The sequence below is a fragment of the Diospyros lotus genome, unplaced genomic scaffold, assembly GCF_014633365.1.
Source record: "Diospyros lotus cultivar Yz01 unplaced genomic scaffold, ASM1463336v1 superscaf1, whole genome shotgun sequence".
NCBI classification, from domain to species: Eukaryota; Viridiplantae; Streptophyta; class Magnoliopsida; order Ericales; family Ebenaceae; genus Diospyros; species Diospyros lotus.
This window is the reverse complement of record NW_026267104.1, coordinates 3190105-3333564: the sequence shown is the minus strand read 5'-3', so window position 1 is coordinate 3333564 and position 143460 is coordinate 3190105. Positions and strand designations below refer to the sequence as shown.

Below are 143460 nucleotides of genomic sequence, written 5' to 3'. Positions count from 1 at the left end.
ATAAGGTCAGTATTGATTCATTAGATATTCTGATTATAAATCAGGTCGGAGATGAAAATCGTGATGGAGGTCATGTTTCAACTATTGAGGAACCTATGGAACATTTTCACCCCTTCCTATACAATCATGAAGCAAAAGATGCTAAGAAGTGGGGAATGGAAACGATTCTAACAGCTTTAGATTTTGAAGATCTTAAATCTATTTCTCTTGAAGGAATAAGATTGGAAGAAGTTGATGAATTACCTATTTTGGACTAGGTAATTCTAGCTGAAAAATCAGTCAATTGTGAGGAAGCTTGTGCCTTAATCAAAGTGAAAAACCAATGGAGATCAGTTCAAGATTGGCTAGAGGTTGATGGAGAATGCTCATGCTAGGAAGAAATTGATCACATTGAAATTTTCCAATAGTATATTTGTGATCTGGAGCAAAGGAGGATGCAGAAGGAAAAATTGAAACGTGAGGAAAGGAAGATGATGGAAGAGAAGGTTGTTGTCATCTAGTTCGAGAGTGCTGGCATTGGAGAAGGGAATCTTGACATGGCGATCCTTGGAACCTACATTTTATTCTTGCAGGAAAGGCAAAAGCAATGGAACGTAAGATAAGAGAGGAAAAGGCTTAGAAGGAAAAGGAAAGAAAGGAAGAAGAGAAGAAGAAGAAATTTGATAGAGAAAGCAGGGATGGATGAAGAGAATAGTGGTCAATCACTGTAAGTTTTTGGGGACAAGAACTCTCTTAAGAATGGGGAAATTGTCACGACCCCAAGGATTCACGAGGCAATAATTGTATTATAATAGTAGTTAGTGTCACGACCTAAGCCTGGCAATTGTCCCTCTTCCTATTCGGTATGAATGGGAAGATGTTTCTAAAGGAATCGAGTAATGAACAGAGGGAAGGATGAAGGAGAAAAAGAGAGAGAGATTGAGAGAGGAAGTAAGATCGAGAGAGAAGGGATAAAATGTGGCAATATTCTTCATTGAAAATTCAAGGAAATTGGTAGGGAACGATTTATACAGCCTGCCAAGGAAGATTCCTTACAACTAGGCGATTGTAACCTTCTTTGCCAGCTAAATCCACATGCACGTGGATTCCCTAGGCTAACAACCTCTAACAGAATGGAAATTACAACAGTAAATAGAAATAACAGAAAGGAAATTACAGTAATAATAGAAACAAAAATTTAAGAAATCGAAATTTGTTTCCTAAGGTCAAAGTCATAGCGTGACAGATAGTTTACATGCATTTGTTATATTGTACTCTAGGTTGTAGAGAATAGTTGTACCTTTCAATTAGATAGGTTGGAACAACCTATAAATAAGCTATATCACTTAGAGAATGTCATGTTTGAATGATAATTGAATTCAGTCATTTCCATCTCATCAATTCTCTCTCAATTTCCCTCTTATCTCTCTCCCGATCCTTCTGATTTCTCTCTAATCTCCCCCTCTTTGTTGTTCTATCTGTAATCCTCCCCCAATTCTTGTCGTATTTCCCTCCCTTTCAATCTAATTCCCCCTTGATTTCTCCCACTTTCCTATCAAAACCCTAGGTTCATGATAGCTATTAGTGTTGTAAGCCAATTTATGCACAATCCTAAAGAAATAAACTTTAAAGCAGTACATAGAATTCTACAATACTTAAAGGGCACACCAGGCAAAAGAATCCTATTCAAAAGAAGGCAATAATTGACACTTGAAGCCTATACCAATCCAGACCATGCTGGGTCAGTGATTGATAGAAGATCTACATCCAGGTACTGTGTATTCTTAGGCGGAAATCTTGTAACTTGGAGTAAGAAGCAAAATGTTGTGGTAAGGTCTAGTGCAGATACTGAATTTAGATCAAAGACTCTTGGAATTTGAGAGTTGCTATGGTTAAAAACAATTTTGGAAGATCTGAAAATTAAATGGAAAGATCCAATGAGGCTCTACAGTGATAACAAGTCAGCCATTAATATTACACACAATCCAGTGTAGCATGACCGAACTAAGCATGTGGAAGTTGATAGACATTTTATAAAGGAAAAACTAGATAGTGGTTTGATTTGTACTCTGTTTGTATTTATTGGACATCAACTTGTAGATGTACTTGCAAAAGGACTGCCTAGTACTCATTTCAAAGGATAACTAACAAGCTTGGAATGGAAGACATCCATTCTCCAACTTGAGAGGGAGTGTCAAAAAAGACAGTTCCGAAGATTTCTAGACTTAGTGTTCCAGATTTGGGTATTTATATTCCTAATATAGTGGTTTAGTTATGGTTGATATATCTTCTTCATCCCTTATCTTCTTATCCCCTTATTTTAGGGAGTCAAAGTCTGGTGGTTAGTTCCTATTTTAGGGAAAGTTAATGGAGAAGTCAGTTTCCTATTATTAGGGAAATAAATTTCCCATTCCATGACCCTTTGCAAATTATGTATATATACTCTTGACTCGAATAAAAGATGCACGAGTTTTTTGGTCTCTACGTAATTTGTGTCATCTCTCTTAGTCTGTTAGCACTCAGCTCCTCCATCAAACAACACTAGTAACTCTAAACCTTGAAGTCATAGGTTTAAAATTTTAAATGTTTTATGAATATTTAGTTATATAGTGAAGCCTATTTTAGGTTTCCTTCTAATGCAACTAGTAGAGGTGGAGGTCCAATTCAAGGGCAAATGTCTATAGAAGATTGACAAAATAATTTAGAAAAAAATTGCCTAGACATATTTCCTAAGAAAACTTTTTACAAATTATTTTGTCAATCTTCTATGGACCTTGGCCCTTCGGTTGGACCTTAACCTCTACTAGTTGCATTAAAAGTGGAACCTAAAATAGGCATCACTATATAAGTAAATATTCACAAAACATTTAAAATTAACCCACAACTTCATGTTTTAGAATTACTATTTGTCTGATGGAGTTAGCTGAGTACTAATAGACTAAGAAGGAGCATATGTTATTGGAGCAAGAGTCTATCCAAATGGCTCTTGAGTCATGCCATTACATAGAGTAGTTACATTGTTGATTGGAATAGATGATCTTCCTGAGTGTGGGTTGCAAATGAGTTATTTGAATGCTAACGAGCTGAGAAGGGGCAACTGAAGTTGCAGCAAGAGATGGTTTATATATCTCTTGAGGCATGCCACCAAATTCGCGAACCGTGTTTTTCTTTGGAATGTTAAATGGAATGTTAAGTGCAGCAGATGACTTTACAATGTGTGCCTGTGTGGTGGTTGACATGATTCATTTGGCTGGCCATTACATGATGGGACAACTCGATTGCTAAAGGGGCCAAATGAGGTAAGACGTGGATTAGACAACCTTTGTCAGTGGACAAGGCTAGAGGACTTCTATAGTGTATCCTTAGATGATAGAATCACTCTGTTTAGGGTGAGTGGTGGGATAAATGTTACAAATGACCTTGCTGAATTTGACAATCTAGATACTTTTTGAACTTTAAGGTTTGATGATGTAGCTTCACTAGAAGTAGACGTGAACTTATCGTGAGATAGCCTAGATGCCATGATTGACTAAACGAATAAAAACATGAGAAGTAGCTTCAGCATGCAAAATTTTTAGTAAGTTTTAAAAAGTAAATGAAAAGATTCAATGTAGCCCTCCTAAAGATAAACAACATGAAAGAAACACTAAAAAAACGTAGCATTTGAAGCACAATCCATGAGTTTTATTTTAAAGAGGATGCAACTCACGAGTTTCTTACATTTGTATGTTTACCAGATGAAAACAATATTTAACTATAATTTAAAAAAAAAAAATCCAAACAAAATCCAAGAGCTCCAAAAGTCAACAAAAGACAAAAACATACGAAAAAGTAAAATTTTGATAACTATATTCAACTTCAAACTGAAACTAAAGATCGGTACCTCATCTATACATCCTCAAATACATGACTTATAAACAAACTATAAATCTAAGCTCTTATTTTTTCTATTAAGATGGTCAACATTGTGGTTTGCACAAATTTACTTGTAGCCAATAATAAACATGGTTAAGTACAACCAAAACCCACCAGTATATATAAGTTAATCAGTTCCACCTAAGGTTCCTCAACTTAATTACCTTGGTCCTTTTTGCTAATTTTCTAATACAGTGGGCGCGATCAGTCCCTCATTGCAACCTAAAAAGTAATGGGACCAACAGAGGCTGGATTAACCCTGTGTAGATCTCGGTTCCCTAAACACTCTGCAATCAAGAAGCTATATGCCCTCAATGTCTACTCTAGAGATTGCAGTGAGCTATGCATTTCTGCTAAATGTCTCATGTGGGTTTATGGTTCCTTCTTGTATCATAAGTGTAAAGACCCCATTATAATTGCTTAGGCTAGGTTGATGTCCTCAAAGAAATTGGAATTTGATCAGCATTCTGTAATTAATTTATTGATTAAACAATTTTTTTTTCCTTTTCCAATTTGGACACTCCAACGGAACTACTTAATTTCTTCAAATAGTGAACCAAGTAGAAGCATTTCATAAATTTCATATTTCCTTATAATGAGCAGAATACATAGTTCCTCGAGCATAAAATGCACAAATGCGCTTATTGCAAGAAAATAAATTAAAAAATGATAAGAGGGAGACTACATTTGGTTATTTCTAATTTTTGAAAGAACAACTGGAAAGAAAAATGTCAAGTAACTGAACTGATTACCAATCCAAAAAAAAAAAAAAAAGTTCCCGAACTGATCCATGGATAGTAATCCATCGTCAAGAGAAACAAATATGCCATACTAAAAATAATGGTGAATTACACTTCCTTGAAAGCTATCCATTGTAAAAAGACAAAATCATTACATCATTCCAATGAAGAAGAGGGATACCATGAAGCTAGCGGAGTAGGCATCAATTCTACAATCCCATCCTAACTAGTAGTAGAGTGTTGACTATTCATCCATGCAATTGTATGGTCAAAAAGTATTTCATTTACTATGACCTAAAAATGGACAGCTTTTTTTAACATGTATTAAACTCTATCAAGTTATATTTCCCCGAAGTTCCATTAAAAAAAATATATCATGGTTCAAACCTTAACAAAGATATAATAACCAAATGCCCACATATGTGCATGCTAAGAGGACCATGTAGTATAAAAAACAAGTGAAGAAAAATGAGAGCATAATAAACCAAACGGAATGAAGTGAAACAATATGCAATAATTAAAACCATCAAGAGGAATTTATTAATTCGACTATGTACAAATTTGTAAACAATGATTGAAACCATCAAGAGGAACTTAATTAAGTACTATTATTGATTGATGATAATTGAAGACATTATATACAACATCACAGCATGCTTGGTCTCCCCAATATTAAAACAATAAAACTATTGATTTTATCACAGTTTTCAAACAACTCTAGGTACTATTTAAATAGAAAACACTGCCAGTAAACAAGGATCAAATTGTGTTAATGCTTGCTATATCTACAGACGCCTCTAATGCCTGCCTGCAACATAGCTTTAGAACCTAAGGGCAGCAGGGGAAGATCCTCAGCAAAAAGGTGCACTGTGTAATGAAGAATTGAGCAAGAAGAAAACCTTCTAATTCTCTATCCAAATTGGTATTGTTATTTATACAAACAATTACAAATCATACACACCTATACAACTTCAATAACATTTCAGCAATCTAATTTTCTGGTAAAACCATTTATGATAGGGTATTATAGAGTTTATAAAAGAGCACTTGCAAAGACATCAAGATAAAATCATTCTATTAAAACGTGGTAGAGATTCCAAGACAAAGTGGAGAATTTTGCGACCTAGAGAAATCCCAAAGTTTTTTTCTTGTTTATTTACTTCAATATTTCCTGATGATGGGTAAAAATTTCAAAGTCTGTATTGAGTTCTGCAAGAAGCAGGTAAAGAAAGGGGCAGAATCAGAGAGTTTGGGCGGATGAGCAGTAAGAGGTCAAAACTCCTGCTTTCCTCACCATGCAATGTACTATATCACAAGTTAAGATCCCTAAACTCTCTGAAAAGAAGCATGAACAAGTTGGGAGGAACTATATCATCGATGGTTAAATCCAAGAAAATATGGATAAAAACAGGTTTGATTGTCAATTCAAGTTATTACCAGAAAATGAAGAGAACGATGGCAAAATGTTCAAAGGCTCTAATGCAAGTGCCAGGCTAATCATAAGTTTATGACGAAGCCTTGTATCTGAAAACTTATTTTTGAGTACTATAAGAACATCAAGTAATAATCTAGAACACTGATTAGAAACTTCGATGCCAAATTCTTTGTGATCAGAAGAATCATGAAGTTAATGGAAATTGATGTCAATTTAACTTAAATGATAAAACCCTAGAATAAACCCTATAGCAGCATGCAAGCTCCCAAATAACAAAACCAACAGGGCAAAGTTCAAGTGCGAAATCAAAACCTACCCCTCTCTGGTTGCAACAATAAACAAACAAGAAACAAAAACTAACCAAGGCGGTGACCAGTGAGCGGCGGCAACGAATGTACAAAACGAAAGCGCATAATAAATCAAAAATAAACAATTAGTAAATTAGCAACAGTACAACAATAAACAATAGTGCAATGGCAAATCAATGTAAAAACAAAGGATTTGACATACATAACGATTAAGAGGCAGTGGCGCAAACGAAACACAGAAACGACCAGATACACGCGCGATGGAAACCAACGACGGAGTCTCGTCAACGACAACGACTGACGGCGAAAGTGAACTCCGTAGATTCTCGGTGGAAGTCAGACAACAGTGAAAGTGCTGAAACTCTGTTATAGGTTGAACTCAGACGGGTTCGATTCAACGGCAATGACCGACGCCGTTCGATTACAACGGCCACGACTTTTTTATCAGAGCTTGTCGTCACAACGGGAGAGAGAAGAGAGAATACTGTCAGGTGCGGGGGAGGGAGGAGACAGACTGAGAGCCCGTTTATTTAAAGGAGGAGATGATAGTGTAATTTTTAAATTGTAAAATGCAGAGTCTATAATTAAGATAACTATGAGGAGTGTGTGTTATTCTTCGAAGATCCAAAAAGAAACAAACCCCTGCTCTCTCTCTCTCTTGCCTGCCTTTCCATGGAAGGAAGGGATTTTCTCCCTCAGACAGGTTCTATACTAAGTATTTGTTGAATCTTTTGGAACCATCGAATTAGATGGGCTGAGCCATGGACACGACGTTTCACACTCTGCCCTCTGCGACTTCTCTCTCCGCGTCGGTCCTCACCTTCCTCGACGACAAACTCTGCCGCAGAGACCAACTCGAACGAGCCTCCGATATTTCGTCGGAGCTCGAGATTCGTTGTGGGGATTTGGACCGGAGCCTCCTAGATCTCAATCATCGCCTCCAAGACGGCTTCGTTGCTTACACTTCTTACTCTGATCGAATCGGCAGTCTCTTCGGCCACATCAATTCCGGACTCACAGATCTCCGGTTGTCTTCTCGCATTTCTGGTTTGCCATCAGGTGAAAACAGATATATGCATGCGTATATCTAGTTATTTTTTATTTCCTCTTAATTCAATACGAGGGTTTTTTTTGTGTTAATTGGTAGATGGGAGAGAGGGATTGGAGAGGTCAGAGAAGGTACTCGGAGAGGAGCTGCCGTCGCTTGCCAAGAAAGTGGCTAGGGTTGAAACGGTTCGAAAATATGCTGGTAAGGTTTTTTATTTTTTTTGTTTCATTCATCGAATTGCAGTGATTAGATAATGCGATAAGGTTTTGGATGCTTTTAGGCGTAATTGCTACATAATCACTTGTTAAAGAGGAAACTAACAGCTGACATTTTGAAATGGATCTTTTAGTGAAGATAAATGGTACAGACTTCTAGTTTATGCTTTATAGGGTACATGATAAAGCCACAGAAGTAATGGTGATGGAACAAGAGCTTGGAAATTTTGAGAAGTCCTACAAATGATTTAATTTCTTAGAAATTTCATGGTCATAAGGTGCATTTGCATGATCCTAAGAATGACAATCAAATTTTCCTGCTTGCTATATGAGAGAGTTGTGGAAAATACCATGGGATAATTCCAGAATCAATGTCCTTTATGCTAACACGGTAGTTACCTGTAGATGGTAATGAATGTCATTCCTGCAGCATATAGTACAACCACTTCACTGATAATCATGTGCTTGTCTAAAATGATGAAAATGAATTTGTTTCTCATTTTGGTATGGCGATATCCCAAAAAGGAGTGGATCTTATCAGATTCAGGTTGGTTTTCTCAATACTTACAAGTACAACTTAGAAATTCTCAATTCGAATCCTCATTTTAAGGGATTCTATCTTTTATTTTCTTACAAAAATAGAAATAGATCCCTTAGGAGTTCTAAGCATTGCTTGGTTACCACAGTTTAGACATACCATGGTTTACTGTCTAATCCTTTTATGTTGCAATTCTTGATGACGAGGAAGCTTGCATACCTTGAAAGGTCATTTGGAGAACTAAAGTGTCAACCAGACGTTGCTTTATTTTTTGTTTGTTTTGACTGCAGAAGAAAGCTCTATCCTCACATTTGATTGAGGAAGAGGAGACACATCTTAGTCAATTGGCATTTTATGCACAAGAACTGTAGGGAAGTAGTGGATCAGCTTCTTTTAAATTGCCCGGTATTGGATCTATTGCACTCTTGAGGGTATAGAAAATGATTTCTTGTGTGTGACGTGGAGCATATGCAGAGAAAGAAATAGAAGAGTTTTTATGGTGTTGAAAGTCCATTATATTTTCTTAAGAAAATATTTCTTGTTTCCTTCTTTTTGTGGTTTAAAGAGGATTCATCTTTTCATCTATCATATAGATGCCTTTTCATATATCATATATTTCCTTCTTTCAGGTTCTATTTTTCTTCACCTTTGTACATGAATCATCACCCTTTTGGTGGATGTTAATGATTTTTACTTACAAGAAAGGTAATAATAATAAAATCTGTCAGATCTCTGGTCCTAACTTCTGATTTTCTTGAGGATAGAATTGAAAGAGTAGGAGAATCAGACTGAATAAGAGGGGAAAACCGAGAGAGATGAAGGAGAATTAGACAGAAAGTAGGGAGAAACAGAGATAATCCGAGAGAAAGTAAGGGAGAATTGCAGAGAAAAGGAATAACTTTTAATTCACAACCATTATCTCCGAGAACTGTATGATAGCTTTATATATAAAGCTATTACAGCAGTTACCATTTCCCCTACTCCATTGCATCCAACTACTCCTAATTCATAACTGTAAGAAATAACTATAAATAAAAATAACTACACTGCTATTCTGCTCCTAACTGTAAATAATAACTGCAGTTAAACTACAATTACTATTATATTTGCTATTGTGTCCTTGGGGTCATGAAAACATCATCCAAACAATAATGGTCATGTCTCAAAATTGTACGATACTTGTATGATTGTTCATGTAGATCCTTGGATTGGAACAATAGTTCCATCCTATGGTATTTGTCTCATTAAGGTCTCAACACAAAATTTTCTCAGCGCTTGTGGTGTTGATTTATTTAGTTCACAAATATAACAACATATCAAGCCTTAATTCCACTATGTGGAGTCAACTACATGAATTATAGCTTGCCAATCATATCTTTATGTATGGTCTTACCTTCTGTAAGGCTCTTATAATTCATATTTTACCTAAGAGTCTCCCACCAAGTTCTGTTAGCCTTCCTCTACCTCTTTTGCTGAAGACTTATTTCATTCTGCCCACTTCCTCATTAGAGCCTCTATTGGTTTCTTCTCACATGATCAAATCATTTTACAACCTTATTACAAACAATCTCATTTCAATTTTATTTTTCTTGTATGGCTGCACATACATAATAACATCCTCATCTCCATTGCGCTTAAATTTTGCACATGTTGGTGTTTTATTGCCAAATATTTTGTGCCATACAACAATATTTATTTAGCTTATACACAATTTTAATGTTAGTATTGGTTTAATGATTATGGCTAAGCAATTAAATTGACAAATCCATGTTATCACCAGAGTCCAAAGATGCCAGTGGAGTATGGTATTGCCTCTGTGTTCCCTTTTCTTATAAAGCCAGACAATTGATTGGGGATTTTTTGTTTCTTTTCTTTTTCAGTTTGGCAATTTAGCTTAGTTTTATTTATGTATTATTATTATTATTTTTAATTTTTTTGAAAGGGTGTCGTAATTTGCAATCCAATCCCAGTTGTGTTCCACTGCATGTCTTACGGGTATACAAGTCATCTGGGGGCTGTCTGTGTCTAAGGAAAAATATTGAAATTGTGATTCACCATGTAGATTTATTGATATCCTTGTGCAATTTGTTAAACAAGGCAATATCTATTTTTGAAGCCGTCGTGCTTCATAGGTTTGTAATAAAGAACTTTGGTAGAAATCAGAGTAATGAGACATATTCTGGTGTTAATAAAATTCAAGTATTTGCTTAGATTTTAGTTGTGTTTCTTTTGTACTCTAGTCCTCCAGGATTGTGAGATCAGCTTCCCATGTTTGGGGTTTGGGAACGAGATTGCTGATTAGTTAAAAAACAGAAGTGATATTCATATTTCCTTTTACTTGTCTATCCAAACATAACCTTTATGGCCATAACAGTTATGCAGAACAATGTCTTGTTTCAATATTTCCTACCATTCCATTAATATTTGCTTTTTGGCTTAGGATTTAGAATCTAGGAAGCACGGGAACGCATGCTAGGTAAAATGCTTGTGTCCTGAAGGGGCTTGTTTGGACGTGAACTCCTATGCGTTAGACAACTGTCAGAATGTTGTGTTTTTGTCTAGCAAAATGCTTGTCAGATGCTCATTTACACACCAGACAACATACAAACATGTTACATGAGCCATGGTGTAATACCCGAGAACTTTTGGTTATTAAGAAATGAATATTTTATTAGAAAAATGAGATTTGAGGAAAATAGGTATCAGAATAGCCCGAGAAATTGACTGAATCGACTGTCGGGAGTATCCTGGAGCCGAGATGCCTAAAGAAAATGATATGGCAGTGTCGAGTAAATTGAGATATGATTTATGGCATCGAAAGAAAATGAATCGGGAATAGTTTTCGGTACAGCTAAAAATGCAGCTACGGGATAGGCTGTAAAACCGAATTATTGTAGGGGGCTTCCGAAAAGTCAACGAAACCCCGAGAGTATTCATATTTGGTGTGTAGAACAACCTTTCAGTGGTTTCAGGAAGAAACTAATGGATTTGGGGTTAAAACAAAGATTCAGGCCAAAGTGCAATTTACCGAATCTGCCGGAGGGAGGTCGAAAGAACGATTTTTCGGAATCTTCAAAAGAGGAAGTGTGAGTTTTAGAACATGAGGGTCCTAATGGAAATGAAAGAAAGTTCAAGGGCTTGAGAAAAGGGGCAAAAATGCAATAAGTCAAAGTTGGAGGGCAAAAGTGGAATTTCTGAAAATTGGAGCAAGCCATGGCCGACCAGCACCTTGCCGGTCGTCGACCAAGGGAATTCGACCATTGGGATCTCGAGATCTCGGGCCAGGGAAGCTCAAGGACCAAGCCTTGACCGTCGGCGTGCATCGAGGTGGCTGAAAAATCAAGAAATCCAACCGTGTTTGGTCGGCAATGGCGCGGCCTGTAATCGGCCATTCGAGGCTGATTGTCGCTGGTTTTGGGTCATCCAAGGGATGGGTGAGGCTTTTAAGGCCTTGGGTCGAGCAGCCATGGGTGTTTCGAAGCTCAATTTGGGCTATAAATAGTCGGGTTTGGCCGAAGGTTCAAAAGAGAAATCAGGAGAAATTACTCGTATTTTGGTTAGAATCGAGCATCACTGATAAGGGGCTATTGTTCCCCATGTCCAGAGCGTGAGTTCTGGAAATTTTGAGCGAGTTTCGTCAAGAAATGAGGGAGATTCGAAGGTTGATCGGGAAATCGGGCATGGTCGGAATTTGGGCTTGACCAGTCGGAAAATTGCTCCAATCGGCGCATTTGAAGCTATAATCTTGTAGAGGTCGAAGAGAGAAAGGTGTAGATTCAAACGGGGAGTAAATCGGAGGTCAGACGGGGGAGAAATCGTCGAAAAACAGTGGCTGGTCGCGGCCGTCCGCGAAGAAGACAACCGGCGCGTGTATTACACGCGCCAGCAGCAGGCCGAGATTGGAGGCGCGTGAGCCAACTTCAAGCGGAGCGTGAGGGTGCATCCAAGCTCCAAAAATTGTGAAATAAATTTCTAAATTCCTCTAAAATCGAGATCTAGGTCTTGTGAAAAAAGATTTGGATTTGGAGTTCTTTAGGTCTCGATTCTAGTATCAAAGAGTCTCGTTTTGCATGAAAATGCACCATCCGAGTAAGTCCAGCAGTATTTTTCTTTTGATGTTTATAACTTCTTATGATTTGTTGTGAAGAAAGAATGGAGAAAATAGCTTTGGAGGGAGTTATTTGGATTTTTAGAGGCAAAAATAAGAGAAAAATGGAGAAAATAAGGAAATTATGAGATAAATCAGATTTATGATATTTAAATGTTGATTAGGGTGCCTTGAGGATTAAAGTGATGTGATTTGTGCAAATTTTGAGGTTGGCACAAAAAACGAGGTCGGGCACGCAAATTGAGGTAGTGCGCGCTTTTCGAGGTATCCTGATATTTCGTCAAAGGTGAGTTTTCCTACTTGCATAAAACTTGGTTTTGACTTGTGAGTTGTTCTACCCCAAAAATTGTTTATTTCAAGTTGCTCTCATCTTAAAACTTGATTTGATCCATGCAAATATTTTGCTGCATGTGAATGGTTTTTACCTGTCATGGTTATTTTCATACGGGTTTGTCCCGAAATGGTTTATGCAGTGTTTTAAAACGCGCTAGGCGCTAGACTGGGGCCTAGTGTCTAGCACGCCTAGGCGGGGACTAGGCGGACTGTTGTTTTTTTTTTTTGTATTTTTTAATTTTTGATGTAATTTCATGTTAGTTTTAGATAAATCAAAGTTAAAGACAAATGAAACTTATATAAACAGATTAGATGTACTAGTTGACAGAGAGATTTATATATATATATATATGTTTATATATAAATAAATAATAAACAATATATTTATATATATATATATATAAATGGTGCCAAGGTATTGTTTTGTATTTTGGCGTTTTGGCCGCCTAGACCCCGCCTAGGCCCCTCCTGGGCCGCCGCCTAGGCGCCACCTAGATCCGATTAATCGGGCCCGACGCCTAGGATGCCAATTTGCATGTATTCGGGGCAGCAAAAGTCCGCCTAGGTCGCATTTTAGAACACTGGGTTTATGCATGTGCATTGAATTTTGTGATAAAATTATGTACATGAAATGTTGTTTCATATGATCATTGGCGTGTTTTTGGGTTGGGATGTCAACTTATGAGGTGGCACTTGAAGTGGTAGCACTAGGGAAACGTGCCAAGGGAAAATACCCACTTGTGATGGGGGCTGAGAGTGGACACCACCCTTGCGAGTCGACAAGTGGCGGGGCTACGAGTGTACACCACCTCGGACCGGCAAGAGGGGGCTGCGAGTGGACACCACCCTAGATGCCTTGCGCGGTAGTATTGTTTCCAAGGTGGACGTGGATAGTGTTGATCATCATTTGGCTAGGATTAAGGTTGACGTGTGCTCCGTAAGCTTCTGAGTGGGAACGTAATGATGACGGAGTGGTTCCCGGGTTCATGCATTGACGTTGCTCTCTCTTAAGCTAGGATTGTGTTTTGCCAATGTGTCAATGTGGTTGTGTTGCCTTTAGAGAGATTGCATTTTTCCCGATTAGGGTTAAGTGTTGTGTGGGATTCTCTTGGGCCGGGTTTTGTCATGATATTATGTTGTTTCATATCTTGCATACATTCATAAAAACATTTTGAACTCTCACTTAGATGATTCATCATCTTATGTTGGACTTTTGTCCCTGGAATATTCTAACATTCCAGGTGGTAGCAGCTGTTCTAAAGGGAAAGGAATTGCCGAGGAGTGACGGCAACTCGTAGGTGGATCATAGTATATATATTTCAGATTATATGTATTTCATTTTGATGATGTTAGACGATGATACAGTTTTGATGTTATGTATAAGATGGTTTCGGTTATGTATCACATCAGGTTTCGATCTAGCTTTCGCATTTGTTTATGATGATATTACCTGTCTTAGTTTGATGTTTTTAAGTTTGATATGCTGAGAAGGTAATCGGAATTGTTGGGGAAAATTACGGATTTAAGTGTTATGTAATGGATGTGCATGTCTAGGAAAGTTCTAGCTAAGGAAAGACTTGGTACTTAAGTGTGTCCGTTTGTGACTCACATCTCTTTCCTGAGAACTTATCTGGTGTACTATTCATGTACAGACGCTGTGTTTGTGAAAAAAATATATCCCCGAAATTCATGATGGTTTATTCCGCATTTATAACGCCCCTCGGTTGGAGCGGGGTGTTACACATGGGACATTAAGGATCTCTGCACAAAGATTGAAACACTGAAGGCTATGTTTGGAACAAGATTTCATGATGGAAAGGATGAAAATAAAATGACAACTTATATACATGCTTCTTTTGCATGGATATTAGAACATTTATTCTTCTTTTCCTCCTGCAAAGCCTTGTTCCAAACAAAGCATAAGAGTCGGTTACAATTTCTAATTTTGTTATGCAGATCTGAGCCTTCTAAAAGTTGAGCACTGGAGTTCTTATTTTGTAATTCTGTTCAATGTATCATAAAGGAAATAAGCATTGGTCAATATTTAGATAAAATAATGTATACCTTAATGTTATGTAGAAAAATAATTCTGTTTTAGATTGGGTACTTGCCACAATGGTCATTGATTTTTTGCAAATTGCTATTGCCTTTTATTTGTCAAGTTTTTTGCTTTATTTTCCCTCTTCTCATGTCTTATGCATTGTGATGGGTTTGGTGAATCTACTTCTTCCTTGACTGGAGAAGGTTTTGGCTTTCATGAACTGGCCCTTCCCAGGAAATGGTCTCCTTTTTCTTGCTTGTGTGAGGGACCTCCCCTTTAGTTTGAGAAATTATAGAGACCTCCCTTGAGGTTTAAAACTTGTATCAACCAATACCTATGCCAATAAATTTTTTAAAATGCCAAAACTGCCCTCCTCTCTCTCTCTCTCTCCCCTTCCCTGGCATTGAAGAACCCAAGGCATGCTGTCTCCCCCCCTCCCTCCTCTCAATCCCTCTATTTCCATCGTCGGAGCTACAATGATTCAATGGCCACCATTTACAACTATAATAGGATTGCATCAAGGTTCTGCACTAAATCCATACTTATTTGTCCTAGTAATGGATGAACTCACTAAAGATATTCAGACAGATGTGCCATGGTGTATGCTATTTGCAGACGACATAGTGTTGGTGGATGAAACAAAAGAAGGAGTGAACACTAAACTTGAGTTGTGGAGAAACAATTTAGAATCTAAGGGATTTAAATTAAGTAGAAAGAAAACAGAATATATGGAATGCAAATTTAGTAAAAATGCAAGAGTGGATGATGTTATAATAAAATTAGAAGACCAAATCTTACAAAGAAAAGACCATTTTCGATATTTGGGATCAGTGATTCAAAAAGATGGAGAAATCCACGAGGATGTCGCACATAGAATTAAGGCAGGTTGGCTAAAATGGAGAAATGCATCGAGGGTGTTATGTGATGGTAAAATCCCATTAAAATTGAAAAGAAAATTTTATAAGACAGCTATAAGACCAGTCTTGCTGTATGGCTCAGAATGTTGGGCAGTCAAATACCAGCATGAGCAAAAGACGAGTGTAGCGGAGATGAGGATGTTAAGATGGATGTGCGGACATACAAGAAAGGATAAAATTAGAAATGAAGTTATTCGTAATAAGGTAGGAGTAGTGCCAATCGAGGAGAAGATGAGAGAGACTAGACTAAGATGGTTTGGTCATGTGAGAAGGAGACTAAGAGACGTTCCTGTGAGGAGAATTGATGAAATAGAACAATTAGTCACAAAAAGAGGTAGAGGTAGACCCAAGAAGACTTTGGGAGAGACATTAAAATTTGATATGAAATATATGGATCTAATTGAGGATATGACAAAAGACAGAAATACATGGAAGTCTAGAATTCATGTAGCCGACCCCACATAGTGGGATAAAGGCTGGATATGTTGTATGTTGTTGTTGATAGAGGATAAAGAAAAAAGAGGGGAGAGGAGAGAAAAGTATAGGGGTAAAATAGTCATTTTATTTTGATTTTTAACCTCAGGGTAGGACACTGTAATTTTTCAAATTAGAGGGGAGGTCTATGTAATTATGCCAAACTTCAGGGTTGGTTAATGTAATTTGCCCTTATCATTTGTTGCATAACTTCTTCCTATGCCTGATGTTTTCGATTTTATTTCTAATGAGGAATTCACACTTCCTTCAACCTTTTGCTTGCATATTTCAGAGACAGCATTAAAGCTTGACACTTTGGTTGGCGATATTGAGGATGCAGTGTCTTCCACAGTAAGCAGAAATCTAAGGAAATGTCCTGGACATAATTCAGAAGTGAGTGCCCCTAGAGTGATTAGAGTAATTTGTTTTTTTTTCTTTCAGTTCTATTGTTTCTTACTCATAGTCTCTGCAGGATACACGGCTACTTGCTATTAGAGCACTCAAATTGACTGAAGATGTTCTAGCCTCAGTTATGAAGACACATCCTCAGTGGGCATGTCTTGTTTTAGCTGTTGATCACAGAGTAGATCGAGCTTTAGCCATTCTGAGACCCCAGGCAATTGCAGACCACAGGGCCCTTCTTGCTTCTCTTGGATGGCCACCACGATTATCCACATTGAATTCCTCGGATTCTGATCCAAGGAAACCAACTGAAGTGCAAAATCCTCTTTTCACAATGCAAGGAGACCTCAAACAACAGTATGGTGAAAATTTTATTGCACTATGCAGCCTGCAGGAGCTACAAAGACGGAGAAAATCTCGGCAACTAGAGGGACATAATAGGGAAGTTGCTTTACACCAGCCACTTTGGGCTATTGAAGAGCTGGTGAACCCTATAGCCATTGCATCCCAACACCATTTTTCAAAGTGGGTTGATAAGCCTGAATTCGTTTTTGCTCTTGTATATAAGATTACTAGGGATTATGTTGACTCGATGGATGAGTTATTGCAGCCACTGGTTGATGAAGCAATGCTATCCGGTTACAGTTGCAGGGAAGAATGGATTTCATCAATGGTTTCCTCCCTGTCAACATATTTGGCGAAGGAGATATTTCCTATTTATGTTGGTCAACTTGAGGAAGGGAGCATCCCTGGTGTTCCATCGCAGGGTAGAATATCTTGGCTCCATCTTGTTGACTTGATGATCACCTTTGACAAAAGAGTACAGTCTCTAGTAGCACAGTCGGGAATCATGTCTTCCCTCCAAGATGGAAACCTGCAGAAAATTTCTTCTCTATCTGTATTCTGTGATAGACCCTATTGGCTTGATTTGTGGGCACAGATGGAGCTTACAGACGTGTTGGATAAGTTAAAGCCTGAAATGGAGGATGAGAGAAGCTGGTCAACCAAAGTTGAGGGAGGAGTTCTCTCAGGTCCAGAAGATTATAAATCTCCTGCTATTTCTAATGCTTTTCTTAGGCGCTTATCAGCTGTGGTTGATCGCTCCCGTTCACTTCCAACCATTTCATTGAGGTCAAGGTTTGTCCAGCTGGCAGGCATTCCCTTTGTACAAAAATTTTTAGATTACTTGCTTCTCAGATGTCTTGAAGCGGAGGGGCTGACAGCCCTGACAGATGACAATGCTCTGATGAAAGTTGCAAAATCCATCAATGCTGCTCGCTATTGTCAGTCTGTTCTGAAGGAATGGTGTGAAGATATCTTCTTTCTGGAGATGGGATTGAATCATGGTGATCAACTAGGCATTTCTGCCACTGAGAGTGATTTTACTGGAGAGCCAGTGGAAGGACCTTCAACTGGAATATTTGACAAGGAAATCTGGTTTCTGGAAGCGTTCATGACAGAATGGGTTGAGAAGTTATCCACAGTTGTTTTTAGAGGTTTTGATGCTCACTGTCGAGATTATATGAAGAACAAGAAGCAGTGGCAAGAAAAGGGTGAAGAAGGTTGGACAGTATCCAAACATTTCATTGCAGCACTAGATTATCTGCAAGGAAAAATGTCAGTTTTGGAAGAGGGTTTGAACGGGGTGGATTTTGTTGGGGTATGGAGAAGTTTAGCAATTGCTTTGGACCGTTGGCTTTTTAACGGTATCCTTGTGAGCAATATAAAGTTTCATGATAGGGGTGTCGAGCGACTTTCTAGTGATTTGGCTGTTTTATTCGGGGTGTTCGGGGCTTGGTGTTTGAGGCCTGAAGGCTTCTTCCCCAAAGTCAGCGAGGGCTTGAAGTTGCTGAAATTGGGTGAAAAGCAACTCGGAAATAGCTTCACAGGAGGGGAGAGATGGTTAAAGGAGAATGGTATAAGGCATTTGACTGTCAACGAGGCAGAAAAGATTGTAAAGAATAGGGTATATATCAAGTGAAAAGGTCATAGTAGAACACTTCGTGGACATAAACTAATCAAACTCGGAGAAATTAAGGAATTTAGGCCAGACGTGTCGCAGCTGGAGGATTTCACCAGAATTTTCTCTGAATTCCAGGACTAACCAACCCGATTGTTTTTTTTTTTTTTTTTTGTGCCACAATAATAGTCGATACAGTGGTAGAAATATGGTCTTTTCCAAGCGATTTTCGCAAGCTTTTCTCATCCCGGAATCCTCTGTATGATCTGCTGCTCAACCACCTTGGACTTTCTTCTAGCCACGGGACTCTAAGAACAGCATGGCTTCAAGTTGAATTTCACTGGGATTAAGCTGCACTATTAGGAGAGCCACTGCGACCCTGCATTCATGAACCAGTTGAGCTGGCTGTCTCCATGGCAAACTTGTAGGTTTCATTTACTTGCGCTTGTACTTAAGTTTTGCACATTATTTAGTTATGATTTTACTTTTCTAGACCTTGTATTTATAGATCGTTTCATTTAATTCTTTCCATTGATCTGGGTGCCTGTTAAATATCTGCTGAAGGAAGCCAGGTGAATTTTATAAGCCATATATAAGCCTGGTTCCCAGCAGGTCGGTCGACTGTATACATTTTAATCCAATAAACAATGTTATTGCAAAGAACATTTGCAAAAGATGGTGCGCCTGAATTCAACTGAGTCTGATACAAAATGGCATGATTTTTAAATGGTGATTGAGAAGTGAGAAGAAGAAAGCGACCTCAACTGTTGCAGGCATGGCAGAGGGCCCTCCTTGGACGCCAAAGACGGACAGTCACGGCCATTTTTTCTAGACTTTTTTGTAGGTTGTCCACATCATATTGCTGCAGATGACGAGTCGACGCCCACGTACCAATCCCAGCGTGCCAGGTGGCATGTAAATGGCACCGAAATTCAGGCCGAGGTCCGGTTTGGTTGGTGAATGAGGCCAAAAAAGCAATAATTGGTGCCACGCTCAGAAGCATCCGAACCTCAAGTGGCTCATACACGCCGGTTTCTGTCTAGTTTAATCGTTCACCTCCTAGCGCATTGTCCCGTCACATCAATACTCTTAAGGACCGCCTCCACGACTCTCTATTCAGTTCAGTTCTGTCCATGTTGCATGAATTTTTTTTTTCTTCCACAAATGCCTTTGCTCGGAGAAACCAAAAAAAAAAAAAACAAATAAAACGAAGTTGTTCAGGTGACTGCTCTTTTTCTCGTCTTAGATTAGAAACAAATAAAACAAAGATGATGGGCCAAATTAATTGGGTTGCTGCCATTCTCCACCATCTTCTTAGGATCTGTGTTTTGGCAGAATTTCAAAGCTTGCAAATTTAAGGCTTCACCACAATTACTTGAAAGGTTTGAAGCCATGTGTTCAACCATGTCCGGATCTGAAGTTGATTCTTCTGCTGGCTTTCTTGAGACAGCCAACTATTGCCTACATGTCCCACTTACCGCGGCTTAAGTCTCCTTTCTATTGTTATTGTCAAACTTGGACTGGGCTTCGATGAATATCTCATCAACTGTGATTTTCTTTGGGAACTCAAGTTGTTAATTTGCAATTTTTTTGGACTGTTAGATGGTAATAAACAAAGTTTAACAGGGAACTCAGATGTTGCATTCAGGTAAGTTTTATGGCTAAGAGTGTAGTTTGGCTTCTCTTCTTCTCCAACGAGTAGTGGGGATGGTAGACCCATGAAAAGAATGACAATATTTCTAACTTTTTATTTCATTATATATATAGGATTATGTGAATAATTTTAGTTTACTAAAATCAAAATTCATGCTGTTTAACCTAACAAGTTTTACTCCACGTGTTAATTATTTAATGTTCACATTTTTTTTCTTCATTCGGGTTTCAGATATATTATAGATAACAAGAATCTATAAACAAATTTTATGGAAGTCTCAATTCTCAAAATATTAATGGGAGTGTAAACTCAAAGCTCAACTGTTGGTTAAGTTTATAATTCATGTTGTTTGATCAAATGAATTTTAACACTATTTACCTAACACAACTCGATCTCCTTCTTCATCTAAGTTTAGAACCAGCTATGATAAAATTTACAGTTTATAAAAACCTTGCTTCTCCAAAATATTAGTGTTAGAGTGTGAACAAAAAGTCAAATTTTGCAGACAAAGGAGGGCAATACAATATTGGACAAAACAAAGGCCCAAGTCCCCCATCAGACCCACAAAAACAAAGGGGAGCAAGGCATCTTTCTGTTAGCTGGTTAACTTATATAATAAGCATATTAAGAACCACAGGTCTGCACACTTTTCAATACTTGTCTGATTGGGTGGAATGAGCCGAAGTTTGTCGAAGCTAAACTGGGAAGAGAATGAGCCAAAGAGGCCCACTTAATTTGTGTTCCTGTAGTGAAGTACTGGGACATTGTAGGCCCTGATTGATTTTTCTTTAGTTGCTAATGACCGTGTTTATTTCCCTTTCTCCAACCAACTTGTGCCCCAACCCCTTCTTCACGCTCTTTTTAAGCCACCAATCGTCCCCCCTTTCAACTCCCCCAGCCATACAGAATCAACAGAAATAGCAGTGCTTTCCAGAAGCTAGCCATGTCGAGTAACCCAAGAACGAGAGGTTCAAGAAGAATTAGTGAAGAAGAGATCAATAATCTCCTCAATAAGCTACAAGCATTACTGCCAAATTCTAGTTCAAGTTGCAGTACTTCAAGGGTATGCCATATATGATCGCCTAATTCTCATTCTCTTATTTGCTTGTGCTAAAATTCTCAAAAGGTCCTTGTTGTAGGGTATATACACACACACATATCAATATGAGATGCCAATTCCATGTACTTGGAGAGCCCAAGAAGTGATCTTTTGAAATGACATAATCTTAGCTCTTTGCAGAAAGCAAAGCAAAGCTATATATTAGAAATACATTATTAAAGTTTAGAAGAACTTCAACTGATGTTAAAAACTAAAAATCATCAATCAAGGATAATTAGCAAGGGTTGGCATGGTTACAAACACAGCTTGTGATAATTAAGCTCGTATATATACAGTAAATTTTTCTAGAGATGCAATACTAATTTGCATGTTCAAGAAAAGTGTATATATATATATGTATATAAATATACGCTGCTGAAATGCTAAAAGTACTAATAGAATGTGTGATATTTTGTGTAGGTACCACCATCAAAGATTCTGAAAGAAACATGCAGCTACATCAAGAGGCTGCACACAGAGGTGGACGATCTCAGTGAAAAGCTCTCTCAACTACTGGCTTCTATGGACATCAACACTATTGATGAGAACATTCTTAGAAGTCTGCTGCAACAATAAACTCTCTCTCTCTCTCTCTCTATATATATATATGTTTATATATATTAATATAAACTTGTGTTGGTTAGAAGTCATCACCAGACTCACCACACCAGACAAATATAAATATATCTTTCTTCACTACTTTGTCCACAGAGTCGCATCTGAGATATATATATATATATATATACATATATGAATTATGTCCAATTTGGTGCTTTGTGATATGGTAGACACCAAATGAACAATTCAGTGCAGTGTTGGTATTTGTAGGGTCCTCTAATTGTGTAGCTGACCACAACATGTTGTCTTGGATTTCCTAATCTAATGTGTTATTTAACAATTAAAATAATAGTTAAGAGTGTGATTAATTTACTTTAAATAAGAAACTCAATAATCTATACAAATTTTGTTTCTTGGGGTAGGCAAGGAATTGATAAACCAAACTAATGTTAGGGTGTGGCAAGGAATTTTACGATCCACCAATATTATGTAACAGCCCGAGAGAGAGTTTCCCTCTTGCAATTTTCAACTGACATATCTCATGGAATCCATGTTAGATATGCACAATATCTCTCAGCCAACACTGCTTGTTTTGTCTAAATGATTACAGTTCATAGATTTTAAATCCCACTTTTGGAGACAAAGTCCCAATCAACCTGAAAGCTGTTTTGTCTCTTTGCTATATATCATCCTTCTTCATTCTATTTAGAGCCCCTTTAAGTGCAAGTATTTTCTGAAAGGAAACACGTTGAAACATAATTTTTTGTTCTTTGTTTTTTGTTTTTTTGTTTTTTACAAGCAAGAATGAGATGAGCTTCATTTCCAGCAAAATGGCGTTCAATACATGATCACGGATTTGTCATTTTATGTAACCGAATGGAAGATATCAAGTTCCTTGTGTGCTTAAGCAAGCTCATTTTCCAAACTTGTACAATCTCCATTTCCGCCAAGTCAAAGCTTTAACTGTTTAAGATGATCCTAGAACCAGGACCACTTTTGTCGCTTTAAAGACCACATGATGAAGTTTATACAACAGTTCCATTCGGCAATAACCGTTCAAAACAATGGAGTTTTTTTTTTTTTTTTTTTTAAGATAATGTTTGTTAAAATAAGCAAGATAATGGAATATCATATAATACTCAGATGTTTTCTGAATTAAGATATAAAATAATCAAGATAAGACTAGAAAGCATTCTAAGATTTTTATTAAACTGTTTATTAAATTTTTTGAAATGCATTAGAAGACATAAGTATTTTTTTTTTTATCTATAAAAAACAAAATATACTTATTTTGAGAGGGGAAGAAATAAGTATATCTAAAAAAATCAAGATGAGAAGTCACATGACTTCTTTTTTAAAAGTCATCAGATAAATTTAATAAACACGTTAGAAAAGATAAATATTCAAAATATTTTTCATATACATCTAATCTTTTTTTACCTTATATCTTAATTAGCAAACACTACCTAATCGTACATATGTTTAAATTTCAGACAACTGTGTGCAAAGAAAGAGCAGGCTCAGCTAATCCTAGTCTCATCTCACTCACCCATGAGGTTAACCTCAATAAAGCCCACTGCATTCCAGCATCTAACTTTCTTTGACTGCACTTAAATGTGGTTTAATTGACTGGTAATATTCTTATTAAACTTTAATATTAACATCATTAATTCTTTTATCTTTAAACTCAATATACATCATGTATAAAACCAACTAAATAGCTACGCCCTAAGAGCTGAGCATGACTGCTCACAAGAGAGTTGAACAACATTCAATTCTAGGCAATTAAGCTACCACAATGCTATGGTAATTACAGTTTTTTAAGTTTCCCAAAGCTTAATCAGCAGTGCTCATCGATCTTCTCCCCTATATTTCGCTTTCACTTCTCAGTACAACCATTAATCGTTCCAAGGACTATTATGCAAATCTTGTTGCAGTTCGTACAAGTCTATTAGAGCTTGTGAATCAGACAAGACCCCGACTGTGGTGGTGGGGCAGTCTTTCATAATTATTATGAGTACTGATAATACTAGATAAAAAGCAAAAACTAAACTAAACTAGCTAGGATGGACCAACACAGCAATGCTATGTTGCCCACAGCCGGGCAACATAGCATTTGCCGGGCAAATGTGATGTTGCCCGGCTGTGGGCAACATAGCATTGCCGTGGACCAACATTGCAACTTTTCTAGCTTTCCTCGTCAGACAGTTTTAATTTGAGTACTATGTTCTCCAGTTTTAATTCAACGGTTGAGAAATTGTCTCTTTTGTCTTTTTTTTTTTTTTTTTTCTCTTTATGATTTAGGGTTTAGATGATGACAACAATGATTTTTTTGTTGAAAGTAGTCCAAGATTAAGCTATATATAGGGGAATAAGTTGAAATATGTAGCTTAGTAGGGCATTATTTTATTCCTGAGAGTCCTTAATCTAGCATCACTTGACAATTAAAATAAAATTTCAAGTGCATATAACATTTAAATACAGGATAAACCACCGGACTAAAATAAAATAAAATAATATTTAATATATGTCAAGATAGGAACAAGATCAAAGCACACTTACTCTTTTAGTTAAATGGATTTTTTCTCCTTTGGAGGATCTTAAGGAAATTTGATGGGTATGGGTAATTAATTCAGTGAGATTTTTTAATTGTTGTTTACAAAATTAAGTACATCAATAATTTAGGAGATTTCTATGATCTGTGTATACAAGAATTTAATTTCTGATCATCTATTGTTCTGAAGTAAAAATTTTAAGATCTCTTTTTATTAGTATTATGGCCTCTAACTCGACTAAATCTATGACTCATATGTAGTCGGTCACTAGACTCGATCACCACCAAAATATAGAAATGAAGATGGACACTTTTCATGGAGAATTGAACACACAATCTCTATGATGAGTGAACAATGCTACTATACTTATTGGCCCAAACTGAACATACAATTTCTAATGACAAACAATGCTGCCATACTTGTACTGCCAGACTCTGTTTCAACTAGATCACAATGAAGCAATTTTCTTGAGACTTGGGAGTTGATTTAGATACATATCAATCAATATATATAAAGCACACACATACACGTTCCTTCTGAAAAACAATATTAGATGAACAATTAATGGACAAGTGGAAATTTATTTTAGACCATTCAGCAGGCCAGCCTCAGATAGGACTATCTGCAATTGTCTGGGCCTTTCTGGTCCACCGAATACTTAAGTTTAGTAACGGTTCCAAAATTCTGCATTGGGCTGGCCTGCTACGCCCCCGTGCCCTGTTTGGGTACTAGGAATTGAACAAGAAAATAGAATGGAAAGAAAATTATTTCCTTTTGGTTTTGCCGTACCTGAAATATACAACAAACAAAAGCGAATCATTTTAAAAAGACATAATATGGGAATTCTGGAAAGAACGAAGGCCTGGCTTTCTTCACTTCTTAATTATTTCCTTAATTGAAAGGTAGATTAGTAATCTTAATAAATTCTAATTTCAATCACTAATAGATTAGTCTTTAGTCGTGAAGTAAGCAAAGTATCTATACATATAAAGAATGTAAGTTCATAAATATGTCTCTTTAAATATCTAAATTGATAATTTTACATTTAACTAAAGTTTAAGGATAAATAATTGATGATACAATTATAAAGAATTTAACTTAAAAATTATTTTTAATTTACCTGGACAACAATTGTGTATAATGAAAATAACAAAGTACTAAATTGGGTTTAATAAGACAAATTTATGATTTTGTCTTCACGTGAAAATTAGAATAAAAAAAAAGAAAGAAAGGTGACAAACGGTCTTAATCTTAATTATAAAAATGGCTCCGTACGTCCAATAAATGGGGGCGGGTGAAAGGCATAGAATTAGAAAAGGGGCACCCTTTTATGGCATCTAATCTTTTGCTGACCCACCTTTCCATAAAAGACAACTAAAATCTTATTTTTGTAGTAAGCAATGATTATAAGCAACCAACAGACCTAAACCACCATTTAGAAACTATCTATCAAACCCACGAATAAATTAAGATTCAAAGTAAAATCCATATAATAAGCAGAGCGAATAAAATAATCTTCCCACCATTTTGGCCACCTCTTTAAATCCATATGTCGTGATTTGTGAACTTACAATATTATATTTTATTGTCTGTCTTCCGACGGCAAACTCCCTATCAATCAAATGGATGCCACGTAAACAGCCAGACTTTAGTCTGGCCAAAGTAATTTCTTCCCCTGGCGATAGCATCTTTGTTCTTCATCTACCTCTTGTCGTCTTTCATTTCTGAAAAATTCCCTCTCTCCCTCTCTCCTAAATCAAAATTGATTTTCAATTGTCTCCCCCCCCCCCCCCCAAACCCCCCAACCCCTGAAAAATCAATATTATTTTGAAATTGCTACTTTGGAGAGAGAGGGAGAGGGAAAGGAAGAGGAAAAGGAAGAATGGCGGCGACGAATATAGGGATGATGGATAGTGCGTACTTCGTCGGGAGGAATGAGATCTTGTCATGGATCAACGATAGGCTTCAGCTCCATCTCTCCCGAGTTGAGGAGGTACTGTATAAACGCCTTCTTTTTATCTTTTTCGTTTTTTTTTTTTTTCTCGGTTATGGCATTAGGAATGTCGGATTCATGTATGGGTATACAAATGCGTTTATGGAGTGATTGGTAGTGGGAGTGCACAGTATTGGTCCTCCCTTTGGTGTCAATAATATTAACAATCTCTCAATTACGCATCAAAAGTTTGTTTGATGGATTGTTTCAATGAGGACCGAAAAGGAAACAGTCTGAGAACGCTTTAGAAATGTTCCTTCTGGAAATGCGTTGAAGCGGTCGAAAATGAGGTTTAAACGTTCAATTATAATGGTGAACAATACTACTGGTAATTATATATTTTCTCTTGGGAAGCTTGCAGAAACATTTGCAGAACTTTTAGATTCGCGCCGACAAAACTTAACGTTGGCATATTGCCCTGTATTTTGGATGTGCTGCAATGGAAACGCAATAATTTCTGTATTTCACTAGTGTCTTGTTTGCTCTCTTAGGTAAGAAAAAGTTAAAAAATTGTTCACTTGAATGTATCGAGGATTTTTCAGTTCTTTAAATAATTATGATCCATTAACAATTTGAAAATTTTGTATTTATAAGTTTAGATGATAATTTTGGGTAGTAAAGTACCCATGACCATAGTTGAGAAAAAGATGTTATGTTGGATATGCCAGGCCATACAAGAAAAAACAAAATAAAAAGCGAGATTATATGTAATAAGATTGGAGTGGCTCATATTGAAGAATAGATGAAATAGAGATAGGATTAAGATGGTTTGAACTTCATATTGGAGTGGCTCATGTTTGAGCTTCATATTTTTCTTTCCAAGGGAGAAAATAACTTTATTTTAGTAATTTGAGAATTGGCCATACAACAACATACCAAGCCTTTATCCCATGGGGTTGGCTACATGAATTTTAGTTTTTCATTTATTTTTCTCAATGGCCTTATCTTCTGTTAGGTCCATCTAGTTAATGTCAAATCTAAGTGTCTTTGACCAAGTTTTTCTTGGTCTTCCCCTATCTCTTTTGACAAGTACTTGTTACATTTTATCAACTCTCCTTACAAGAGCCTCTATTGGTCTTCTTCTCACATGACTAAATCATTTTAATTGTATATCACACATTGTATTTTCAATAGGTGTCACTCCAATCTTATTATGAATCACCTTAATTCTAATTTTATCTTTTCTTGTATGAATGCACATCCATCTTAGCATCTTATTATGCTCATATTTTAGACATGCTGGTGCTTTATTGCCCAACATTCTGCGCTATATAATAAAGCTGGTCTTGTAAAAGTTTACTTATAGCTTTCATGAAATCTTAATATCACATAAAGTGCTAGATGTAAATTATAAGGGTAACATCCTCATTAGTCTCCCATTCTTTTTGGATGATTGATCTAAGATACCTGAATATTTGGGGCTTGGTTGTAAAGAGTACTAAATATTATGCTACTTAGTCATTAATTTACGACAGTGTGTGAATTGGGATTTACCACGCTATTGGAGGCTCACTTTAATTGACAAGGTCAATGGCATTCCAAATATGTGAATATGGAATGCTATCACATATTTGGAATGCTATAACCCATTACACATGGATAGCTGAAGTAAGAATATTTGCTGAAATGAGATGATGTACTTATTTTAATAGCAAGAGTATTGGTTAACTAGTGAGGTAGTAACTGTTTAAATGGGTGCAGTTTTCATCCACAAAGCATGTTAACTGTTTTGGGCCATGCTTAGTCCATTGCATATGCTGAGAATTGTTACTGCTACTTATAGTGTTCAAGTGGAAGCTTTGTGGGAGGAATTGATGGTCTTCTTTAGTTACTTTTTTATGTGACTGAGAAACTGTTGGCTCAGTTTTCATTCAGTTTACTATTGCTGAAATTAGGTTGGAGACTGATGGTAATTATGGAAATATCTGGTTTATGAATGCCAAGTTCTCATAGAAAAAGTTGAATTTAGAGGAAAAAGATAAGAAAAAAAATGAAGATGGACTTTCAAATGTAATTAATAATCTCGTTTCGTTGCATTGATTCAATTGGCTTAGGTGGTTTTAGAAAAAGAAAAAACTTGTTTAGCAACTTTGATGGTAATTTTCAAATTATGTTTCATGTGGTGGTATTTGGACTAGGCTGCATCCGGTGCTGTGCAGTGTCAGATGATGGACATGACTCATCCAGGAATTGTTCCAATGCACAAGGTGACAACTTGCATTGTTTCTTCATTTTCTACTTACTGATTCTTGATAATGATTTTGCTGAATGCCATTTCTAATCTAATGTGCTCCGCTGCAGGTAAACTTTGATGCAAAAACTGAATATGATATGATCCAGAACTACAAAGTGTTGCAAGAAGTATTTAATAAATTAAAAATTGACAAGGTGATTTTCTCCTTAGTGACATCTTAAAGTCTGTGGTTGACCTCAATGATTATTTTCTGTTCCATATACCTTTTGATCTAATTGATCATTTGGAGCCATTAAATGTTTTGATAGAGTGCATGACTAGTTCTCTATTTCCTTGTCCTGTTATGCGAAAATCAACTTTGATGGGACTAATTTTGGTTCAGGGTCAATGCTGCACATGTTCATTGTTTTACCTACCTGGTTCTCTTAGCTAGATTAGACGTATTTTTGCCCATTTCTATAGATTACCATGCTTACTGTTCTTTGAGTATGCTGTTCGGTTGATGGTAGGAGGCAGAGAAAGGACTGAGTAGTTGCCTTCTTACATGTGTTAAAGCTCCATTTCACATTTTCAACTTTCAACCATACCACACAGCTGAATTCATCTGTTTCCCAGAACTAGTGCAGAAGCAAGGAACAGTTATTTGGGTTGTTCTTCCACAACCATAAGCTGATTCCTATAAGTGCACTCTAACTTGCCCTTTTTAAATACCTTCAGAACCCATTTTTATAACTGTCACTAGAGTAAAAACACTATCTTTTATTACTTAATAAAAATGCATCAAGGAAACTCATTTTAAATAAGGTCACCAAATGTCCCTGTAAAATGTAATCTTTCGTAAATATTACGTAGTGAAATATAATTTAAAAGTTTGTTATCTGAATTTTTGCTCCTTAATTGATTGGACTTCCTTTTAGGTTAAGTACAGGTGAAAAGGAATATGGTTATTGAGTTTTGTTATTTCTTGTGCAAATTTAGAAACAACGTAGAGGATCTGCATTCACATTGAGTGTCATTCTTCATTATTAAGCATAAATTCTTTTGTAGAAGTCAAGCAGTTAGTGATCAGCTGAACCTTGTACCCACTCACCCATCATAGAGTACATGTTATTCTTTTTGGCACTTGGTGGTAGCTTCACAGTTTTTCTGATGTTGCTTTCGTCATTGATGATGCGGAATTGCATGGGGAAATTGGACCTCAGATGTTCTTCGGCGTGGCGACAATTTTTTTCCTGTATATGCTAATTTGAACTTTTAATTTAAATGGCAGCATATTGAAGTCGGCAGACTAGTTAAGGGTCGACCTTTGGACAACTTGGAATTTTTACAATGGCTAAAGCGCTATTGTGATTCTGTAAATGGCGGCATCATGAATGAGTATGATACTTCTTTGCACAACTCCTTGAACATATCTATCTATTCATTCAACCTGTTTCTGAGTCTTCTGTGGTTATTGATTATGGCCAGGAATTATAATCCCGTAGAGCGCAGAAGTAAGGGTGGTAGAGAACGAATTCCCAAGGGTTCTCATAAACGCTCCAAATCACTGCAAGCAAACAATTCGCACGACTCTGGTGATGGTATGTATGTGTCTTAACAAGACTTGTGTCAGCCTGTGCCACAATTTCTTTCGCAATTGTTTCGCATTTATATATTTTCATGGAATTGTACACTTGTAGTCTTAAAATGGAGCGCACAGGCTGTGCCTCCTCCAGCCTTCTACGGTTTTTATACTCAAAACGGTTGTTTAATGTCGATTGATGTAGGAGGGACCACGCAACGGAAAACAAATGCTTTCGCAGAGATTGAGGCTCTGACGAAGGAGGTATTGGCGTTAATGTATTATTATAGAGTGCTTGTCACAGTTCTTCTGGGATTTAAATTGCTATACCATCCTTTGTCATGTATAAAACACCCTTAAATATGCTTGGTACCAAAAATGTTGCCCCATTAATAATATAAAAAAAGAATTAAAAATATTGACAAAATTCCACTAATTTAGTATTAAGATGCCATGGATAAAACTATTGGACAAAATACTACTAATCCATCATAATGCTATTAAATCCAGAATTAAGGATCGGAATGGTTCCTCCATCTAATGATTTGCATACTTATGTAGGAAATATTTAAAATATATCTTATATATTATATATATATATATCCTTCAAATATGAATTTTAATTTATTTTAATTTTGTGGATAATTAGGATTTATGTTAGTAATTTTTTGAATAAATTTTATTTCTGACTTAAAGTGTAGATGTTTCATGATTAATTTTAATATTAAATGAATATATGAGATCCATTTATTGACACATTGTTGTTCTTATATGATAATTATAAATATTATTTTAATATACTAAAAATTGTTCACTTTTGGACTTCTGATTAGGCTCATTTTTTTTTTATTTACTCAAAAACATATTATCATTGGAGATTTCATCTAAATTTTTTCTAAAATCTCTACTAAAAATCTCATCATCTGCCCAACCAGATACGTGGGTCCATAACCTGTTCTAGATGTGTCTGAAAAACACTAATAGAAATTAGAACACGTCATTGGACGTGCCTAACACATATCTCAAAGTGTATCATGAGTATACGTTGAATATGTTGGACACAATGTTATCAGAAATATTATTTGGATATTTATTTATTTATTAATATATTATATTTTTTATTATAATCCTGTAAATATATAATATATAAATATCACAATTAAATATCCAAGTAATATTTTCAAAAACTAAGTGTCCTGGAAAATGATTAATTGAATTCATCTTTTGTAAATGTTGGAGAATTTGTACTTTAAACAGGGATCAGCTGGCTGTGGGTTTTTATTTTGTTTTATTTCCTTATTTCAAATCAAATTTAACGGTATCAACTAATCTAAAAGTTTAAAGTATTGAACAGACGGATTATTTCAAATCAAATATGTAGTTCTTTTATTATTATTATGATGTTTTGCTAGAATTATAGTTCTTTTATTGCTTCTTTCTCGTGGATGCTCCGTAAAGTTGAATGATATTGTCTATTATTTTTGGCCTCCCTGCATTAGAAATATGCTTAGGTGTAATGATTTTTTTGGGCTTTTCATTCAGATAACAGATCTTAAGCTATCTGTGGATGTTTTGGAAAATGAAAGAGACTTCTATTTTGCTAAGTTGCGAGATATAGAAATACTTTGTCAAACTCCTGAGTTGGAGCAGCAACCGGTAAGACTTCATTGTCTTGTCGTTGTGCTTCTCTTTCAAAATTCATATTTCCATGTGCCTCACTTGTCTTAATTGTTCTGCTGGTTTTCTTGTCTTTAATCTTTATTTACCTGTCGTTAAAGAAACTAGTCTTGCATCAGGTGTGTGTCTCCATTTTGTGTTTATATTTATATGTTCTTTTTAGCTCTTCTATGCCTTCGGAAATCTTCATCCTTTTGCCCACAAAAAACTAAATGCTCTCTAATTTCTTTTTCTTCCCTCTAGCTCTAGCTATGTTATTTGCTTCCCCTTCACCGGCTCTCTCCCATGCACCCGTAGCAACAAAGAAAAAGGGATAAATTTTGCCTCCACTCCCTGTAGTCAGAGCTATTTTTACAAATACGTAACTAATTTTAGTATTTCATTTCAGCCTTCTATGATTTGTTTTCCTTTTTAAACACATTTTATATGATAGAACATATTTTTACCTAATTGAAGGGGTTGCTTTGAAAATGAAAAATCGTAGAGAACCAATACTAAAAGGAGAATGATATTGACGCCTAAAGTGATGCATCGATTAGTTTGCCGATAGGGTGAACCTCAATTAAATCAGAGTCTATAAAACATTAAAAATACCCAAATTACAAAATCAAGGTGAAATTTACCTAAATACACACACACACACACACACATCAACGAATTACAACAATTTACTTTCATAGTCAAAACACCTAGCTGCATGCATAAATGTTCCAATGATATCCTGATATGAATAGGACCATACCATTGATTGCCTCTAAATTCCCTACATTTTGCATAACAGAGAAACTGTTCCTTGTCAAATTTAACCATCTGATGCTTAGGACCTGCCGAAGTAATACAGATCTTCGTACCTGAAGGATAAAAAATAAAAACATGTAATTAATAATGTCAGCTTTTTTTGCTTGGCACACTTTTGGTGGCCCTCCTCAAATCACTGCAGATGGCTGTGGCAATTAAGAAGATATTGTATGCTGCCGATGCAAATGAATCGTCACTTGAAGAAGCTCAAGAAATTGTGAGCGAAGATGGAAGCGATGGGGATGTTGATCCAAGCACAAACTAACACAGTTTCTTGTCTTTACTTACTAATGGCTTTCTTCCTGGATGTTTAGCCATTGGATGAAGATCGCAAGTTGTAGAAATGGTTGTCAACTGTTATGACGTTTTTCTTGGTATTTATAGCATTCTTGGAATGTTTTATGAGAACTTACTTGTCTTCTCAATGACTTTGAATTATATGGAGACTATCTTTCGCCCTAAAAGATGTTTATGGATTGCTTTGTTCCAGTGAATATCCAAGTGATGCGCTTGCATCAGCTTTGCTTTGCGAGAGATTTGAGGGAGGTTTCTATTTGCGAACAACTTTCTTCAACAGAAAAGAAATGACAAGATATGGGAAATTTTAGGTCAAATATCGGAGTAAATAAAAAAAGTGCGTAAAACTGTATATCTCCAATGGCGTACAAGGATTGTATATCGGAGTTCAATGGCCAGTACTACTGTAATATCATATGCCCTTGACCTTAAAAGCACCAGTTGAAGGTAACTTTTGGGTAACCAAGAAATATGCCCAAGGGCTCTCTAGTAAACTAAAGATGTGACGTTGGGCCATGACAAGTAACCTCGAGGTTCTGTGATTTGTGAAACAACAAAGGTAAGTCCAAATCAACAAGTTATCCAGGGAAAGGCACAATGCAAAACCTTGTCGCAAATCGAAATAGTGCATTGTGCTCACTAGTGCTTTGATACTTGACTCTCAGATAAGGCAAAAGCAGCTAATAATAATTACAAGCCATCACACAAGGAGACAGTAATAAGGCCACGAAGATTACATATAGTAAATACGATGCCCACCACAAAGACGCTACCAACAGAAGGAGAAAGGTTTTTCCTTGGATAAACTGGTCAGCAGTGAAAAAACATGCTATGATTTACAAATCTCAGTATCCGTGGTCATCATCATAAAACATGTTGCTGCTACTCCTGGACTTCGATTCCCTGTCGGCCTGCAGAAAAAGAGAGACTGTGAAATCACCCTAAAGAGTTTAGTATTATGTACTCGTTTCAAATCTCTGGCTCAAACCCAAATGACACATAGTTACATGTTGAAACGAGTACAAAAAACTAAATCATCTCCCACTCCCACCAGTATTTGCATTGAGCAGGGATTACATTTCACTAGCTTCAAAATTTCTAGTTTATAATAGCTTCCATAAGCATGAATGCACACCTTGTGGATGAGCTTCTCGAATGCTTCTGGGCCATTTTCTTCTATATATTTCTCGGCAGCAGTTAGAATGTCATCTGATCTGCTGAAGATGTCTTTCTTCCTTGGAATGTACCAAATGTTAACAGTCTGACGTGGATTAACATAGAAAGGCCGGACATAATGCTCATAAACATATGCGGCACCGCTGAAGTATGGTATAACCAGCCAACAAGTTGCAATCAGCTTTGCATATGACCAAATTGGAATCCTGCCATAAGATGAGACAGAAGAGGGCTGTAAGTTTCAATACGGCTTGAGCAAGACCTGGAAAACCCAGAAAGCTGGTTATCTAAAGACTGGGAACATATGATGAAAGGAAAATGCCGAAAGAGGCCCATCACATGTCTTTTAGTAAGTACACAAAAACCTTAAAAAGCATGCAAGAGAATGAAGACTGAAATAACTCAAAAATACCAAATAAAACAATGCTCTCAGCAACTTTTTGTTTAACCATGTGCACCAAGTGAATTAAGATCATCACCAGGAATCTGCTCACTTGACTGTGTAATGTAAGGTTGCTTATTGCCATTTTATGGAACTAATTATTCATTAAAAATTATGCACAATGGTGAAAGTATTTCTTGAGAGCATATTAACATCGATTGTTAAGTTCAACCACCACTCTATATCTGTCTCAAGGATTTGCAAATGAAGGCATGGGATGCTTAACTTCGATGGGGCAAGGGTTGTGCTGCCCATATGAGTTAAATGTTCCCTGGGGGCATGATATTTCCCAATTCAAGACAATCTAAACTATGGCAGGCTACACATATCCTTGTTTCGATTGAGCTCCGTTATAGTATACATTCTATGTTGTTATTTAGCAATGATGGCTTCTTGTTCAATAGTTTGAACCTCTGCTCCCATAGATGCATCAATTGGCCTTTTGTAGGGAATGATAGAATCATAACACCTTAAAGAACTTTTCATCACTTGTTTGTTTCCACAATCAGCTAGAAAGGGAAGTTTAATAGCACAGCTCTAAGACCATCTTTGTTGTATGGTCCAAAATGTTGAGTGGTTAAATACCAACATGTAAAAAATTTGAGTGTAATTGAGATGAAAAATTACAGTGGATGTGCAGCCATACATAAAAAAAAGACAAAATAAGAAACAAGATCTATGTAAAAAGGTTGGAGTAGTGTATACTGAAGATAAGATGAAAGAATCACAATTAGAATGGTTTGGACATGTGAGAAGAAGACTGATAGAAGTACCCGTGAAGCCAGTGGATTAAGTAAAGGAAATCTGTAGCAAAAGGGAGAGAGAAAAGACCAAAGAAAACAATGAGAAAACCCTTAGATATGGCATAGGACATATTGGCAAGAGGTTATGGCCATGGATAAGATCTAGATTTCAGGTAGTCGACCCCACCTAGTAGGGTTAAGGCTTGCAATTTTTATTTTTTATTTCCGGTATCAGTAGTTCCTAAAGGACAAATTATGCCATCTCTTATTATTCTTAGAAATCAAAACAATCATACCTATTGGGAGATAATCCTTACTTCTTAGGACAAATTACCGCTACCTGCTTCCTTACTTCTTAGAAATCAAAACAGTCATACCGATACAGTCATACCGATTTGGAGAAAATCCCAAGCAATAAGAAGACATGTCTCCTAGTCCATATCAGGAACCCTACCTTGTTTCTCCCTCGTAAATGGCAGTATGAGATGTGAGTTAATCCTTGAAGACAATCAACATTGCAACAGTGATAAAAATGCAAACTCTTCTAACTTCAGAAAATTTGAGTAATGTGGAAATTTTTAAAAAGAAAAAATAAGATCAAATTGTATGAATACAGCATTTATATAGTAAAGCATTGCATAGACACCTACAATTTTGCACCATTAAATAAAAAATACCATATGAAAAGGTGCAGTGTATCACACAACCTAGAAAAAGATATAAACAAATAAATTACCATTCAATGAGTTTGGCAAACGTGAGCTCGAAAAGGGTCATCATAGAGTACAAGATCCAGTAAGTAAGCCATTGCCGATCATCTTCAGGGGACTTGGTCTCAATTGCCCTGATTGAAGCGTACCTGTTGCAGAAAACTCAGTCCACAGCACAAGACACAATAATTAAGCACAGCCACCAACTCCATTCCAATTCTCCAAATCCGACAAACTAAAACAATTCCTTTACCGTGTCTACAACATATCAAGCCTTAATCCCATTTCATTGGGTCGGCTATATCTATTCTAGCTCACAAATCATTTCCATCTTTAACCAGTCTATCCCAGAATTTTCTGTACCAAAATTTGTCAAACGCTAGGGCTTGAATTAGAGACCGGGATTCGAAAACTCAATCACAAAAAATAAAAGAATAAACAATATAGAAGAGAACAAAGAACCCAACTTACAGGGGATAGACAAGACTAACCACAGGCCTGCCACAATCAAACACAGTAAATAATAAGGGTTAGAGAGCAAAAACAAAGATGGATCAGTACCATTCCCACAGAATAAATTAAAAAGAGAAAGAGAAATTAAAGAAAACAGATAGAAAGCCGTAAAGGGCGGTTATATTTGTCTAATCTAGAATTTTTGAAATAGAAATGTAAGAACAAGTAAATACCCGGCGAGAACGTCGAAGTTCTGAGCGACCACCTTGAGGAAGCTTGCAGCTCCAGATCTCATCTATGCTGTTCCAATCTGAAACCCTTTGCAGAAGAAAATGAGAATCTGTTTCAAGAGGATGATCGGAGTTTTGGGTTAGGTTCAGGAATCAAGAGAGAAGGGAAAGAGTAAAGTGGAGTGGAGAGGTGCAGACAGTCGGTGTGTGGACTGTGCCGAGTGGAGAGCGGAAATTCATCACTTGATAATGACATTCAGCCAATTCTTTAATATATAAAGCATCTGGATTCTGGAATTTTTTCTGTGCTTTAATTTTCAATATTTATATAATTATTATAAAAGTAATATTATTTTAATATACTATTAATTTTTTAAAAATTATTATGAAGGTTTCTCCTATTTATAAAAAGTGTTTATAGTTTTTAAAAAATTAAAAATATTTTTACCTCCAAAGTGTTTATAATTTCTAGAAATTAATTAGTAATTTATAAATAAAATTTGTTCTTTTTAAAAAAATAGTTAGAATTTTATTAATATCAAATTAAATATTAAATGTTGATATATAAATAACATTACTAATAATGTAATATGAATAATATACATGAAGATGATAAATATAGTCTTTTGTATTTCTTTATGAAATTATAGTAATCAATCCAAGATTGTTGTATATTATATTACACAAATCTGCAGGTATTCTATTTGAAAAAAAAAATTATATTAATTTCGCATACTATTGAAAAATAATTATTTTATTTTATATAACTCAATTTTCTCTTGTTAATTATTATTTTTTAAGAAAAAACTAGACCCCAGCATCGCTCGGATTCAATATTTCAACCACCATATTTATTTATTTTGTTTGAGAGTTAAAAACAAAGAGAAATTTTAAAAATATTATAAATTTTAAATTATTTAAAAAATAATATACTTACCAAACAATTACAAATCAACCACTTAAGCATTCCATGCGAACAAAACTTGCTACTTGACCAAATTTTGATAAGTTGTCTAATCTGTTAATTTTAAGTAAATTTTATATTTAGAATTTTTTTTACTTAATTTAGAGGTGAGAGCTAATCAGAGTCCAACTAAGTGTTGGACACCGGAAACTTACTACAGATAGAGTAGAGAGTTTTATTCATATGAAATCTATATTAGAACTTATTTTTTAATATGAAATGTTTAAGCGGATGTTTTGTAATAGTTGGTTAGATTATTTGGAAAAAGTAATATATTTTTTAAATAATTTAAAATTGTATAATACTTTTGAAATTGTTTGCAAAACAAAAGAAGGAGGAGAACAAAATTAGAGAGAGAGAGAGAGAGAGAGAAACCTTAGCTCTCTTTTCATTGAGTATAACGGAGAAAAAAAGAAAGGATGTTATTAATATTTAAAAAGAAAGAGAAAGGGGTAATTTTAAAAAATTCTAACATTCGCTTTTTAACGGTAAGAATCTAATGTAATATAATTTTTTAACATAAGAATGTGTAGTTGTAAATTTTCAAATTAGAGAGGAAGTCCTAAGTATAATTAGTGTAACTTACTCTTATTTTTTCTAATAAAGTACCCCTCCATTAACTACTGTTACCCCATCCATAATGATCTAAATGATTGAATCTTGTATTATTGTGTTAGAAGTTTCATATTTGAATCTCCATGCCTTCTCGTTACTGTATTTAACTTCTCATGGGATCTTTATTATGTATATATTCCGACTTAAGGTGTTAAAAAAGTTTATTGATATGTTCTTTAATTGTGATCCACCATAGTAAAGGCCCCAGTAAACCTTCAGGGTTAGAAAAAAAAAAACCTATAAGCTACTTAACCTTTTGCAAGTCAAAGGAGTCCCTAGCTTAGGTTTGCTTTTAAACAGTTGAGGTCACTATTTTGAAAAGTTGATATGGTTTAAATACAAAATTGTGCTTTACCAAGCACTGCCTTTTCAAAACTTCTGGAAAAAAAAAAAAAGAAAGAAAAACATCAAAGTCTCATGGATCAACTAGACCTTAGTGGATCATTCACCATTTAATTGCATTCTCTTTCAAACATCCAACACCGGGCTCAAGGTTGAAGAGTCGGCTGTGGAGGTTCGGCAACATGCAAAATAAACATGAAAACTCTCGAAATATACCAACAAAGTCTAATGTACATTCTTCCAACTTAGTATTCACAGGGGGATTAAGCTGAGAGTTAAAAACGCAGACGGATTAAACTTCAACAATGTTTACAGCATTGCCTATTACCAAAAGGCCTAACTCTCCACTACTTGAACTGCTTCTATGAGTCTGGTTGCTTTCCTAGAAGCTGGGCCGGCCATGAATCAGACAAGGTGGGATACCTAGCTTGTGGTTTACTCACGTTTGCCGGAGGCTTGGACGCATGTGGATCAGGACAAAACGGGATGACAAAAATGGGATTGACATATGGCGCTTGCTGTAACACGGGTTCCGTCGAAAGATGTGTAGTCAAATCTTCAAGGGGAGGTGCGTTCAAGTCGGGCTTAGAGTGCACCATTCTCTCTTCTATCTCTGTTTGCAGTTTTCTAATCTGAGCTTCTAATGCAGAATTTTCATCCCGTAGCTCATCCCTCTCAACAGTCACCTGTTCGTTGATATTTCACGAAGGTTATACATTATTTCACAAAAATGTATACATCCAGGTTTCACAAAAGATGAGAATAAAGGAGAATTAACTCAAATACAAACACCACCAAATTCCTACATTGGACTTGACAAAACTAGTATTGCACACGCACCATCTATCATTGACCTTTTTTTATTCATAAAATCAAATAAAAGTAACACATGAACGTCAAGAGACTTACATATTGAGATTCAGAAAACAATGCTTTGTGGTCTCTTTTGAGGCTCTCAATCTGGGTATGCATCTCCTTCAATAGTCGAGTTGTTTCCCCGAGTACACATGCCTTTCCATTGCTCTGCTGTGACAATCCTAAAATAATTCATGAAGTTAAAATATTAAGTGCAATCCTTCTAAAACTGTCGGGACCATCACATGGCAGCTTAACTTATTTGACCGAGTAACAGGAGCAAGGATACCACTTGAAAACAACATGGCAGTATGTCAAAACTACTAAAAACTGCCCATATAAAATAAAATTACCAAGTGCATCAGCCAGTGCAAGGAAGAGTTCATTCAACTGCTCACGCTTCATTTTCTCCCTTTCAGACTTGTGAATTCGTTTTGGAATTCTTCCCCGATTCTTTTTGCTTGGATGGGACCTGGTCCAAGAACACCTTTTAGTCATCTAAAAACATTTGCAACACCAGCAGAAATTGTTCACATAAAAGCCAATTGGCTTACCATACATTAATAAGAACCAGAAATCCCAATTGGCTTATCAGCAGAAATTGTTCACATAAAAGCCAATTGGCTTACCATAAATTAATTCCTCTCTCTCTCTCTCTCTCTCTCTCTCTCTCTCTGAAGCATGGACATGCATAGGGTAACCAAACAATCCTTAGAGCAGAAAGTTGTTGCAGTATACGTTAACCAAACAATCCTATGGGGACAAAATTTAATATAGTACACCAAAAACTTATAGCTAATGGCAAACATTTCAAACTCTTCCAGATTTTACAGTTAAATCAGGCATTACAAGAAATTGTACACGGTGTCCTTCTGGAAAATAACTCCAGCTTAAGGAAGGTATTGGTCTGAATCCAGTTGAACATAAAATGAATTACAATATAAATAGATGAACCAGCTAAGTAAAAGTGAGATAGACAACACCAGAAAATACAGTGAGTTACTACTTTAGACAAGGTTAAATGAGTGCATGTATCCATGTGTAAGCAGCCATTGGATATATACACACACACACATATATTCTGCAGCACTCCAATAACTGAATGTTTATTCACACCTTTTTAAACTGATACCATCAACCTTGTCTCGCTATTTATGAGTGAATACCAAACACCTAGAGCACACATATAACCCTTTTGGCATGGGTTTCTTCAATAAAAATTAAACAAAGTAGACGTGCATACATAACAAGAGGAACCAACTAGGGTCTCGTGGTCTTACTGTCATTTCCAGATCACCATATGCATGTAGAAGTGACTGAGATATCATTTCAAGGTTAAGAATTGGGGAGGCATTACCAATATTGGGAAAGACATAAATATTTATCAGAGCACTGAACACTAAAAAATAAAAATTCAGCAATCCACAAAACCCATTGATTGTCCTCAGAAAATCTACATGTGTCCATCTAACCATTGTGCCTGCTGTTGACAATTCCCATTTCCAGATAAAGGCTGCTGCGCAACAGACACAGGCACACAGGCTAAAGCAGGCTCACAATTTTCAGAAGGCCAGTTCACTTTGTTTTTAGATTCATGTTACACTTAAATATGCTCATTTTTTTGGTGAAATGCTAACAAATATACGCTGTCCTAAGTTGTATCAGACTTAGGAGCCATGATTGTCCAAAGTAACTAAAAAAAGCCATTTTATTATCTGAAGTTCCATGTTGCTAACCATTCTAAAACATGATCAACCAAAAGTTCAATTTTTCTTCTTGTCTCCATGATCCAAGGGTAAGGCTGAAGTGAATAGTAATTTATAAAAGAGTAATATAAAATCTATTATCATATCAACCTAATTAAGCATAACCTTTCAGCAAAATATCTGATCCATGACCATAGCACAAGGCAGTTAAAATCCATGAATAAGATACATACAAGTGAGGGCCTCATTTAAGTGATTTGAAGATGTTGATGAATCAGAACAATGCTAAACTGTTTAAAAAGTCAAATTTAGAATATTAAAGCACTGACTCTTCTTCTGCTGCTGACTCTGACAATTGGCAGGCCTCGTCTACTACTGGGGCAACCTCTGAATCCATCCTCAGGTTTGTACCACTTTGCTGGATTTAAGGAACGGGATTTCAATCCCTAATTCTCTGCAACGGCCAAACAACCTTGCAAATTAAGGAAAATTCCTTATCTAACAAACTGAGAGTAAACAGGTAAGATCAAATTATTTAACAGATGGGAACTGTTGCAAGGGCATAGTTTGTAGACTCCATAATATTACTCTTGAAGGATTGATGCAAAGAATCAACCTCCTTTCCAATTTCTTGTCAGAAAAGTTGGTCGTGGTAGGAATAATGAAGTCTCAACGAAAATCAAAAGGAAAAATAACCCAAAAAAAAAAACGAAATTTCCCGTGTTTCAGCGGCTTAAACACGAAGAACGCGAAGCGCCGGGAGAGGGAGGGGGGGGGGGGGGGGGGGGCGCGGAACAGATCTAAGAAGACTTGTAAGTTCAACAATTTTGGACTCTAAAAAACTAAAAGTATGCTAGACTTGCAATTGCGTGATTTGCATTTGGTTCATTTTGTCTCAGAACCAAACACAAGAAAACTATGGCCGAAATTGCATGGCACCAGACGCCCAATTCCAGTCACAACTGAATTCACACAGAAATTCAACTGGCAGATAGAGAGAGAAAAAGATGAATATGCAACAATTTAAACCCTAGGTCATATCAAAACGAAAAAAGAAAAGCAACAAGGACAATCACAAGCCTTAATCCTACTTGACGAGGCCGGCCAGGATTCCAACCATTTTCGGGCATACAAAACCCTAGATCATCACATACGAAAAAGAAAAAAAGAGTTAAGGAAACCCTGGATACCAAATGGAACAGGTCGAGACAGAGCCGAGAGGATTAAACCCCAAAATTTCATCCGGAAGACAACAGTTGCGATGAGAACCAATAGAAATCGAAGAGTTATGGACCTTGAGATTTGATTGCTGAGAGAAAAACAAAACCACGTGGAGTTGGGGGGGAAGGGGGAATGCAAACCTTGGAGAGAGAGAGAGACCGAGGCGTGTGGCGTCTGGCGTGTGGCGGGAGAATGGAGGCAAGGGTGGAGGAGCGTGTTGGGCAGCTGCCTCTTGGATGCATCGTATCAGGACGCATGTTCCTCGTCTCCTCCCCACGCTTTTTTCCGACTTTACCCTTTTTACCCCCCACTGCCCCTGGAATGTTACGTTTTGTTTTTTATAAAGCATTATTATTTAATTATTATTAAAAAATAATTATTTTTTAAATTGAAGAAAATATTTTTTTCGTAAATAAAAATTTTATTGAACCAAAAACAAAAGACAATGCACAAATGTCTATATCATTAACCAGGCCATACCTCGACTAATAATGGGAACATAAAGGATAAAATTGACAAACAACTAAACAATTTTTTTGAGGAGAAACTATAAGATTTTATATATCATACCATACAATTGTCGGATGAAATCTTAAAAAAAAACAAAATAATTAACAAGCAAACAAATACCTCAACACCTAATGGAGAGCACTAGCAAAAATCAACATGTCAAAACTAGACCCCAAAAAATATGCCAACTTTGGTCATCCAAAGTTCATTAGGCCAAAAATTATCAATTCAGAAGACTTGCCTTAGCATAAGTAAGGAACATTCGCACGAGATATTGATGTATGAACAAACTATCAACTCTCAACTACTATCTAAACAATGATTAAGGGTGCATAAGACATAAGTTTACTCATGAGTCATCTACCATTTTACTATAAAGGTTGAAGTAAAGACTCTATTAACCCTAAATTACTAAGCATAACGACTAAATGGAATAAGGAAGACTAGTTAGTTAGAAGTTGGTAGAAATACCGCAACGCACAACTTTGAAATGAATAATGAAAAAGAATAGTGACCAGTGACCAATTGTGCCTAAATAGCACATTGTATTTAGTGTGCCAACTGGGATGCAAACCACTAATTTTTCATGAAACATCGACTATTCCATTATCTTCATATGAAATAAATCAAAGCACGTGAAACCAAATAGTTAGCAACTTGCTAAGCAATCTTATCTCTCTACTTTGCCATGGCCCACAACATTCATGTCTCCCATCATCTCTAAAATCATCCAAATTTCTTTGACCGACGAAAAAATAACAACACCTATTGGCAATAGAGAGAGTCAAATAAAATGTAGTTATGGTGCTTCGCATTTGTCCTACATAGAAAACATTTATTTGACAAATTAAGGCACAAACAGGTTAACACAATCAAGAATATTTAAAAGCTCCTTAATTGCTAACCAAAAAATAAACATATGAACACGGATACCAATACTATGCTAGATCAAATGATACCAAAGAATGCACGGGTGGTGCACCAAAAGACCTTACAAGGCTGATCAAACAAAAAAAACCTCATCAGAGAATGAAAGCCACAGCAACTTATCTCAACGTCCAATCTAAGAAAGGCCAAGCATATTATTTTGAATTATGTCCAAAGAAGGCAATGCAGCTGCCTCTGACCACGTTCAAAGCCCATCAACGATGATATATTGTCATAGATCAATAGAAACTATTGCGACCTCTCACTTATTCCTAGTAGAATTGGTTGAAAATATTTTTTAATGCGTCCCAAATATAACAATAAAATAAGATGATTATTCCATTTACCCTCATACTAAATATATTGATGAAAATAACTTATTTTATTCAATCAAACCTAACCTAATTAATTTTTACCTCGTCATACCAATGAAAATAGTGATATAAAACGAGTTAAGGATAACTTAGCTCGTAAAATTACAAATTAATTTTAATTAAAAATAATTATTTAATAAAAAAAACTAAATTAGAACTTAACCCATTAGAGCTTAAGTAAGTTGTGAGTTGTGACATGCGTCAAAATTAAACCTCCAACCTAGTAAGCATCCCCTTTCTCAATTTGTGTCGTGGCACATCTAGACCTCAAAACTCATTTTGCTTGACATGCCAAGGGCATGAATATGACAATTTTACATGAATTTATAAATATTAAACAAACTCAATTTATTTAGAACAGGTGTAGACTTAAAATGTTGTCCAATAGAACAGGCGCAGACAAAATGCATGCATGTCAGTATATATTATGTGGGCTCAGATTAAATTAAAAGGCTACACCTTGTGCGCTGATCACTCAAATTAAATTTAATTTATTATTAAGCTTACATCACTTTTTAAAAAGTAAAAATTTTACTCTATTTCATATGTATGAAGAAAGTGAACTAAAATTAATAGTGTGTAATAGAAGTCTGGTAATTTATTTAATTACATCGCTCGACTAAGTGTATAGCTTATTATCCCTATCTGATAAAATATGGGTTTGTCCCAAAAACAAAGCAAAGCTTGTCTGCTAGCTTGTGGCCATTTTCCTGGGACCCAAATGAGTCAGCCCGCTCGCTAGGTATTGCATTGGTGTCAACAACAAAGCGTGGCATCCACAGTGAACCACACGCTCACAATAAACAAAATCATGCATTCATGTAAGCAACGAAACAGACACTAAATTTCCTTTCTAATTTCGACAGTATTCATTCATTCATGGACACAACCTGGCACTGTACACTTGTGCTAAAACCCAAAAAAAGACTGTCCCGGCAGCTGTCGGATAACCTACCTCATTTCTAAGGATGGTCAGTCCTTGTGGCCTGTTTTAAAATGACCGTTTCGCAATTTGAGTGAACGAACGATTTTACTACTATACAAGATTCTCCCTTTTCTGGAAATTGGCATAAAAAAATTAAAAAGAAAGAAAAGAAAAGTGAGAAGGGGCCCACAACAATTATATGCAACAACAATTGTTGAGAAGGTCTTAATTTGGAGAGTGCAGATGCCACTCTGGTGATATTTAATTATAGCCCCCCGCACAGAAGCATGCATTTTGTTGGATAGGGTTAAGGAGAGACTGATTCAGCCTTCCAACGAAGTGCGTAAACACCTAATTCTTTTTCTTTTTCTTGTGCCGCTCTTTATATACAATTATTGGATCTTCTTTTAAACAAAATATAAAAGGGGTGTTATTACTACTGCACAAACCCACCCTTGTTTTGCGAGGGTTGTTACATATACTGTTTAATCTTCGTTTTTATTTACAGACAACTAATTAATCTTCCAAATATTATTAAATTAATTAAACAGAATGAGTCTCTGAGCCATCAATCAAAGAAATACAATGATGAAACCCATACCCATGGTTTCTTCGTCCAATGCTGTGTCTGGCGGGTTAAGGAAAAATTGCAGCTTTTGAGTTCCATCTGAACAAAAAAGACATAAGATATGTGAAGCTGATTGAAATGCATGCAAACCATAAAGTTGCAGAAATTCCAAGTAAGGAAATCTAGACACTTTTTGGTCCCAAAGCCATTGACAATTACAAAGATCAAGCCAAAATGAAATTCCTTTTAACACTACACTGGCAAACAAAAAAAAAAGAAGAAAAAACTCCATCAAAAACGAAGAAACCATTATAAAGGAAAGAAAGAACAAAGAAACCATGGGTTCGATGTATTTTAATAAATTTAGAGACTTATATTTTATTTTAAATAAAATAAATTAAAATTCATTAAAAACCCATTTCTAGCCTTTTGTTTGCGCCTCATCGATCTCATCTGTACTTCCCTTCCCTAAATATATATAATTAGTACACGTTATTTAATACAATAAATACAAACATCGATCCACTACTGAGAAAATTCTACTTGTTGCATGCTATCGTAATAATTACAAGAGTGACGTGGACTAATGAAATTTAAGGGTTCGAAAATGAGGTGTGGGAGGGGACATGACGTCTAACTCACGGAAGAGATGATTGTGATCCAATTATATTCTACTTCTAGCTAGGGGTGGAGAGATGAATGAGGATCCCAAAGGAGACAAAAAAAAACAAAGGCAGGCAAGACATGTTACGCGTGTGAAACATGGAATCCAAGTCCTTCGAAAGGCTAAGTTTGGAACTTGGCTTTCATCTAAAAACCAGATCTTTAAGATTATTTATTTATTTTGATGGATTTTTGTATGTATATATTACCAAGTTATCTCAAAAAAAATATTAATTTATTAGATACTTTGAGTCAATCATTTAAAATCATGGAAGACTAATGAGCCCTTATGATAGATGTGTTGTTATTCATATAAAGTGTGGCTTTTATTTAATATATATACATATATATATATGAGATAAAATAGTTTAGTTATGTAAAAAAAATAATAATAGAATAAAAGTTTTTGTAAAGAGAGCAAATAAAATGGAACGAGAGATAAAGATAAATTAAGAAAAATTTAATTATTGTCGTTCGAACACAATAATAAATTTATTTATTATGAATGTTATCATCAACACACTTAAATTTTACAAGAAAGAGAACGATCAAATGATACAAAACAATTCCCACGATAATAAACTATTAAATATAATACTCATTATAAAAATCTTAAAGAAAAATAATATCAAATTAATGAGGCACAATTCATATAATTAACTCCATGTAATAGGATGATTATATCGTTAAAATTTTACATACATGTGAAGAAAGGAAGCATAAACTGTAAATGCAAATGTTATTCGAAGTTAAATTGATTAAAAAATATGTAAGACTTAATAATACAGAATAAATTTGATCTTAGGGGTGACTATAACCGAATCCCTAAATATCATGAATTAACATAGCCGATCTGCAGCAAAAACACAGATAATCACAAAAATTTACTTGGCACGAATTTTACCGAATCTCGTCCAACCCGTTTGGGAGCTGGGAAATTGCAGCGGGAAAAGGGGAAGAAAATAAATAGCAAGAAGAGGGAAAGGTAAGAGTACCTGCCTGAAGAAGAAGTGGAAGGCCAGAGAGATGAACTTAAGCCCAAACCCAGCAATCCCAAGCTGCCAAACTTTTAGGGTTCTTGGGCTTGGTTCCATGCCACCCCATTCTTTGGGTACAATTTAGTGGGCCGGGCATGGGCATTAGAAATGTGCTCCATGGATTGAAAAGGCCTTGTTATTGTATTCAATGTCAAATCATGTGTTGATTTGGAATGTGACAAAAATGGTACATGGAAGAAGAAGAAGAAGAAGAAGAAGAAGAAGACACCAAAGGACTAATTGTCTTTAATTAGTTGTCTGATTCAAGGACAAGAGCAAGTGTTAAAAGACAAAGCAAAGACAACCTAACTCAGAATAGACCCCATTAAGTACGCCCACTCCATGAATATTATCAACCCATTAAACTAAGACACAAAAGAGAGAGAAGATTAGCAGATCTGCAGAGAGAGGACCACCACATCCACATGTTAGGGCAACGGATATGAAAAAATCAGAAGGGAGTTTGTCAATGTCAAGATTTTGATTTTGAGAGAGGGCGAAGCAAACCAAAGTAAGCAAAAATATATGGGTGGATTTAGCGGCAGGCACCTAACGACTGCCCAGTGTGTCCATGGCTTCCAATCCACCCAAATGGACACGGACTTGTTTGTTCACTATCTATGATCTATCCATCCATCTATCTATCTAAAACGATAGAATCGCAGTTGTGGCTTTTGATGATTCAATGCTGCCATTTATGTGGACGCAAGATTTTTCAGAAGGGGACCATTTTTTTTTTTTTTGCATCGCTCCATCGCTTCATGCCCATGTGCTCATTTGCGTACGTCCCAGACACCCTCTCTCCCATCATTTCCCATTATACTTTCTTACCCTTTTCTCTCGAGAAAAGATTTTTTTTTTTTTTAAAAAAAAAAAAACCCACCCTCTCATTAACCTAATCTTTCACATATTTTCGTGACATTGATTCATAATATTCAAATTTAAAATATTTTTTAAATTTGTAAATCTTCATATCACTTAAATTAATTGATAAAATTAATAATATTATCATTAAATCTAATCTCATGAATATAAGAGAGAGTTCTCTCATTCAATTAGACTTATTTTTATTTATTTTAAAAAAATATATAATACGTATTTAATGGAGAACCACCCTTCTCTTCTTAAGTACGTTTAATGAATTGGGTCCGTTGTGGGTATCTTAGAATTGGGATTGATTTAGAATTATGTGATGTTGGAGGCAGAGATGACATTCATGATTTTGAGACATGATGATGTGTGTGTGTGTGTGTGTGTTGTGTTTTGGTGATTTCGCTTTCTTTAATAATAATTGATGAGTCTTGAATACTCGTATAGCTCTAACTAGCAGCTAGCTAGTAGCTAGTTGGGGCTATTTAGAGTAAGAATGGACTCCCTCCCTCCCTCCCTCCCTCCCTCCCAACCTCAAATTCCGGGATTCCAATTGCTGGGTATATCCAAAAAAACTCAGCCACTGTATCCCATTCCTCGCCCATTATCCAAACTTATCAATCACTGTTCCATACATAATTAACTTTGATCCATACTTTCCTCACACTGTTACATCTCTTCTTTACAATATTGTTTACATTACACCGTCACTTGCAAGACAAGATGATGATTGTAATAAATAAACATGAAATGCCTTTCTTTCTTTTTTTTCTTTTACTTATTTTGATAATAAAAATATTATTTAAATATTTAATTATAATATTTGTGCATTAATATATTATATTTTTAATATTAAAATTAATAATTATTTAATTTAACGAATCTGATGTTAACTGTGACATAACTTTGCTCTTTCATGCATACAATAAACAAACAAGAATTTTCAAGCAAAGTTTTGAAAAATATTTCTGAAATTCTTTTAATCCTAAAATACGCAAGCTGTCAAAGCGGGGGGAGAGACTTGGAAAAAAAAAAATGGCCTAGATTTTTCCAAATTGAGAACTAATCATTCAGTGGGGCCCGGTGGGAGAGAGGATGGACGGAGGAGATCAAAGACAGGAGGAAGTGGGGCCCGAGGGCAGTAGGGTCATTTAAAACCCACCACCGATCTTTTTATGGTGCCAGCAAAGACTCTGATATATATAGATATATGAGAATTAATTAAAGAAAGAAGGGGAGGAATGATCCACCTGTTTGTCAGTGATATATGGTACATTGGTTTAGACAATGAGCAGCAGCTGGGCCTCACCACCTGACCCAACACCTGGAACTGATAAGGCTCTTGGGCCCCCCACCCAGTCCCATTAATAATATATTATTATTATTATACTGGTAAATTTTACCTTAGAGACTCTGTAATTTTGGTTGTTTTTTTTCCGGATTCTAAACACATTTTTAATAAAATAGAATGGGCTCTTTTTTTTTTATTTTAAAAAAAGAGAGTAAAATATTAAAAATAAATCATATAAGGTGTTTATAATAAAGATAAACGAAATTATAGAGAGTCAAAGGTGTAACTAATTACTTATGGTAAAATTAAAATTGTACTTTTATTTAACCTAAACCTAAACCTAATGGAAAGCAGAACAAATCACTCTTGAATTATTTGAGATTGTATTGATTTGAATGAGGTTTAAGTTTCGTTCTTTGGATAACTAACTAGCTACTTCAGTTATGGTTTGCATGTTTAAAGAGAGAAAACTGTTGTAATTAATTAGTCCTTGATTAAGAGAGTTTAATTTATGAATGACTAAGGTGCATTGGGAATTCGGTCAACATAAAATAATTAAGTCCTAACAGGATGATTTTAAATCTTAATTATTAAGCCCTTCCCTTCCTAATCCCCCTCCCCCTCAAAAAAAAAAAAAGTCTTAATTGTATGTGAAATGAACTTTAAAACACTTAAATGGTCATTGTTTGTATATTATAATTAACAAAATTAATATAGCAATTATATTATTTTAAAAGCATGATGAAAGTATTGTAAAGATACATTTTTTTCCACACCCATTTCAAGTTGAATGCAAATCCCTTGTGTATAATAATAGACATAAGATAAAAAAAAAAAACACACAAAATTTGGGTCTATTAACATGCTTAATTAGTAACTCTTATTAATCCTCTTTCTTTCTTTCTTTGCTAGTGTGCATTGTGAATTTGTAATCTTTGAGTTTGATGATGAACTAAAACTAAACAATATTCTAAATATATAACAAAGGCATGGGAATTACAAATTAATTGTAATTGGGTGGAATGGGAGGAGGAAAAAAAAAAGAACAAACAATGACGATTGATTGATAATTAGAGACATTGGGCAATGAACAATCAAAATGAAAGGAAGGCTTTAATTAATTAGCAAAAAACAACCAATAATACCACCCACCCTTGTTAAAATATGGTCCTCTCATCCTCTTTCAAACCCTAGAAGAAGAACAAAAATAAATAAATAAAAAAAGAAGAAGCAAAAAGACATATTAATCACACAAAAAAATTTCAAGTATTAGAAGTTCAATCGAATTCAAACCTCGCGTGTGTTACAAATCAAACTACACACAGTTACGGATATGGTTTATGAGTGGTGACTCGTCGAATCGTGTCGATCATCGCCTCCGTGATGCGAATGCGAGCCGCTCGCTTGAGATTCCGATACGCCGGCCGGCCGGTAGGAATTTAATCCCGCCAGTAATCCGAAGTGTGCTTCATTCATGCCGCCGCCCGCTCCTCCTCCTCCGCCGCTGCCAATTCCGGTGCCCAATTGCTGGCTGGGCAGTAGGGCGACGGGAGTCGGAAAATTCATGAAATGTAAGCCGCTGGACATGGTGGCGGCTCGATACAAACCGCTGTTCGTTACTGAATTTGGAAACGTCCAAATCGGGTCGCCGCTCATGACTTGATTGGTGGAATTGGCGACCATCCAAAAATTCGCTGGAATTGAGGCGTGGCTCGCCGGCATGGCGCCGGTGCTCGACTGTAACAAGTAGTTGCCCATTTGGTGCTGCGTCGAGAGCTCCTCGGCCCGGCGTTTCCGGCTCATGCTCTCCTCCGGCTCCGACAACTCCAAAGATGTCGTATTGTTGTCTCGCAGCTCTGGTTTGGCTTGTAACATAGGGTTAGGGTTTGTTGATTGAAAATTGAGAAGCGTTGAAGAGGAAGTATCGGGCGAAGATGATAAGCCGATTCCAGGGAATAAGGTTCGGCGTTGGGGAAGGGAGAAATTAGGGTTGAAGTAGGAAGATGATCGGAGCTGGGAAGGGACGGACATGGAGGAGCCGGAGCTGCGGAGGGAGATGTTGAGGGAGGTGAAGTTGGCAGGGATGGTGCCGGTGCCGGTGGCTGCGATGACGGCGGGCTCGGCCTGCTGGAGGAGCCACTCGATGGTTTCGCCGTCGGACTTATGGCCTAGCTCGCGGGTTAGCTGGAAGACCCTGGCGGCGCAGAGGGCAGGCATGCGGATGCGGCGGCCGCGGCCGTCGACCTTGGTGTGGCGGTCCTTGGTGGAGGTCCGCTTGGGCGGCGGCTTCTTCGAAGTCTCGGCGGAGATCTGGAGGCTCCGGTTGGCGCCGGAGCTGGAGCAGGCTTCTTCTTCCTTCTTCTCGAGCAACTGGAATGGAAAGTTTGGCCGGTGAAGATGATCATCACCTCCTTCCATGATCACATGAAGAAGCTCTCTCTCTCTCTCTGTGGAAGTTCTTTTTATGAGAAATAGTGATGGGAACTTAATTTAATCTCTGGTGGGTCTATGACAATCACCCTCTTTCTAAAACGCAAAGATACACTTTCTCTCTCTATATCTATATATCTATATCATGGCACTGCAATTCCTTTCACATTCGAAGGGTTTTGTAGAGAGAGAGAGAGAGAGAGAGAGAGAGAGAGGATAAGGGAGGAGGACAAGCTTTAAGCAACAAAGATAATGAGTGAGAATTATAGGGTGAGCTTTAAAAAAGCAAGCATTTTTAACAAAACAAAACAAAAGAAAATGCTTTTATGATCAATGGGGAGAGCTCCTTTTTGAATAAATTTTAGAGAATGGGAGGGTACAATTGCAAAATCGGGTGATTTTGTATTTCCTTTTATTGAATCTTTGGAGAAGGGGGGGGGTTCTTTTTATTGTGGTTGGACAGGCCCTTTGGTTCAGAGTCCACGTGAGGTTCTCTTTTTGATCATTCAATCCATAAAGACAATGGTGGCCGAGGAGGGTCCAATCCCAAGTCAAAAAATTGAGAGACTTAGAAAGGAAAGATTGATCCAAGGCCATGGAGAGCTAACATAGCTAGCTAGCCAGCCCGTGGGTCCCTTTTCTCATTCATGTAATCATTTTCCCTTCGCCTTTGGCCCCTTTCCCCTTTGCCTTGGTGGAGGAGGGTTGGCAACTTCGGGATTCCTCATGTTTATTTGCCTTTCCCCTTTAATTTCCCCACTTTTTCTAGGGTTAGGGTTTCTCAATTTTCTCAATCTCCCACTTCCATCCCCACCTGGTTTTTTTATTTCTTAAAATTTAGCTCGTGTGTACGTGTGTGTGGGGGGTGGGGTTTACGGCCGATTATATTACCAAAAGATGAGGTGTGACAAGTGTTTGGTATATGAAATTTGATCAATTCTTTTTCCATCTTTTTCACTGCTAGCTATTATGTTTATATCCACTGTTACTTGCAAATGAGCATCCAAGTGTATTGTTTTGTTATATAATAGCAAAAATTTGATAGATAATTAAAGTTTAGCACTCGCTTGCGAGTTATATATATATATATATATAGTTTTGAAGCTAATTATAACATAGGTGGATTGATGATCTTTCCCTTCTTGTTGGAAATAATTTTAGTTTGTAGCCTGTAGAACATCACATAATCATGTTAGTAGTTAGATGGCATTAGGGAATGATGTATATTTGTCAACTAAGTAGAGGCTTATCCTATAACTAAAATTGTTCAAATCATTACCAACTTGTAGATTAAGTTATTAGCACAATCATGTGATGTTCTTTGGACTAAATTAAAAAATTTGGCTGCAATTGTTATTGGTAATATACCTCAATTAGTTAAGCTAATTGAGCCTCGTAGGAGCACGCGGCTCATCACTTTGGGTATTTTTATTTGAATAAATTAGGAACTTGATCACCTATAATTAAAAATAAATAATATGAAGCTTTTTTTTTTTAATCTATCTATCCCCTTTCGGATATCATGGCATAAGAAATGCTATAAGTACTGCATGGCTTGCCACTCTGTAAAGAAGCCAAATTTCAATTACTTGTTTAACTATGCCAGAGTACAAAGGCATTGATATCTATTGCCCAGCTCTCTACTGTTTGTGATGCATACATGACTAAATTTTTCATCAATATCATTATGAAGAAGATGTAGAAACATAAAAGCGTACCTCATCTTCTACTGGAATTTGCCAGCTATCTTTCTATACAAATTAATTAAAGCATATCTGTGTGTGTCTGTGTGTGTATACCTTGTAATATTAGATATACTTCCCCTCTAAATATATGTGAAAGTCTGGAAATTTACTTCCTAATTAATGCCATATTAATTCCTTATAAAAAAATATTTTAACTTATTTTCCATCTCGTAATTTTTGAATTTAAAATTAAACATCGAATCAGAGATTTGATCAGATACACAGAAAACGTTTGCTTCCGCCACCCACCATCCACCATCAGAATTAAGTTATAGAAATGAACCTAATGAGCATTATAGATGCATAATTAATCAGTCTATGCAAATTAACTTTAGGGATTGTATGAATTCTGGAAGTGAAAGGGGACTTTAGTTAATTGATCACTGCAAATGTTTTGCCTCCAAAAAACATTAACAAGTAGACAATGCGCAGATAAAATAGATTTGGAATGTTGCAGCAGCAGAACCAGAAACATTTTTTGTACAAGCACATGCACTTTGATGACAATGCAATTGCTGCACATATATATATAATTAAAGTTGTGAGTATATTATATACGCTTAGTAGCACGACTCCAATGATCTTTATTAACAAAAAGTTACGCACAAAAAGGTAATCCTTAGGCATAAACTAATATTTGATTCAAAACTTAATTTGCATTTGTAGCGGCTAGCTACCACAACTTTAATCTTAATTATGTTTAGGTCAATGGGATATCTGATCCCGGTCCTTCTTGGTCATTCCCTCCAAGCAAGAAAGTCTTTTGAAATTAGGTCACGGAAAAAGAAACATATGACCTATATAGGAGACGTCACATGTGAAAAATTTGATTTTTACATAACTAATCGTCAGTTTTTTTTTTTTGTTGTCAAATCACAAAGAACTAATAAAAAAAACGACAATTCTTAGACTCTCTTTGGAGAGAATCATAGCCCGCACATCTTCCCCAAAGAGGTGTGTTAACCCTAGCTAGCTCTGGCATTGCTCTAACGCACCAAATCTAGCATCTGTTCCCTCATTTTCTATCTTGATTTCATTATTTACCTTCTCTCCTCCCTTTTTGCTTACCCTTTCCATAATCTTTCTCATCCTCCAAATCCTAAATCACTCAACAGCCTCTATTTCCCCAATCCTTTATATCTTTGTTTTCTTTTGCCTCGTTACATATACCTCCCTATAGTGACCTACAAGTCCCTTTGGTAGCGATTAGAAGGCCTCCTTGCTTAGTATATTTGTATGACTTGAGTGTCTCCTTGTTCGGTGTTCGCCTAACTCTCTCTCCTTGTTTGTTGTTGCATGATAATTCTGATTGTTTCTCATGCTGAATGGTTTTGCCATTGATTAGGTCATGGCATCACGGACAAGGCTTGTAAGCTCTTAGCCTTCTCTTTTTCAACAAATGGTTAATTGCCCCTCTGGCCCCTCTCTTACTCCTAGCATTCTTGAAGGTTGGCATGCCTTTATTTTTGTTTTTGCTCCTATGTCAAGTCGTTTAGATTTAGTTTTAGCTTTAGGGCTTCTATTTTTTTTTTATTTAATGTGTGTATGTATTTGGGGATGTGTCCTTTAGTTTTAAGCTCTTTTGTTCTCTATATTGGCTTTATAAGTCTTTGGTTCCTTTCTCGCAAATTATTGGAGAAACATGTCAAATGATTTTAATTGTTTCACGACCCTTTTGAGTCTCCTTAATTTCACCGAGTCTCTTAAGATTATTGAAAATCTTTTTATCTGTAATAGATTTTCCTCTCTAGCATGCTTTTCCCACGCTTTCTCGGTTTTGGCCTTAGATGATGGTTTTATTTCTTTTGTTTTGAGCCCATATATATATCCCTTTCTCTTTTACTTTGTTCGGTCTTGCTTGTATTGCTCTAGCCCTCCCAATCCATAATTTCTCTATTGATCTTCAGCTTAATTTCCAATTTAGTAAAAAAAAAAAAAAAAATTCACAAACTTAAGAAAGAACTACGCTGAGGTCTTCGGGCATTTTATTTCATGTTGTATATATTCAGCCTAATTTGAGCTTTTGTTTCTCTAGTAATTAATTACTCTACTCATAGAAAGGGAAGAAAACAATAGCTTAATTAAATAGTCCCTTCATTGTATGGACATTTTATGGATTCTTGTGGGGGACTTTTATGTATCATCTGGCTTGACACGGCATTTTCAAAATCTTGATCATCAGCTCGGTGAGAGTAAACTTTCAATTCATAAGCAAGCTGTGGTTTCTTCTCCCACACTTAAAAATTTGCTCTTTAGAATTAAAGTAACGATATCAATGATGCACTGGAAGCTATCATATATACTTTCTCTAGATATTAGTTTGCAGAAGATTCGTTTCTTTCTGTCATGATTAATTTCTTTCTTTCTTTATTTTTTTTTTAGTTTGTCTTCTAATTTGTTTAGATTTCTTTGTAATGCCCGCTCAACTTTACAGGTTGCAGAATAATATGTATATATATATATATGTATGTATGTATATACATAATGTTTGTCCTCTAGTCTATGTTGCATCAGTTAGTCTTAGGAAATCATGTTTGACCAAACCAACAGCTAGAATTAATTTTCTCGTTTGGTAAGTGAGAAATTATACAGCCGTGCAGTAGAAGCAGCATTCCTTCAGGATGAAGCAGTTTCAATCACCATTAATGAAGACAGTACTAGTGGTAAGACAAGAAACACACACACACACACACGATGGAATCATTAAGCCATGTTTGGCCTATCTAATGAACTTGTTTATCATCAAAATTAACATGTACGTTGTCCTGGCATTAGGGCTCGTTTCATATGACCAAATTATTATTATTATTATTAGGGCAAATTCTAGTGGTGATTCTGATATCCATCCTTGTTTTGTGGGGGGAGGGTTGGGGTCTTGTTTGGTTGTTAACTTTCATGAGTGTTCCAGATTGCAACTTTTTCAGGCATAAAAAAGCAGCCTCTACCCAATTGACAGTACACTTTAAATCATAGCATTTACCAGAGTTGTTGTTGTTGAATGTGCAGAATCAACATAAAGGGCCTCTTGGACCAAACCCAAAACTTCCTCATCATCTCTAATTTACTTCTTTTTGCTCCATCTGCAAAACATCTCAATTATACATAAATATATATATGATGAAATGTGCATGATTAATTAATTAAGCAAATTAAAACCCTCCTTCTCTCACTACTAGTTAATTGAATTAATGTACAAAACCCTAGTTAAACTTTTTCGTGATGGAATGTGTCGACTAATTAGTCCAGGCCAAAGAATTGCACAGTGTGATTGCTGAAAGGAGCTAATGAATTGAGTGGGGATCCAACCAATTGCATGCCCCATTTGAAGGCTCAAGGTGGCAGCATCATGGACCCATTGCCAAGAAACTGGTGAGTGAGGGGCTTGCCAATTGTGTTGCCAGTTTCTGAGACCACAGGATGTGGCCTCATATGAAGCTGAGGAAGACAGCTCGCCCATCAAATCTACTCAAGGACTTTGCTGCTGTCTTTTTTTTTTTAATCAATGAGAGTACAATTACTATTTTTCGAACATGAACTAATAAATTTATCAAGCATTCATAATCATGCCGCTAGATAAACACACAAAATCCATATGTGGGCTCATATCCTATGGAAGTTATCCCGGGTCACAGAAAATTATAATTTATAATACTATAGCTTCTCGTCCCTAGGTGGGCGCTTAGCGTTTTTTTGTTGTCTTTTGACACTGGGATTCAAGAGTTTTGGCACAGCCAGCTTGGACATTACTTAACAGCTGCCAGCAGAGTTTGTTCCTATTCTCTGCCATCTTTACTTTTCAACCACAAAACTGGAAAAAAGAAGACAGAGACAAAGACACACACAAGCAAATTATGTGACAGTAGCAAGCAACAGATATATGAATTGAAGCAATATTCATAAACATGAACTTTGATGAGCAGTCTTATCATTGTAGCTCTACCAAGAAACATAAGGTAAGGCTTGTTTTAATTTGAATGTGGGCATAGGAACCCTCCTTGCATTAATATTGCAACAATGGATTTTTTAGGCGCAACAATAGATTTTGGACCAAAGAGACTAAGGAGAAGCCTTGTAGTTTTAAAGTTCAACAATGTCGGCAATTGGGTTTTAACTTATTTTCATGTTAAGCCCAGTTGGCTAACAACCATGCCTTGACCTAATCACACTTATATTTGTTAATAACATCCGCGATTTGGCCAATGTGTATAATCACAATGATATATAGAAATGTTGTCTGATCATCTTTGGAGATTTTGGGCCAATTGGACATATATAGTTTCAAAAATTGTTCTATGATTCTAAAATCAGGTAAATACAATAAAAAAAAACTTGCTCCATAAATTGAGTTCACAAAGTTGGTTCATTTTAAGCGTCAGATCTCAAATTAATTTAATTTTATAATATAATAAAATAAGTTTTCATTTATTTAAAAAGCCATTACCACACTAAGCTAATTAATGTTTACGAATTTTAGGGAAAAAAATAAAACCATAACAACCTTTGTTTCTCTAGGTAATTGGATTAGTAGGTTCAAAATATGTAAATTAAATTATTTATATGATAATAATTTTTATAATTTAAATGGTTGGATATTAAACTATTTTCCAAATAAACATTTTATTTAATAACAAATAAAAAGAAAAAGGCAGGAGACAGACAGTTGGAATCTTATCCCTCTTGGTGGGAGGACCTAGGGCTGACGTCATGTCAAAATAATTGAGGGGAAAACTGGCAGTTGAGTCACATCAAGCTCCAACTCGCCCCTTACCTTCCCCACTCGCGTCCCGATATTCCACGCGCTTGTCCTGCTCCCGCAAAAACGCAACGCTCCTCCCCGGCGCGTCTGAGGATCAGTTGTCCGAGACAGGCGTCGGTGGCGGGGCTAATAAAATAATATTTCAAGGCCGATATTCGATAAGGCGATGAGACGCCGAATGGTCTCCACGCGCCACTGGCTGCGTGGGTGGATTGCCACGGTTTGAATGTTTCCCAATAATTTAGCACCATGCATTTGCTTCAAAAAGAGGCTCCAATCAATAAATCTACCTCTTAATTACGAGCAAATCAGACTATATATTTTTTGTCCCAAGGCCCTACCGCCCAGCGATTCATGGCGTTCTTATATTTGTGGTGTATTTGTTTTTGATTTTTGGCCACTCCTTAATTTACCTCCCTTCTTGTTGAAATTGTGAGGTAGAGCCGTGAAAACGCTTGTGACGAGGTATTATTTAAAAAAATTAAATTATATTTTTGTAATTTTTGATAATAAAAGTTTTGAGATCAAGTATATTTTATTTTTAGTATTTTAATATAATGTGGTACTACCTAAAATTACAAGAATACCCCTACGTATTAGTGGCCTCGCTCGCCACGTGGATTGTCCAAAAGGCTGACAGGGCAAGTCAACAATCTGGTGTGGAGTTCGAAAGATCCGGGCCAGACCGCGAGACCCGTTCCATCTTGACTGGGGTCCTCGGGAGTCTTGCCCACCCATCTCGGGTTTTATCTCGGGTACCTGAAAGTGGGGCGGCCTATAAAAAACAGAGATCCTCATCAAGTATAAAAAGCTCTCTAGCTCATACATTTATGATTACTTGTATTTATTCTATTAATTTGAGCGTCAAAGTCCACCCCGGGTATCTTAGTCCCACCACTCCGTTGTCTTGCAGGTTTTATCATCGAGGTCCGACATCACCAAGTCCGAGGTTCTATTCCCGAGATCCATTCGCAGAGGTGGCACGTGGTGGTCGGTCTCAAAAATTATAATCATTTGGCGCCCACCGTGGGGCCGACGTCCAAACTCGCCAGCCTCTTCTTTCCTACCTCGCACTTTGAACTCCCACCCCTCATCTCGGACCTCAATCTTTCCACAAGTGTCAAACAACTTTTGCTCCTCATCATAACTAAGTACATGGCTCTCTGAAGAGACGTGACTCGTAGCCAAGCTAGTGCCAATCTAGAGGCCCCACCATAGGGGGAGAATCCACCACCTCCGGCCAATCCAATTCCAGAGGATCGACTCACCAGGCTAAAAAATCAGGTCCAACAGTTAACTGAGTTCTTGACTGGTTATCTACATCAGAATGAACAACATCGTTTGCATGTGCCCTCTCAGCGGGAGGAGCACCAGTCACCTTCTCCTACTCAAGAGCCTCGTCAATCCCGCCAGTCGGGCCAGGAAATCCATTCCTCTGAGGCGGCAAGATCTACTTCGATCTTTCCCCTCACGAGAAGAAGGGACTTCGTAGCAAAGGCGATTGTGTTTCCTGGAGAGGCACTTCCAGGAACTCAAGAGGGGAAATGAATAGTTGTCTCATCTCGGCTCTGACCAACCCCTGAGAAAGCGCTAAGGTGCAACTTGGATTTGATGGATGAGCTCCGAGACCTGGCGCGAATTAGACAAGCCGCGTATAATCAGTGCATTGCTAGCTAGATACTACAATCGATGAGTTCACACTAGGAGTTTCATGCCAGGAGATCTTGTACTGCGACGATTCAACGTGAGTCATCCTCGGGACGCGAATAAACTAACTCCAAACTGGGAAAGACCGTACCAGGTGGTGGAATCCTTAAGTCCGGAGGCATATCGACTAGAAGACATGGAAGGCAAGCCCTTGAAGCATACCGGGAATGTGTAAAACATAAGAAAGTTTTATCAACGAGTAGGGGAATTTCCCGAACCTCTTTGTACTTTTTTTACGACTAATGGCAAGATTTCGGATTCTCTCCATCTAATAGCAATCTCACAAAGGAAAACACTTCGCCAAAGAAAAATCCAAGGGTCACGAGCCCTAGGCCGTCCCCAAAGATGGACTAATGGCCACGAAAAAACTCATCCAAGGATACAAGCCTTAAGCCGTCCCCAAAGTGGACTAATGGCTAAAGAAAAACTCTAGCCCAACACCCTCCTCCGCGAGGGAGTGGCTAAAATCCAAGGGTCACGAGCACTAGACCGTCCCCAAGCCGAAGAACAGACTAATGGCCAGAAGAAACTCAACACCCTCATTCGCGTGGAAATGACAACAATCCAAGGGTCAAGTGCCCTAGACTGTCCCCAAAGGTGGACTAATGGTCACAGAAAAACACATCCAAGAGTCATGAGCCTTAGACCGTCTCCAAAAGTGGACTAATGGCCGTGAAAAAACTCATCCAAGGGCCACGAGCCCTAGGCCATCACCAAAGATGGACTAATGGCCACGAAAAAACTCTTCCAAGGGCCACGAGCCCTAGGCTGTCCCCAAATGTGGACTAATGGCCACGAAAAACTCATCACTCATCCAAGGCCCACGAGCCCTAGGTTGTCCCCAAATGTGGACTAATGACCACGGAAAAACTCATCTAAGGGCCACAAGCCCTAGGCCATCCCCAAATGTGGACTAATGGCCAAAGAAAAACTCTAGCCTAACAACTTCCTCCACAAGTGGCTAAAATCCAAGGGTCACGAGCCCTAGGTCGTCCACAAGTCGAAAGTGGACTAATAGCCAGAAAAAAGTCAAAGCCCAACAGCCCTCTTTCGCGTCGGAGTGGCGACAATCTAAGGGTCAAGTGCCCTAGGTTGTCCACAAGCCGAAGATGGACTAATGGCCAGAAGAAACTCAACACCCTTTTTCCCGTGGGAGTGACAACAATCTAAGGGTCAAGTGCCATAGGCCGTCCCCAAAGGTGAACTAATGGCAAAAAAAAAACTCTAGTCCAACACCCTCCACCGCGAGGGAGTGACTAAAATCCAAGGGTTATGAGCCCTAGGTCATCCACAAGCCGAAGATGGACTAATTGTCGGAAGAAACTCAACACCCTCTTTCGCGTGGGAGTGACAACAATCCAAGGATCAAGTGCCCTAGGTCGTCTCCAAATGTGGACTAATGGCCAAGGTAAAACTCTAACACAACACCCTCCTCCGCAAGAGAGTGGAAAAAATCCAAGGGTCACGTGTCTTAGGCCGTTTACAAGCCGAAGGTGGATTAATGGCAAAAAAAAAATTCAGAGCCGAACACTTTCCTTCGTGTAGGAGTGATGACAATCCAAGAGTCAAGTGCCCTAGGCCGTCCATAAACCGAAGATGGACTAATGGCTAGAAGAAACTTAACACCCTCATTTGCGGGGGAGTGACAACAATCCAAGGGTTAAGTGCCATAGGCCATCCACAAGCTGAAGGTGGACTAATGGCCAATGAAAAAATTCAGAGCCCAACACTCTCATTCGCATAAGAGTGATAAAAATTCAAGAGTCAAGTGTCCTAGGTCGTCCACAAGCCGAATATGGACTAATGGTTGACCAGGGGAAATCTCAACCTGACCAAAAGATATCCCAACATGATTAGCCAGACCAAGAGATCCCAACCTGACCAGGGGAAATCCCAACTTGACCAGGGGAAATCCCAACCTGACCAGAGGATATCCCAACCTGATCAGCCAGACCAAGGGATCTCAGCCTGACCAGGGGAAATCCCAACCTGACAAGAGGATATCCCAACCTGATCAGCCAGACTAAGGGATCCTAGCCTGACTAGGGGAAATCCCAACCTGAGCAGAGGATAGGGGTGTTCAAAAAAATCGGTGGACTGTGAAAACTGCTCGCACCGAACCACACGATTTTTTTAAAGAGGCGATTTGGTGCGGTTTGGAAAACCTCCAAACTGCGGTTTCGCAGTTTGAAGGTTAGCGGTTCAGTTTCAAACGAAATCGCCTGATTATACTTTAATTATATTAAAATATATATATATAATATAAATATAAATTATAAAATGAGAAACGCGGCGGGGGAGGGGGTGTTTAACCCACTAACCCTAAATCCCCAAATCACTTATCTCTCCCCCTCTTCCTCTGTCGGCATCGGTGACGCACCCCTCGCCGCACCAAGTCTCTCACCGACAGACCCATGCCCCTGCCGGTCGTCGTTGCCACGCACTTGGCCCTAACTTACCCGCTGCACACAGATACCGACTGAGGCGAGAGCGACGAAGTTTGCGATGAACCGACCCATCCTCCCACCAGCCACCGCTGCCACCCACATGGACTTGACCCACCCGCCGCACCCAAACACCGACCGAAGCGAGAGCAACGAACTGACCCCCGCCGCCTGCTGCACCAAACTAGCTCATGACGCCATTTTGATCAAGGTACTACAATATCTTGACTAAAATGAGATGAGTTCGAAGCTTTTATTATTTGGAGTAAATCTTAGTCAATGAGCGTGTGTGGAAGTTTGGTGATGGTGAACTAGATTGAGAGTTGTTGCATTTCCAATAAACTGTGGAAATCGAACCGCACTGCACCGCAATCTGCAGTGCGGTTCGGTGTGGTTTCTCCTCACCAAGTTAGACCAGTCGGTTTGCTTATAGGTGCAAACTGCATGTGCGGTTCGTCGAATTTTCTTAGCCCAAAATCGGTCAGACCAAACTGTGTACACCTCTACCAGAGGATATCCCAGCCTGATCGATCAGCCAAACCAGGGAATCCCAACCTGACCAGCCTTGTTGCTTCATTATCTTACAGGCTACATCCCCACAAACAGGGCCAGGCATAACCAAGTCCGAAATGCAGGCTACAGATCCGAGGCCAAGAATACCCAAGTTCGAAGCTTCTACTCTCGAGGTTCATTTGTCGAGGCGACACATGGTGGCTGGTCTCACAAATAATCAACATTTGTCGAGCTAAAACTACTCTTATGCACATTAGGAAAAATCTACAGTCAAATAACCTTAGAAATTAAGCTATTCCTTAACCTAGCGTGATTTTTAGCTCAGCTCAAGAAGTGGGGGGCAAGTGATGTGGCACTACCTAAAATTACAAGAATATCCCTACGCACTAGTATACTCGCTCGCCACATGAATTGCCCAAAAGGCTGACACGTGGCAAGTCAATAATCTGGTGCGGAGTCCGAAAGATCCAGGCCAGACTGCGAGACTCGTTCCATCTTGATCGGGGTCCTCGGGAGTCGTGCCCACCCATCTCGGGTACCTGAAAGCGGGCCTGCCTATAAAAAACAGAGATCCTCATCAGGTATAAAAAGCTCTCTAACTCTTACATTTATGATTACCTACATTTACTCTACTAATTTAAGAGTCAGAATCCACCCGGGGACCCTAGCCCCGCCACTCCGTTGTCTTGTAGGTTCTATCATCGAGATCTGATATCACCAAGTCCGAGGTTCTATTCCCGAGGTCCATTCGCAGAGGTGACACGTGGTGGTGGGTCCCAAAAACCATCATCATAATATTTTTGTTAATTAATAAAATATTTAATATTAAAAACAAAATATATTAATTACAGATTAATACGTTAGCAAAACTCTTTTAATAAAAATGAATTCTAATAGCATTATTAACATCTTAGAATTGTTCAAATTAGGTATAAAAATTGGTTTAAAGGGTAAGATTTAGTCACTTTTGTGACAAAGAGATTATATGCATTGATCATTTATAATTAAAAGGTTAAGAGTCATAAAAGTATTTTTTATAAAGTAAGGATAAGATTTAAGTATAAAAGTAATCATTAAAAAGAATACAAAGAGATCCAATTGACAATAAGGTCTTGTTTCTTAATAATTAGAATGTTAGATATTTGAATTGTAAAACTGATATATTTTTTCAAAATAATAATAGTAATATATATGACATTAACGTTAATTAACTTTAATTATTATATTAAAACTACCTTGTTAAATCCTTTCAATCTTAACATAATTTGATGATCATTCATATTTGCACCTATTTTGATTTTTGAATAAATATATATAATTAATCAATTTGAACATTCTAATATGATTATATAGACCTTTCCCAATTTATAGCCTATCTCGATATAAAGATAATTAAATTAAAAGTTAAAATTATAATTTTAAGATTGTCATTCTTACGCTGTTTTTCGTCACTCGTATTTTCAATTTTGATAAAAGAGATAAATTATAGACGAAAATCTTATCTTATTGTGCATAAGGAATCGAACTCGCGATTTATTGATGTGAACCTCAATTTATCTTAATTTAATCATTTCTCGGGTCCCAGAGGGGTTAAATTTATAATCTTGTATTATTCTTAAAGTGGTGAATTCAAATTTCAATTAAATTATACCATACTTATTAATTTAAATAAAGTGACGGGTGACAAAGAAAATGTGAAAAACGAGGGATAAGACACTCCAAGGTTGTAACTGTCAGAGCCCACTGACAAAAGTCATTTTCTACGACTTTTTTTCCCACAACAGAAAAGAAAAAGAAAAGAGCCGTTAAAATAATAATAATAATAATAATAATAAGATACCACCTAAGTACAGACGTCTACCTTATCCACCCAAAGGTTTACAAACCCAATTGAATCCCACCAAGTAAGCATGAAATGACAACCAAACCCATACATCCCCTCTTTTATCTATATTTCCACAAATATATTGCATGCATGGCAAAATTATTTGTCCTCCAAATCTATGCACTTTTCATGCGTTACCTTATTCTTCCCAAATTTTCATGCAAAATTATTAAATTAAAAAAAAAAGAAAATACGTAGCTAATAATATATTTTTCATTTTTCAAGCTAGAAAAAAGAACCATCTTAACTAAAAAAAAATAGATGGATGAAATATTATCTTAACTAATTAGAACTAAAAATTTCATTTTAATACAATTTGTTACTTTAATCGGATGGGTTTACCTAGAAAAATAAAAATGTGACGGGTTCTAATTAATTAATTTAGTAGAGATTTTATTTGTTTTTGTTTTTATTTTTGTTGGGTGTGTACATACATACATACATACATATATATATAAACTGGAGGTGCAACTTCTAAATTAAATCTTGAATTAATGTTTGAGGGTGCTTTTGCCAAAAAATTACAAATTAATGTAGATTCTGCATTTCATATAATCTCCTCATGCTGTGTAAACAACTGGAGGTGCAACTTCAGAATTTCTCAGCTGCTTGACGCTAGGCACATGGCAAGCAGCAGCAACATCAGCAACCCAGTCCCAGCAGGGGACGTCCTTCAACATGTATTTTCCCCTAGCTCAGTTTAGGACGGAAGAAGCAAGTGGACAGCCATGGAAGAGAGAAAGTCATAGCAGCATGAAAATTGCAGAGTGTGAACCAAGAAATAATCCATGCATGTATATCAAGCTACACACACACACACACATATAAAAAGCACAACAAATTGTAATCTATAATGGTCAACCGTATATATTGTGGTTCCATTACTGTTACTTACATGTATTTCCTTCATCCAATATCTCTGCAATCTGCCCAGCCAAAAGTATTGCATGGACAAACTAATGGTCTAATGCCTGAAACAAGAAATTTAACTTTTAAGAATTTGAGTTCCAAACTTGCAAAAATTTCCTCTTTATGAAGAAGAAAGGGTCAGGGGACCCTACATAAAGGGATAAAGGACTACTTACAGCTGAAAGAATCCAACCAACAATCGAAAAGGTCGGCTGTCCAGTACTCCGGAGCTTTTGTGTGAACCGGCAAGGGCATCGGGGCTGGGACCATCCCACCACTGCCCCATGGCAAGGCCTGGTGGTGCAACGGCGGCGCCACCACGTATTGGGGTGGCGGAAATGCATGGTATTGATTTGGGCAGAAATATTATTGACGTGGATGATGATCGCAATTAATGTGGTGGCAGCATGGGTGCAAATCCTGCAATGAGCTGAGAAGGAAATTAATGGAAAAGAAAGATGGGAAAGAAAATGGGGTGAGGCTTCTGAAAACAAATCAGAAAATTAAAATGGTCAGCTACAATGATTTAATACGAAATATATATATATATATATATACGATTGAGAGCCGTAATTATAATTAAGTGTTAAATGAAAATAAACTTCTATATGAACTTATTGAATATGCATATATAGCATTAACCATCTGGACGTTGTTGTCTTTGTGGTGTTTGAACAAAGTGCAGAGAGATGGTAGGTAGGGTTGATAAAAGGGCTAACTTCAATATAAACACCATTCTGGATTTTATATATGTTTTGTTGGCTGTTTTCATATCTGATTAATCTATATATATCAAGAATGCATACAGGTCAGATAAAGATTAGATAATTTATATGGTCTTAATTTGGTGGAGTGGGGACTTGGGGTATTTAATTTAATATTTTTTTAGTCTCAGGTGATATTACATAATAAAAAACTGATACTCTTAATACAAATATTTATAGAAAAATATTGTATTAAAAACCTCCCGAAAAGATGTGAACCTTAGTGGTAGTTTCGTTATGAATTTCAACTATGGGGCTGATCCCTCTTCCTCCTCCACTCTTGGGTTGGGCCCAATATGTTTATATTTTCTTTTGGGTTCCAGCCCAATGCCTCATAACCATTTACTCCTCCCCAGTAGGCCTGCTTACTCTTACGATTGTCAACACTGACCCCTGCCGATCGATTGGTAGCATCATTCTCCTCTGCGGATCTCCCTTGTGTACCTTTCTGCTACTTTAGAACCAATACACACACACACACACACACACATTTCATCAACCAACAAAAATTCAACATATCAAACCTGTTGTTTGTAATGCAGATGCAGAAGCAAATTCCAGCTCCTGCCATCGTTGCATTCCTTCAGCAAATTCCATGCATGAATGCTTGAGGTTGATGATAAATGACAATATATTAATAATAATATAATAATTATTAACATAGTAATTAGAATTTATTTTCATTTTTGTTACCGATCTTGATTTGATGGAGAGAAGGAGAAACGCTTGACATTAAAACAGCAGAAGACTTATGCAAGGGATATTAATTTGATTTTCGAATCATAATTATCATCATAAAGCCAATTTGAGCATACCTTCAATGCAGCAGAAAGGAGCCAGACTTTTAATATTTATTCACCATTAAAAAAAAAAATAACTTCAGGATTTGTTTGGAGAATAATGAAATGGAATCGAATGGAAAAGAGTGGCTGCAATGTATAATATTTTTCTCTTTTGTTTAGGAGAGTGACGAATAGAAAACAGTATTAAATATTTTCCCCCAACAGAAGAGAGGCCCCTGATATAAAAGAATATTAAGTAATAAAAACCCATTACTAGAAAGACAGTGTGATCAAGTCAGACAAGTTTAAAATTTTAAGAAGCTATTAAAATTAAAATTAAAATTATCAAGCTCAACACAAAATTTAAGTTTTTCTTCCACTCTTCCCCAAATTTAGGAGAGAAAAAATAAAGCTTTTGAAGAAAATAGGTAAAAACAGAAAAAAAATCCATATTTGTTATCATTCATTTACTATTAAGGAGAATTAATTCTTCTTCGTTCATTCCCATTCCATCCCCCATCCCCTCTGCCAAATGCAATGTTAGGAACGGAAATCTGCACAAGCAAGGAGCCACATCTTACCACCCAAAAGTACATAACCTTACCAGTTAGAAGGCTAAAGACCCTCCTCATTCATCAAAGCAACTTCCATCCCCAGTGAGGACAAAGACAGAGCCACACATAACCTTGTAAAAGACACATCATAAGTGTTGCCTTTGATGAAGAAGAAACAGAAGGATCCAATAAACTTTATATCTGACAACTATGGGAAATGCCGGCTGGCTACCACCCAGCCATTCAGGTCTTTCACAAATCTCCAAAAACGGCCTTTACATAAGCGATCACAGAGAAATCTAGGTATCATCTTGCTCCTCATCATCTTCACCATCTTGCTCCTCATCATCCTCTTCAGAGCCATCACCGCCTTTTCCCTGCCAGAAAGCAAGGGATTGTCAGACAAAGCAGCTAAAACCCAATAAGCCAGCCTGCCCGGGATTCCTCTAGCAAGATTCTCTCACATGGTTCAAATATTAATCAGGTAGGATGGCCAACATCATGCAGAGTCTTACAACAAATTCCATTCTAGAACTCGTTAGGCATGGAAAAACCAAGCTCTAGATGAAATATTAAGTGAATTGGCTGCTAAAGCAACTCGGACTTTCTATGTATATAGAGGCATTACAAATTTACTGCACGCAGTTTTCCGATTTAGTTAACAGTGCTAGAACTTAGGGTGTGTTTGATAGCATGGAAATTCTATGGAAAATGTCTCATCCAAGGAATCAGATTTTATTTTTGTTGTTTGATACACTACATTTTCCATGGAATTGAATTCCACGGTACAACTATTAAAGCATCATTTGGCCTCTTTTTCATGGAAAATTCCATCCAAGGGGGAAGTGGTTTTTGTTTTCCATGCAAGTTGAAAAATGTTTTCTTTTCCAACTAAATGCTATCAAACACACCTTTATGGTGTGTATGGAAATGCAAATATAGTTTCAGCCCCATCTAATACTTCACTTGTAACAAGAAATGTTCTATAGAAGAGAGACTCTGGTTGAATGTAAACAAGCCCCATAATGAGATACTACAGGGGTGACACCCTTGCAAGTGAAAAAATAGATGGTGAAAATGAGAATGAAAAGTGAACGTCAACACAGGTTTTTTGTGTGCTTAAAATTATGAAAACTTTTGGAAAAGTTCTTAAAATAAAAATAGGTAGTCAAACAGAGTTTTTTTTTTTTTTTCACAAAATTTTGAACATGGAAGTGCAATCAAAAGGGCCCTATCCTAAACTTGTATATTTTTAAGTTTATAGTCTCATTTCATATAATAGATCTACTCCAAAGGGGGCTACCAGTCCAAGCCTGAATTCATCACCAAGATTTAAAGAGATAATTTAGTCTCACAGATGAACCAATACAATCGCAAAAACAGATATATACAAGTCTACCTTTCATCTGTTGCTTAGATGTGTACCTTGCCTTTATTTTGATGACATAAAAAGCTAAAGCCAGTTCACTAGCAAACTCTTCAAACTTGTCCAACTAAATGCCACATTTCCTCACTATAAGCGCATTTCTCCGGAAAGAATACAGGAAAATAAAGAATTGAACCTATTGACCAACAACTGTCAACCTCAAACCTCATAATTGATTAGAGTACTTTCCACTAACCAGTCGAATATAACTATGCACTTTGACAATATTAAGGACACAAGTAGAAACCAAGAAAAAGGAAAAAGAAACGAGTACAGGAAAGCTCAGATTGAGAAAAGAGAACCAGCAATGGGCAATAAATCTATTTCTTAAATCTGTTCAAAGAAACGAGTACAGGAAAGCTCAGATTGAGAAAAGAGAACCAGCAATGGGCAAAATCTATTTCTTAAATCTGTTCAAAGATTTTGTTTATAGTTCTTCTACAGACACTCCCAAGGCTCTTTATCCAGTATCTTAGAAAGCGCTGAAATATGCATATTCAATTTCACCACCTCAAATTAGCCATAATGTATACTTACAAAAAAAAAAAAAGAAGTTATAATGTATGGATCATGGGTTCAGCTAACGCCAAGTTCTAAGTATCAGAACTTAATCATTTTCGTTGCTAATAATTCTGTAGTTGATATATTATAAAAGGAATATAGTTCCCACACGAAAGCACTTCTACATAGTTCCAACACGGCAATAAGTAGGGTTGCATCAATCCTATGATCCAAAAGAGATCTTATGCTCAGAGGACAAAATCATAACTTTAAGAGCACAAGCCAAAGCTTCAAGATTCCCTCTCCTGAGAGTACGATTAGTTATCAAAAGTTAATTTTCTTCTTCCTTTCCTGAACAATCGCCTCCTAATGACTCCTAAGCTTTCTTATACATCTAGGAAGTTCCAAATTTCACTTATGCATCCCCCAACTAATTTCTCCAAAAAGAACCTCCTTCCTAAGGTACCAGATGCTCATTTGCACTTGACCTTGTGATAAAGTAAATCACATTGTACAAGTTCTACTAGCACATCATAGGAACAAGCAAAGCCAGAGCCATATTGGAAAAGACGTCATGACAATACAAATAGATCATAGTCTAACAAAAAGTACACAAGGCCACTAGAATCTTTGTTTACCTCGTTATCACCTTCTTCCTCATGAAAATCGACCTCATCAGCCTCCTATTCAAGTCATGTATAACCATTAGATCATCCTTCCTATTAGGTCATCCTTCTGCTTCTCCTTTTTGGGGACTGGTGTGTGTGTGTGTGTGTTTTTTTTTTTTTTTTTTTTTTTGGGGGGGGGGGGGGGGGGGGGCAGGGCAAGTAAGCTACCCTAGAAACATAATTGTTTTAATGAAAGAGAAACAGTGAAGGAAAAGAAGTTACGTTGTGGAAATAAGCCAAAGGATTGGGCCATAAATCCTCCTTGATTAACTCTGCAACCTGCATGAGTGAAATCATATCATAAAAGATAAGAGCAGGGCCTCCAATTTGAAGTTATTTATAAAATTTGTCAAACACCTAGATTACCTCATCTTGAATCTCATCCATATCATCTTTCTGCTCAATTTCGCTGAACCATGTAAAGAAGCTGCATTCACAAAAATCAATGGAATAAGGAATTCAACTAATACATTAGCACACCCCTCGGGTAGTACTAAAATACAGTCCATGGTGCTATATGATTAGTACTGCTACATACTTTCTTCCCATATGAAACTTAAAGCAGCCAACACAGTTTTTAGTTATCTAAATAAAATTAGGAAAAAAAATCAAAGAAAGGCTAGAGATGTCACATTGAAAATGTCAAAATCTTGATATAGTCGTTGACCCCATTTCCTGACAACTTAAAAATTTTGGTCAAGTGATAAGTCAACATGATATTATTCGTTTCAGGAAATTGTGGGTTCAAATCTTGTTAGTGCACCCTAGTTTGTTCAGGCACACATGTTCCCTTACAAGTGATGAAAAGCTTGATACATATTGTTGGTCCTTCCAAATAACTTAAAACTTCTTCAGATAGTATTGTGATCAACAATTTAACAGGAAAACAGTTTGCAACAGAAATAAGGTATATCTATCACTAGAACAGTTATCTTGAATGTTCTACCACATGTTTTCCTTTTTGAAAGGAAATCTCACCACAAATATCATTCATTGCAGAGAAAATAGCACAATGTGATCCTCATTTAGTTAATTGAAAAATGATAAGACAAATTCATTCAATATCAGCACATTTAAATACCAATTTGAGCATTTTTAACATGAAATCAACTATGAACCTCATTTCATTTCCATGGTGCAAAATAGAGATCATCCTATCAGTTAAGTTTCAATAACCAATTTCTCTAATACAAATATCACCACTATAACTATATAAATGGTGAAGAATCATCTACTGAAACTAGGGAGAAAACATAAAACAAACCAGAAATCGTCAAATGCCACTAAGGCATAATTCAAAACTAAAGATTGAGGAAAGTACCTTTCATCAGCACGAGACCTCTTGCCCCCTTTCTTTTCATGAACTACTCCGTTAGGAATGCCCTTCAAAAGTTAATAGTGTTTGGTATTTAAGAGAGAGTAGACATGAAAAAAATGAAATATATATGGCTATTACCATGCCCTTTTTCCACTTAATTGGCGTTGCAGTAATTTTTGTTGTTCCTTCGTCAAGGAAGGCGAAAGTCTTTGTGAGCTTTGAGTCCTCAAAGTATGGGTTAGGATTAAAATGCTGCCAAATAAAAAAGAATAATAGTTACAGTTGTTAAAATTTAGCACCAGCCAGCCAACAGGAGGGCCTTAATCCTACAATAGAAGTTTAGAAAGGCCCCTATAAATTTGCTGAAAAAAACTAAGAAGGGGAGAAGACACAAGACTTACAAAAGTGATGGAGTATCCTGACTTCACATCTTTAAAATCCTCCACTTCAATGGAACTTAAATATTTAAATATCTAGAAACAGGGAATTCCAAAGTCAATTCAAGTTACAAGACAATATAGTATAAAATGTCATACACAAACAATGATATCAAATGACAATTGAGAATAATCATCATAACGGGCCTCATTAATACAACGAGCATTATCAAAAGGTAAAGACTTTAATCCTCATGAAATTACTGTGACTTTGCACAATAATCCAGACCTTCTGGTCTTCTTCACTCAAAAGGTCACCAAGAGCAGGATGACTTAAGAACTGCATAGAAGAAAGGATTGATCAGTTGAATAAAAAATTAGTATAAGAAGAAGCAATATAGACAATAGCAAGTTATTGTTTTTGAAATAAGAAAAAGATAGGGATAGAACACTAACAGCAGTTAACCAAAAGTCTCCAATTGTTTTGATAATATCATTCCGCTTCTCATAGATAGGCTTGCGGATCTCATTGTACTTCTGCTCAACTTCCAATACCTTATCACTTGCCTCTTCATTTATCTAAAATTAAAAAAGGAAAAGCAAAGAAAAAGATAACAAAATTAGGTTGCAAATCCATGTTCTTCTTTTTATGCATGTTGATAATATATGATCATTTCCAGTCACTCATCAATATTCCATCTTATAGCACAACTACACAAAGAATTCTTCATGATAGAATGTCCTTTGGGCTATTTTCCTGGTATTCAAGTTATTCATGACTCAATCAAAAATTCATCTTTGTCAGTCCGCATATGCATTGGATGTCTTGTACATTTCTGCTTCCCCCTGTCAACCAGGTTCCAAGAGGTCATGACCCATCCCAAATCGGTAGGTCAATAGTGAGGTCCTGCGTATATTACTTGGTTCCATAAACTAATATGTCACTTTAGCTAGCACAAGGGTGAGGACTTGTTACAAGTGGTATTAGATGCAACCTAAGACCACTATAAAGTCAGTGCAGCTCATGAAAATGTTTTGAGACTGATTTGGGTCAGATTGAGATATAAATTTCTAGCTTGGCAAGTGACATTTAAAAGGAGGGGAGTTTGCCATGACCCAATCACGCATTGTTAGTTTATTGGAGAGGTCTTGGATATATTAATTGGTCTCATGAACCCATAAATCACCCTCGAGTAACACTTTTGGGTGACCACCCATGGTGTTGCATAAGATGTCTATGAGTGATAGTGCTTCTCACTTTCATCCTTTTAAGTATCATTAAGTCGCAGGAGCTTTAGTAATGTACTCCGACGCAGCTTGAAATTGCCTACTCGGTAACACATTGTTGTGCAAATATATGCATCATCCTACTTAAGTCCATTAGCCTACAACTAAAAGGGTTAAATGTGCTATTGATTATGGTTTTTCTCTCACTCAAGGTTCTCTTTCCCTCCAAACATTTTGTGATTCCAATTGGGTAGAAAACCCACATGATCATTGTTTGATCAGTGGCTATGGAGTGTTTCATGTTAGTTCCTTGATCTCTAGGAGTGCAAAGAAACAACAGGTGATTTCAAGGTCAACCACTGAGGCTACATATAGGTCTATGGCCCTTGTCAAAACCAAACTCTTTTGGATTAGTGTGCTAATGAAAGAGTTCAGTATACCTTTAGCATTGCCTCCTATTTTGTGGCGTGCTAATGTCAGTGCTTCATTAACCTCCAATAAAGTGTTCCACTGGGTTAAGCACTCTGAAATCAATTACCATTTTATTTGTGAGAATATGCTCAAGTATCCCAATTTGGTTCTCTCCTACAGTGAGCCAGGCTTGCTAATGTGCTTACTATAGGGCTTCAAAATTCCTAAGTTTCTTACCTATGATCCAAGCTAATGGTATGCCTTCCAGGATTATACTTGTTGGGGAATAAAATGACATTCCATAACAAAATAGAGGTGTTAATTTTAACCCACTTATTCCGGTTGACATCTTACCAATACATACCACTCACAACCACATCAAATATATGTTTGATAAAATCCGGAAATAGAAAAAATTTCAAGTAACAATATATATTTAAAATAGCAAGCATTCTCACACTCCAGATTCAAATAAGGAACGTGTGGCAGGAAAAGAAAATGAATCTATGTAAAAGTAATTTGGGAGGAGATTTGCAAAGGAGGAGATCATGGTGCAAGAATTGCTGTCAAGGTTAGGAGAAAATTGGTCAAGCATAGAAATCATACGCCATGATCTGTTGTCAAGCCATGTCCAGGCAACATAGAGCTAAGCTCGTCAAAAAAAAAAGGCATTCTTTTGTGGTGGTTATAATCTTTCAGGCATTCAGAGGTCAGATCACAGGGGGCTTGCCAACACTGCACATTGGACCTATTGTTTCAGGAACTTGATAACAAGCATATCTAACCGCACTGCACTGCCTTTCCTTGTACAAGCTACAAATCGATTACAAAGAAGAACTTGATAGGGTGTTCAAGATAAAAAAGCATACGCACATCAATTACAAAAACCGTACAGTTTGAAAACAGTGGAACGCAATACGTATACAGGAGCCTCATGTGGAAAAAAAAATGCTCTGTTCACTGTTAGGTTGCTAACAACGCAGTGCGCACAGACGCGCAAAAGCTCATTCGGTCCAAGCAAGACTGCGCATACTCTCTTTTACTTAAAAACCTAAAGAACGAGAGAAATTCCGATGTCTCTTTCACAAATACATTTCGTCACGTCTTTATCCTGTTTTCTCAGAAACCAAACAACGGGAGATCGATACATGCATAAAGAAAACTAGGAGAGAGAGAGAGAGAGAGTCATATACTTTCTCAAGCTGGTCTTGAATCTCCTGCAATTTGTCCATGTAGACACCAAAGTCTCCATGAATATGCTCTGCATTTTCGACTCCAACCTTCAGTTTCTTCCCCGTGTCTCCCGCCATCTCAGCAAGGCCACAGGCAAAAGAGATACAGAATGCACCTTCGAGGAGAGGAGGGCGCAAAATAGGCTAGGGTTTTACTTTTGTTGCCGATACAAAAGAGAAACCAAGCGAGGAAGAGGAGGAGGAGGAGGAGCGTTAGGGTTCGGTCGCCGAGACGCGAGAGCTAAGAGTCTGCCGGAACCGCCCGCTGGGGAGAGTCCATCTATAAAACGAATGATAACGCGCCACGATTGAGGACGATGGACGTTGCTCACAGCTGGAGGACCACGTGGTGGTTAAATGGTCGCCCTGTTCACCAGTCGACAGTGCCTCGAGCATTGATAAATGCAACATTTGGCATCGTAATTTTATATTTTATTGCAAAAATTTAATTAAAGAATTATATGCAATAGCTGAAATTTTCATGTAGATAGACTTTAAATTTGTGCTTTTTAAAAAAAATATAAAAAAGCATATCATATTATTATTATTATTATTATTATTAAATATCTCAAACAATAAACACAATATATCATATTGTTATTAATTACTTTACTTAGAGGTTAAGTATAATCCTATTGGAAATAGAAAAAAATATAATTATTTCTTAATTCATGTGTTCAAGTTCAAATGAAATCTTTTTTTATATAAAGTGGACACTACTTTTATAAGAGGTTTTCTTAAATAGCTTATATGATAAATATGTTAAACTTTTATGGAAATAAAAATTATATATATATGTATATATTACATCTCTACTGATCTAAATAAAATAATTTATTTTATTTTCATCATGCAAGAAAAAGAAAATAATTTACTTCTTTTACAACAACAACAACACATTTAACTCTTAATCTTATTAGATAAACTTAGGTACATGAATTTGAATTTCTTTCAATGGTCATGTCTTAGTGGATACATTCTTCAAAACTTTTCATCAACATAAACAGAAAAATCACAAACTACACATATGGGCTTAACAGAAGAAATGTAGATGATGTTGTTATAAGACTAGAACATCCAAGTTATCCTTAGAAAATATAATCAGTCTATATTTCTCAGACTAATCCAACAGACTCACTGTGCACCCAATTTGACCCAAAATCAAAGCCTCGCATGTAATCGTTACATCGTGTTGATGGGGGAGCAGGCACTTGGGGAACTACTCATCAGCTTCCCCACTCCAAAAACATATATTTCATTCAGCTAATCAACTGAAGCTAATTGTCAAGAAATGAAGAGAAAGAAATCAACAATGTAGGTGTATGTATCTCATTGGTAATCTAGAGAACAATCAGCGTCATCTTCCCTCTGTAAGCTCCTATTTCCGGCGTTGGCGTTCCCGTCCCAAGATGTGAGGCTAATTTCATTGTTATCATGCTGCACCCTCCCACTTATTTCCAGGCACAGGCCATTCGGCAGGCCCTTATTCCGATTACTCCCCCGAACAGGCGGCCTCCTACCAGGGCCGGGATCGATGAAGATTGGTTGCACCTTCAGGGTCGGGTTTGGCTTGATCCGGTTTGCTTCTCTCTCGTCAGGTGGCCGCAGAATTCTGTTTTCCAGTTGTAGTTCTGAAACGTCATCTTCATTCATGAGCACCTGCACGACGAAAGGAAAACACCATAGCTAATCAAAAGTGGAATAAAGGTTTGATATATTGTAGAACAATAGACAACAGGCGGTAACAAGCAAAACCATTCCATTGTCCGGGAGAAACAATTTAACTGAAATACCACCTTCCGGCCAACCAAGTCGAAGGTCATGATTACTTTATTCCGCTTGGCCCTCTCAGCCTCTTCAATCTCTTCCTTTTTCTTCCTTAGCAGTTCCTTTTCCTAGAGAGAGAGAGAGAGAGAGAGATTGCCAATAACCATCATGTCAATGTTGATATATATCAATTGAAACATAGATTGCGATGAATTAGATGGATACCTCCATTGACAACCAGCTGTTGCCATCAATCTCATAATAATCACTTTGGTCATCTATGACCGTTGTACGTGCTGCAGAGTTCCGGTCATATTCGACAAGCCTCTTTGTATAAGCTTCAGCTGCAGCCTCAGCATCTGTCAAGGGTACTACACCTTCATCTAGACCAGCATATGTGCTTCCTTCCCTCAGAACAAGAGCGCCACAGAAACTGCAAGGTCCCTCCCCTTCCTGTTCACAGATTATTTTCCCACAAGACAAACAATTACTAATAAGTCTGTGCCTAAGGGCCTGGCATGAACACGGTTTTCCCTGATGGAATACAATCGACCCTTTTGCAGCCTCTGCGAGTGAAACAACTTTTCCACCTTTCTTCTTCCTAGAACTAGCTTCATTTCCCTTATTAGTGTTCCTCGATTCGGTGTTTTCTGCGGGTACACGAATTTGCTTGCAAGAAACTGTGACTTCTTTTGCTGGCCTTAATGGCTTTTTGGTTCCACCAAATAAACCGTCATTTGTAGGTGGTTTGACATAGGCATGCAATTTGGGAGGTGCAGTATCTGCAGAGCTGTTGCCTATATCAACATGACCTCTCCGTTTCAAATATTCATCAATCACACTTTTGCCTGCTTCCTGGCCAATTATATTCTGCAGATGAAATAAGCAAATAGAGATGTATAACCTCCAAGAAATTGTGTGGGATAAAAATGAAAATACAAATTGTTGTATTTATGTGAAGCTTCAAACGACAGCGTTTTCGGAAGGGGCAGGAGGGTCTTTTGGCAACCCTCAAGGCTGCCAAAAACTGCAGCGTTTTGGGCCCTTGAGCGGATGGCCAAAACAGCAATCGCCTCTGCCGTTTCCCTTGGCGTGCTTCATCTTGTCTTTTAGCCTACCTCTTCCCCAATCGTCGATGCTCTGCTGTGCCTTTATACGATGCAATTTGCACTGCTTGAGTCCTCTTTATATCATCTACAGTTGCCTCGAGATGGGAGCGCACTGCCTCTGATTATTAGCTTCGTTTAGGATTTGTTCAATCATTCTCTGATTTATTCTTTCTGTATAGGTGAGACATTTATTTTTCTCTCTAAGATGTAAGCCTCTAATCTGTAGCTTGTGGTTATGGGGTTGATTTAATTTGAGAGTTGGTTTGTATAGTGAGATAAGAGAGTGGTTTTTGTATGTAATCTGAGGCTGTAATTAGATTTTCTCTCAATAGTGCAATGAACTCACTTTGCCGGAACTTAACGTAGACGTAGCCCTCATTAACGGGTGAACCACGGTAAAATCGCTTGTGTTCGTTGCTTTGATTTGTTCTACTTTTTCTGTGTTTGTTTATGTCGAATGACTTGTGTATGAAATTAGTCTCTTTGTGTTACAAGGGTTGAGAAGGGTTGAGCCTTGTCTCCTCCCAACAGTGGTATCAGAGCCCTTATACTTGCAGTATCCACGACTGAGTTTTATCTCAATTAGGGTTTATTGTTGTGGTGTCGTTTTTCTGGGTTCCTAGGGTTTACTGAAAGTCTCTCGTCAATCTATTATTATTTTTTTGCTAAGTGAGTCTTGGTCAGTGTCTAGGATTTCCTAGGGTACCTTCGTGCAAGGCAAAGATGACATCAATCCGATTTGAAATCGGTACATTCGATAGTAAAAGCAATTTTGGTAGCTGGAAAAAGAAGATGAGAGTCCTACTCTTTCATCACAAAGTGCGTATTGCACTTGAAACTGATGAACGGAAATGGACAGCAGAACAGCTCGCAAGAGCTGCTGAGGTAAGGGAAGAAGTATTCAATCTTATTTTTCTACATCTTTGTGATAGTGTTATACGCAAGGTAGATGACATGAATACCCCTATTGAACTATGGAACAAGCTTGATTCATTATACTCTGTTTTGTCTGCTCCTAACTTAGTTTATTTAAAGGGTATGCTATTTAATTTTAAAATGAATGTTTCTAAATCTATGGATGAAAACATAGATAAGTTTACCAAACTCAGTTTATTGTTAAGAGGAACAGATCAAGCCCTTGGTGATACCAGTGAGGCTATGATCCTTTTAAACTCATTGCCTGATGAATACAATGTGGTTAAACATGCTTTGTAATATACTGGTATTGTGCCTAGTTTAGATCTTGTTATTTCTGGAATTAAGGCAAGATAGTTAGAATTGAATAACTCTAAGAAATCTGCTAACAACCTGTTTGTTAAAGATAAATCTGAGAAGAGAAACAACTCAGGGAATAGTAACCAAACTGTGGGTTCTGGATTTAAGGGTAAAGGTAAAAAGGGTAAACAAAAGCCTAAATGGAAATGCTATCATTGTGGGAAAGAGGGTCACATAAAGAAATATTGTTATGACTTGTTAAATAAACAAAAACAAGGGGGGGATGCATCCATAGCTGCAAGCAGCTCTAATAACCTAACTGAAGTTCTTACTGTTTCTAGCTCAACTGTTGCTAATGAATGAATAATGGACTTTGGATGTTCATTTCATATGTGCCCAAACATTGAGTGGTTTCAAAATTTTAATAACAAAGAAACATGAACTGTTTATATGGGTAACAATCAATCTTGTTGTGTTCAAGGCATAGGTGACATCTTTTAAAGTGCATGATAATAGGATTAAGATACTCACTAATATTAGATACGTGCCAGGATTAAAAAGAAATCTTATATCTCTTCGTACCTTAGATGAATTAGGTTATTCATATAAAACTGAAAATGGGTTTATACATGTCTTTAAGGACAAACACCTGATTCTCACTGGTACTAAAAAGCATGGTCTATATGTCTTAAATGGTTATTCATTGTCCCCTGTTAATACTTCTATTGCATGCATGGCTAAAACTGATAAGGCATATCTCTGGCACTTGAGACTTGGTCATATGAGCCAGAGAGGGCTAAAGGCACTGTCAAATCAAGGTTACCTTGGTCCAATGCCTACAGACACCTTGAACTTTTGTGAGTTATGCATTCTAAGCAAGCAACACAGGATGAGTTTCCATAAAAGAACTCACCTGGCGAAGGTATGCTTAGAGTATGTGCATGCTGATTTGTGGGGTCCTTCTCAAAAGCCTATTCTCGGTGGAAATAGGTATTTTTTATCCATTGTGGATGACTTTACAAGGAAGGTTTGGTGTTTCCTCTTAAAACTAAGGATCAGACTTTAGACAAATTTAAAACATAGAAAGCCTTGGTAGAAAACCAATCTGACAAGAGGGTTAAAACTCTCAGAACTGACAATGGATTAGAATTCTATAATAGAGATTTTGATGAGTTTTGTGACTCTCATGGCATTGTTAGGCATAAAACCGGGAGAAACACACCCCAACAGAATGGGGTGGCTGAGAGAATGAACAGGACTTTGTTAGAAAATGTTAGATGTCTTCAGTTTAAAGCTGGCCTACCAAAAACTTTTTAGGGAGAAGCCCTCTCCACTGCTGCTCACTTGATTAACCGTAGCCCTTCCACTGTGTTAAACTTAAAGTGCCCCGAAGAGAAATGGACAGGTAGAAAACTAAATTTTAGTTACCTCAAAGTTTTTGGTTGTGAGGCCTATGCCCACCAATCAGTAGGGAAAGTTGGATCCTAGATCTATCAAATGTGTTTTTGTGGGGTATCAAGATGGTACCAAACGATATAGGTTGTGGGATAGGAGTTCAGGTGAAGTTAAAATAATTATAAGTAGAGATGTTATATTCAATTAATCCAATTTTCCCTGTAAATCAAAAATTTGGAAGACTATCCCACACCTAGCACTCCAAATGATTTCCTTATAACTAGTGATACCCAAAATGAGGTGGAGCAACCGGTAGTAATTCCTGATCTGCTAGCTACTTCCTCCTCAGATGTTTCTAACCTTGGAGTTGACCTACCCTCTGAACATGAAAGTGATCATGAGGAGCCATTTGTAGTCCCTGAAGGTGAGGAAGAGCAATATGACTCTCCTCAACAAAACCTAAGGGACTATCAACTGGCAAGGGACAGAAGCAGGAGAACTATAAGACCTCCTACAAGATATTCTTACTTAGATTTAATTTACTGTGCCTTAGTGGCAGGTATGGAAATGAGGAGCAGTCAACCTACCTCTTATGAGGAGGCTGTCAACTCCCATGACTGTTTAAAATGACAGCAAGCAATGGACGAAGAGATGAATTCTTTGATGACCAACAACACTTGGGAATTGGTCCCAAGACCTTAGAAACAAAAGCTGGTAAAGTGTAAGTGGTTGTTCAAAATTAAAGAATGTATGTTACCTATTGATCTCTTAAGATTTAAGCTAGATTAGTAGCTAAAGGGTTTACTCAGAGGGAAGGCATTGATTATACTGAAATATTTTCTCCTGTTGTCAAATTTAAAACCATTCGTATGATGCTTGCCATAGTTGTTCAATATGACTTAGAACTAGAACAACTTGATGTTAAAACTGCCTTCTTGCATGGAGATTTAGAAGAACTAATTTATATGGAACAACTTGTTGGTTATGTTAACAAAAAACATCTTGATCATGTTTGTTTGTTAAAAAAGTCTTTGTATGGGTTAAAACAATCCCCACGGCAATGGTATAAAAAATTTGACAATTTTGCAACTGGGATTGGTTTTATCATAAGTGAATATGACAATTGTTTCTATTTCATGTTATCAGATACTCCTGTTTACATGCTACTGTATGTTGATGACATTTTATTAATTAGCAAGTCTAAGTCTAAAATATGTGAGTTAAAATCTTTATTAAATACCAATTTTGATATGAAAGACTTAGGACCTGCTAGGAAAATTTTGGGAATGAGTATTGAAAGGGATAGGAGTAACTCTTGTCTGAAAATTCATCAACATGATTATTTGTTAAAATTTGTACAAAAGTTTGGCATGTCTGGTTGTAAACCAGTGAATGTTCCCTTGGTTGGTCACTTTATTTTATCTAAGAAACAGTGCCCTATATCTGATTCTAAAATGCTCAAAATGGAAAAAATCCCATATGCTAATGTCATTGGAACAATTATGCACTCAATGATTAGTACCATACCTGATCTACCATTTTCAATCTCTTTACTCAATAGATTCATGTCTAATCCTGGTAAAATTCATTGGGAAGCTTTAAAATACTTGTTAAGATACATCAATGGTTCTACTGATATTGGGTTAATTTATAAGAAGAAATGTGATGTCTTTGATCTTGTTGGATATGTAGATTCTGATTTTGCTGGTGACAGGGACTTTCGAAAATCTACAACTGTTTTCTTCTTTACCTTAGGAGATAATTGCATCAGCTGGAAGTCACAGTTGCAGCCTTTGATTACACTGTCTTCCACTGAAGTAGAATATGTGGCTGTCATTGATGCGTTCAAAGAAGCCATTTGGCTTCAGGATTTGCTGAAAGAAATTCATATGTTACAAGGTAAAGTTGTAGTGTTTTCTGATAATCAGAGTGTCATTCATTTGTGTAAGAACCATGTATATCATGAAAGAACCAAGCATGTAGATGTAAAGTACCATTATGTAAGGGACCAAGTAGCCAAAGGAACTGTAATTATTCAAAAGGTCCCTACAGAAAACAACCCAGCTGATATGGGGACAAAAATTGTGACTGCAACCATGTTCAAACATTGTTTAGGCTTGCTGCATGTCACGGTTGGTTGAAAGAACAACCAACATGAGTAGTGATGGCAAAGGTTGTAGCATGTTGTACTGTTGGTGAATTATCCCTTAATGATTGAAGCTTCAAGGTGGAGATTGTTGTATTTATGTGAAGCTTCAAACGACAGCGTTTTCAGAAGGGGCAGGAGGGTCTTTTGGCAACCCTCAAGGCTGCCCAAAACGGAAGCGTTTTGGGCCCTTGAGCGGATGGCCAAAACGGCAACCGCCTCTGCCGTTTCCCTTAGCGTGCTTCATCTTGTCTTTTAGCCTGCCTCTTCCCCGATCGTCAATGCTCTGCTGTGCCTTTATACGATGCAATCTGCACTGCTTGAGTCCTCTTTATATCATCTACAATTGCCTTGAGATGGGAGCGCATTGCCTCTGATTATCAGCTTCGTTTAGGGTTTGTTCGATCATTCTCTGATTTATTCTCTCTGTATAGGTGAGAAGTTTATTTTTCTCTCTAAGGTGTAAACTTCTAATCTGTAGCTTGTGGTTATGGGGCTGATTTGATTTGAGAGTCGGTTTGTACAGTGAGATAAGAGAGTGGTTTTTGTATGTAATCCGAGACTGTAATCAGATTTTCTCTCAATAGTGCAGTGAGTTCATTTTGCCAAAGCTCAACGTGGACGTAGCCCTCATTAACGGGTGAACCACGGTAAAATCGCTTGTGTTCATTGCTTTGATTTGTTCTACTTTTTCTGTGTTTGTTTCTGTCGAATGACATGTGTATGAAATTAGTCTCTTTGTGTTATAAGGGTTGAGAAGGGTTGAGCCTTGTCTACTCCCAACACAAAATGTGTTGGCATAACAAAGAATATTTCGTTGGAAACAAACTTTGGAATGTGACTTCCATATGATCTGCAACACCTCACCGTACTTGTGGTTTATGGAATAGAGAATAACAACTAGGAAGATGGTTTTCAATGTGTTCCCTTCCACACTTTAATGAATGCCTTGGTAAACATATTATATTAGTATATATTGCTTGGTGATGTGCAGGGAAGATCATGGTATGGGTTCAGACAGAAAAGGAGTTGAAATAGAAACAAAATAAAACTGCAAAACATGTTAGGTTAAGCCTTCACGTTAGTGTAATTTATTGAAACTGCAAAACTATATTTAGTTACACAGTCAACAAGTTTCAATAAATTAGACTAAAGTGAAGGCTTAAATTTTTGCTAAGATACCTGTGGGTAATAAATACATCCAGAAATATTGAGTCTAGACACCCACTGGCTCAAGCCACGCATTTGGTGCATACTCTAGGCATCATTGCTCCTTGTATAAGGTTGTCACTCCAGTGAGGCAAACAGGTGATGGAGGAACAACGGCCCATGCCCTATGGTGGGACTTAACCCTTGTAAAGGAAGCATGGAACTTCTATATAAAGAGACCAAGGAGGACTCGCCTATGGACATATACAAGACAATAAAGGTGCCTTCTATTGTTAAGAAAAAGGCAGCTAATTTGTAATGTTGGACAGGGAACTCTTTCAAAAAGGTTTCCAGGACAAATACCTCTGACACCTGTCAGACATGGATATTTTAAAAATCATTGAACTTGCTAATGGCTCGAAGCATCAAAGAGAAAGTAGTACTCTATTAGCACCTATTATAGCAAGCCCACTATTGACCATTCACGGAAATAGATGCTGGGGCATTTGTTACTGTACTGTAGGGCTATTCAAAAGCACACAATTTAGACCCATGCTCCAACTATAAACCTAAAATCTACAGTTATCCATGCCCCTTTCATACCTAGGCCAAGGATCTATCAGATCCATGCATCCTCCTTGCTGGGCCACATATGGATCCTCACAGCCACAGAATTGTTCACTAAATGGGTCAAAACCATACTGGCCGGCTACAGTTAATTTCATCTAGGAGTGCGTCATTTATCAATTTGGCATACTAAGGGTGATTGTGTCCAATAATGGTATGTTGTTCATTAACCAACATGTGAGCCAAATACTTGCACCATATCACATAGTGCATCATAAATTTTCTCCATGTTTCCTGTAAGGAAGCGTACCACTTCTATATAAAGGGCTCAAGGATCACCTTTCCATGGATATATACAAGAAGGGTGTTCTATCTCCCAATCTCATTCATCAGTTGTCTGTAAATCCTCCCCCCCCCCCAAAGCTTTCTGTCTTAACCTCCACAATTGTTTTCAGTGACTTTTGCAGTGAACATCATAATCACTAAAAGAATCATCTACAATACCAACGTTCAAACAAAAGTTAAAGCTTAAAGCACTTAGACCACCAAAGCTATAAGCATCAAACAATATACCTTGTGAATGTGCTTTTTAACATATCATTTCATACTCGCTTTCATACTTCAGATGGAGTTAATTATTGTCACTGCTGACAATGATGCACCATGAATAGGTTATACTTCTTAACCTTGGTCACAGATTCCAATTCGTCCGAAGGAAATGATGCATATCATGTCATGATTGTCATTAAATAAGAGAATGAAACAAACGCAAACTAAAGAATTCAACTTTTGCTAATGCCAGCTTAGGTCACATAGGTTTTTTCTTTTTTTCTTTGACAGATAACTTATATAGGACTTCAACGTTAATCTTCATCGTGAAATCCAGCCTAAGCTGTTGCTTAAAGGACATGTTTCAACCACCTCCACAAGGTTCAAAACTGTAGCTAATGATGTTTAGGGATGACAGATTTAACAATTTGTAGATATCAAATAAAATCATCAATTGTCATTTGGTGAATAGAAAAACACCAAAACGAAAAGCCTATACATTTCAAAGCTTGTCCGAAACCACAATGAAAATCCTTGTTTTTACCATACACAAAATGTAACAATCCAGACCAGAGGAAAGGGCGGCAAACAACAATCTGAAATTGCTTCAGCTTAACAACCCAACTTATAAACGGCTTAACAAGAGAAGAACAACTGTGAGGAAAAACCCAACCAAGCATGATTCAAACCAAAACCCACTAAAACTTAAAATTTAATTACTGTTGTTTGGTGCCTGAAACTTCAATAATTTGAACCAGAAAACATACCCACACTGCAAAACAATTAAAAATGACGAAGAATCAGAGAGAAAGCTAGAGAGAGGAGTGATTACGTCGAGGTATTCTTTGGCGTCAATAGGAGAAGCAAGGTCACAGTAGGAGACGAGCCCTGATATGAGATCTCTATCCAAATCCAAACCCGTCTCTACTTTTGCACAGAGATCATTCAACGCCTTCTCTAGCCACTGTCCCGCCGATTCCATTCCCTCCCTCCCTCTCTCTCTCTCTCTCTCTGCCTGTCAATGCGAAGGGGTAACTTGAGAGTATAATAATAATGGCGTATTTGACGTAAAGAATATACGTAAATTTGTAAATACATGTTGGATTTGGTTAAAATGAAATCAGAAAATTTAACAATATATTGGGTTTGGTTATAATTGTAATATATTTACAATTAAATTAATATGTGTACATAAGTGGACCCAACCCAAGAGTTTTGGTGGACATTGGGGTATCCTGCAACGTCGGGCTATGAGTTAAACCTACGTCTCTTATAAGAAAAGATCAACGCCGTCCGATAAGAGGTAGCGTCTTCCTGATCATGGCCGAAATCAAATGTTCGACGATACGTAAGGCTCTCTATTATCCTCTGTAATGCCACCATTCGAGTCTCCCTGCTGCAAGTGCTTAACTTTCAATCTCCGGTAAAGCCTCAACCTTTTCAGGTATTCCAGTTCGTTGGTTTGCTCTTACAAGAAATTTCATTCTGGGTTTGATATTTTTGTTCAGGTTCTATGATTTAGGCCATTTTTCCCTCCATGTATTGATGTCATATAAGCTGTGTTTACGTATTGATGTTATATAAGCTGTGTTTTGAACGGTTATTTCTTCTGGGTTCTCTTTTCTTGCTCTAGCATTCGATTTTGTTGTATAAATGAAGAGTTTGTTGACAAAACTTGTATTGATTTACTGGGTTGAGGGAATTTTCTAGGTTTGTTTGGGATGTGCCCAGCTTTACTTCCTAAACATGTAGCTGCTGTAGTGAAATATCAGAAGAACCCACTGAGGGCACTGGAAATGTTCAATTCAGTCAAAACTGAAGAAGGTTTCAGGCATAATTTGTTAACATACAAATGCATGATTGAGAAGCTTGGCTTTCACGGGGAGTTCGAGGCGATGGAACGTGTTCTTGCAGAAATGAGAGTGAATATAAATAGTAGTTTGTTGGAAGGTGTTTATATAGGAGCAATGAAGAATTACGGTAGAAAAGGGAAGGTTCAAGAGGCAGTTGATGTGTTTGAGAGGATGGATTTTTACAAATGTGAGCCTTCTGTTCAATCATACAATGCAATTATGAATATATTGATTGAATTTGGGTATTTTAATCAAGCCCACAAAGTGTATATGAGAATGATAGATAAGGGGATTGGTCCTGATGGGTACACATTCGCGATTAGGATAAAATCCTTTTGCAGGACAAGTAGGCCGCATGCGGCTGTGAGGCTCCTCAAGAACATGCCTTCCCACGGCATTGAACTCAATGCAGTTGCTTACTGCATAATAGTGGGCGGATTATATGAAGAAAATTTCCAAGCTGAAGCATATGAGTTGTTTGATGAAATGCTTAGCATTGGAATTTGTCCCGACATTACCACATTTAACAAGCTAATACACACGCTTGGAAAGAAGGGGGGTGTCCAAGAAAGTGAAAGACTTCTAGACAAGGTTTTGAAAAGAGGAGTATCTCCAAATTTGTTTACTTTCAACATTTTAATTCAAGGCCTTTGTAGAAAGGGCCTGCTACGGGAGGCCGCCAACATGGTTGATGGTGTGATGAGGGAAGGTTTAAGTGCTGATGTTGTCACATATAACACACTTATTTGTGGCTTGTCCAAGAACTTTAAGGTTGCAGAAGCTGAGAGCTATTTGCAGAAAATGGTGAACGAAGGTTTTCAGCCTGATGCTTTCACTTATAATACCATTATTGATGGATACTGCAAATTGGGTATGGTACAAAATGCATACAAAATTCTTAATAGTGCAGCTTTCAAGGGATTTGTGCCTGATGGATTTACATACTGCTCCCTAATTAATGGGTTATGCCAAGATGGTGACATTGACAGGGCAGTGAATGTGTTTAATGGGGCACTGAGTAAAGGATTAAAGCCTAATACTATTATCTACAACACATTAATTAAAGGGTTGTCCAAGCACGGACTAATTTTACAAGCCTTGCAGCTGATGAATGAGATGCCAGCAAAAGGTTGCAACCCTGATATATGGACTTATAATTTAGTTGTAAATGGGCTGTGCAAGATGGGCTGTGTATCTGATGCCCATAACATCATGAATGATGCTATGGAGAAAGGTTTCATTCCTGACATTTTTACCTTCAACACACTGATTGATGGTTACTGTAAACAGTTGAAGATGGACAGTGCACTTGAGATAATCGGCAGTATGTGGGACCATGGTGTTCTTCCCGATGTAGTTACATATAACTCAGTCTTGAATGGCATCTGCAAAACTGCAAAATCTGATGATGTTATGGAAACTTTTGCAGCAATGGTGGAGAAGGGCTGCGTTCCCAACATTATCACCTATAATATACTCATAGAGAGCCTGTGTAAAGCTCGGAAATTAGTAGAAGCTAAGAGCTTGCTTGAGGAAATGGAGAACAAGAATCTCACTGTTGATGTTGTATGTTTTGGCACTCTAATTAATGGTTTCTGTGAGAATGGGGATGTGAACGGGGCCTATCAGTTGTTTAGAAGGATGAAACAACAATATAAGTCTTCTCATACGACTGCAACATACAATATTATGATCAATGCATTTTCTGAGAAGTTACGCATGGATGTGGCAGAAAAGCTATTCTATGAGATGATTGAAAACGGAAGCCCCCCGGATCATTACACTTACCGTGTCATGATTGATGGTTTCTGCAAAACTGATAATGTTGATTCTGGGTATAATTTTCTTCTCAAAAAGATTGAGAAGGGGTTCATTCCATCATTGACAACCTTCGGACATGTAATAAATTGCCTGTGCGTGAAGCATAGAATATATGAGGCAGTTGGTATAGTACACCTTATGGTGCGTAAGGGTATTGTCCCAGATATTGTGAACACAATTTTTGAGGCTGATAAGAAGGAGATAGCAGCACCGAAGATTGTTGTGGAAGACTTGTTGAAGAAGAGTCATATAACTTATTATGCATATGAACTTCTATATGATGGCATTAGGGATAAGAAGTCACTAAAGAAAGCTTCCAAGAAGCTATTCTTGTGATCATAGAAAGAGATACTCTTTTATGGTATGGGTAACGAAAATGGATTTTTCACTTTCCAGGACTGAAAGTAACGGCAAGTGCATGGAGTATGAAGTTGTGGGATATTAAGCTCGAGTTGCATCTAATCCAACATCGCCGTGTCATGGAAAGGTAGTCCTGCACTGTTCAATATTATTGTCATAAATGTATTTACTGTATTATTCATACCATTCTCTGCCATATGTACATCCTCTCTTTGGCTGGTCAACAGCTCGGCAAAGCCAAAAGAGATACTTCAACCAGCAGAACGGCTGCTGTTGCTGAGTGGCATTCTAACAAGTGTTGACATCTGCTGAAACTCAAACCATATTTTAAGTGGCAAAGATAAAAGGGCTCATTCAAGTCATTCAAAGGAATGCAGGTAGACTTTCATTAGGGTGATAGTGTACTTTAAATGTTGAACTTGTTTGTGTCAAGTTTGATTTTAAATCTCATAATTTGATGACTTGTCATGTCTAACAGATTGGCCATAGTATCAGGCAAGCCTGGGGATTTGTCCATTGGTTGCTGAAGAAATTAACTACTCATCCTGTCAGGATTATTGTTCTAATTGAGCTATATGCAGATCAAGAACAAACTGCTCATGAATAAAGACGATATAGCTAAACATGCTTCTTATTTACAGAATCACGCATGTAAAGAAAGACTTCAAGTTGATGTTTGATTTTCTTTGTTAGGTTTCTTTTGTGTACTAATCGATTCCACTTTTCATGGCAAAACTATTTGGGAATAGCTGTTCTGCAGTTTGATAGGAAAGCATGTGAGAATTTAGAGCATCCCGCTTTGCTTTGCGAGGTTTGGAGAGAGCATCGCGTTTGTATGCATTTGAAGCAAGTAGATCAGTGGTCATGTTATGGTCTGTTTGCAGTTTTCTGGAAAGATGAGACAATGAGGCTGGTGCGGGTAGATGATGGAGCCCAAACAATTCGGGAGTGGCTATTTTGCAGTTTGGTAGGAAAGCACATGAGAATAAAGGTGCATTTTTTAAGGGTTGGGGATGGTCGTTTTGATACGTAGTTCTACTCTAGCTTTATAAATCAGTTCTATATGCAATTTTATACGTAGATTTGTATGCATTCTTTTTCATTTTTTTCACAAACAAAATTACAATCACCCAGCCTCTTTTTCCCCTTTTCCTCATTGTCATTTTATCAAGACGCAGAATGCTTGCTTCTACATAGTAAGGAGCTGAAGTGAAAATCTGATCTATTTTTACAAATACTCATCTGATCATCATGCATACAATTGGCATGCATACATATTTTGGGCCTCAAAATTCTATGAAAAATGAAAAGGAAATTTATAATTCACAATTTAACAATAACAGCTTACCTACAAAATCTCCTAAAAATTGAAGCTGATGTCTAAATAATTATAATGTGGAACCTTTGCAAATGCATTGAAGCAAAATATCAAAAACTAGCTATTATGATTTACCATAGAGGCGGGACTCATCTCATACAGAACTCCAGCCCGGATCTTTCATCATCCCAGTTCCTTTCATCCTGTCCCTGACCTTTAGGACTTCTTCCCACTGGCCAACATCAGCAAGAATGTTTGAGAAAGACACAAAAGCACCAGCATCACATGGCTCCAGTTCAAAAATCTTTCTGGCTGCAAGCCTTCCAAGTTCAAAATCTCCATGCATTTTGCAGGCAGCAAGCAACGTTCCCCATATCAAAGCATCAGGTTTGATGGGCATACTGTAAATAAAACTTTCAGCCTCCTTCAATCTTCCTGATCTGCCAAGAAGATCTACCATACACGCATAATGACGATAACCAGGCTGAATTCCATGATCCCTGACCATTGAGTTGAGATGCAAATAGCCTTCTTCCACCAAGCCACTACGGCTACAAGCAGATAGGACACCCACAAAAGTCACTGAATCAGGTTTGGTTCCTGATTGCCTCATAAGCTCATAAATTCTTAATGCCTCTGCACCTCTTCCATGCTGAGCGTAGCTCGAAATCATTGATGTCCAACTGACCACGTCCGGCTTCTTAATCTGTTCGAATGCTCTTTGGCAATTGTCGATGCTCCCACCCTTTGAATACATCATTACTAGTGAACTACCCACTGAAGCTTCTGATTGTAAACCGATTTTTGCGACAAGCGCATGCAATTGGGTACCAATGCCAACCCTATTTACAACAGAGACAGATCCAATAACAGATGACAGTGTGAACGAATCAACTTCCAAATCACCCATCTGCATTTCACGAAATAGCGCAAGTGCCTCTTCCATACGGTCGTTTTGGGCATGCCCCGAAACCAGTGAGGAGCAGGAGACCTGGTCCTTCACAGGCATCATGTCAAATACCTTCCTTGCTGTATCTAAGGCGCCGCATTTGGAATACATGTTCACTAGAGCACCACAGAATGTCTTCTTACCAACTCCACCACGAACAGCATACCCATGAACTTGCTTGCCCGTATTCAGAGAATGAAGAGCAGAACATGCAGTCAAAACAGCAGTTAAACTCATTTCATCGGGCTTCGTCTCTTCAAACAGCATCTTCCTAAACAATTTAATTCCTTGGTCTGCGTGCCCATGCTCTGCAAAACCAGCAATCATTGACGCCCATGAAACATTATCCTTCTCCACAATTTGCTGAAAAACTTCATAGGACTCGACTAAACTGCCGCCCTTTGAGTACATTGTGAAAAGAGAACTAGCTACAGAAACATCAAAGACTAACCCAGATTTAAGGGTATAACAATGGATTTGTCTCCCTAAATTTAAAGAATCAATAATACTTAAGATACTAGAGGTACAAAATTTATCAGGTCTCAGACCCTCATCATACATCCTCTGGAACATTTCTATTGCCCTCCCACATCTATTATTCTGGGCCAATGCTGATATAACAAGAGCCCATATACCTAAGTGCCCTAAATCCTCTCTCTCCCTAAATGCCATCTCACATAAATCAATTTCTCCTATCTTTGAGTACATATTCATCAAAGAAGCCTTGACCGTTGAATCAAAGTAAAACTCAGTTTTAAAAATCCACCCATGGATCTGGATTGCCTCTTTAACCATAGCTGGGTCAGCACAAGCGGTAAGGATACTTGTAACAGTGTAGCTATTTATCTCTTCCTTCATTTTCACCATTTGTTTAAAGAATTGAAGGGCAGAAATAGAATCGCCCTTACGAACAAAACCAGAAATCATGGCAGTCCATGAAACCACATTGCAGACTGGCATCCGCAAAAATTCTTTTAAAGCCCCATCCATATCTCCACTTTTGGCATAGAAATCAACAACAGCAGTCCCCACAAAAACATCATCTTCTGCACCACACTTAATGACCCACGCCTGAACCCCTTTACCGAGCTGAAACTCTTCAAGTGCAGCACAAGCAGTCAAAATGCTCGAAAATGTAAAACTATTAGGCATTAAAAACGCACGAGACATTTGGGAAAACAGACCTAAAGCAACCCAGTTCTCCTTATTCTTAACCGCCCCTGAAATTATAGCATTCCAACAAACTACATTGTGGCATGAAACATCATAAAACACGCTCAAAGCTTCGTCTAGACTACCACATTTGGCAAACAAATCTACCATTCCCGCCCGGACGTAACCATTTGAAAAGAAACCATTCTTCATTGCAACCGAGTAAACCAGTTTTCCACATAAAGGAGATTGCAGGCCACCACAAGCTGAAAGAATACTCCCATACGTGAACTGATTGGGCTCAAAACCAAAGGAATACATCTCACAAAATGTTCTCCATGAATCCCTGAACAACAAATTCTGATTGTAGCCCGAAATCAGGATATTCCGAGTATCGGTAGACGGGTCAGGAATTTGTTCAAACACCCTAACTGCATAAACCATCTGACCAAATTTACAGTAAAAATCAACGAAAGATTTCGCGAGAAATATGTCAGAATGGAAGGTAATACTTTTTAGGAAGTGGGCGTGTGCGGCTTTGACCTCCGCGACGTTGGACTTCCTCGAATTGATCCAATCATTGAAGAAGCGAGGAGGGTCCAGAGGAGACAGTGTCGGCTCACGCCCTTCACGAAAATTTGATGGGTCTCTAACTAAAGCAAGGGATGAAGCAAATTTACGGCCGAGAACTAAGAATTTGGTTTGAAGATTTGGATTGAGGACATAATTCATTTGGCCATTTGGATTTGGGTTTTAACAAGAGGAGAAAGATCAGAGTGGATGGCTTTGAACGGCGCGGGAAACTGCACTTAAAATGGTTAGCAACGGCCTGCAGGAGGACGGGGGCCTGGAGGAATGGTCTTTTATAGCGTAGATTTTGCCCTGAAAAGATATATTTTTTTATATAGTGTTTGTTAAAAAGAGTAATGTGAGGTTAGGATGATTAATAATGGATCAAGATATAAAATTATTAAAATAAGTTTTAAAAGTATTTTAAAATTTTTATTAAATTTTTTAAAATACATTAAAAGATACCTGCGTGATTTTTTTTTTATTTGTAAAAATTAAGATAAATTTATCATGAGAAAGAAAAAATAAATTTATGTGAAAAAATTTAGATAAAAAATCATATAATTTCTTTTTCAAATGTCATCAAATAAATTTAATAAATATTTTTCATATTTTATTTTTTCTAATTTACATAAACATTATCTTAACATATTTGTTATTAGGTCTATGAATAAAGTATTGAATTTATCATTGGTGTATTTAGTTGCGAAGAAGTAGGAAATAAAATTCATGAACACAAGTAATTTCTGCAAAAGCAGAATTAATGACATTAATCGGAAACTATTGTATGGGTAAAAGTGTTTTCAAATGTTAAGTAGCTAAATTATATATTTTATGTTTGATTGCCATTTGAAAGCAAAAACTAAAACTAAAACTAAAGCTAAAAATTATTATTTACAAAAGTAAGTACCAACGTCAAGATGGCCGAGTTGGTCTAAGGCGCCAGTTTCAGGTACTGGTCCGAAAGGGCATGGGTTCGAATCCCATTCTTGACAAATACATCCAGTTGTTTTTTCTTACTTTTATTATTATGCGATGAAAACTTACTTGTCTCGTGCTTCGTCAATTTAACCAAGAATGTTTGTGACGCGGTACAGGCAACAGCTCTAGCATTTTCACCCTTTTGGTGGCATTGCTATTGTCCCATTTCAAAAGTATGCTTTTCACCTGTAATAAGGATTACATGAGTTATAACTATAGTCTTTTAATTTTTTGGGTATAACCAAATCCACAAATAAGAATTTTTAGACATTATTTTGCGTCAAATTGACACTTCTCAATAAAACTTTGTTCTGACTCTCATAAGAAAGCACCGTTATACAATGACTTGTGAGCCAAAAAATACAAATTAAGTGTAGAAACAGATTAATGCGTTTTTCTGTCATAAGGAAACACAGCCAAACAAGGTCATACTGTTGGTGTAGGAGGAGGGGCATTTCATCCAAACATTGATCCCACATTAATTTGGTACTTGAACAGGGCCAAGGTCGGTTTAAAACATTGCAAAACATCAGGACTCCGCACAAAAGGGGTTAATTTGCTAATATATCTGGCATTTGAAAATTGTGTAGAGAATGCCCTAATACTACTACAAATAGGGATTCATTTTGCAGACCAACGATGCACATTACAAAAGCTTAAATATTCAGAACACAACGCATTTAATATTCTTTGGTGAAAACTTCATCTTCTGAACGAGCAGAACAAGGAACTGATAAAGTTTCCAATTTTTACTCCACCACAATCAGTTGATCAACTAAAATAAGTAAACATCAACTGATCAATTAAAGAAGGTAAAGCTGCATATCTTGATCTTGAAGTTTGGCTGATCTAACAACAAAACTAAGATTCACCTTCAAATAAGCAAATATAATACAGGTCATTCAATTCAAGATTCAAATGAGAAATCGTCAACCAACGAAAATGCTCATTCAAATTCAAAAACAATCACCTCATAGTAAATAGTGCACGAATAATAACCACACGTCAAAGTCAAAATTTCTTTCAAGCACATTAACTTAAGTTTTCTAAATGTTTCACTCTTTAGCTCCTTGCAGCCTGCTTTTCTTTAGCCTTCTGAATCTTCAATACTTTCTTCACGATCTTTTGTTCTTCCACCAAAAAGGCTCGGATGATCCTGAAAAACAGAGGGGCAGTCATGAAATTTAGGTTACAAGTGGTTTCAAACGGATAATCAGAAATTTGAATAATAATAATAACCAAAAGAAGGTCGTTCTAAAATCAAATAGCCTTTTAACACATCATAGAAAACAGTCATGATTTATGTACTTGTAATAGTTACAGATCAAATATAAATGTTCACGCGAACAAACCTCTCCCTGACAGCACCACCAGATAATACACCACCATAGGCACGGTTGACAGTCCTCCTGTTCCTCGGTAGCCTGGATCTCTTGTACTCAGCAGGTCTCAGGTGTGGAATCTACATTTGAAAGGAACTGAGATTTAAAGCAACCATATGGCCATACATACCCAGTGGATTAGGACTTGATAACTAAAGGTAATTGCCATTTTACAGCTTCGGATTTCCGAATCCAACTTCATATTGCGAAAAGTAAATTGCCCAGGAACAAACAATATTAGCAGACTTGACATCCCTCTGCTAAACTGAGGCTAAACACAACAAAAGCAATTAAAATCGTAAAATTTTACCACTAAGAATTATGTGAAAGCAAACAAATAAGAGGTGTGGTATACTATTGCCAACAGATAGAAGGGCCTGTCTGGTAGTTTTTTTAGTTCCCAGTTATATAATTTTGTTTTCATTATTTTGAAAACAAAACCGAAAAATGAACTTAGCACTTGTTTTTGTTTTCAAAAATTTATAGAACTTTAGAAAATGAAACCAAGAAAATTTTAACATTTTTCATTACATTTTCCTTTATCCTTGCTGTTGCTGGTGACCTCAGTTTCTGGAGGAATCATTGGACTTAAGGCACACACCCCCCCCCCCCCCCAAGCAGGTCATGGGCATGCTGGGAACTGTATAGGCCGGTCTGGAAGTCCAGCAACAACCCCAGGTGGCATGGCTGGAGTCTGGAAAAGTCCCCAAACTCCAGTGACTATAACACCAGTGGCAAGAAAACAAAATAAATGCGGGGGCACGAGAGGTGGGACAAAATCAGATATAAAATTGAAAACAAGCCAAAGTTATCAAGCATGGTCAGATTTCTTTCCTGTTCAATGAAAAGATAACTGAAGACTTGCATTGCACAAGAACGCGAGCAAGCGCAAGCGAGAGAGAGAGAGAGAGGAATTAAAAACTTAAAACTTCATCAAACAGACCCTAACATTATATGGGCTCAGTATTTTAAATAGTATGCCTCTGATGTAAAAGAAGTTAAGACAAACTGTAACCTAAGTAAGCAATACCGAACAGAAGTCCCGCAACAAACATAAGTATTTGGTTTCATTAATGACTTCAACCAACAAGTAGCACTGCAACAGGAAGGAACCTGTGCATTGCTCGCCAACTGGAGCAACAATTATTGGAAATTAACGAAGCCAATTGGTTTGGAAATTTGAAAGAAAGCAGTCCTTTTTCCAGAAAATTCCACATAAGTAGTTTCCAGAAAGCAGTCATTAATGTTATCCTTCAATACTATAGTTCTGAGCCTGAAATTTCCACCCAATTTCATAGAATGTAAGTTGGAATATTGCATTGCAAGTAGGAAGACGAGGAAATTCTAAAGGAATGTTCTGCTGAGGCATCTGAGTGAAAAACAGTGCCGCAGCTACATTCTGTATATAAGTTTTGTTTCAACAAGTAGTTTGAGTTGAACTATATGTTTACGGGAGAAAATGAAACTCATGACAGAATGCTAAATCTCAAGACATCAATAAACAAACATGAAACTCCACAGAAAATGGGAGGTTCTGAAGTACGAAAACAAGCTCTAACCAAATGCACCACCATGAAGTTAAAAATATGAAATAACAGAAAGCATACCCCTTGAATTCTCTTTCCAGTGACGGGGCATTTAGGTCCACTTGCTCGCTTCTTAGTACTCTGGTACACCAACCTTCCACCTGGTGATCCCAACTAGGGCCAGACGAAATAAATATCACAATAGAACGTCCATGGAAATACACAGGTTGTAAGCAAACATAAATCAATAAATCGCCATACTAGCATCCAAAACCAAACAGATCTTCATCAAACTAAATGAATCAAAAACATTATAAAAATAAATGCATTCATGTAATATACAAACCAGGGGTTTTGACGACCCTGTGCTGGTTCGACTTGGTGGCGTAGCTATGGCGTTTGCGGTACGTGAGACGCTGCACCATCTTCGCGAGACTTCAAGCTCTCTCTCTCGGTGAATGGAGGCTCAAACAGAGAGTACGAGGCGACGCGGAGTTATCGTATTAAAACCCTAGAACATCTCAAATGCCCTAGATCAGACGGGTCTAGTGGACTCTCCTCGACGATGGAGATTCAGATTGGCTAATTGTCATGTTTAGCTGAACCACCCAGATAACAATTTTGTGGGCTTGCTTGCTGCCACAATAACACTGTGGGCCGCTGACAAGGGTTTTGTAATGGCTCACTCAGGTACGTGGGCTGGGCCTCTGCCCATTGCTATTGCTCCAGAGTCTAGTACGAGAAATAATAATTCTATCCTATGCAAGCAAAGCAAGGAAGGCATTTTCTAAGGGTTGGAAGTGTCAAACGTTGTTGTCAACAAAGCAAACTGCATGGACAAAATAATAATCTCTAAAACCTCCTGGATTTAGGCAAATCCACGGATACATACCAGTACCGCCACTTTATTATGAGGGTTGAAATAGAGTTGTTTTAATTTGCACCTAATTTGGAATGTGACCGCTCATTTTATTCAATGAATATAGATGGGAAGATTTTCATCATCATGGTATTGATAAATCACCACATCTTTTATCATTAATCTTATAGCAATTTTAGTGGAAACAAATCATATAATAAATTTGTTTTTTCTCAAAATTTGTTTGAAAATCTATTCTCACTTCAACTTATCCCCTAGTTTTGAATTATTTTTTTAACTAAATTCGTGTGGTATGCATATCTTCATTGAAAATACAAATCAAAGTTCTCACGCCATATAAAAGAAGCACGATTCGAGAGAGGAGTGGCAAGCGCGCGTTGTCAATTTATTGCCGAGATTTTGCTTGTTTTCCAGTGGATTTGGACAAGTAATGGACCATCTTGCAGACATTGGCCTTCGTCGATCGATAGATTCGTGCAACCAAATTCGTCACAGTTCTGCAGCGAACAAAATGAAGATGAGATATTTTGGTTGCTAGTGTCACCCATCCATCAATTTGAAAAGCATGCTTAAATTCCAAAAAGTCAGCATTGTTTCCATTCCTAAGCAGACTAAAGGGACCCCAAAATTAATTAGATTTGATGTCCATGCCCATTTAACAGAAAATGAAAATAAAACTCAAAGCACATAATTAAATGAACACATGAAATTAACAGCAAAATTAGGCACTTATTATTTGGTTTCTATGCTTAAAACGTGGCTAACCATCGCATCGTGTGAGGCGGTGGTCCTCCTCAGTCTTGACTTCTTCTTAGGGTCTCTAGTGGTTTTCGTCGGCCAGACTTATGAATTAATATTCTGTGGTCAGTAAAAAACAAAGTACCATTTTATTCGCAGAATTTTTTAGATGGGCCAGGAAAGTTTCAAGTATGATTAATAATACTTAAAGGTGAGGGTCTCTCGTCACATATTTAAAAAATTAAATACAAATTTTATTGGATATTTTTAAATAAAATTATAAATAAAATAAGTTTGGCACACGAGTTTTGTTTAATAGCCGTGTTTGTGCCCTTGAACTTTGAATGGAGATCTATCATGCCTTTAAAGTTTCAATTTTGATCCTATAACACACATGAAATCTCAAATGCGTGCATGTGATTTACAAGCGCTTGGTTAAAACCCTATCACATAACTGGGCTAGCAGTGTGGGAGGCAAGTAGTCGCCAACAATGAATGTAATTAGCAGGCAGGCAACGGGTCAACGATAGCACTAGTGGCTGGCGATGATGTTGATCGAGGTTGAGGGTTGCCAATAGCAATGGCATGGGTGTGGGCGGGCAAAATAAAGTTACAATAGCCTAGCCTTGCAAGAAAAATTCCAGAGGATATCGTAGAAAGCACGGTTGTAGTCCCACCAAGGCATCAATTTGAAACGGATAATCAATCTAATTTCAGTAGTCACGAAGCCACAGAAAGAAAAAAGTTTATTAATGCATTTATTATCAACAGCTATAAAAAGAAAGATGCTACAAATTTGCTTAGAATCCGTCAAAGTGATAAAAAAATCTTTTGACAATAAGTTGATCATTTTAGAAAAGCAAGATTGGAAGTACAAGGCTTCCAAATGGGTATGGCAACAATCTTGATACTTCACACACGACGAAATCGATACTACTATAAGAATCCCTAGTTTTAAATCAGCCTACATCTTTGGCAAAATTGTTTGCTTAAGCCAACAAGTACATTTTATAGGCTAAAGTATTGGAAATAGTTGAAGGAAATAAAGAAAAAGATAACAAGAGACAGAAAAGAGACTTTGATGAAGGGACAAACCAGAGAAAAGAGAAAATCTGTTGTCTAGATAAATACTCAAGAAGGGGTGAATTAAGTTTTTCAAAAATTTGTCATTTTAGCTGCTGTTAAAAACTCTTAAAATTGTAATCTTAATAAAAAGTGATTTAGTAAAAATAAGAAAAATTTAAATTGCACAACCACAAGGAATAATCAAATCCACTCCCTTAGCTCATACTAAGGATTTTAAAGCAATTCACTAAATCTCCTACTTGATTTCAAGTAGACCCTCTAACATAAATTGTTAGGATTACAAACCTCATACCCTAGTAAGCTTTCTAGCTCACATGTTAGGAAATACAATAATTAAATACAAAGAAATGATCTAAGAGTTGAATCTCTCAGTTACAAGATTACTCAAAAAGATAAATACAAAGATTTGAACAACTGATACAAAAATGATTTACAAGACCTTTTGAGAGAAAATGTGAAAGCACATATATGAATACAAATGTAAGCTTAAAATAATTTCCCTTCTCGTTTATTAGCCTTCTCAATTGCTTCCTGAGGCTGAATTTATAGGCTTCTCAATGCTTCAAAAGAAACTAGCCATTTGTGACCATTATAGCCTACAAAACTAGTCGTTAGAAAAACCTATGACAAAAATGGTCGATAGGCTCAGAGAAATGGTCAACTGAATAGAGCAATTTCTAAAGATCCGATCGATAGGGAGACTAAATACAATCGACTGGATCTAAAATAAATGACCAAAAATAATGCAATAGCTTTCGACCACACTTGGCTAAGAACTTGCATAAAAATGGCCAACATGCTTGGAAAAACAATTGACTCCTTTTCAAAAATGATTGACTCCTTGGCCTTAGATTTAAAACATTGCTTTGACAGATTTGGCTACAAAATGAGTTTTCTTGACCAAAAAATATTTTCACACTTTTTAACACATTTGATTTCAACTAAATACCCAAAATTCATTTCAAATGAATATTTTTCATTTCCAAAGATAAACTTTAATTCATTTTCAAATGTCAAGAATATAAAATTTTTCATCATCAAAATATTAACAAAGGCAAAATAATAGGATCCACTTAATGAATACGCATCAATCATGAAGCTCATGAACAAAAAGCCTAAAAAAGTGGAATAAAGCATAAAGGCTAAAAAAAGAGTCAAGCCAAAAGACCTCGAAAGGCCCTTTCGACGAAAAGGTCCATAGGAGAATCTCAATAGACTCTCGCCTAAAAGGTCTCAGAGAGAGCCTTGGCAAACTCTATGAAAAAAGCTCTAGAAGAGCCATGAGATCTCCTAGAGAAGTCACCCATGGGGTATTCCTAGTAAAGAAAGTGCAAATGGATGACTCTAAAAGTTTCTCTGATAATCTTACAAGGTTAAGAATTATCCATAATAATCTAAATTCTAATTGATCTCAGAATACCATGAATGCTTATCATAAATCCTCTGACTCAACTATAAATAGACAGACTTTCATTCCTCATAGATAAGTCACTTTTACCTACAAAAGAGCTCAATTATCTCTTTTGAATATAAAAATTTAACTCAAATATCAGAATATTTGTGCGAGGATTTACTAGCACCCTCTAATCATTTTCTTTTTTGTAGAGTCTTGATGGCTTAAAAACGATTTACCAACTACAAGTTTTATTGTTTTATCTGTTAATGATATGTTCTAATATTAGATTTAGATGACATTTAAAAGGGCATTTTGATGTATTCTTACACATAATATTAATAAGGTGATAGTTTATCTTTATTCATAACTCTGATTTTGTATAAATGAGTCCTTAAATTTATTGTTAAAGATATCATTCTCAAGTACTTGTTATGAATATGTAAACGATATTTTTTAGAACTAAAAATCTTAAATTATTCATAGTCCTTAGCTTCCTTAAATGAGGATTTTAATTGAGTAAACTAATACACATGTTTACTACTTTGATTAGTATAAAATATTAATAATAATGAGTGATGAGTCACATGTCACAAAGTATAAGATATTTATAATAAACATGTGGATGGTTATTAGTTGAAGAACACATTGAATGTAACGTTAATAACAAATCACACGGCGAAAATAATTAATAATTTGTTGCTAATTGTGATTATATAACTAATCATTTGACTTGAAGTGGCATTATTGTCTTATGTATTGATGTGCGATATTTACTAGTGATTTGAACTCACGCAAATGTTAGGTAAGAATATTCATTATATGGTCTCATTTGATTGATATATGAAGGCATGTGTTTGACAGGTAGAATCCATTATCTTCAACTTAAGGCAAATGTCGCACACGATCTTTTGTTGATATATGATAAAAGAAGTCTTTGGCCAAGGCATAATACATTGAGAAAGAGTTTTCAATGTGCCATCTTATCGCACCAACTATCCAACTAAGATCTATCGCATAGTATTGAGTTAGTGAGTTTAATCGGTCAATGACTCTTACTTTGTCTAAATATTAATAATGAATTAAATTACATAGTAATTGTCAACAAAATATGTTCACTTTAAATTAGTTTCATTGTCATTTAGATTATCTTGATATATTATTACACGTCACTTAAGATTGTTAGGGTGTTTAGACTTGAAAACGTAGAGAGCTTCTCCAAATATATAAAATTATAGAGTATTATGTACGTGTAACTAAATAAACTTATATTTTAAATAACTTTTAAAAAAATAGCAAAGTTTAACCTTTTTTGGAATGAATGAATCACAATTTGGAAATAAAGTTTAAGTAAATTTGAACTTTTTATGATTGTAATGAAAAAAAATTATAAAATTCAATCAAACTAAATTAAATTCCATCATAATAGATGAAATTTGAAAATAAATTTCACAACCAGAGAATAACATTTATTTGTGGACAAAAATATTTTTTCCCACCTCTCTCTATGTGTCGCCACTGATCTTCGAAAGTGCTCATACTTACAAGGTAAAAATTATTACATCTTTCTCTATGTATAAATTTTTAATAAAAATTTAAAATTAGAATTCATATAATCAACTTTATCTAACCTAATTTCCACGTAATACTAAACAGAACTTTCTTTCTTTATGGAATACTTTATTATATTAAGAAAAAATGTGTTTTAACTTATATTTATGAAAATATTATTATCAATAATGAGATTAATTTTAAAAAAAAAACTGATAAAATGGATCTTCTTAAGAAAATTATGCAAAAAAATTGTGATTCCGCAATTGAAAATGAAGAGCATGCAGCAGCAGTAAGGGGTGGTGGTAATATTATTATTATTATTATTATTTTTATATAAATTAAGGATTAATTACATTATGAGTTCTTGAATTTTATAATATGTAATAAATTCATCATTATAGTTTAATTTTAGTTACTCCAACAACTACATTTTAATTTTGGTTAAAATTTAATTTGTCTTTTGATTTTTTTATTAAATTCTATTAATAAAAATGATATGACATATTAATATAGATCTCAAGATTACTTGATTTTAAACTTGTCAGTTCAATTGAAATTTTTTGATAAAATACCCGAATCAACTAAAGTATAATAAAACAGTGGCATTTTGAACATAATGTGTGTATGTATATTATATATAAAATATATAGTCTGAATTCCGAAAATTGAAACCCTCATTTCAAAGAAAGCACACCTTCCACCCTTATCGCCTACCTTCTTTCTACGACTGCAAGACAATGACTCATAGACTCTCTTATCTCTTCATCCATTTATCGTATTTGAGTCTTCATCGTCATTCTTTTTTCTTGTCATCGTCTTCAAGTCTTCTTTTTTTTGTTGTTTCTTCATAATCTTCAAGCACTCTAGTTAGCCAAACTAATCCCCTTTTGTTGTCTTTGGTCCTCACTTCCTCGACTTTTCTCTTCTTTTGTCTCTTCATTTATTCATCATCTCCAATCCTTACTTAAGCCAACTTTTTTCTCTTCTATTGTCTATTTGTCCGTTCATTATTTTCAAGTCTTTGTCTCTACTCTTGTCAGTCCGGTTCTCATTCTTCGTCGTCTTCCCTATTTCATTGTTTCTTCATTGTCTTCGAGTACTCTAGTTGATTGGGCTAATCCTCTTGTTGTCTTTAGTCCTCAATTCCTTTACTCTTCTCTTTTCTTGTCTCTTTGTTTGTTTGGCATCTTCAAGTCTTTGTCTCTTATGTAATACCCCGTATTGTGTAGTGTTGAGTAAGTTCAAGAAATTAGAAGTTGGTTTAAGAATTTAATTAATTAATTGCCGAATTAATGGAAAGAAATACCTCGAGACTTAGATGTCTAAAGAAAAAGGTATGAAATTGACGAGTATCTTGAGACGAGATTTATGGTATTGAAAAAAATCAGAACAGATACAGTTTTCAATACAGCTGCGATGTAGCCTAGAAATCGAATCATCATAAGAGACTTATGAAAAGGCAACGGAATCCCGAGAAGACTTACGTGTTGCATAAGGAATAACCTTGAAGTGGGTTTGGGGTAAAACAAAAGGATTCGCTATCAAACATATATATTTTGCATAAGTTTCGTGCCTAAGTGTAATTTTAAATTTTAGATGGAAAATGGCAAAAAAATGATATTTTTTTACATTTGTTGGGACAAATGAAGAGCATGGAACATAGGGGTTCAAGTGGTAAGATATCAAAGCTTAGGAACTTCAAACAAAGGACAAAATAGAAATTAGAAAAAAATAGGGTTAAAGCGTAATTTTTTAAAAAGGCAACCATGGCCACTGTCGGCCACTACTGCCACTGACGACCAGCCTCCTACCATCATCTAAAGGGTCATTTCAAGGGATTAAAAGTGGACCCTAGAGCATGGTGGATTAATTTGGGTAAGTATTGGCCGAGAAATGGCCAAGTATGGTCGTGATTTGACAGAAACATGGCGAGGCATGGTCGTGGGTTGCCGAAAATTGGGGAAAGGGGTATTTGAAGCAAATCACGGTGATTTAAGGCGATCTAAGGTCGTATCAGGGCATTAAGGGCTTGTATTTGATAAGGAATGGCTCGACATGGCTGGAAATCGAGTATAAATAAAGGTTTGGGGTGGCCAAAAACGTCAAAAATTAAACTCGAGAATCCAAGTGTTTGAGGAAGAATTGAAGGAGAAGTAAAAGGGGCTTTTGTTCTTGAGTGAGTAAGGATCATTTCTAAAATTTTTGGTGAGATTTCATGTAAGTTCTAAGAGGTTTCAAGCTTGGCCGGATTATCGCATGGGTCGCTAGAGCCGATCTAAAATTGGCCAAATTGAGGCATCTCCGGTGGTGTTTTCAGCCCAAGAGTGGTATGCCAAAAATACAAAAGAAATATTAGCACCCCTTATTTGATAAGAAAGTTCGCCACAAACAAGAAAATACTAGTTTCGATTCGTCACACTCTAAGATAGAAGAAGGAAGAATAATAAGAATCAAATAATTTCGTCACTAAACAAATGAATTACTTAGATAAGAATTAGGATAAAAATGCTCTCTGCACTTTCTTTACAAAAATGTTCATGCCAAAATATTACAAGATCACACATATAAATACTAGTCTTAAAGACAAACCTAAATGATTTGAAAATCGAAAACTAAAAATGATTTGTTTTTAAAAATATATTTTTAAAAACAACAAAGAGAACATGTTTTCATTATTTTAGAAAATCAAAAACTAAAAATAATTTGAAAACAACAAAGAGAACACAACCTAAGATATTGAAATTCTTGAATAAATGTTATGGTCAGGGATCATTGAGGCATCAAGATTTGAGCAAGAGTGTGTGATAAGGGTCAATATTTCTTATATTCTAATGAATTATATCCCTATTTTGGCTTTTTATATTTATGCTTAAAGTAAATAATTATTCGTATTACATATTATTTCAGGATGAAGTAAGGAAGTTGGCTTCTACAATTAATTAGAGGCATAATCAAAGACATTAGATTACCCATTTTTTATTGCTCAAATTCAAAGGTTAATTATGGAGTCTAGAGGATGTTTCAAGTGGGCCAAGCACTTGGCCCAATTATCAAATGGAATCCAACCAAAGGCCTAAGACCAACCAAAGGCCCAAGACCAATCAAAGGCCCAACAAAGCCCAATTTGTAGAAGACTTTTCTTTGTTTTGTATTTTTTTTTATAAGTGATTTACCACCTAAAGTCTTTTGTATTCTTATGAGTAGTCCACCACCTAAAGTCTTTGGTATTTTTTGTCTTTTACCTAATTTTCTTCCATTAGTTTGGTGAATATTTTGTGAGTGCCCATTAGATATAATTATGTTTAGTTGAATAATTGTGTAGTTTGTATTGCATCTTGTGGGCTATAAATAGCTCACTTGGGTGCATTTGTGGAGGAGGTGGTTATTACTTGAATCAAAGTTTAGTTTTATTCTTAAAGTTTCTCTTAGAGAATTGCTCTTATTCTCTCTCTTGTTTTCTCTCGTAATCTTACTTCCTTCCTTTCTTCTTTTAAATTCTTATGTCATTTATTGTTACTTTATTATCCACCGCCTAAATGGCCGGTTAATTTCTGTCTTTAAATTTCTGCAATTTTAATTCTTGTCCTTTAATTATCCACCGTCTAAATGGTCGGTTAGTTTATGCTATCTTAATTCTTGTCATTTAAATTCTGTTATTTAAATTACGCCATTTAAATTCTTGTTAATTAACTTTTAAATAGAAGTGAGTAGCTAAATCTAATCTTGGGTTAAGGTAATGACAGTGTCCAACGCCAATGATTCCTAAAGAAAAATGCGCTTTAAATGAGTAACATTAATTTAAATTTCAGTATGAGTGTGTTTTAATTATTGAAAAATCACTAGATTTGATTGGAGCGTAACTCTAACTTAGAGCTTTCATATCACGCATGGGAGTTACTAGAACTGGAAACGCTATTATACCCAAATCTGGATGATTAATTTAGTTATTTTGTATATTAATTGTAATTGAATTTATGGTAGTTGCTTAAATTAGAATCTCACATATCATGTATGAGGATTGCTTAAACTAGAACTATCATCATCTCTAATTGCATTTAGTAACAAACCCTCATATCTGAAATTAAATTAATGTTACTAACCTTGTCTGCTAAAATTTGAGAATCAACGGGTTGGTACTGAAATTGTCTTAACTCAAGAGCTATCCAATTTTATATTCTCACGTCCAGTATTTATTTCTACATCTGTCTTACTTTATTTCCTAGTATCTGTTGTTTAAAAAAACTATAAAACAATCTTGTTACCAATCCATCTAAATGAGTGTGCGTGTGTGTGACATTCTTTTTCTTTTGCCATAAATAAATCTCTCAGTGGATGACCTGGAACTCATGCAGAAAATATAAATTTAAATTTGGACTACAACTGCACTCGTACACTAACGAGTATAAACCTCTCACCAAAATAAAGAAAAAAAATATAAAAAGTTTTAATGTGTTTTTATTGTGTTTTAATTGCAGGGTGAGAGTGCATCTAGTGTGATTATTAGGTCTCAACATGACAATCGAGATCAACACGCATTTTGAGATTTCGGTGATAAAATTTCTTTCAAATGTGAGTGGTTTTACCAAAACTGATTTTAGTTTCATGCAAATAGTTTTGACTTGTAAGTGATTCGACCCTAGACCAGATTTTATGTGAATGGTTTTAGCATATTGACATGCCTTGTTATGCTATATATCATATAGATTGCATTCACATGTTATGATGATGAAATATGCATATGGTCACGATGATATTATTGTTCATGCATCGCATATGTTTGAGAGTACGGACAGGTATCGCTGCTCTGCCAAGGGTGCTCCCATACACTTCGTCCTGATAAGGAGGTCGTAAAAAGAGAGAGTAGCAATAAGGTGCGATCGACTCAAACGAATAGAATGATGACATTTTGCATCCATGCACGAAACATGATTATTGTACTCTTACTTAGATGATTCATCATATAATTTGGACCATATTTTTAAAATATTCAAATGTTCTAAATGAAGAAATAGCAGAGGCAAGCATGGAAAAAACATATAATAGCACTTAGCAAGTGCATGCTGTTTTGTATTTAAGTCTACTACTTTGAATTCAGAACGTTTTGAAAGTTATTGATGGATGATTGAATTTGTGGTTAATGTTAAAAGTTAGGTTCGATTCTTACTTCAGCTATTGATAAAATATCTAGTCTAGCGTATGTAATGTATGATGAATCTCATGCTAGGTAGATAGATGAAAATTTTGTGAATTCTAGAATAATTGTCTTAAACATGCGGAGATTGTTTAAAATATATATATATATAAATAAAATTCAAAATTTTCTAACTCATACATGTTAAAAAAAATGAGGTGTTACATCTTCTCTTATTAGTTTGATCCACCCCTATTTGCGAGCTCCAATAGTCTCTGCCCTCTGTTTGCCTTATCTTTCACAAGGCAGACATAATTTGGTTTGACACTTTCATTCTTGCTTAAAATTATTAATATTTTGAATTTTTATAGACTAAATATCATCATTCAATTAATCAATCAAATTGAAGTTTTCTTCGATCAATTTGATTAGTTCAATTGGCAAAAAATTTCAATCGATTCAATTCAATTATTATACTCATTTTGATTTTTTTTCAGAGTTTGTTTTTTAAAGTTAGGTTGATTTGATAACCTGACCATTTAAATGCTCACTCCCTAATTAAGATTGAATCTAATTATAATTAAGTTAAATTTAGTCTTAAAATTAACTTAATCACAAAATATAATCCAACAAACTCAACTAAAACTCATACAGCTACACAAATATTTTTTAAATAGTTTTATATATACAAGAAAAATGTGCACTTACTAAAATAAAATGAATCAGGTCTTACAAAAAAAAAAAAATTATTTTAGAATTTTAAACTTTATTGAATAATTGAATTTCTTATTATAAAATTTCAATTTTCTTATATTTAAAATTTATATTATAAATTTAAAAATCCATTCAGATATTTTCTAAATTTGTTAGAAATAAAATGTTATATCTTTTTTTAAACATAAAATATTAGAAAAAAATTAATTATAAAAGTGGAATTTCTTCTTAAAATTGAGAGAGACCTCAACTTTTATATTAATTAATTTTAATTTTCTAAACTTAAATATCAAATTACAAAAAATAAAATAAAATAATTTTAATTTTAATTGTAATTGCAATTAATTCTGCTTGTAGATATTTTGGACTAGATGAGAAAGTCGTGGTCTGAGTATCTAATCCTTTTGATTGAACCCAAAGGACAGGACTGGCTCATCCCAAACCTTAACAACAAGAAGACATTTTTATTATTATTATTATTATTATTATTTTCGGGAACAGAAGAAAACGACACCCTGATCCGCCATTGGCCGCCACAACCCACTAAGCCAACGGCACCTTTCACAACCTTTGACTTCGGATGTCTACACTAAATGCTTTCCCCCCAAGTCAACACCACAATTCACTGCCTTGTCTGCAGCCCCGGCCCCACCCCTACGCCACGTGTCGGCCCTTCGCGTGGCTTGATGTTAAATGCCCTCCTCCTGATTTGTCTGATAACTGACGCCGCCTTCATCCGCCCAAATTATTTGATACAATGGGTATGAATGCACGGACACCTTTCCTTACAGAAAATAAGATTTAGTTATATTATTATTATTATTTAACGCTTTTACATTTACTTATGTACTTCTTGTTTATCAAAATTTAGAAATAGCTATTAATGTGGCCAAATCTTCAATTTTAAGCCTACAAACTCACCTATATATCTAATGCACTTCACTTCAGTATTTTAGTTATTGACAGGTGCTTCAGATTGACATAATCAAAGTTTATAGTTTTTTTCTTTTTGGTAACTTGGACTCAAAATTTTTAACTCCTTCAGTCTCAACCAACTTAGAAGTCTTAAGCAAAAATGTTTATTGGGGCCTTTTTAAGAATATTAATTTTTTATAAATAAATAAATAATACATATTTATACAAAAAAAATTCATCATTTTATTAAATTAAAGAAAAATAAATAAATTTAAATTTTTTAATGATAGTGAATTTTTAACTAAAATATAATATTTGAGAGAGAAAAAAAATTAAACAACCAACTAAGACAAGCAAAAAAATAATAAAGAGAAAATTGAGAATAATGAGATTTTTTTCAGAACTGCAATTGAAAAATTTATTATCAAAAATAAATTTAGAGTTTTAAAATTTATGGGATATTCAAGGAAAACAATAAAAAATTAGAAAGAAAAAATTGGAAAGACAAAACATTGTAAATTGATTATTGGGTTAGGTATTCATGAAAATTTGGACTAAAATTGAATTTTATTTTGGGTTAATTTTTTTTAATAAAATATTTATTATTAAAAAAATAAAAATATATATAAATTACAAAATTTTAAGACTTACGGAGTCTTAGGCGGTTGTTTAGATAATTTTATGGTGGAGTCGGCTTTGATATGTAGATTTGTATATATTTACTATATTTTTCTTGATAATGAGAAATCGTAATTAATATTTTTTAGATGTGTTTTGAGTGCCATCTAAATTAGGCACATCAAATAAGTCAATACAAAATTAACAAACTCATACTTGTAACCAAATTTAATATCTAATAATTAACGTTTAAAATATACATTTAACTCACCACCAAACTGGGCTTTGGAAACCACATTGATTGTATCTGTCATCAGTTGGTTGTTCATATCCATAAATTTATCCGATATCCATTTAAAAAAGAATAATGGTGTATTCTCATCATCATATAAAAAAAAGAACATTATGTATTGCGTAGACAGGTGTCTCGCGATCGGATTAGTTTAATTGTAGCCGCTTGTGATCTTGACACCTGGGGCCGAGAAGGGAGACGTGGGAGATGGGTGGGCCCGTGAGGCCAGGCCCATTTTGCTCAGAACAAATACGAAATACCTTTTTTGGTGGTGGGCCCAATTAGCACCTACCAGGCCCAATCATGATGCGTGCCCATCGGTTTCCCTCTTCATATGTCAATCATCGTCTTAAATGTGCTTCCACGTGGGCGTCCCAGAGCCGCACATGTGGAGTTTCTGCCAGGTGGATGGAGATTGGTGGGCTTGATGGGCCCCACGGCCAGGTAGGCTCCAGGATAGTTGACATTTGGGTGGCCCAAAATGCAGTACGGCACAACATTAGCGCCCGCCGAGGATGTTAACGAATGGTGGGCAAGTCGTCAATATTTATACATTTAATTTCTACACGAAAAACATGAATCTTAAAATTAGTAGAAAATGGATGGGAAAGGAGGCATCGAAATGTTTGAAAAAATTTGGCCAACAGAAACGGACGAGCTGAGATAGAATAGGGACTTCGTGTTGGAGTTCCGATGGGGAGGCGGCGTTAAGCATTGACTCATTTGCCAAGAATAACTAGTTTGCCATAATTAACGATTAGCCAACAAATTATTTTAGGAGCAAATCAAACACTCTAGAAAATTTATGTGTTATGTGTGTAATTTAATCCCAACAATTGATATTAATTAGAACAAGCCGATTCTAAAAAAATTGTTTTAACCGTTAGAACCCTAGCTAGCTGAGAGCTCTTGTCGTGAATTTTGAGAATATCTTTTCTTTTGGTCCCTTTCTTGCTTGCTTGCTTGCCTGCCATTAATAATATATATATATATATATATATAGATGGAGATAAGGATTCTAGAAGAGGTTCTGATTCTGCAACTAAACTAATGATCGCAAATGCAAATTTTGATAGGATCTTCATCTCCGACAAGATTATGAAAATGAAAGTAAAGCAGAAGCAGAAGCAGTGTGCCTTTTTATTATAAAGGAAGGAAAGATGGAAATTCTGCAACAGCGATATTAGTGGAAATTGGAGTAGGAAATGAGGTTGCGTAGGAGGCTAAAAGTCTAGGATCGTTGAATATATTCTTTATGGAGGACGTCGACGGCGACTGCGACGGTGATCCTTCATCCATCTGCCTTGCTCGTGCTGTGCTGTGCAGTCAACAATGTCGTTGCTGGGAATAGGAACAGGAACAGGATGAGGCGGCTAATAAGTAAGTACTTCTCCTACAAGGAGGAGGAGGAGGAGGAGGAGCAAGGTTCCTCTTATCTCAAGACTCTAATTACTGTGGTTTTTTTTTTAATTGCAAGATTTGCTTAGTAATGTTTATAAATTTAATTTGTTTATTATAACTTTAATTTCTTATTATTAAATAAATAAAAAATAATAAAATTTAATGAATCTCCCTTGCCGCTCCTATTTGGAGAACTACGTCTACGTACGTATACGTGTGCCTTTGCAAATCATTCCTAAAATTCACGTTGAAAGAATTCATGAGTTGAATATACATTAATTTCAAGACTATAATTAAAATAAATTCAAAATTTGAGACGTGAAGAAGAATTTTAGAATTTTTATATTTATATATCTTTATATATAGTAGGCATCGTAACTCTCTTTCTCCGCTTAAATACTAAGATATGAAGAAAAAAAAAAACTGTAATAAAGTATCCCCACACAAAACATCTAATTTTGTGTCCAGAAGTACGTAAGCAAGCATTGACCCGTAGAGAGGGAGAGATGCGTCGTGTACGAAAACTGAACACTTGCTAATTTTTGGCTTTTCTCTCGAAGATGTTGAATCTCTTGCATACAGCCAAACTCCGCCTTGTTGACCGCTATGTATGTTGCGATTAAGATTTGACGGTTTCAAACACCACAATGTATAGATGAAAATAAAATAAAATTGTTTCTAAAAGTTATTATATATATATATATATTAGGGAGGCTCACATTTTTGTCAATTATAAGTCATGATGATGATGACCCTTTTTTATTTTTAATTTTATTGATATTAAAAATTGTAACTCCCCTCTAAAATTTATGCTAAGATTTTTTTTTTTAATACATATACGAATCATACTAAAATCCTCAACATACCTGAATAAGATTAATATTTTCAAACATGACTAAGAAATTGTGTACTTAAACATAAGCGGAAGCAAGAATCAAAACCTTAAGAAACCTCAAAAATTCACAACATAAACGAGTTCATACATATTGTTCATCATAACATTACAATAATCGAAAATAAAACAAGTCAATCTAACTAGATATCTTGTCCTACCCTTGGCTTATGACCTATTACAACTTCCATCATACTCACGCCTCGATCACTTCTTCGTCCTTTTCTGCTGCTCAGTCTCGCTTGGAGCGTAGAATATTTTAGGAATAGATATCCAACATTAGAAGATGAATCTTCTAAGAGAGGGTTAAAATAATATGAATGTATAATGCATGAACTTACATAAACAAATACCTAAGTGTAACTTCCTAGCAAACAATTCGGCATGGAATCCTAGGTATATAGAGTCCTATTTTGCACACAAGACAATGGATTATTCCTATACATCGTTCCAGCAATACCTTTAGAGAATTACAGCTATACTATCACGGCAATATCCCATCCCATGTAGAATTATCAATATGCCAACAATATCATGCTATGTGAAGAAATCACTTCTATCGATGCAATAATATATGTACATATATGATAACATGCTCACAAATTACATAATACTTAGAAATTCTAAAAAATAACAAGCATAATAAAGGAAATCTCATCACGTATAAGTTTTTGGGGGTAAAAATCACTCACTTCTGACCAATATAGATTTTTCTCGAAAAACGTGCACCACATTGATTTTTGTGATGACCTCAAAAATCACACAATCACTCAACCTCGAGCTTCAAAAGACCCTATTCATCATATTTATTAAAAAAAAAATCAACACCTATTTTTTTCATAATTTCTTCATATTTTCTTTATTTTCCTCTTAGTCTTCTCTTTAATATTCCTAAATAAATAGCTCCTTAAATATTTTCTCAAATATTTTTTCACAATAACTCATGAAATATTTTTCTAAAAATTTTAAAAAAATTCAAAAATTACCTATTGGCCACACACCCTCACGTTCCCTATGCGTGCACTGCGTGTGGTTGTTTTCTCTAGTTTCGGTACATCAGCGATGCTAGTTTTTGCTTCAGGCTTGTTCTACACTCTTAGCCGATCACAATGTTTTAATGCTCGAAACAAGCATTGGAAATGGCCAAACTGGCCGTTTAAACCTTCAGCCAAAGTTATCGCCTCATTTTCCAATGAAGCCTCGAAACCTTACCAAAACTACACGAAAATTCTCCAAATTTTTTAGAAATGATCCTTACCAACTCAAGAACAAAAGCCTCTTATCCCTAACCCTTAATTCAGCCCAAAACGAGAGCATTTTGAGCTTGAATATTTGAAAACCCTCAATTTCTTTGACTTCTATTTATAGCCAAAATTAAGCCTTTAAACGACCAATCATGCCCAATCTAAGGTTTATAATGCCTTTTCTTGCCCTAAGTCGACCCATTTCCCTCTTTTAAGCCCCAAAAATTGGCCCCCAAACCCTCGATTTTTCAGCTAAGATACGATAGAAAAATCCCACTTAATCGGCTGTCGACGTGGCCGATTATTGGCCAAGGACCAACCATGGTGGCCTAAGCCTAGCCCTGAGGCTCTTCAGCCCACTCCCTCGAGTCTCCCATGGTCGGAATCGACGGTGGGAGTTGGCTGACAACTTGGTTAATGATGGCTGTCCAATTTTTTTGGAAATTGCACTATAACTCGCATAATTTTTGAAATTGTATCGGGCACCCCTCTAAGCAACTCCTTGAGTTTTCAATAATTTCATAACGACTTATAAGTTCTATACTTTTCATTTACATTCCAAAGATTTAGAAATAATGTCATTTTAACTATTCTCAAGCAATTTCAGGAGATTACGTTTAGGTTCTAACGTATGTTTCGATAGTTAACCTTTTCGTTTCATTTCGAAATCATTTAAGGTTATTTTTTATGCAAAAATTAAAACTTTTGAAGGTTCCATTGACTTTTCGAAAGTCCCTTACGTCAATTTGATTTTTTTAACTTGAATCGAAGTTGTATCGAAGATTGTTTCAGATCTAATTTCTTTCGATGTTAAAAATTATTTCTCGAGATGTTTGTCAATTCCGTACCATTTTTCGTAGATATCTAAGTCCTAGGGTATACTCTACAATTGATTTGGTCAATTTTTTTGGACTTTTTAAATACTAATCTTTCACGAAACTCGTATTTTTTTTCAATTCTACTATTTCTGAAGCAACCCGAACTTTCTGAGTGTTACAAAAATAATTTAAAATCCTGTTGACGTCACTTTATGTACAGTACTGAAAGCAAGAGGTTGTTTAATTTTAGTATTTTGGGGGGTCTTTAATTGTGATTGATTTGTCTTTAGTTTAAAAGCCCAAACGTACGGATTGATTGTTAATGTTGAGTTTAAATAATAAAAAAATTAAAAAAAAGAGTAGAGAATAGGAGGTCGGAAGGAATGCTCAATGAAAAATCAGAAAAGAGATGATAGGAAAGTCTTGATCTAATTCAACCAGTTTGTTTGTTTAAAAAAAAGAAAGAAATCAACTATAAGAAGCTATATATATATATATATGATACTAAACTAAACAGATGCTTGATGAGATTATAGGAAACTCTTTAATTATGACACGTCTCATCAATTAATTTTAGATAATTTAAATTAAATTAATTGAGATATAATTATTATCAAAATTAAAACGGTTGAATGAAGTTACAAATTATTTAGGCTTTTTTTTTTTTTTTACTATTTGTCCTATTTAAAAAGTTAAAAATACAATGTGTGTATGTATGTATATATATATAGGGTAATATTAATTATTATTTTAATAACAATGATTAAATAATATATATATATATTTATTAGATCTCATTTTGAAACACAGTGTAGCTAGAGAAATTCAAAACCCATAATAATTAATGGGCGTACAATGGGCAGCATTCATAAATGCATGACGCAAGGATTGACGGGCCGCGTCGGTGGTGAGTCCACGTCCATTTCCGGCCAATAAATCATCTTATCTTCTTCTTCGTCTTCTTCAATCTATCATCATCTTTAGAAATTGTCAAACGGTGTTCACTTGCAAGTCCAAGTCCCCAACTGTAGGCGTTCACACTGCCGATTCCGATTAATACTACTTCTCTTCTTTAGTATACGTTTATATGTACATCAGCACCCGCAGATACTGATTGATTATTATATATATTGTTCCCAAATGAGCAACTCCCATCATTTTCCAGAAGCCAATTAAGGACCTTCCATCATCTTCTAATCCGGCATTAACCAAATTCAGCCATTATTATATATAGCAAATATTTATTAAAAGTATACGTGTGTCTGTGTGAAATTATAAATCTAATTGTATGTTCGTATGTGCGTACATGTAACATCATTGTTCCAAATAAATTTAATAATGTAATATGACCTAGATAGATAGATAGATAATCGAAATAAAAATGTAAAATAAGAAGAAGAGATCGATGTAATTAGTAAGGAAAATTAATTCATTTTATTATTTTAATGTAAATATTTTTGTTTATATTAAAATAATGTTTGTTAATCAAGATATAGATACAAAAAAATGAGATATTATTTTTGTTAAATTTATTTGACGACTCTTAGAAAAGAAGTCACGTGATTTCTTAGTAAATTTATCTCTCTAGATAAATTTATTTTAGTTTTACAGATAAAAAAAAAATAATGCATGTGTTTTTTAGTGTATTTCAAAAAAATAACAAATAATTTGATAAAAATCTTTGAATACTTCTTAATTTTATTTTGATCATTCCATATATTTGGTTTGAAAAATATTTTGATCTTATCTTAATACAATTTTACCTTATTCATTTTAATAAACGTTAGCTAAATAAAAATATATTTAAAAATTTAGCAACAATACAAAATAGGCGACATTTATTAAAAGCAGATATGTTTTTTTTTTTAATTTATGTTTATTGTGCGAATAACGTCTTTAAATATGTTAATACCAAAAGGAAAATGCGTTAATCAGAATCATCACTGTCTTGAAACATCACGAATGCTAACGTAAGATTTCAAATCCACGTGGAAGCGATCCCAAAATTACTGCATTATCCTTGACACGTGACATAAAGGAAAACATAGTACTACTAATTGTTAGTTAGAGAATATTTTGCATTAGATTAGGTCAAATCAACAAGATTTCTTTCTATATTAGGTTGACTCTATAACTTTACTCCAATTCCAAGTTATATTTTTAATCGATAGAGATAAACTGATCAGCTGCTATAACCCTGACCTGCTATTATTATTATATATATATTTGAGCTATCTTAGTTTTGCAGTCTCTCTTCTTCCTTCACTTATCCCATATATATTCATTCAGTTGAGTTGGAACTAATTAATTTATTTAATGATTGATTCTAATTTTATAAATCCGATTCAGCTGAATTAACTTGATTTATAATTAAACACTCTTAACAGCATTAATTAATTAATTCGTAGCCCAATGCGTACGTGTTGCTTGTTCTTCTAAATTCTTGTGATTTATTTCCTATGAAAAAGTATTAATTATAATCTAGTAGTCTTAATTATAAAGTAGGCTTCTACAATTCAAGTCTTCAATTATTATTATTAATTAAATTAAATTTAAACATAAAAAGAGAACAGATATGAACTGCCCGGAGCCTTTTTTTTATCAAAGAAAAAAAAAAAACACTTTAATCTTTCACACTCTAACCTATTATTCTCACAGTTTTAATTAATGACAATGGGTCCAGCACATCATACGTCACAAGTCTCTCTCTCTCTCCCTCGATTGACAGGTTTTCTTCTGCCACGACAACGTACAAATACTTTTGGCCATCTTCACTGGTGTCCGTCTAATTAACAGTACTAAACCACAGTGAGAAATAATTAAGGAATACTAATTAAGCACAAATTAACTGTAAAGGGCTCGTATGACTTTTTGTAAATAATAATAAAAAAAATTATTTATAACATTTTAAAAATAAAAACAAAAACAAAAATTACGGTCAAACGAAGTCCTAAAATATTTTAATAATCCTTGTGTTGTTTTCTGTATACGTTAAAATACAATATTGTTACACTAATAATAACATATACATGTATGCATATGGTAATTATGATGCCAAGACAAATGGCTTGAGAATTTTAAATGTCAAGTTCAAAGTTCAAATCCTATTTATGCAGGAGTCTTTTTTTTTTTTTTTTTCAATTTAATTTAAAGATTTATATTATTATATTATAGTAAATGATTTATGATTTTGTAATTAATTTATTAGATGTAGATCGAGAGACATACATATATATATATGTATATGATGGTCAAAATTAAGAAAATAAAATGGTATGGAGTTGACACATGCACCTTGGGGCCGGCCGGGGTTTGAAAGGTGGGTTGGGTTCCCAAAGGCAGGCAGGCACGCCCTTCTTTTAGCATATATGCATTCTGCTAGCTAGTGTTGATCTGAAATTCTGATGTACGCATTGTGTCATGGAACGCGATGCAAATACATGAACATACATATGTATATATGAATGTATGTGAAATGGTGCGTAGAAACTAAAGCATATACATATATATATATTATAGGGAAGTACATTGAATGTATATATATATATGTACACATTATGTCATGCAACGCGAAAGCATAAGCACATATATATATATAAATAAATAAATAAAGGGGCGGGAAGGATAACATTGAGAAATTTCCGTTTTAATTAGAAGAGAAGGAAATTTTAAGTTAAGTTGGAGTTGGGAGTGAGTGAATGTGAACTTATCTGTAATTGTGAATTCCATTTGTTTTCATGCGAACTTTCCTGAGAAAAAGTCAAACGCTGCTGCTTTGAGCCACACGAGATCAGCAAATTGGGAGACGTAGTGAAGGAGATCTCTCTTTTACTATTATTATTATTATTATTATTATTATTATTATTATTATTATTATTATTTATTTGAATTTTCCATAAAAGCATTTAATGTCTAACAAGATTAATTTCCCAAGAAACAACAATTAATAGATAATAATTAATTGCTTAGCCATTAATCACGATCCCGTATTGTATGATATATATAAGATGGGTAGTGGAAGTACTAACGAAGCAATTACGTACGTACTAACAACAATTAATTCAACCTAATGTTATTATTATTATTATTATTATTATTATTATTATTATTATGCTAAGCCAACGTGGTGGTTATTGTTGTCAGGAAGAGTTAGAGAAATCCGTCTAAAGTTTGTCAAAATAGTTAATTTTTTTTATAAAATTTATTGTCACCTATCAAAGACTTACCTATAAATGCGAATGAATGAACGAGGCCTTGGATTAATGGCAAAGCGGGAGGCTAAGAGCATTAATTAGGTCTTAGGTTAATTTAATTTTTGCTATATACAAGTTTTTTAAAATTCTTTTCCAACAAAAAAGAATTGAATTTATTTATTTTTGTGATAGTTGTATTGAAATGATTAATCATTTTACTTTTAGAATATACATTATACATTATACCTACATACATACGGATCCTCATTTTTTCTCTTCATAAAGCTTTGCTATGTACTAGCTTTAAATTGAAATTTACACCAGTGTGAGACATACATATATACGAGAGAGAGAGAGAGAGAGAGAGCTAAAAAGGACACAAAATGCATGTAGGTTTACTTATGGGAGGTATATATATATATGTATATGTGCATAATGGAGAGGTCATTTAAGAAGGAATAATTAAGAATTAAGGAGATTACAAATTAGGATTTGAGGGAGGGAATAGTAAACATTGAATGCCACGCGGTTTCGTTAGGCCAAAATAAAGAGAAAGGAGGAGAGAAGGCATCTGCGCAGGCTAAGCATGCAGCTGACTTTTGCCAAGCAAATGAGTAAATGCTCCTTGCTGTCCGCTTTTGACTCTTTTCGGCATTAGCCCTTTACCCCCTCTCCCTCCTCGTCTCTCACTTTGGTCAGCGTAAACACCACCTCGGTCTCTCTCCCTCTCTCCTCATATATCTCTATATATATAGACAAGGGTAGCCTTGCCTTGGACGCCTGTCCCAGCTTTTCTACAAAAGAAGAAATCAAGAGAAAAGAGGTCTTCAAGAGAGATACATACAGAGACAGAGAGAGAGAGAGAGTTCTGAAGAGAGAAAGATATGGGAAGGCCTCCTTGCTGTGATAAAGATGGTGTGAAGAAAGGGCCGTGGACTCCGGAAGAAGACATCATCTTGGTGTCTTACATTCAGGAGCATGGACCAGGGAATTGGAGGGCTGTTCCTGCTAATACTGGTAATTTTTTCCTTTGTTTTTCTGTGGATTTGATCCACTTCTTTTCTCTTTCTTGGTGATTTTACTATTCTTGGTTCTGGGGTTGGTTCCTTCATTAAAGCCCCTATTTATTATCTTGCAGTTCCTGCACGGTACCTTCTTATTGAATGAGGCTGTTGCCTCGAATTTACCTTTTTGTACTCATGCTTTTCTTCCGGTTCGGTTCTTAGGTCTACTCAGATGCAGCAAGAGTTGCCGGCTTAGATGGACTAACTATCTCCGCCCCGGAATCAAGCGTGGTAACTTCACTGATCATGAAGAGAAGATGATCATCCACCTTCAAGCACTTCTTGGCAACAGGTAAAGACCTCTTTCTCTGTCTCCCAGATTTGGGTTGGTTCTAATTGTTCTCAAGTCCCAAACGTAAACTCTAGGGTTTGTCCCAGCGGCAAGAAGCCATATATAATGGTCTCATCTGTCACTTGGACTTCAACCTGTTTGGGAATGAGCGATTTAAATATGGTCAATGTCCGTGAGTTGTGAATATTAAGCTTGCTGGGTAAAAAAGTGATTTTTTGTTGTTGTTTTGGTGCAGATGGGCCGCCATAGCTTCATACCTTCCTCAGAGAACAGACAACGACATAAAGAACTACTGGAACACCCACTTGAAGAGGAAGCTCAAGAAGCTTGAAGGCCATGAAGGCAACGGCCACGAAGGGTTTTCCTCTACAAGATCTCTCTCCAAGGGCCAGTGGGAGAGAAGGCTCCAAACTGATATCCACATGGCCAAACAAGCTCTCTGCGAGGCCTTATCCCTCGACAAATCTAACCCTTTACCTGACATAAAACCACCCAACAACAATGCCTATTTCTCCCCCTCCACTCCCTACGCGTCCAGCACCGAAAACATAGCAAAACTGCTCCAAAACTGGATGAAAGACTCCCCAAAATCGTCCCAAACAAGCTCCGAAACCACCACCACCCAGAACTCGTTCAATTACCCAGTTGGAACCGGGTCTAGCCCCAGCGAGGGCACGATGAGTTCTGCAACGCCGGATCAGGGTTTCGATTCGTTTTTCAGCTTCAATTCTTGCAACTCAGGAACCAGCAGCCTTTTTCAGGATGAGAGCAAGCCGAATTCTTCGGACACTCAGGGCTCTCTTTCGCTGCTGGAGAAATGGCTGTTTGACGATGGGCCGGGGCAAGGGCAAGGCGATCTCATGGACATGCCGCTGGGAGAAACTGATGGGCTGTTCTGAAAGGGTTTTCACACCGTTGGAGTTTCTTTTGTTTGAGAGTTTTAGGTCTTTTGAACTATAGATTTACCTTACCTTTGTCTAGTCTGATCAGCAGGAAAGGATAATATTTCCCATATGCAAGTGCCGAAACTGTAAATTACTAGTATATATGATATGATCCACATATATATATATATAAATATATATATGTACTGGGTAGGTTTAGTAAGTCTCCTTTCTTCTTGTTAGCTAGTGAAAGTCTGAAACTCTATGTGCAGGGTGCAGCGCTTGCTTGGTAAATCTAACCATAAATGAAAGTTGGGGTTTACTTCAAAATGTCTTGTATGTTCTTCATGCTTATGCTTATTCTTCAGATATTGAAAGTTGGGGTTTACTTGAAATTATCCTCAATCATCAAAATTAATCATCATTAATTAACCACACCCCCACAAGGATTAGCTAATGAAGATACACACACACACACACACATATATATACATGATGGCGTTTTATGTGATTAAATTAAGTTTAACTCTTCGTGAGTTCAAGCACTTTTAGATTTGTAAGCTTAACTTAGTGTATTTTTGTTTTGTGGGATATTATGGGTATTAGGTGGATTTACTCGTACCTATTATTGTTTTATGGGCTATTATGGGTGTTACGTGGATTTACTCATACCCACACACGCCAAAAAATAATAATCATAGAGTTTTTATTGTCAAGAAAAAAAGCAAAAATTCAAAATCAAAAAATTACTATAAGCCTACAATTAAGTTGTATTAATGAGATGGGCATATTAATATTAATAGCCAACCACTGGTTGTCATTTATTAATGAGATCTGGCCGCTGATAATTATAGCACCAAGGTTTGACCTTTTCCATGTATGTTATCCTTGCCCTTGCCAGCAGGCAGAGAGAGAGAGGCTATTCATTTTTTTGAAGTGCCTTTGGAGAAGAAATTAAGGCTTCTAGATTTTTTTTTTTTGCCTTGTATTAACTGAACCCAACTTGTTCACTGAGCACTAACTGCTTGAGAAATCGTGCTGGAGACGGGGTTCCAGTTTCTGCTCTTGAGTCTTGACAAGAAACCTATAATATGAGGATATGCACCAGAAATTGTACTATAAACTGTTGGCCTGTCGCTTCCTTTCCATATTTTTTCACTTATTTTGTCTGTCAGGACAGTTAATCTTTCCTTACCTAGCTAGGTACAATATTTTCTCTGGTACTGAGATGATCATCCATTTGGGTGCATCCCTCCATGCATTTTTCACGGTTTGATGGGTAATCTGTCACAATGTTTCCTTGTTCGCTGTTAAGGAAGCTCGCGCGCGCCTCGTCTTCCCTGCACTTGGCCGCCTGGGTTGTAAGTCTTCAATTTTCTGCTCAAGCTGAGAAGTATATGGTACTACGGTTTATTCAGTTGTGTAAAATAATACTTGTTTCTTCCAGAGATGTTTCTCACAGAAACCAGAAAAGTGAACAACTTGTTCAAATGAGAAATTCTTTTCAATAGAGGATGTTTTCACTATTTTTTTTCACTAAAATAGGGGGAAATTTCCCACCAATTTTTTTTTATTAAACAACATAAATTAATTATATTTATATATTAAAATCCATGCAAATAGTAAAAATATGAATTTTAGAATTCACAGAAAATAATACTATACTATATACAAATATCAGCAATATACGACTAAATAGAAAATTGATTATATGATAATAATTTGTTATAGTAAAAATATCAAAATATTGGTGTTATAAATAATATAAATATTAGTATTGGCTGATAGCAAATAGTAAAAATATTTTTAACAACAATATTAATATAATAAATATTTTAAAATTAAAATAATAAAAACTATAATATCTATTACTAATGCTTATAATTAATATTGGGATATTAATTAAATAATATCCTGAATAAATATATTGGTGGTATTAATTTTATAATTATATCAACATAATTTATTCATAAAATTAATATAATAAAATTATTAATAAATTATTATTATTATTATTGAAACCATAATGTTACCAATATAAAATATATTGTACCTTTCTGTAGTATTTATAGTTTTAATTTTATATTAGAAATAATATTATGAACTTTACAAAATATATTAATAGTAATATTTTGCTTTATATATAACAGTTGAAAAAGTATTTTAATAATCATTTAGATAATACTTTTCAGCCTTCAAGAAAAAAAAATGGTTTTCATATTTAATAATTTAAATTTTCAATAAAAAGGAAATTGGATATTGAGTAGAAAATTGAAAATAAAAAATTAAAAAATATTTTCTTTATAACTAAACAACCCCCAAGGGGTCTCTGTGTTCAGATAGCAAACTGAGATAAGCATTCAATTATTTAGGTCAATTATTATAGAATAACTTGAGAATTGCATCTGATTAACCAAACATAGATATTTAATCGAACCTAAATTATGAAAAAAATAAAATAAACCGTTATAATCGAAATCATTAATTAGACGTCATTCCAATAGAAAATAGTCAAAATTCCACGTAAATATGATGAGTTGAAATGCATGAACGTTATACATTATTATTAGCTGCACCATGCATGCCAGCTTAGCCATCGATCGTCAAAATCTCAATCTGGTAGCCAAGAATTCCATGAACATGAGGGGGGCATTTCTGTTTTTAATATTGAATTGAAGCTGTTTCATCAACCAACCCTTCAATCCTCGGTATATATATATATATTATAATAGTAGACCAGAGAGATGGCTCATGGATTGGCTGGGGTTAATTAATATAGATGCATGTAATTAAAAATATTTAAGTAAAAATTTATTATCTGAAGTTTAGAGCATCACAAGTTTAAATTTTTTTTAGTATCATTAATTTTATTTTTTAAGTAACGTATATTTTATTAATTTTTTTTATAATATAAAAAAAAATTAATTTTTTTATATAATTACTAGAGAGATGATCTATGCTACAAATATGAAAAAAAAACTGAAACTGCTTAAATTGAGAAAATGGATTCGAATCGTTTCCGGTAGCTAGCAAATGAAAGTATCTGAAATGATATTTAAAGGTAATTATTATTTAATTTTAAATAAAATAAATTTTAATATAATAATAAAATTATTTCAAAGGTGAACTATTATCGAAGATAACAAGGTAATTTAAAAAAATAATAATAATTAAGATTGCAGCTGCACCCAAACACTAATTACTGAGTCAGCTACGTACCTGGACTTGAAACACAAACACAAACAGGGCCTTAATTGCTTTACAGAGAAAAGCCCACAAAGATCTCAAGAATCGAATCAGCTAGCAATGTATATATAAATCCCAAGCTAATCTAAAAGAAGAAATTAACATATAATTAAATTCCCACGCGTAAAGCTAATTAAACTCACGTGGGCAATGATAATAGTATTGGTATATACCAAACCCTGATCTTCATCAAACTTAAAAGCTACCACTAATTAAATATTTAATCTCTCTTGGGATGAATTAAACTGCTAACCATCAAGTCCAGTTACCAAAGGAATTAAGTTCAATGCCTTAGGTCTAGAAATAATAGAATCCCCAAATTGACTTGACCAATGCTAGCTGGTGTAGTTTTTTAATATATACAAACCCTCTTGCGTGAAGTAATTTTGCAATTTTCACAATACCATTTCTGTTTTGCATTTATAATTAAACTATCAAATTGTGACAATATATCTCTACGAACCCAAGCCAAGACCAACATAATAACACTCTCATATGCTTAATTGGCGTGTGACTACCAAAAAACACACTTCATCGTTGCCCAAAATTAGTTTTCCGCTGCTCCCAAGGCTTGAATGAAATTGGTTTTGGATGTAGATTATGGAGAAGGTAGCTAGAGAGGAACGAATAAATACAGATAGGCATTGGGAAAATGCAAGAAAAATAAAATGAAATTGGGTAGTCTTAATAAATGCACACATGTGAGGGGGGGTTTGACTTTTTTGTTTGCTTTACAACTTGGACTTGGCTTCATGATCCTGACATCCCACCTGCTGCACCCATGCATATATATATATATGTATGCACTACTACTGTAAAAAGTAAAACTGGTAAGTCTAGTAGTACTAATTAATTAATACCAGTGTGCCAGACCAATAAAGTTTATTATTGTGATCACCAAATGGCAATGGAGTTCCAGAAGAATGCCTGTAGTTTCTTTCATGATCACTTAACAATTAATTCCCTTCTCTCAATTTGTCAAAATCCAGCGAAGAAAATTTAATTATGAGCATCTGCAAATTAAAGCACCAAGGAAAAAGAGCACCCCCTCCTCCTGCTCCCATTGGAAAATTTAAACTCTGCCGTGCAATGCATATATATAATTCCACCATGCATGCATCAAAGGAAGCTTCCTTTCCTCAGCTTTCTCTGCACAGACATTCAAAACCTACCTTCACACACACACACATATACGTATGTTTGCATAATATATAATGGACTAGTAGTGGGCCTTTAATTATAGATGCATATAATATAAGCAGCTGGCGCACACACACACTTGGGATTTGTATGATGGAGAGGTGGTCATGCATGAGCTGAGAGAACACATGCTCTTTCCTAGAATGAGAACCAGCTAATTAACCCATTTCCTTTTTCACAAGAAAAAAAAATCCTCTTGATCAGCTGGTCATTTGAATTGAATGGACACCATCATCTAACATTTGACACAATCATGTGCATCTTATGCAGGAGTTTGCTAGCTAGCTAGCCTTGCCTTGCCCCCCCCCCCCCCCCCCCCCCCTAATACATGAATCATGTGATGAATTTTTCACATATATATTCACATCTCCATATAAGACAGAATTGTCCCCATATGGGGACCATACCTGCCACCATCCTTCTCTTCAATTAACATGGTAGGGTCTCTTAATTCTTCTATGATAATTATAGTTCTTGAATGGAATTTTTCATGGGACCATACTTTCTCCCATGCCTTTCAGAAGTTAATTAATTGATATCGGACCTTTCTTTTTAGGAAGTATGGTAGAAATACAATTAATTTCTATATCCAATCCAAAAGTCAGAGTGAGTTTTAGGTTTTTGATGATAATTAAGCCTTCCTCCTTTATAAATCAATAACCTTTCGATCGTATTGAATCGCTTAAGAGCGTGCAAAGTTAGTTCTTGAATACAATTTATCATGGGACCCATACTTTCTCGCATGCTTTTCGGAAATTAATTCATATATCGTATGTTTCTTAATAAAATACAGTAAAAATAGAATTATTTCTACACCCAATCCAGAACTAGAAGTCCATGTAAGATTGACTGTGGGCATTACAGTATTCTTGTAGAGATTGTGTATTCAGAATGGTAAGTCGGGTCCAGTGAGCCCGCGGTGGTCCAGCCCAAGCCAAAGTGGGAAATGGATAACAATTAAGTGATCTAAAAGGCCCAGTTGTCCAATCAAGTTTTGATGCCCAGGCCAGGCCCATGAAAAGTTGGAAACAAAAACAAAAAAGGGTGACTGACAGGACGGTGACCTGAATTGCTGAACCTATGAGTTGGGCCCACCAGTGTAAATATAATGAAAATGTTGTGAATGCACCGGTGGGGGCCTGGCCAAAAAGTATTTAGGCATATCCTTTAATGGGGCAGGGGCCCAAAAGTGCAGCCCATAAGAAAGACTCTCAATTGTCTCAAATATAAAGCTAAAAGACAGGGAGGCTGAGTGACGGCAATTGAATTGATTGATGGGCATTTGGGCCTTCCACTACCCAATATACAATAAGGGCAGATGCTCTCTGTCTTCACTTCCTCTTTGCCAATCGACATTTTATCCGAGGGATGTGGGCCCTCTGCATAATTAGAAAGATTTTGGGGTCATGTCCTCCTCAAAAAGTTGGCTGATTATTCATTTTTTGTTTCTTAATCTTTTTCCTCGCGTGTCGTTTCGGATATTTTATTGTTGATTTGTGGTTGGATATTTTTTTTTTATAAAATAAGAGTAAAATGGCATTTGTAAGGGTGTGTTTGATAACATTTAGTTAGAAAATAAAATATTTTTTAACTTACATAAAAAAACATCTCCCCTCACATAAAATTTTTCATAAAAAATAACTCAAAATATATTTTAATGATTGTACCATGAAATTCAATTTCATAAAAAATATAGTATGTCAAACAACAAAAATAAAATTTAATTTCTTAAATATGACATTTTTCATAGACTTCCCATCCTATTAAATAAATTTTTCATGTTTTTAAAAACACCTAAATGAACTGGTTAATCTTTGCAGCTCACAATCCTGATTAGTGGACTTTGAGAGAGAGAGAGAGAGAGGGAGGGGAGCCTAATAATTAGAATAAGTCGAGAAATCACAGCTCATAATTCTGATTAGCGGACTTTCGGAGTTGGGTCCATTGGTGATTTAAATCCTTCTAATTAAATGGATATTGGATTGTCAAAATGTATTAAGAACTTATTGAAATGATGACAAACACAGCATTTTACAGGTGAACAACAAAAATGTTTTCCTTTTTCCAGATAAACAAAAGGTAAATTCAATGTGTAAGTGATACTTCACATGTCATATATAGTTAGAACCAAGTTCACTCTCTCTCCTTCTGGGCTCAATCTTTTATAAATTAATCTTCCAATAAATTAAACAAATCTCTCAGTAAGCTTTAAATTTTAATATCAGTGTCATTAACTCATTCTTCTCTTAAACTCAAAGAGTAATGGTAAGATATCGCATAAAAATTAGAGGGGTGCGTTTGAGTCTCATGACAGTAACAACTTTGTGTTGATCCTTTATTAATTTTTTTTATAAGATATGTAAGTTCTTAGGCCATTCTTTTTTTAACATTATGTATGCGTGGACACTCACGAAAAATTATATATCATTTATCTATATATCTTGGTCAAATATGCTTTATCAATCATTTGGTTTAAGAAGACAATCTGATAACGATCAATTAATGGAGACGTAAGATCCTAAGGGCTTAGTAATTCCCATAGGGTAGTAGGTTTATGGAGGTATCACAAACTGGGTACGGTTGGTAAGGAACAAAACTTCTTGTCTTCCATAATACTTCCGCATACCACACGTTTTCAAGTGCATGCCCATCAAACTCAAAAATTTCACACTTCCAATGGTTAATGATTTTTTTAAAATTATTTAATATAACTTAATTATAAATGGAAGTACTTCCATTTGTTCGTGGACAAGCACTTAAAGATCCTATCCCAAAGTGATTGAGTTGAGTACACATTTCACAAGGAGTTGATCATAAAGTTAAAGGGCCATAATTTTCCGTAACTATTTAAAGTAGTTGTTGAAAAGTCATGCACACCCAAAAAAACAAAATAAAATAAAAGCATAGACCGTACTACTGCTCTGTGGGTATTCTCTTTTGGTTACTGTTTTCTGACAATGAAAATGAAAATTTCTTGATGCAAAACAAGGAACATTAAGCATATATATATAAAGCAAAGCAGCATGTTAATTCATGCTGTTAATCTTAATTATATATGAATTAACTGTATTAAAAGCATACCGTAAGTTCATTAATTTATCGTTTAAAATCTTAATTATAATTGTTTCTTCGAGTTTTTTTTCTCTGAGTACGTAATTGAAAACATTAATTACAAGAAGAGAGGAACACTATCAAAGACAAAAGATTCCTAGAGAGGGGAAGCATGTATATATCCTCACAAAACACTGAAATAGCAATTCTACTATTTAATGGAAATTAAGGGACTGATCTGTTGCATGCATATATATATATAAAATCCTGCATGTATAGTTCGCCCTCCCTCCCATTTGTACAATCCGTGATAAGTCATTTTCCAAGAGATCACATCTCATTCCTACTCCAAGAAAGATATAAATTCATTTAGCAACTAAAACTATCCCAACAATATTTCAAAGTATCTTCTATCTTCTTTGGGACAGCATGATAGCAACTGTATGGGCTTTCAGAATAAACTCATTTTTTGTTTTCTTTTGATGAGCAGAATAAACCCATTTTAAGTGTGTGTTTGTGTGTGTAGGTAATAATAATAATAGGACTCGGCGAAGTTACAAATACCTGTAACATTGATTGATGGATCTCAAAACACATGCTGCATTCATACATCTAATATATATAATCCAACACACTTTAGGCCATGATCTTTGGTATTTGATGTTTAAATATTATAGATATATCAAATTGATGAATATAGGTACGGTTAAGGGTCAATTTAAAAACGATAAAATTAACCACCACTTGGGTCCTTGTCCCTCCATTTTTGCCTTTTCAAGCCTGTAGTAGTATTGCTCTCAACTTTCAATTTGCAGGGAAACAGTAGTAGTCTTCTGCACATGTTTCTGATTAGTGATTGCGCCGTGTGTCTGTCCCTTTCTGCTTTCAGATGGTGGAGGCTTCTGCCACTTAATTTCAAAAATTGAGACACACACACAAATATAATTTCATAAACCAACAGCATATATATTAATTCATAGTTAAAGATGGGAAACTTTTATCTTTTCTAACGTAACATCTCATAATAAGTAGTAGTAGTAGTTGTTGTTAATTATGAGTCTCTTGGGATTTGACACGGGGTAGGACTGGAGAGGACGCCAGTGCCAGTTCTTTGATCTTAACCCATATATGGTGGGTGAGGCTATAAATTATTAGAATCTTAGGTAATTGGACAAGGGTTGTTTGAAAAATGTCTTTAAGGGACAAGGGAACCTGCCTTTTAAATGTCATTTTGGACCCACAAAAGCAAACTGAATAATCACCCTGCTTAATCAGTCATTCCACAACAAATCCATCAGTATTATTGATATAGCAATAAAGCTTTTGCTTTCCCATCGCATTATATAGAAACCAACCAAGCTGCCCTAATTGTTCAAAACTGACCAATCCTATTCTCCAAAGTGTTTCGAGGCAGTTGGACGATCATTTCCAGCCTCCATTCTAGGGTTTCCTGTGGTTTATGTAAAATGATAGGGGCCATTTCTGCCTTCCTCAACCTCTAGGTTGGACTAATCAGAGCTTGACACATTGATAAATCCAGGATCCCCTATCATTGCCTCTCTCTCTCTCTCTCTCTCTCTCTCTCTCTCTGTTTTCACAAAATTGTGGAACTACTGTTAATGATGTGGCAACCTATGAGTGGTAAAGAAGTGGAGTGGACAGCGATGCCCCGGAGAGAATATTGTGCCCTAAAGGAAGCCTAAAGAAGATGGGGAAGATTATTAAAAAATAAGGCTACTAATGGCTTCTTTTTATTTACAAGTGGTAGTTCACCGGTCACTAGTATAAATATACATGCTAGGGTTATGCTTTTGATGTCATCAGCTATTGAAAGCCATCTCTCCCTCTCTTCAACTACCCAGTATATATAACTCAGCTTCAGACCAGTTGACAAGCATAAATTGATCAATTGCTTTGTGATCAAGACAATAGCCAAAAACTAGGGCTAATTAGGGTTTCATAAGCATGAAGAAGCGCGTCGTGAGAAGGGAAGGATCGAACAGAAGTGCCAGTGCATCGGTTGTTAGGACCGTCAGATATGCAGAGTGTCAGAAAAATCATGCAGCCAATATCGGAGGATATGCAGTGGATGGCTGCCGGGAGTTCATGCCAAGCGGCGAGGAGGCGAGCAGCGGTGCACTTAGGTGTGCTGCCTGTGGCTGCCACCGGAGTTTCCACAGAAGGGATGAGGAAACTGAGGTAGTTTCTGAGTCTTCCTGACTAATTAATTTGTCTATCTCAGTGTTGGCTAGCTAGCTAGGTATAGCATAAACTGATCGATCTATTCAAAAAAAGATCGAGTGGTTTATATATGCGTGTGAGAGAATTTAAATTGTCCATAGTTCTTGATTTTGTGCTTGAGATTGTTGTATAGTGATTCTGCAAATAAATTTCCTCCTTACCAACCGAACGAATCTGGTACCTACTTATTCATTTCGAGGTTGTTTTCGAGGGGATGATTAATCTGCAGGGATATAGCTACTTCCAATTTATTTCTTTGTTAAGTTAAAGCCCTAATTTGGTGGCTGGGAAAATGGGGGACACATATTCAACTCATAGCTCAAAAGGTTTAATCAATGTTGTGGTTCGAGTAGGATGGTGATATTTGTGTATGAAGGATCAAATGGTTATCTCATACCATATAAGTAGCTTATCTTCTCTTGCTGTGTACATATATACAAGATGCTTGATGAAGCAAAGAAGCATCATAAACTTGTATGTGACAAAAAGAACAGGATACTTGTATGAAGCATGATTTTACTTGGCAAGGAAAAAAAAAAATTGTACGATATGAAGCATGGTTTTTGATATGTGTGCGCCATAGATGTTCTTCTTTTTGCTTGGTGCCATAGATGTTCTATTTAATCCTTGCATCTAACTCATATACATAGAGTAACGTATTCATCAGTAATTGCATTTGAAAGGTATTGCATATATAAACATTTATACAAAGGGAAGAGTTGGATTCTGAGATTTTATAAGATTGTGTATGTTTTCTTTCTTCCTTGTCTTTTCTTTCCTTTTTTTTTTGCTTAATTGACGAGGCATTCTCGAAAAGAGACGGAATTATTAATAGACAAGTGAGGCTCAAATGGATAGACGATACAGAAGTGATAGATGAAGCATACAATATGTGTGTGTGTGTGTGTGTGCGCGCGCGCGCTCGTGTCGTTTTGGAGTTTTCTGCATTAATCTCAGGAACCAAAATGGAGGACAGCACAGAAATCCAAATCCTTCACTTATTTTTCAATGCTTCCTTTTCTTGCCAACCAATTTGATTAGAAAATTCAATTTTACAAGTAATATTTGCAAAATCAATCGGCATTATTGTCAAATTTTAGGGCCCTACATATCTAATCATGTCTTCTTGCTCTAAATCAAACACTCTCCCTTTATATAATATTGACTTAAAGGAGACTATATTATCAAATCTTGAATCTGCAAATAAAGTAAGATTTGTTCAACAATGGTGCACCACTGCACATTGCCTTGTGACTGGGTAAACTAGCTATTGGAGATTAAAAAAGCAATTGGCTATGTGCCAAAGCCAGAATCTTTTGAAGTTTCAATTAAAAATCACTGCACATTGCCTTGTGACTGGTAAACTAGCTATTGGAAATTAAAAAAGCAATTGGCTATGTGCCAAAGCCAGAACCTTTCGAAGTTTCAATTAAAAATTCTGAGGCCTATGGGATAGATAACACTCTGAATGATCTTAGCCTTGAATTTGGAGTGGCAAAGACAAGGTGTCCAAAGATATGTACATACAAGGACATACAAAATAAGTTTGTTTAATAGAGATAAGAAAGGCAAGGCCAGCAGTATGTTCTCAGACAACATTCCTATAGAGCTGGCAAAGGCAAAGCAAGCCATGATGAATCAGAAAAGAAAATGGTGACAGGGCAACATGGCATCTTGTATTAGTATATTGTAAATTAAGGTTTTGGAAATATGGCTATATATATAAGATATTCTTTTTCCACAAGCTTGTTAGAACAAATATGTCTAGAGATGAGACAGCCATGTGCTCCTGTAGAGCCTAATGTCTGCATTTACAGCTTCTTTTTTCACCTTCCATTGGCTGCTAACACGTTTACTGGTCTCTCTCTCTCTCTCTCTCTCTCTCTCTCTCTCTCTCTCTCTCTCTCTCTATTTTTTATTTCAGACACAATAGATGTGGAGTCAAACCCTTCAACGTTTGTGTTATGCATGGAGTTTTATTCATTAATGCTAGCTGTTTGTTTTTTCTTGGTTTGGAATCTTTTAGTTTATTTTCAGACTTAGCTAGAAAAAGGGAGGGTTCTTTTACTTAGCAAAATAATAATAATAATAATAATAATACAAGAGGGAGTCTTTTATAAAAGACGAGAATTCTTTTATTGAAATATAAGCTTAAAAGACAACAAATTCTAAGTTTTATGACTTAGTCCTTAGAATGTATTTATAACTAAATTTCAATTATTTATGAGAAAACCTAAACCTACAAAGTAACATGACCCACTGCTTCAAACCTGTGACTTTTTAGTCTTAACGTTGCAAGGCTCGATGCTGTGGTTTGTATATGTTCATAACTTGATCCAAATTATTTATCAGAAAACCTATATAAACAATGGCGGAGCCATTCAGTGGAGCCAATTAACTCCACTGTCGACACTCACCTCAAATCCCGACTCCACCATTGCATGTATATTCTTTAGAAATCCAGATAGGAGTATATGCACATGCTACTGAAATCTGCTCCCAAGTTGATGGCATGGACCGGTGGAAGCCTAAGGCAATTCTGTTGCAGCCTTATGTAGATTGATTGAGGCCCAACTTGGGAATCAAGCCTTTTATGGATAGGGAGCCATCACAGCAATGGGCCGGCTTAAGGGCCCAAATAAAACGATGCATATATTTCTTTACACATATATACGTATATTCTTATGCAGCTCATGGCAATAAGAACAAACGAATGTTCCATCCCCTTTAGGATACGGATATGTACAATACAACGATTGGATGAAACGATGAACACAAAGTTCAACCAGGGCCACCTTTTCCATGTATTCCACGAAAGTCTCCTGTTCTTATCGCCCGTAATGATTTGCGTGTAGCGTAAATTGATTGAATTGCCCGCCATTTTCCACCAAATCCGTCTTCCCGCCCGGAATCCAGCTCTTCTCCGATCAAATTAGGACGAGCAAGCTCGTTTATATGTGGAGAGTGCTGCAAGAACCATGACCTGTCCAGAGGGGTATCGCATCTCACCGACGGGTGCCGGGAATTCATGGCCGGCGAGGGAGCTTTGCGAAGCTTGCGGCTGCCACCGGAGCATCCACAAAAGAAAGGTGGTGGCGGTTCTGCGTCGGCAAGATATGATGATTGCTGTAAGGACCACACGCTAGAAAGCGAAAGACTATATATATGAGATCAAATATGGTTGCATGGGGTTCGTCGCCGGCGACGGGGAGGCTATCTTTTACTGCGCCGGCTGCATCTGCCACCGGAGTTTCCATAGAAGGAACGATCGAGGAGAAGGAGGCGGCTCTTCCACTGTGTAAACCACGAAACCGGTCGTGACAGCGGTTCTATGTCACATAACGAGTGTTTATAATCCAAACTTACCCTTACATAAATTCTACTTTAAAAAATTAAACCTCAATTATCACGTAAATGTATAGCATGAGTAGTGACACACCCTCCCTTGCTTACTTAAATAAACATTAAAATTCACTTAACTTTTTTAATTTTTTTAATTTGAAATATTTCACGTCGTTTTTATTTTTAACTGACATCGTTTTTATATTATTAAAAACTATATTTATTGATGAAAAATAAGAAAATCTAATTAAAATTCAATTCTTAAGGATTACTTTACTTAGCAATTCGAAATTAAAATTGAAACTAATTTATTTTTTTGATTCAAAGATAAATTTGATTTCTTTTTAATTATAGACTCATTCGTTTTTACACTTATTTAAAGGTAAATTAAAATTTTGTTTCGATTTAGAAATTAATTAAAATTAACTTTATCTCTATTTTTTTCATATTAAATTGGTATCACTTTCCTCCACTTATTCAAGGTATCGTTGGATATTTTTATTTTTAATTAATTTATAAAAATAAATTTATTTATAATTATTTAAAATTAATATTGTAATTATTTTATTTTTTAACATGTAAATCTAGTTTCTTTTTCTTTTTGCAAAAACTGATATTAGAGGGAGTTTTCAATAAAACATAAAATTATAAAAAGGTTAGATATCTCAAATTATAAATTTTGAAAAGAGATTTAGAGGGTGTTATTGTTTGGCTAAGTTTAAAAGCTGATCAACACTAATTTTAAAGGTATGAATCAACATTTTAAAAAGATTTATACCCTTTGTCTAAGCTTAAATAGTTAAAATGGGGTTGATTTTTTATTTTAAACTTAAAATTATATTAAAAAAAAGTTAAAATTGACTCATAAAAACACAAATATACCTCAAAAGAAATCAAAAAATTGCAAGACATAGTCCCAAATCCCCAAAAAATCGCAAGATATATTTTGGCTTATAGTTGTTTTGGAGAACTTTTAAGTTATTTAGATTTTAAATTGTGTAAAGTTAAAATTTTGAGTAGCATGTAATCTGATAACGTGTTTGAATAAATATACTTTTAAACTATCAGTTAATAGTTATGTGTTTACTTTAAAAAAGTTGATAAATTATTAAAACTTGATTAAAAAAAAGAGATAAAAATATACATATTATTGAATAATGTAAAATTTTATCATTTGATATTGATAAATTATATACAATCATTAAAAAAATATATCAATACAATATATATATACACTTTTTATTTTTTTCCTTCAAATATATTACCATTAAATTAATATATATACACTAACAGAAAGCTTTGGCAAACAGGCGACGACGATGAATCATAGATGAACGGTGACGACGATAGTCAAAAGAAGCGATGATGGAGGCAATGGAGGCAACAGACAAGATGTATAGGGGTGACAGTGAGATGTGAACGACTGGAGCGATGGCACTGGATGATAGTGAATGGTGGCGGCCAGAAATGAGTCTAGCAATAGGGGATCAATTAATTAATGTAGAGAATGAAGATGGGGGTATGGTTGGAAATAGCTTGAATCTATGAGGATAAAATTGTCATTTAACTGGTCAACGCAAATAAGTTGGAGGGCAGCGTTTTGAAAAACTTGGGGGTAGGGAGCTTTTGAAAAAAGCTAGTACAAGAGCTTTTAAGCTATTTAGTTTTTAAACTCTTTGAACAACCCAAACACTTAATAAAATAAGTTTGATAGCTTATAAGTGGTTAAATCGGTAACCAAACACCCCCTACAACTTGTGGCATCTTCTTTTCCATCGAAAGTTTCTCGAATCTTCCTTCTCCCTTGGTGGCTTGCGCGCATCTTTAGCGTCCCTCACTCATAGCCTACGTTTAGCCTCTGGTCTTTGATGTCGTTGTTGGATGTCTGTCTTCTTTCTGTCATTGCTGCTATTGTTTCCAGCATAACACTTTACGCCTTTCGTCATCGTTACTTCATCTTCCTCGCTCCGTCGATGTGTCATTTTCGGTGTCCATCGTCGATGACCCATCATCTCCTTTCTCTCGTTGCTGCTACTTAGAGATGTCAAAAGGGCCAGCTCGGCCTGGCCCGAGTCGGCCCACGGGCTTTTTAAACGAGCCGGGCTGACCATTTTACTAAAAGGCCCGGGCCGGGCAAGGGCCCTTTTACCGTAGATAGGGCCCGACCTGGCCACAGCCCCCCTACAAGGGGGCCGGGCCTAGCCAGCCCGTGGGCTAGAGGGTCGGGCCAGCCCGGGTGGCCTGGCCCTTTTTTTCTTTTTTTTTTAAATAATTTTTTTAAAAATAATGCATATAATATATACATATATAAAATTTATAAATATCAAAATAATACATATATAAAAATCATTTTTTTTCTTTTTAAAATATTTTCTATCTTAATTCTTAAGTTTTAAATATTATTTCATCATTTTATATTTTAAAATTCTATATGCTTTATAAATTTTTTTGTGAATTGATATGAAAAATAATGTACATATAAAAAGGAGAATGTTTATTTATAATTTAAACATATAAAAAAATTAACTTAAAAATTTTAAATAAATTGATGGTTATTATTTATATATATTGCGAAATGTAAATTTTTTAATATCTAATATCAATAATTACTAAAGAATAACAAAATTAAAAAAAAATGAGTAAGGGCCTAACTGACGAGCCCATAAGGGTCTCATGGGCCCGACCCACAAGGGCCCAATGGGCCACAAGCCGAGCCCTTAGATGGGTCGGGCCGTGGGCCCAATTTCTTTGGCCCGATCGGTTTGAACAGTAACGGGTCGGACCAAAGCTCGGCCCATCCCGAGCTAGGCCAGGTGGCCCGCGGGTCGCCCGGCCTTTTTGACACCTCTACTGCTACTATCCGTCGTCACTAGCCATGTCATCTTAGGCCTCTGGCATCCATTTTCATGACTTTTAATCATAATCATCTTAAACTTTTTTTATCAAATAAATTAGTTTTTCTTTATAGTATTAGGGTGACTCCAACAACAATCTCTATCATATTTCTTATTATATTATAAATAATTTATTCTCTATTCTGATTTTATCTCGAAAACTGTGCATGTCCCATTTACATTTTCTATTCGCTAATCTATTTGATTCCCTATTTCATGTATTTATTAATAAATTTTAATTTTATTTATTTTACCTTACATATAATTTTTACTACTGTAAAAATTTATTACCAAATACACAAATTAATAACCAAACACACAAATTAATTACGCGCATATACAAAATCAATAATCAAATACATAATATCACCCATCCAATACAAAAATAAATACAAAATATCCTAAAATGCTATACATACACAAACCCAAATCTAGTCGTTACCTGTTCCACTTCCAACGCCGCTAGTCTGCTTATCGTCACCACTACTGTTGGTCGGGTCATTGCTTCCTAATCGCTAGTCGTTGTAGTCGCTGGTCTACTCATCGTTGCTCGTTCCTCTTTCGACGTTGTAGCAAATGTTGGTTGTTACCACTGCCGATTGTCGTCTTTGACCTCTTAAACCCTATGTGGGGTTCTTTCGATGGTAAACTAGCTATTGAGATGGGAGAGATGGCAAGGTTTGGTCGAACACAACGGATCACGAAGTTTGACAAGGTTTTGGCTGCTTGCTATCAATTTGGCGATGGCGGAAACTGTTAGAGTGAAGAAATTTGGTTGGCTCTCTAAATTTTTGGCTTGGCGAGATTAATGGCGAATTGTTGGAGTCAACCTTAGGCTATCTCCAATGGGATCTATATCCAAATTCCTATTATCTTGTAAACAATTCACTCCCTATTTTCATTTTACCTTGAAAATTATGTTTGTTCCAACTACACTCCCTATATTCTTCTCTATTTGACTCCCTATTTTGCTTATTTATTAATAAACTTCAATTTTATTTATTATACTTTACTTATAATTTTCACTACTATAATTTTTAAACTAGTGGATCACCCATGCGATGCATGGATATCGTAAAAAAAAAAAATGTTAAAGTGAAAGTTATATAATTTAGTAATTACAATAAATGAAAATTACAATAAAGAAGTAGAAAATAAATAAAATAATCATATTACAATCATGAAAATATAACAAAAAGATTATAGATTTTGAAAAAAAAATTTATATGCATTCAAGGGTAGATGAACAATTAAAAGCACATAACTCTATCCCGAAATCATGTAAAAAATAAACCTAAATTAACATGTAATAAATAAGCAATGCGTAAAAAATACAAAAATTACACAATAATAAGAAAAAAAAAGAAAAACGATAACCAACCTCTTTATTCTGAAATATGCATTCAAGGGTAGACGTTTTTTTTTTTTTGAATTTTTACCTGTATTTGTCTCATATGTGCATACCACACGAATCCTCAAGGCCTAATTTTTCTTAGTTACATTCACATCACTCACTTGACAGAATAGTAGTGCTATGTTACACCAGAAAACCAAATTGGGTAAAAAAATACAGTTGAAATTTACTAAATAAAAGTAAAGAAGAAGAGAAAATTTGAGAAGAATAATCGAAAAAGAAGAAGAGAGGAAATGGAAGGGTTGAACGGGAATGGAGAGGAAGAAAAGAAAGAGATATTTACTTTCTTTTATTAATTTCTCTTCCTTCAAATTCTCCTATTTCTCTCAATTTATCAAATCACATGTCACATTAAATGTGTGTTTGATTTCATTACCTAGAATTTAATTCTAGGTAATATTGCCTAGAAAATAAAAACCACCTCACACTTTTAGAAAATGAATTCAATGAAAAGAAGTTTTAAATGCTTGTACCATGCACATTTTTTCATAGAAAAATTAAGAGTGTTTGATTATTATTCATAGAAAATGTGTAATAATTACTATTTTTTATGGTAAATATGTGCAATCAAACACACTCTAAATTTCTCTTTTTTCCCACGCTTTGCCTCACAATTTGAATCTTACTCAACATAACTTTCAAAACACAAATTTAATTTGCATTTAATTTTTCCAAGTCCAACATTTAGCACATCTTCAGAGTAAACTAATAGGAAAAATGAGAATTAAATAAATGAAAATAATCAATTAAGTTGAAAAATAAAATTATGATATTTAAAATTATAAAAAATAAATTTAAATTAATTAAATTATATGTAAAATAAAGATAATTTAAATAATCAATTAAGTATATAAATAATAATAATCAAATTTTCAAAATTGATTATCCATACATGACTTTACATATTTCTCCTAACAATTAATTACCACATTTAAGACATGTCAAATTTTTAAGGAAGTAAAAAAATAAAAAAGTTAAAAAATAAAATTATAACATTTAAGTTACATATAAAATTATAATATTTAAAATTATAAGAAAATTAATTTAAATTAATTAAACTATATATAAAATAAAGATAATTTAAATAATCAATTAATTATATAAATGATAATAATCAAATTTTCAAAATTAATTATCCATGATTTTACATATTTCTCCTGACAATTAATTACCACATTTAAGACAGGTCAAATTTTTAAGAAAGTAACCAAAAAAAAAGTTAAAAAATAAAATTATAATATTTAAATTATATATAAAATTATAACATTTAAAAATATAAAAAAATTAAATTAATTAAACTATATATAAAATAAGAAAAAATTAAATAATTATATAAATGATAATAATCAAATCTTCAAAATTGATTATCCATACATGACTTTACATATTTTTTCTGACAATCAATTACCATATTTAAGATAGATCAAATTTTTAAGAAAGTAACAAAAAAAATAAAGTTAAAAAATAAAATTATAACATTTAAGTTATATATAAAATTATAACATTTAAAATTATAAAAAATAAATTTAAATTAATTAAGCTCTATATAAAATAAAGATAATTTAAACAATCAATTAATAATATAAATGATAATAATCAAATTTTCAAAGTTGATTATCCATATATGACTTCACATATTCCTCCTATCAATCAATTACCACATTTAAGATATATCACATTTTTAAGAAAAAAAATAATGTTAAAAAATAAAATTATAACATTTAGTTATATATAAAATTATAACATTTAAAATTATAAAAAAAAAATTTAAATTAATTAAACTATATATAAAATAAAGATAATTTAAATAATTAATTAATTATATGAATGATAATAATCAAAATTTCAAAATTGATTATCTGTACATGACTTTACATATTTTTTCTGATAATCAATTACCACATTCAAAACATGACAAATTTTTTAAAAATTAACAAAAAAAAGTTAAAAAATAAAATTATAACATTTAAGTTATATATAAAATTATAACATTTAAAATTATAAAACAATAAATTTAAATTAATAAAATTATATATATAAAATAAAAATAATTTAAATAATCAATTAATTATATAAATTATAATAATCAAATTTTCAAAATTGATTAACTATATATGATTTCACATATTCTTCCTGATAATTAATTACGAGATTCAAGATAAGTCAAAATTTTTAGAAAGTAACAAAAAAATAATAATAATTAACTGAAAAACATAGGCTGCGTTTTCTTTACTATTTTTAAGTCATTTTTTATTTTCGATTTTCTAAAATAATAAAAACATGTTCTTTTACTATTTTTAAAAATGTATTTTTAAAAATAAAAAAAAATATAAAGAAAATTGAAAAGAACAAAAAGTTGTTTTGAGTTCATCCAAAATAAACTCTAAACTCAAAATACATTTATTTATTCATATTTTATTATTATAATGAGAAAAAATATTACAAAATTCATTAATTTTAGAAAAAAAATATATATATTTAATAATATATTAATATTAAATATTTTTAATTTACTGAATAATCAAATTTATTAAATAAAATATTATTAAAAAATTATTTTCAAAATTTTAAAAAGAACCCGTTTTCTAATTTTCTATTTTGAGAAATAATTACTTTAAATGACAAAGAGAACGTGTTTTTAATTTTCTAAAAATAGACTATCAAAACAAAAACTAAAAATTAATTCAAAAAAATTAAGCTGTTATACAAAATCTGTTCACATTAACATAACTTTACATATTGATTATCCATACATGAGTAAAATTTTTAAGAAAACAACAATAAAAAAGTTAAAAAATAAAATTATAATATTTAAGCTATATATAAAATTATAACATTTAAAATTATAAAAAATATATTTAAATTAATTAAACTATATATATAAAAAATAAAGATAATTTAAATAATCAATTAATTATATAAATGATAATAATCAAAATTTTAAAATTAATTATCCATATGTGACTTCACATATTCTTCCTGCCAATAATAAAAATATAAAACATAATAAATTTTTCAAAAGAAATATGACAACATATGATAAATATAAATAGCTTATATAAAATATTTTTTATTTAAAATTATAAAAAAATAAATTTAAATTAATTAAACAATATATATAAAAAATAAACATAATTTAAATAATTAATTAATTATATAAATGATAATAATCAAAATTTTAAAATTAATTATCCATAACTTTACATATTTCTCCTGTTGATAATAAAAATATAAAATATAATAAATTTTTAAAAAGAAATATGAGAACATATGATAAATATAAATAACCTATACAAAATATTAATTTTGTCAAAATAATTTAAACGACTTATTTAAAAAACTAAATTTAAATTAATTAACTAACATATATAAAATTAAGATAATTTAAATAATTAATTAATTATATAAATTATAATAATCAGAATTTCAAAATTGATTATCTATACGTGATTTCACATCTTCTCCACATTTAAGATAGGTCAAAATTTTTTGAAAGTAACAACAAAAATAAAATTAAAAAATAACTATTAACTGGAAAACTTAATACTATGACGACTTCTAAAATATTAAATTGTTACACAAAACCTGTTCATATTAACAAATCAGAAACACGATTAAAATTAATTGATTGAAAACCAAAAACACGGTTAAACTAATTAAATAAATGATAATAATCAATTAAGTTATATATAAAATTATAACATTTAAAATTTTAAAAAATAAATTAAATTAATTAAACTATAAAATTATATAAAACTATAACATTTAAAATTATAAAAAATAAAATAATTAAACTATATATAAAATAAAGATAATTTAAATAATCAATTAATTATATAAATGATAATAATCAAATTTTAAAAATTGATTATCCATACATGATTTTACATATTCCTCTTAGAAAACCTAAAGTTAAAAAATAACTATTAATTAAAAATTTTAATGCTGAGACGATTTCCAAAAAATTAAATTGTTACACAAAATTCATTTACATTGACAAACCAGAAACATGGTTAAAACTAATTGGTTGAAAATAAAAAAATATGGTTAAACTAATTAAATAAATGATAATAATTAATTAAGTTATATATAAAATTATAATATTTAAAATTATAATAAAATAAAATAAATTTAAATTAATTAAATTATATATAAAATAAAGATAATTTAAATAAATAATTAATTATACAAATGATAATAATCAAATTTTTGAAATTGATTATCCATACATGACTTCAAATATTTCTCCTGGCAATCAATTACCACATTCAAGACAGGTCAAATTTTTAAGAAAGTAACGAAAAAAATAAAGTTAAAAAATAAAATTATAATATTTAAAAATAAAAAAATAAATTTAAATTAATTAAAACTATATATAAAATAAAGATAATTTAAATAATCAATTAATTATATAAATGACAATAATAAAAATTTTGAAATTGATTATCCATAAATGACTTTATATATTCTTCTTGGCAATCAATTACCACATTTAACATAAGTCAAATTTTTAAGAAGACAAAAAAAAAAAAGTTAAAGAATAAAATTATAATATTTAAGTTATATATAAAATTATAACATTTAAAATTATAAAAAAATAAATTTAAATTAATTAAACTATATATAAAAAATAAAGATAATTCAAATAATCAATTAATTATATAAATGATAATAATCAAAATTTCAGAATTAATTATCCATATATGACTTTACATATTCCTACTGTCAATAATAAAAATATAAAACATAATAAAATTTTCAAAAAAAATATGACAAAATATGATGAATATAAATAGCCTATACAAAATATTAATTTTGTCAAAATAACTTAAATGACTTATTTAAAATAATCCAATTTTTCCTAAATAACTAATTTAACATAACCTACCAACTAATTATTTTTCAAAATTAAATAATAACATAAACATATATATGATTTGTACTTTTTTTGCATGATTTTGAAACTAATTAAGGTTTTTAAAGTTTTGAGTGGTGGCTTTATCAAGAGAGAATGAGAGATAAATTATGAGAAATAAAATAAAAAAATTAAATTTATTTTATAAAAAAAATTACTTGGCACCCGA

At 35.2% G+C, this 143460-nt stretch overlaps 13 protein-coding genes and 1 non-coding gene across 21 annotated transcripts; 7 read left to right on the top strand and 7 right to left on the bottom strand.

The window, feature by feature from the left end:
- The first annotated feature begins 7138 nt into the window (after positions 1-7138).
- Positions 7139-18948, top strand: LOC127792957 (RINT1-like protein MAG2). The gene is made up of 4 exons (XM_052323647.1): positions 7139-7436; positions 7525-7626; positions 16344-16444; positions 16524-18948. The coding sequence occupies exons 1-4, from the start codon at positions 7139-7141 to the stop codon at positions 18432-18434; spliced, it is 2412 nt and encodes an 803-aa protein (XP_052179607.1). The 3' UTR covers positions 18435-18948.
- A 1656-nt stretch (positions 18949-20604) lies between these two features.
- On the top strand, positions 20605-22481 carry LOC127792958 (transcription factor ILI3-like). Its single transcript, XM_052323648.1, has 2 exons — positions 20605-21130; positions 21587-22481. The coding sequence occupies exons 1-2, from the start codon at positions 21011-21013 to the stop codon at positions 21740-21742; spliced, it is 276 nt and encodes a 91-aa protein (XP_052179608.1). The 5' UTR covers positions 20605-21010; the 3' UTR covers positions 21743-22481.
- A 3568-nt stretch (positions 22482-26049) lies between these two features.
- On the top strand, positions 26050-32966 carry LOC127793180 (microtubule-associated protein RP/EB family member 1A). Of its 2 annotated transcripts, none has more exons than XM_052323972.1 (8): positions 26050-26272; positions 28411-28479; positions 28574-28660; positions 29737-29843; positions 29934-30046; positions 30233-30291; positions 31570-31683; positions 32597-32966. In XM_052323972.1, exons 1-8 carry the CDS (start codon positions 26162-26164, stop codon positions 32765-32767), a joined length of 831 nt encoding a protein of 276 aa, XP_052179932.1. In that variant the 5' UTR covers positions 26050-26161; the 3' UTR covers positions 32768-32966. The 2 variants fall into 2 exon arrangements, with proteins under 2 accessions (XP_052179932.1, XP_052179933.1); XM_052323973.1 differs by having other exon boundaries at positions 26054-26272; positions 32645-32966.
- A 440-nt stretch (positions 32967-33406) lies between these two features.
- On the bottom strand, positions 33407-36786 carry LOC127793181 (HVA22-like protein a). Its single transcript, XM_052323974.1, has 5 exons — positions 36557-36786; positions 36342-36368; positions 35897-36019; positions 33935-34181; positions 33407-33710 (listed from the first exon to the last, which is right to left on the bottom strand). Exons 1-5 carry the CDS (start codon positions 36616-36618, stop codon positions 33645-33647), a joined length of 525 nt encoding a protein of 174 aa, XP_052179934.1. The 5' UTR covers positions 36619-36786; the 3' UTR covers positions 33407-33644.
- A 1871-nt stretch (positions 36787-38657) lies between these two features.
- Positions 38658-42544, bottom strand: LOC127793245 (transcription factor bHLH47). 3 transcript variants are annotated; one of them, XM_052324076.1, is made up of 5 exons: positions 42397-42544; positions 41365-41489; positions 39683-39801; positions 39384-39511; positions 38658-39160 (listed from the first exon to the last, which is right to left on the bottom strand). In XM_052324076.1, exons 2-5 carry the CDS (start codon positions 41430-41432, stop codon positions 38837-38839), a joined length of 639 nt encoding a protein of 212 aa, XP_052180036.1. In that variant the 5' UTR covers positions 41433-41489; positions 42397-42544; the 3' UTR covers positions 38658-38836. The 3 variants fall into 3 exon arrangements, with proteins under 3 accessions (XP_052180036.1, XP_052180037.1, XP_052180038.1); XM_052324077.1 differs by lacking the exon at positions 42397-42544 and adding an exon at positions 42226-42374; XM_052324078.1 differs by lacking the exon at positions 42397-42544 and adding an exon at positions 42127-42207.
- Positions 42545-50521: 7977 nt separating this feature from the next.
- On the bottom strand, positions 50522-52069 carry LOC127792813 (transcription factor TCP15-like). Its single transcript, XM_052323413.1, has 2 exons — positions 50715-52069; positions 50522-50611 (listed from the first exon to the last, which is right to left on the bottom strand). Exon 1 carries the CDS (start codon positions 51837-51839, stop codon positions 50760-50762), a length of 1080 nt encoding a protein of 359 aa, XP_052179373.1. The 5' UTR covers positions 51840-52069; the 3' UTR covers positions 50522-50611; positions 50715-50759.
- A 15842-nt stretch (positions 52070-67911) lies between these two features.
- LOC127793217 (NAP1-related protein 2-like) lies at positions 67912-75413 on the bottom strand. Of its 2 annotated transcripts, XM_052324020.1 has the most exons (10): positions 75032-75410; positions 72657-72779; positions 72490-72540; positions 72225-72296; positions 71962-72075; positions 71827-71888; positions 70872-70932; positions 70728-70784; positions 70476-70520; positions 67912-68287 (listed from the first exon to the last, which is right to left on the bottom strand). In XM_052324020.1, the coding sequence occupies exons 1-10, from the start codon at positions 75146-75148 to the stop codon at positions 68210-68212; spliced, it is 780 nt and encodes a 259-aa protein (XP_052179980.1). In that variant the 5' UTR covers positions 75149-75410; the 3' UTR covers positions 67912-68209. The 2 variants fall into 2 exon arrangements, with proteins under 2 accessions (XP_052179980.1, XP_052179981.1); XM_052324021.1 differs by lacking the exon at positions 70476-70520 and having other exon boundaries at positions 75032-75413.
- Positions 75414-76152: 739 nt separating this feature from the next.
- On the bottom strand, positions 76153-85949 carry LOC127792892 (uncharacterized). The gene is made up of 4 exons (XM_052323538.1): positions 85800-85949; positions 77063-77707; positions 76867-76965; positions 76153-76729 (listed from the first exon to the last, which is right to left on the bottom strand). The coding sequence occupies exons 1-4, from the start codon at positions 85947-85949 to the stop codon at positions 76400-76402; spliced, it is 1224 nt and encodes a 407-aa protein (XP_052179498.1). The 3' UTR covers positions 76153-76399.
- A 259-nt stretch (positions 85950-86208) lies between these two features.
- LOC127792891 (putative pentatricopeptide repeat-containing protein At1g74580) lies at positions 86209-90221 on the top strand. 4 transcript variants are annotated; one of them, XM_052323534.1, is made up of 5 exons: positions 86209-86411; positions 86678-89128; positions 89229-89378; positions 89480-89652; positions 89751-90221. In XM_052323534.1, exon 2 carries the CDS (start codon positions 86689-86691, stop codon positions 88975-88977), a length of 2289 nt encoding a protein of 762 aa, XP_052179494.1. In that variant the 5' UTR covers positions 86209-86411; positions 86678-86688; the 3' UTR covers positions 88978-89128; positions 89229-89378; positions 89480-89652; positions 89751-90221. The 4 variants fall into 4 exon arrangements, with proteins under 4 accessions (XP_052179494.1, XP_052179497.1, XP_052179493.1 ...); XM_052323537.1 differs by lacking the exon at positions 89751-90221 and having other exon boundaries at positions 86209-86390; positions 89480-89708; XM_052323533.1 differs by lacking the exon at positions 89751-90221 and having other exon boundaries at positions 89480-89708.
- A 252-nt stretch (positions 90222-90473) lies between these two features.
- LOC127792890 (pentatricopeptide repeat-containing protein At1g74600, chloroplastic) lies at positions 90474-93256 on the bottom strand. The gene has a single exon (XM_052323532.1). The coding sequence runs from the start codon at positions 93150-93152 to the stop codon at positions 90474-90476; it is 2679 nt and encodes an 892-aa protein (XP_052179492.1). The 5' UTR covers positions 93153-93256.
- Positions 93257-93904: 648 nt separating this feature from the next.
- On the top strand, positions 93905-93985 carry TRNAL-CAG (transfer RNA leucine (anticodon CAG)). Its single transcript has one exon. It is a non-coding gene; the product is annotated as a tRNA-Leu (tRNA).
- Positions 93986-94810: 825 nt separating this feature from the next.
- Positions 94811-97420, bottom strand: LOC127792893 (60S ribosomal protein L34-like). Its single transcript, XM_052323539.1, has 4 exons — positions 97226-97420; positions 96961-97040; positions 95324-95433; positions 94811-95127 (listed from the first exon to the last, which is right to left on the bottom strand). Exons 1-4 carry the CDS (start codon positions 97302-97304, stop codon positions 95034-95036), a joined length of 363 nt encoding a protein of 120 aa, XP_052179499.1. The 5' UTR covers positions 97305-97420; the 3' UTR covers positions 94811-95033.
- A 21978-nt stretch (positions 97421-119398) lies between these two features.
- LOC127793261 (myb-related protein 306-like) lies at positions 119399-121318 on the top strand. The gene is made up of 3 exons (XM_052324097.1): positions 119399-119765; positions 119975-120104; positions 120340-121318. Exons 1-3 carry the CDS (start codon positions 119633-119635, stop codon positions 121001-121003), a joined length of 927 nt encoding a protein of 308 aa, XP_052180057.1. The 5' UTR covers positions 119399-119632; the 3' UTR covers positions 121004-121318.
- An 8981-nt stretch (positions 121319-130299) lies between these two features.
- On the top strand, positions 130300-131295 carry LOC127793264 (mini zinc finger protein 1-like). The gene has a single exon (XM_052324098.1). The coding sequence runs from the start codon at positions 130451-130453 to the stop codon at positions 130703-130705; it is 255 nt and encodes an 84-aa protein (XP_052180058.1). The 5' UTR covers positions 130300-130450; the 3' UTR covers positions 130706-131295.
- The last annotated feature ends 12165 nt before the right edge of the window (positions 131296-143460 follow it).

Bases quoted from the DNA above. Each gene is read 5' to 3' on its own strand.
- LOC127793217 (XM_052324020.1), bottom strand. From the start codon at position 75,148: ATGGCGGGAGACACGGGGAAGAAACTGAAGGTTGGAGTCGAAAATGCA. The intron at 72,076-72,224 runs GTAAGTCTTGTG...TTTATTTGGCAG, and splicing joins CAGGATACTCCATCACTTTT to CATTTTAATCCTAACCCATA. The intron at 70,521-70,727 runs GTAACTTCTTTT...TGACTTGAATAG, and splicing joins CTTTGGCTTATTTCCACAAC to GAGGCTGATGAGGTCGATTT.
- LOC127793264 (XM_052324098.1), top strand. From the start codon at position 130,451: ATGAAGAAGCGCGTCGTGAGAAGGGAAGGATCGAACAGAAGTGCCAGT.
- LOC127792957 (XM_052323647.1), top strand. From the start codon at position 7,139: ATGGACACGACGTTTCACACTCTGCCCTCTGCGACTTCTCTCTCCGCG. The intron at 7,627-16,343 runs GTAAGGTTTTTT...TGCATATTTCAG, and splicing joins AACGGTTCGAAAATATGCTG to AGACAGCATTAAAGCTTGAC. The intron at 16,445-16,523 runs GTGAGTGCCCCT...TAGTCTCTGCAG, and splicing joins GTCCTGGACATAATTCAGAA to GATACACGGCTACTTGCTAT.
- LOC127792813 (XM_052323413.1), bottom strand. From the start codon at position 51,839: ATGGAAGGAGGTGATGATCATCTTCACCGGCCAAACTTTCCATTCCAG.
- LOC127793181 (XM_052323974.1), bottom strand. From the start codon at position 36,618: ATGAGATCTGGAGCTGCAAGCTTCCTCAAGGTGGTCGCTCAGAACTTC. The intron at 36,369-36,556 runs GTATTTACTTGT...TGATTGTGGCAG, and splicing joins AACTTCGACGTTCTCGCCGG to GCCTGTGGTTAGTCTTGTCT. The intron at 36,020-36,341 runs GTAAGTTGGGTT...TTTCTGCAACAG, and splicing joins GTTAGTCTTGTCTATCCCCT to GTACGCTTCAATCAGGGCAA.
- LOC127792891 (XM_052323534.1), top strand. From the start codon at position 86,689: ATGTGCCCAGCTTTACTTCCTAAACATGTAGCTGCTGTAGTGAAATAT.
- LOC127792958 (XM_052323648.1), top strand. From the start codon at position 21,011: ATGTCGAGTAACCCAAGAACGAGAGGTTCAAGAAGAATTAGTGAAGAA. The intron at 21,131-21,586 runs GTATGCCATATA...TATTTTGTGTAG, and splicing joins CAAGTTGCAGTACTTCAAGG to GTACCACCATCAAAGATTCT.
- LOC127793245 (XM_052324076.1), bottom strand. From the start codon at position 41,432: ATGGATTCAGAGGTTGCCCCAGTAGTAGACGAGGCCTGCCAATTGTCA. The intron at 39,512-39,682 runs GTAATTTTATTT...GAATTATTTTAG, and splicing joins TGCACTGGCTGATGCACTTG to GATTGTCACAGCAGAGCAAT. The intron at 39,161-39,383 runs GTAAGTCTCTTG...ATCAACGAACAG, and splicing joins TGTTTTCTGAATCTCAATAT to GTGACTGTTGAGAGGGATGA.
- LOC127792892 (XM_052323538.1), bottom strand. From the start codon at position 85,949: ATGGAATCGGCGGGACAGTGGCTAGAGAAGGCGTTGAATGATCTCTGT. The intron at 76,966-77,062 runs GTATCCATCTAA...CTCTCTCTCTAG, and splicing joins ACAGCTGGTTGTCAATGGAG to GAAAAGGAACTGCTAAGGAA. The intron at 76,730-76,866 runs GTGGTATTTCAG...TTCGTCGTGCAG, and splicing joins TCGACTTGGTTGGCCGGAAG to GTGCTCATGAATGAAGATGA.
- LOC127792893 (XM_052323539.1), bottom strand. From the start codon at position 97,304: ATGGTGCAGCGTCTCACGTACCGCAAACGCCATAGCTACGCCACCAAG. The intron at 97,041-97,225 runs GTTTGTATATTA...TGGGATCACCAG, and splicing joins CAGGGTCGTCAAAACCCCTG to GTGGAAGGTTGGTGTACCAG. The intron at 95,128-95,323 runs GTTTGTTCGCGT...TCTGTTTTTCAG, and splicing joins GGTGGTGCTGTCAGGGAGAG to GATCATCCGAGCCTTTTTGG.
- LOC127793261 (XM_052324097.1), top strand. From the start codon at position 119,633: ATGGGAAGGCCTCCTTGCTGTGATAAAGATGGTGTGAAGAAAGGGCCG. The intron at 119,766-119,974 runs GTAATTTTTTCC...TTCGGTTCTTAG, and splicing joins GGCTGTTCCTGCTAATACTG to GTCTACTCAGATGCAGCAAG. The intron at 120,105-120,339 runs GTAAAGACCTCT...GTTTTGGTGCAG, and splicing joins CAAGCACTTCTTGGCAACAG to ATGGGCCGCCATAGCTTCAT.
- LOC127792890 (XM_052323532.1), bottom strand. From the start codon at position 93,152: ATGAATTATGTCCTCAATCCAAATCTTCAAACCAAATTCTTAGTTCTC.
- LOC127793180 (XM_052323972.1), top strand. From the start codon at position 26,162: ATGGCGGCGACGAATATAGGGATGATGGATAGTGCGTACTTCGTCGGG. The intron at 26,273-28,410 runs GTACTGTATAAA...TATTTGGACTAG, and splicing joins ATCTCTCCCGAGTTGAGGAG to GCTGCATCCGGTGCTGTGCA. The intron at 29,844-29,933 runs GTATGATACTTC...GATTATGGCCAG, and splicing joins AATGGCGGCATCATGAATGA to GAATTATAATCCCGTAGAGC.